The sequence below is a fragment of the Mustela erminea genome, chromosome 1 (assembly GCF_009829155.1).
Source record: "Mustela erminea isolate mMusErm1 chromosome 1, mMusErm1.Pri, whole genome shotgun sequence".
Classification (NCBI taxonomy): domain Eukaryota; kingdom Metazoa; phylum Chordata; class Mammalia; order Carnivora; family Mustelidae; genus Mustela; species Mustela erminea.
This window is the reverse complement of record NC_045614.1, coordinates 218249159-218388979: the sequence shown is the minus strand read 5'-3', so window position 1 is coordinate 218388979 and position 139821 is coordinate 218249159. Positions and strand designations below refer to the sequence as shown.

At 59.4% G+C, this 139821-nt stretch overlaps 3 protein-coding genes across 10 annotated transcripts; all 3 read right to left on the bottom strand.

Moving 5' to 3' along the window:
• Positions 1–31304: 31304 nt before the first annotated feature.
• Positions 31305–40731, bottom strand: GATD3A (glutamine amidotransferase like class 1 domain containing 3A). Its single transcript, XM_032356600.1, has 7 exons — positions 40533–40731; positions 39890–39942; positions 38567–38680; positions 37861–37980; positions 34703–34795; positions 32751–32907; positions 31305–31830 (listed from the first exon to the last, which is right to left on the bottom strand). Exons 1-7 carry the CDS (start codon positions 40659–40661, stop codon positions 31702–31704), a joined length of 795 nt encoding a protein of 264 aa, XP_032212491.1. The 5' UTR covers positions 40662–40731; the 3' UTR covers positions 31305–31701.
• A 1665-nt stretch (positions 40732–42396) lies between these two features.
• On the bottom strand, positions 42397–57600 carry PWP2 (PWP2 small subunit processome component). 4 transcript variants are annotated; one of them, XM_032356565.1, is made up of 22 exons: positions 57525–57600; positions 56372–56484; positions 55024–55118; positions 54662–54761; positions 53669–53812; positions 52684–52819; positions 52207–52433; positions 51780–51923; positions 51560–51630; positions 50967–51103; positions 50402–50550; positions 50074–50221; positions 49701–49851; positions 49572–49619; positions 48715–48895; positions 47593–47740; positions 47074–47182; positions 45595–45660; positions 44511–44729; positions 44224–44374; positions 44009–44083; positions 42397–42930 (listed from the first exon to the last, which is right to left on the bottom strand). In XM_032356565.1, exons 1-22 carry the CDS (start codon positions 57540–57542, stop codon positions 42753–42755), a joined length of 2808 nt encoding a protein of 935 aa, XP_032212456.1. In that variant the 5' UTR covers positions 57543–57600; the 3' UTR covers positions 42397–42752. The 4 variants fall into 4 exon arrangements, 3 of the variants coding, with proteins under 3 accessions (XP_032212456.1, XP_032212461.1, XP_032212471.1); XM_032356580.1 differs by having other exon boundaries at positions 42763–42930; positions 44171–44374; XM_032356570.1 differs by lacking the exon at positions 49572–49619.
• A 2811-nt stretch (positions 57601–60411) lies between these two features.
• TRAPPC10 (trafficking protein particle complex 10) lies at positions 60412–138166 on the bottom strand. Of its 5 annotated transcripts, none has more exons than XM_032356517.1 (23): positions 137946–138166; positions 118202–118283; positions 113493–113628; positions 104000–104196; positions 99714–99909; positions 97769–97880; positions 95180–95427; positions 87308–87454; positions 86547–86661; positions 85703–85779; positions 84846–84937; positions 82551–82691; positions 82126–82238; positions 78915–79429; positions 78006–78147; positions 76812–76970; positions 75820–76049; positions 69798–69898; positions 68150–68276; positions 67364–67534; positions 64875–65052; positions 62361–62555; positions 60412–61812 (listed from the first exon to the last, which is right to left on the bottom strand). In XM_032356517.1, exons 1-23 carry the CDS (start codon positions 138010–138012, stop codon positions 61574–61576), a joined length of 3780 nt encoding a protein of 1259 aa, XP_032212408.1. In that variant the 5' UTR covers positions 138013–138166; the 3' UTR covers positions 60412–61573. The 5 variants fall into 5 exon arrangements, with proteins under 5 accessions (XP_032212408.1, XP_032212417.1, XP_032212434.1 ...); XM_032356536.1 differs by having other exon boundaries at positions 61696–61808; XM_032356526.1 differs by lacking the exon at positions 87308–87454.
• Between the last annotated feature and the right edge of the window lie 1655 nt (positions 138167–139821).

Sequence of the window (139821 nt, the reverse complement as noted above, 5' to 3'; positions counted from 1 at the left end):
GGCCCAGGAGCCAGGGGAGGCCCCCGAGGCCCCAAGGGTAGGAGGCAGACCAGAAGTCAAGAGGGAGCCACTCACAGAACCATCCTGGGATGGCTGCCGGCTTCTTGGGGTTTTCCCGGGACTCTCTGGGGCAGAAGAGAAAGTCTGCTGCAGCACTGGCCGCTCCCAGCGTCCTCCGTGGACAGTGAGCTCACAGCCACCTCGTCCCGAACCGTGATGGCGCGGCCTGTGCATCTGGGAGCCACTGCGAGGAGCCACGGCTATGCGTACTGTGACTAGAAGTTTCTGAGCAAGCGGCCAGCGGGTGAGCGGTGGAGGGCGGCGAGGGGGTGGGCAAGACAAACCCCGCTCAGGCTGCTGGGGCACAACCTGCCGCTGTGGGCGCTGGGCCTGTCACCTTCCCAGGTGAGTCCTACATCGGGGACCACCATGTGCTGTGGGACTGAACCGAGGGACCACCATGTGCTGTGGGCGGCGGGGGGAGGAAGCCCACCGGGCAGGGCCTGACCGCGAACATGCAGCCGGGCAGTGGGAGAGCTGGTCGGGCCCTGCCGTCCCCCTGGGCGATGTGACCGGAAAGTGGCGGGCTCGGGATGGCCGCGGGCGGGGGATGGCCGCAGGCAGGAACGTCCACCTGCGTAGCAGGGCTGCCAAGCCCCCAGAACATAAATGCCCACGACGCAGGGAGGACGTGTTGTCAGTGCCAAGGGACGGAGGACAGCCACACGGGGCCGGGGTGCCTGGATGTGGGGTACCTCACTGCCGCCCACGGGTTGATGCGTCTCTGCCCAGACTCACCCACCCCAGCCCACCCGGGGCCGGGGGCCTGCTCTGCCTTCATGCACGGACACTGTTAACTGGGGACCCGTCATGCACCCCAGTGTCCCAGCCCATGTCAGCGAATCCCTTTCAGCGCTATGTCCTGGGGGGAGGGGTGTCTCCCATTCCCCAGGCTGAGGCTTTGCCCTGGCCCCCGAGGCCGCAGAAGCTGTCCGCTCCCCGGAGACACCACAGGGCCCCCAAGCTCAGAGATGTATGCTGTGCCCCGGGCAGCCATTTCGGGTAACCCGGGGACCGAGACGGCCCCCTGTCATGGGAAGGAGGCCAGGCAGTCCAGCGGGGGACCCTGGCCCAGACACATGGCCCAGCAACAGGATCGGTGGGCCCCGGGGAACAGCTTGGTGCTCGTCTCTGGGCTCAGGGACATTCCCCGTCCCCAGCGGAGGCAGCGCTACTGAGCTTTCTGACTCACCGCCCTATCCGGGCAGGGAGCTGCACGTGGCCGTCAGCCTTTCCAGACGGGGCCACCCGCCCAAGTCCCGGCTTCCAGAGGCTTCATCGCGTGATCAAGCGTCCGGGTCGGCGGGTCCCCCGACTTGGCCGTCAGTGTGCGAGTGCCATGCGTGGCCCGGCTGGGCTCTACCCGGTGCATGTGGTCCACACCGCCCCCCCCCCCCCCCGTCCCAGGCTCCCGTGTGTGCCGTGCACCGGGAACATGCCCCATGCGGCACCAGCCGCAGACGGGGACGAGGAGGACAGCAGTCGGAGCCCTCACCCTCGAGGAGCACCGGCCCGGCTGGGCACACAAGGCCCACACGTGACTCACCCTCGAGGAGCACCGGCCCGGCTGGGCACACAAGGCCCACACGTGACTCACCCTCGAGGAGCACCGGCCCGGCTGGGCACACAAGGCCCACACGTGACTCAGCCGAGGGGCCGCCTGACGGGAGGGAGGCAAGCCAGGGGGACGCCGGAAGCCATGCTTGCCACGTCCACACACATGGGCACACACGAGCTCAGACTCCCTCACAGCCGGCGGCGGGGGTACGTGTGGCCGGGGTCACGGACGAGGGAGGTCCACGGTCTGCCCAGCCGGCCCCGGCCAGGACGGTGACTCAGCGAGAGGGCAGGAGGGCAGCACTGCGGACTCCGTGCAGGGGCGGGCGGGAGAGGTGGCAAATGGCCAGCCTCAGGACGGGCTAATCCTGGTGCAATCACAGTGACAACAGGGCCGCGACCGAGGCCCTCACCCACCTCACATCACCACGGGGCCCACCAGCGCGCTGCGCGCCGCCAGCCAGGACGACTCACACCATTAGATCTCCATCCGCGTGCGCGCTTTTATTGTTTTTAGTTGAGGTTTATCAGAAGTTGTGCATGACTGTCCCCAGGCGTGCTGGCTCGCAAATTCAAGCCAAGGTTGAACAGACGGCCTTGATTAAGCACTCTCTGCCCCCAGTTCCACAATCTGCCAAAAGGACAGCCAGAGGCAGAGCAAAACAAGAACACAGAAATCTCCAGCGTGAACGCGGATAATTCTTCTCAGAAAAGCCCACCAGCCCATTCCGGGGCAAGAGAACGAAGCTGAGCCCTCAGCTCACACCAGATACGAAAACTGGCTCACACTGGGCCCAGACGTAAATGCAGGAGCTCGAACTACAGAACCCTTAGAGAAAAGCACGGGCCAGCTTCGTGGCGGTGGACGGGGCAGCAATTTCTCGGGCAGGACACCAAAAGCACAAGCATCAAAGGAAAAAATAAATGAGTTGGATTTGCGTCAGAATTAAAACCTGCTGAGCGTCGGGGGACATGATCAACACGGCGAAGGCAGCCCCAGAAGGAGAGAGAGTGTGTGCAAAGCACGGACCCGATAAGGGGCTGATATCCGGAACACACAAAGAACTAATAACGTTCAACAAAACCCAACACAGGCCTGATTGTAAAAGTGCGCAAAGGACTTGAATACACATTTTTCCAAGGAAGATACAAAAACTGGCAACAAGCAGAAGATATTGCGTATCACCAATCGCTAGGGAAACTCACGTCCAAACCGACTGAGATCACTCCACACCCACTAGGATTGCTCTGCAAACAACAAGAAGCAACACAAAACAAGAAAACCAAAGGGCCCCCAGAAGGGAGAGGTGGGAACTGTCTCTTCTTTCTGCTCGGCGTCTCTTAAATCCGAAACAGCCCTAAAAATTAAAGTCCATTAATTTTTTAAGTGTATACACAAAAATAAAGAGCTTTAAATAAAGAAAAAGGAAAAGGAAAAGCACAAGTGTTGGCGAGGACGAGGGAGAGTTGGGACGCGCGTGCCCTGTCGGAGGGAGTGCGTGATGGCGGAAAATGGGGTGGGCCTCAAAAATTAAAGACCTACTATGTCGTCCAGCAATCCCGCTTCTGGGCATACACCCCCCGAAAAGCAAAAAGAAGTTGAATGGGTATGTGCACACGCACGGCCACACAGCGCTCTTCACAATGGCCAGAAAGTGGAAGGAAACCCCCCGCGGTCCGTGAGCAGAGGGCCGGGTCGACGGCGCAGACAAGCGAACAGCAGTCAGTCCTGCAGCAGGAGGACGTTCTGACATTTGCCACAATGTGAGGGACTGGACGACCCGAGCTGCGTGCCACGAGCCGGTCACCAGATGACAAACCCTGTGTGATCCACGTATCTCAGACACGGAGGCGTCGGCGCAGAGACAAAGGTAAGACAGCGGCTGCCGGGGGCTGCGGAGGGCTGGGGAGGGCTGGGGAGTCGGCGTTTCCCGGGGACGGGGCTCCACTCTCGGAAGATGAAGGGTCCCGGAGGTGGGCAGCGGGAACGGCTGCGCAACCCTGCGAACGTGCTCCTGTTGCTGGGCGGTGCGCCGAGAAGCGGCGAGAACGGTGAATTCGCGTCCCGTACGGTCTGCCGCCACCAGAAGAATGAAGAGCCTGCAAGTGACTGCGACGGATTTCTGTGACAGACTCGTTAAGCTCGACGGTCCATCAAATTCTCCACAGACACATCGCGCCGCCACCACACCGCGCCACACCGCGCCCACGGAGACCTCCCGGGAACGAGGCACCAGATCGGCGGTGCTCGTGTGGGTCGTCTCGAGGCTGGTTAAACTCGAGGGCGGGAATAGACCGTTACTGCTGGGAGTGTCGGGAGTTTAAGCTAAGAACCGTTCCATAATGTGCGTCCATCAAGCAGTAGGACACGTAAGTGAACTTGATTTGCTAAAAGCTCATTTATAAGATAAAAAAGTTCCACGTAAGTGTCTGGACGATTGGTTTGTTTGCTGCTGTTTCTTGTAGGGTCTGAAGTGCCTAAGAGGAGAAACGAATGCATCCGATTACCGGGGACTTAGAGCAGTAACGGACGTTCACTTAAATAAAGAGCCAATCCCCGGCCACCAGGGTAAGGAAAGGCCAGCGGCGCCTGCGGGTCCTGAGCTCCACCAGGAAGATCCCCCTGGGGGTGGCTGGGATCGGCACCTGCGCGGGAACATGGCCGTATCAGAAGTAAATCATGCGGCACCGCACGGGACCGAAGATTCTGCCTCGCCCTCCCGAAAACGTCTGTGAGCATCACACCCGGGTCCCCAGGACCGCGGAGCCCAGGCCGGCCGCAGCCTCGCCCTCCCGAAAACGTCTGCGAGCATCGCACCCGGGTCCCCGGGACCGCGGAGCCCAGGCCGGCCGCAGCCTCGCCCTCCCGAAAACGTCTGCGAGCATCGCACCCGGGTCCCCGGGACCGCGGAGCCCAGACTGCTCCAGGACTTGGGGCTGAAATGAGGGAGTCAAGCCTGCCCTCATGAAAATCGGGAGCGAAAGGCTGCTTTCCTGGCAAAATAGGAATTGCCAGACTCAGCCATCGAAGTACACTGAAGTTTGGCTTCCACGGGAGAAGCTAGGAGCGGGGCTGAGGACCAGCCCGCCGGGACCACGTGTAACTCTTGAAGAGCCGTTTCCATCCTGCGTAAACGTGGCCACAGAGAGAGACGGGAAGCCTCCTCTAATTTAGGAAAACGTGACCCCATGAAGACAGCCCGGGGGAGCGATGTGTGCCTGCGGACAGGAGCGTTCCCGACTCAGCGGTCCCCGCGCCGTGTCCGGTCTCCGCACACTGCCACCAAACCGCGTCCACGCCAGCAGCGCGAGCGCAGCTTGGGAGCAGGACGCCACCAGCGCCGAGAAGGAGGCAAGAGGAAGAGAGCAGACACCCCGAGATGCGGGCCCCGGGACGGGAGGCCTGAGCCGGGGTCAGCAGAGGTGGCCGTGGTGGTGGGAGCGTGGGGACCAGCGCCCAGGGGATCAGAAGGGCGTGGTGAGGCACAAAGTCAGGCCGATCCCAGGGACGCCACCCTGCACCCCTCTCACATCCCTCCTCTGCTCCAGGCCACACGCCCGAGGCAGGGAGCCGGCGGGCCTTCCTGGGCTCGGAGCCCACCCTGGGATGGTCATTCAGAGATGACCCCTCTGCCCCGTCCTCTCCTGCCCCTCCAAGGTGGCAGGCAAACCGGCCAGGCAGGCTGAGCTGAGATCACACCGGCCAGGCTTATGCTGGGGTCCCACGCGGGCCGTGGTGTGTGAGTCTTCAGTGGCCCACGATGAAGGGCGGAGAAGCAGAACGGCTGAAGAACCGGACGCCCGACGCCGCTCGTGCCTCCGTCCGTCCCCGAGATGCCGGGTGTACATTTGCCAAAACTACAAACGTCTCGCTCGAGGGCCAAGAACACCGTCGCACTCAACTAAACCAAGCTGAGTCCTTCCGTGACGTCTGACCTCTGGTTCGCGCTCTCCTCCCGCACGGCCCAGACCATTGTCTTCAGCCCGTCCCTGCGAGGGGGGACTCGACCCAGCCCACACGCGTGGTCGCCGTTGACCCCGGAGGCGTGGTGTCCGGGCCGCGCCGGCGACGGGCCAGCTGTGCCCACGGCCAGGTTTGCCGCTGCTGGCGTCCCGTCGCAGACTCCAGGCGAACCGTGCTGTGAGAGCGCCCGGCAGCTGGCATCAGCCTGAGGAGCCCTGCCCCTGTCCCCGAGGGGAGACAAGATGTGGTCTTCGCCCGCCCGGGCTCCAGCCCAGGTTCAGGACCAACCGGGGATTTCAGGTGAGGCCCTGAAACGGACCCGGTGACTCGAGTGGAAACGAATACATCACCTCCTTCCCGAAGGGGGAGCGTGATGCCGCCAGAACCAGCCCTGCGACTGAAGCGACCGGTGTCAGAAGCCCCATAAACTCCCTCCCTCTCAGCATCTCTGGAAGAAAGCTGATCCGGCGTCCACACCAGAGACACTCGGCCGGAAACCAGTCACGGCTCCGGGTCAGTGCTGGGCACCCGGGCACCTTCCCCATCGGCCGCCCGGCCCTCACTGCCCTTCCCCTCTTCTGGCGACGCCCATCTGGGGCCCCAGCCCTACTGCTGGGGTCTCCCGGCCGCAGTCCCAGGCCCAGGCGATGTGCCACGGGATCCCCACACCCACACATGGTGCCCGTCCCGTGAGGGGCTCCAGTTCGGAAACCCTGGCACAGAGCGGGCGCACGGCCCCACAGAAGCACCCCCTGCTCACTCGGCTTCCAGAGAGAGAGGCCCCGCCTGTCGGGAGATGAGCCCGGGGCAGGGAGGTGCGGGACCGTGCACGGCACAAAAGGGGTGCGGGCCCTGGGAGACCCGTGTCTCCAGGAAGCCTCCTGCCCTGCCTTCCCTGTGGGGAAAGGGGGCAGGTCTCCAGGGGCATTTTGGGGTCCAAGCCCCACCTCCCCGGGTAGCCCTGCCCAAGCTCTCAGCTCTCCCCTGCTCCGCAGGGTCGAGGGCTCAGGAACCCCTTGAGCTCCTCTGCTGCCTGGCGGGGAGGGGCATGTGTGTGCAAGGCCAGGCGGGCTGCCCACCCCCCAACACAGACAGAAACACACGCAGATGCACACGCAGATGCACACGCGCGCGGCGTCCGGAGCCCGGCAGCCAGCACCCACGTCCAACAGCTCCGTTGGTGACTGGTGCCCGTCGCTTCCGAGACGCGCTGCAGAGGCAGGGCTCTGGCAGCCGGGCAGCAAGCCGACAAGCCCCCGGCTTCAAAGGGCCGGGGCAGGCGGACTTCCAGGCTAGATCCAGGCTGGCACGCGTGATCTCCACCCACGTCACTCCCACGACCACGTGGCCTGCGGCCAAAGGGTCCTAAAGACGCGGGTCGGTGATGGACCAGCCACCCTTCCAGGGGGAGGCTCTCCGGCGGGCCTGGCCTCCCCACCGAAGCCCACGAGGGCACAGCCGTCTCCGGGAGGCACAGAAGAGCCAGGCAGGCTTCTGCGCGCCCCGTGCTGGCTGGAGGCAGGGCCCTCAGGGCGGCCCTGAGACAGGAGGACAGAAGCAGGCCCACAGCCCCCCCGCCCCAGCGCCTGGATCCCGCCGCACCAGCCTCAGCCTGGCGAACGGAGCACGGGCCGGCCGCGCTGGACCTCTGCCCGCAGGCGGAGTGAAAAAGCCCATGTGGGTTCTTCCCGTCTGCTTGTTTATTTGTGCCGTGCTAACACACAAATAAGGAAATTCACATTTTATGGGCTTTAAATGTACGACTCAGCAGCGTCAAGTACATTCGCGGTGTTTCTGTCTGGTGTCAGACCTCTGGACACTCGCCTGGAGAAAGTCGTGCATCTTGGCCAGAGGCCACGGGGAGCAGCGGGAAGTCCCTGCTGCCCGTCACCAGCTAGGCCACCGTGCAGCCCGTTTCCTCCCGGCAAGCCCCACCTGTGTTTACTTTCTCCAGGCTGCCTGGGGAAACTCCACACCCGGCCCCCCAGGGCCAGCTCGCGGGAGAACATTCCAGTGCTGCAAACCTCGGGCTCCCTGAGGACGTGAGCCTGGGGACACTCTAGGGTGTGCTAGCTGGTGGGGGACGGGAAAGCATCTGCTCTGCTCTCGACCTGGGGCACCGGGGGCCAGCAGGTCACCTTCCCCAGCCACTCCTGGGCATCCTGGCTGCCACCCGAGGCCCAGGAATTTTCCAGGAGAGGAGCTGTACTCCGGGTAGGTGGGGAGGGTGGGGTGCCGGTGTGCCTGTGGCTCTTTGTGGCAGGGGGTGCACTGACCGGGGCTGCGGGCACTGCCTCCAGACCAGACGCCTGCCAGGCTGCAGAACCCAGACTTTCTCCAGCACCTGCTACCTGGCCACAGGCCAGGGTCCAAATACACAAGCTTCCTTCCCAGAGACGAGTTTCTGTTTCTGCAAAACGGAGCTGCTCTCTCCAGTCCCGCCGCGAATCCATCCACCCACACAAACGTGAACAGACGCTCATAATTCTGCAGAGGCAGGTGACCCCAACGAGCCTCGGTGGCCTTGGGTCAGGAGCGCTACTGTCCAGCACACGGCACTGGCCACCTGCCTTCCCCTTCCTGGAGCCAGACGGACATCGGGGGTGGCCGTGGGGTGGGTGAGGATGGGGGGCCTTCTGGTTCCTCTTTGTCCACACCAAGGCTCATACCAGAATCTTCTTTCTGGCCATAAAATAACGGGAGAGATTAGCCACAGCCACACCCACCCCTTCAAGCCGGCACGTGCCAGCTTTCTTACGTGAGACGTTTTCAACTCTCCAGGAACCCAAATGAAGGTCCGGCCCCTCCCTCCGCACTCAGCACACCTCCCGGCCGCCCTCACCCTGGGGAAGGGCCCGTGCGTCCCCGGCTGGCGGGACGGCGTCGGGGATGCAGGCAGCATCCAGGTGCACGGGGCGAACCCGGTCGCCGCTGTGAGGTCCGACCACCCGTGTGGACGTGCACGGCTCCCGCCCACCTCTCCACGGCTCTGAACCTCGATGCCGAGGTGAAGCTATCACTTAGTGCTGCTGCGGGTTTGATCTGGGGACGCTGTCCCGAAGCATGGGCGACACCGGGCTTCCTGTCACAGCCCCACACGGGAGCACACGCTGTGCTCGGAGGGACACACCTTCCACTTGGGGCCTGGCGGTCGGCAGCCCGGCCGGCCGCTCCCGGCTCCTGTCCCGAGGGAGCCCCGTGGAGAGCCGCGTGAGAAAACCCACACGTGGAGGACACGCAGGACACGCGGGGCTGGAGCACGGACGGCCCCGGGCACTGGTGGGGGCAGCACCGGGCAGGTGGGAACCCGGCCTGGAGCTGGCTTGGCTGGGCCACCCCGGGAGCACACGGGGTCTCCCACAGGCAGGTGTAAAGGCGCGTCCTCCGAGTTCCTCCCGAGCTGGTCATCTCATGGGAATCCAACGGTGTCCCTCTAATGGTGACACATCGCGCTCCTGGCCCCAAGGGGAGGCTGCCTCAGGAGGAGGCGACGTGCCCTACAGCTGAATGGGAGTCGGGGGCCTTCCTCACCTGAGTGAGGCCCCCACAGCATTGGTCGTCCGGCTGTCCTCTGCCAGGGGCTTGAGACCCACTTTCCATGGGGCCAGAGAACCCGCCCAGCCCACTAATGTATCTCCTCCCTGGTCCCAGGTGCGGGGACACCAGGTGCGCCCTGGGGTTGGACGCGTGGAGAAGCGGGAGGCCCACGCCACAGCGGGGACGGAGTACGGGGTGCCCACTGTCCACTCAGACCCAGAGGCTGTGGGGTCTGTGGAGGAAACAGCCTGTTCCTGTCCCGGGAGTGGGGAAGCACCAGCTGCCAGGCGGGGTTCAGAGCCCTCACCCCGTGGACGGCCCCGCCTTCCAGCCTCGCTGACCCCAGCCCAGGGCACAGGGCGCTCTGGCCAGCAAGGTGGCGGGGTGCCCGCCCCTGGTTTACGGCCCGGTCTGGCTGCAGGGTTTGCCTGGGCAGGACGCTGCCCTCTGCCCTCCACTCGGTGCCGCCCACAGCTCACTTCCTCCCAGCCAGGCCTGTCTCAGGGTCAGGCTCCCACGCGGAGAAATGGAAAGCCAGGGCAAGTCCCCTGCCGCTTCCCAGGAAAGTCCCCACGGAGCCCCACTCCCGCCCGACATTTCCACGAGGCTCAGTTTAGCCCGAGCAGGAAAGGGGATTTCTCTCTCCTGAGAACCCGAGAGTCTGACAGGCAGCCCCTAGTGTGGCTCCCGGGAGAGGGGCCCTTGGTGGCTGGGCTGCCCAAGAAGAGGCAAGGGGTACCCTGCATGCCCCAGCACTGGGCGCTAGAGCCCCACCTGCCTCACACCTTCTAGAACGTTCCTGGGGCAACAGGGTCTGCAGGTACCTTCCAGGAGCCAGAGGCCCCTGTGGAAAGGGGCCTAGAAGCAGGGATATTTGGGGTCAGGGCAAGGCGATGGAACAGAACAGGATGGAATCCTGGGCTCCAGCCACTGTGACGGCCCCTAGGGACCCACTCCGGGGACAGCTCCTGGAGAGCCAGACACGCGTGCGGGAGACGTGCTGGGCCCTCCTCCCCTCAGCCCTGGCCTCACGGCGTCCCTGGAGCCGTGTAAGCCTCCTAAGTCAGCCCTCCCAGACCCTTCACCACCAGAGTCTCTCTCCCATCCCCCATGGCCTTTCCTTTGCTCCTTCAAGTTCAAGGAGTCTGTGGGGCTTTAAACCGACTTTCATCCAATGAGCCCACGACGGGCGTCCATGCTGTGCTAGGCCCCTCCCTGCACAGGCCCTGCACAGGGAGGAGGCGTGGGGACAGCCCGTGCCAAGGCCCTGGAGCAGAAAGGTGCTTGGAGATCAGAGCTCTAAGCTCAAAGAGGTCGAGGTCCCCATGCAGGCAGGGCGGGGCATGGCCTTGAGGGATGGCCCTTCAGAGTGTGACGCACCCCAACCCGGGCGTGAAGAGACACCTGCTTGCGCCTCCCAGGAGGCCAGGTGTCCCCTCCTGGCCCTGCTGGAGCCCGCACTCTCCCCGCCGACCTGGTGACTGCACTTTCACACGGGGTTTCCCCAGGGACTGTGTCTGTGGCAAGGACTCTGACCAGGAAATTCCCAGAGAACAGTCGGCGAGGGAGAATTGGCCTCAGGCCAGGCCGGGCAAGGTCAGGCCCGAGGAGCCTGGCGTGGGCTCCCGCAGCGCCCAGGGCAGGAGAGCGCGGCGTCCCTGCATCAGCACAGGCCTCCCCTCCAGGGACGGCACTCGTCGGCCTGTGCACGGCCAGCCCGCGGTCATACAGTGACCTTCCGGAACGCGGGCTGGCCTGTGGAGCCAGGGGACAGCAGACTTGCTGTGGCCAGCGAGGGGCAGGGGACAAAACAAGGGTGACCAGGCCCCGGACGGCAGGTCACTGTCTGGGAAGTGACCCCAACTCTGAAGGCAGGCGGCAGGTCACTGTCTGGGCAGCGACCCCAACTCTGAAGGCAGGAGGACCAGCCAGGGAAGGAGGGTAGTCGCAGAGCAGGGCACAGCGTGCGCAGGGCTCTGGCGCTCCAGGTCACTAGCTGCCCCGCCGGCGGGTGCAGGAGGGAGGCCCCAAGCGTGTCGGGGTCAGGCAGGTGGCCGTGCAAGGAGGGGCTCTGAGCTGGGGAGGGCGCAGGAACCTGGGTGGGGGGCACAGAGAAGTCTAGAGGGCAGGGAGTTGCAGGGCAGGGAACCCCGAGAGGGGAAGAGAGGCCCAGGGGTGCCCCAAGGGAAAGGGGCCACACCCTGGCCTTATTTAGAATCGACAGCGCCTGGAGTGAAGGGAAGCCCGTGGATTCTATCCATTCCATCCCCACCGCCGCCCTGCACCAGAGGTCCCACCCCTGCCCGCTGTGCCCCAGGCTGGTCCACCCTGGTGAGGACAGGGCGGGCCGTGAGACCTCACTCCAGATTCCAGCACGGAAGCCCGGTCAAGTTCATGCACCAGTGCCAGCATCCACCCATTCCCGTGTCCTGGCTCAGTCCTGGGGGCTCCGGAGACAGCGTGGCTTGAGGGGCCACGGCTGGGGCGCGGGGCGCTTGTGCACCGGGGCCTCCTGTCCACGTCTGCGAATGCGCTCTCACTCTCCTGAGACCCGCACGCCTGGGGTCATCATCGTGAAGGGAGCGCGGGGTCTGAGAAGGGGGCATAGAAGGGCACAGGGGCGCTGGACCCCTGGGCAGAGCCCCCCACCTGCGGGCGCTGAGCTCAGGGGAGAGGAAGCCAGGGCCTCCCGGCCACCCCACAGCAGGCCGGCAGCGGTGGGCAGCTAGTTCCCGCCCCAGGCTGCCCTCGGATGCTGCCTGACCTCCATGCGCCTCCTTTTTCCAGGCAGGGCCTCCCGAAGCCGCTCCACCGGCCCCACAGCAGACAGACAGCCTTCTAGTCCCTGCCCTTGAGGTCGGGGACCCCCAGACAAGCGGGGCCCACACGGAACACACGTGTGCTCTCCCAAAGTGACCGCACCGACCAGAGTCCCCACCGCAGCGTCCTCTCCCACTGGGCCCGGGGCATGGGGTCCTCTCTGACCTCCGGCCCCCACCCCGCTGGGGCCACCCCCTCCCACACGCCCACTGCTGCTTCTCTTCCAGGAGACTCCAAAGTCGGCCTCCCCGGCCCCAGTGCATCTCAGATGTACCCTGGCAAGCACCCAACCCCCGTCACCCCCAGAACGGGCGGCCCAGCACCCCTCATCTCTGCCGGCTGGCATTCTCGGCCCCGCCGGCCACAGCGGGCCCACTCCTCCCGGACCACAGCTTGGCGACCCTCCACAGCCGCTAAGGGACGCTCCAGATGCCATTCCACCATGTCCTCCGTGCTCTGGCCCCCCGGCAGCGCCCCAGGGCCTCCGACAGAGCTCAGCCCCCGGCCCCACGACCGCCCTGTGCCTTGGCCTCCGGGCGCCTCTCCTCGACATTCCGCCACCTGCCTGCCCCCTCCCGCCTGTGCCCAGGGTGGCGTCCGCTCGCGGGCAGGGACGGGGGACCCGGCCCTGTTCTCTGGAGCTTGCTGACAACCCGGCCACGTCGTCACGTCCCGACACCGTCCGCAGCCCGCGCCTGCCGCCCTGGACTAACCTGCCCTGACCTCCCGGCGCCTCCGGAAATAGCTTCTTCATTCTCCCCACTTCACGGGTGAGGATGCGGAGGCCCCGACCGCTGGGCAGCCCGCCCGGGGCCACATAGCGCGGAGAACGGCGCTCGCGCAGAGTGAAGCGGCCCCTTGCCGGGCCAGGCCGACTCAGGAAATGCCCCCAAAGGACAGCAGCTTGGGGGAGGAAAGCCCAGGCCACCCACGTGCTCCTGTCAACCCAGACCGAGGAGGCCAGAGGAGCGGATGGGGCCGGGTGGGCAGCCGGGCAGTTGTGGACACGCACTCCCATGACCGCCAGCCCCCATGAGGGCAGCTGAGAGCCCAGGACCCCGGGACCCGAGGGAGCCCCCGGAGCACGCGTGTGGCAGCCACCGGCCTGGGGAGCCGGTGGCGCGGCCGCTGCCCGTCGTGTGGGAGCTTCGCAGGACAGGGAGGAGGTGACAGGCTGATGGACGCGCGGGGCTGCCCTGCACCCGCAGGGGCTGAGCAGCGGGACCCGACGCTCACGTTGTCAAAATAGTTTCAAGGTTCGAAAAAGAAAGTCCACGTGCAAGGTACTGCTCTTGGTACTTCGAGGAAACAGCTGAATTTCCATAATCCCCAGCCACTAACACACCTGCTGAGACGCGTGTCCGTGCACCACGCGTGTGCCCGGGTCTCGCGGCCCTGGCAGGGGCGGCAGGGGAGGAGCCGGGCCCGGGAGCTCGAGGAAACCCGCCAGGCTCGGGGCTGCGGCTGCGGAACCAGGCCTCCCAGAGACCCAGCGACTGAGTAATACAGCAACTTTCTTAGAAACCGAGAGTTTCAGAACGTGACGGAGGCGCCCAGATGCACCACGGTGGGGTCTGCAGCCCGGCCGGCGCGAGGCTCAACACAGAAACTGTCGGGTGCTCGCCAGGGTCCGGAAGCCTCCGCTGCACGTCCCGTGCCTGACAGCCGCGGGGCCCTTGGAGAACCCGGAGGGTGCGCTGCCCGGCCCATGTGGGCTGCCTGGGACCGGTGTGCAGCGTCCGCGGAAGGACCCGGAGAAGTGGCGAATCCAGGCCCACAACGGGCCAGGTGAGGCGGGAGCGAAGGCGCCAGGCACCTGGCATGCGCCCGACGGCCACCTCGGGGTGGAGCCAAGGGCGCGCTGAGCTCTGCCCGGAATCAGGGCTGTGGTTCGCCTCTAACACCTTGAAGGAATAAAAACTCAGAGAGTTGCTTTATTAAATCTAAATCGGGAACCAACCCAGAAAAGCAAGAGGCTGGAAAGAAGGAACCTGAAGGGGGGACTCTTCCTCGTGGAGGAAGGCCAGCCAGTCACCAGGGTGCCCACAAGCCCAGAACCCGGTCCCCCGCGGCCCCTGCTGTGATCCCCGCCTCGTCCTGGGACTGAGGGGGAGCAGAGGCCACCGGGAGGGGCCACTGGGGGCTGTGGCAGGGAGGGGTCACAGCACGCGGCCTGGAGGCCAGAGTCGGGGTCCCACGCCCGGCACCTGCCCGCTGGGAGCAAACACCCGCAGCCCCGGTTAAGGATGGAGCCGGCCACTGTAGACCCACCTCCCAGGTTACAGGAAGCTGGGGAGGGGCCGGCCGGCCAGCCAGGGACCCCGAGGGGCAGCGGGACCCAGAGTGCGGGTCACTGTCTGCAGCAAAGGGTACGTCCTCGGGAGTGGAGTCCAGGCCCAGACACACTGGGAGCCATTGCGGACCAGGAGGCATCCAGGCAGCAGCAGAGCCAGGGCCATGGGCTCTCCTGCGGAATGTTCTACAGCAGGGAGCCCGTGAGGACGTCCCCTCAGCCCAGGACAAGTGTGCAAATGTCCACAGCTTCCCCCACAGCACGTCCAAACTGATGGACGCGCCGGGAGGGTGAGGGGCAAAGTGGAGGCCCTCACGGCTCTCTCGGGGAGAAGGCGCGGGTGCTCGCCGCCCCCCGGCCTCGAACTTTCCGGCACACACGGCACAATGGCCACTGCACACACCGTGCGGACGGCCGCTGCGCAGAGTGTGGAGCCGCACACGGCCCAGCTGCCGTGGATGCACCATTGCGGCTCCTCAAACACCCAATGCGCCGCCGGCCTGTGACCCAGAAACCCCACGTTCCTCCACCAGAAGCGAAAGCAGATCTCAGAGACGCGTCTGCACGGCCCAGCTCTCAGCAGCGTCCCTCGTGGCGGCGGCCGGGATGCGGGGACAGCCCACGGGGCGCCTGGGGAGAAGGGAGAGGCCCGCTGCGCCGCGACGGAGCGTCAGCCTCCACGGGGGACGAGGCCCGGCCCCTGCTGCCATGCAGAGGCGCCTCGAGGGCCGCCTGGAGGGAGACACGCCGGCCCCGAGGCCACGTGCGCTGTGGTCCACTCCCCGGAGGCCGCCGGGGGCGCGAGGGCTGGACAGAGGGCACGGGGTGGCTGGGGGGCGTCACCTCCTGGGCCAGGGCTCCGCGGGGAGCTGGAGAGGCCTGGACGCGGGCAGTGGGGACGCTGCCCGACGGCGTGAAGGGGCTGAGACCCACGGAAATGGGCGCTTACAACGGCCAAACTGGCCCGACGCGGATCGGCCGCAAGCGGAACCGGTTCAGGAAATCGTCTTGACAATGAAGCGTGGGGACAGTCTCCTGAGTTCAGACCCAGACACCCAGGCACGTCACCCCTGCGCGTGGGGAGGGGCTGGAAGGGGACGGGGCCCCTCGCTGCTCCTGTCGCGGGCGGCCGCGGGGCTGGGGTGGAGGGACTTCCCCTCCGTCCCAGGCCGACAGCTGCCCGCTCAGTCATCCTGAAATTCAGGCCTCCCAGAACTTCCTGAATATTTCCTGAGACCGTGGCCTCAGACTTTCAGGTCTGAGAGGGGCCGACACGGGCCTGGGACGGGCGAAGTCAGCCACCTCCGTTCCAGGTCTTCTCGGGGTTTCTTCCCACGTCTCTGTAGGGGGGCTTGGGCCCTTCCCCTGGCTCGCCCCAACCCTGGAGGAGGGGTCACAGCCCCAGGACCACATGCAGGGTGCCCGGTGCGGGGGCGTGGGGTCAGCCAGGCAAATGCTGCCCACCAGGCAGGGTGCCCTCATGGCTGCTGGCCCAGTGCTGTCCTGCTGAGGGGCCCCTGCTGCCCCACCCACTCACCCCGGGGCTGTCCCAGGCAGCAAGGGCCTCCCTGCCCCTCTGGACACACCCTGTCCTCCAGCAGCAAAGGGACAGGACAGATGCACAGTGTGAGGGGTCTGCGTGACACCCAGCACTGACGGGGTGACCCAATGCTGTGGAGTGCAGGGCAGGAGGTCGCTGGAAGAGGCAGACCCTGGAAACTGTAGGGGCTGACGTGTCCCTTTGCCCCCACAAGTTCGGGGGCCCCACTGAGCCAGGTGGCCCCAGCCCAGGAGGGGTAGAGGGGACAGGGCTCCCAGGAGGGACAGCCCCAAGGTGACTCCCAGTGGGTCATGGCACGGCTTTGAGGACAGCCCTGGTGTGGTCCTGGGTCTGAGCCCCTAAGGATGGGTGGCCTCTCCCCGATACCCGGCACTCCCGGAGGCATCCCTCTGGGTCTCCTGATGTCGTTGGGGGATGTGAAGAAACGGGGCCCCAAGTCGGACCACTGGCTCCAGCACCGGGAAGGGACACGCAGGGCTCTGGACAGCAGGTGTCCCCTCTGCAGTGATGACTTCAGGCTAGAATTCCAAATCGCAGAGTCCCACACTTGGGGATGCCCCACGGGTCAGGGGTCGAGGAGGACCCAGGTGTGGCCCCCGAGAGCCCCGTGCACAGGCCGGGCTCCCTGTGGGTTGAGCTCGGCGGCTCTACGGGCACACGATCAGGCAGCGGAGAGGGTCTGTGCCCCACAGACAGGGACAGTGCGGGGTCTGAGGGCCACACTCCGGGGGCCGGACAGGAGGCCTGGCATGGACATCGTCCGTGAGGAACCACCGAGACCTCGGCATGGGCCAGGACATGTGCACTCAGCAGTCACCTCCGGCAAACTCCTGCTGCGAGCAAATGGGGTGCAGGTTCCCCGCCTGTCCCGGGCCCGGCAGGGGGAGGCACGTGGGACTCCTGGCGGCGGAGATGGGCGTGGAGGTGCTGGGGATGCAACATCTCGCGGTGTTGGGGCGAGGGGGCGCGGCTGGACGCGACTGGATGGGGGTGGGGGTGAGGGACTCCACAGGGACGGACCCCGAAGCCCCAGGCTGAGCCCAGCGTGCGGAGATGCGAGGTTAGAGGTGAGAACACGTCGAGTCACACGAGGAGGAGGAACACGTCGAGTCCCTCCCTGCCGCAAAGGCACACACGCGGTGAACACCGGGCCAGGGCTGAGGCTGGGTTTGGAGGTGGCAGGAGCAAGCAGGGCAGGGGCGTACCGGAGAGTGGGGACTCGGGTCAGAAGGGGTCGGAGGAGCCGTCTTCCTGCTGTCAGGCACCTTGGTCTGCAGAAGCTTCCAGAATGAGTCTCAGGGAGAAGAGACGTGGAGGGCCAGGGCCTGGCATGGCCGCCTGCACCTCCAGAGAGGCCCCAGGAGCCCCACAGTGCCGAGCGCCTCCCACAACCCGGGTCTGGGTGCTCCCGCCTGCCCCGCGTCAGCAGGAAGGTGGGCCGTGACACACGCGGTGACGGCCCCCCTGCTGAAGCCACGCTCCGCTCAGCCCGGGTTCTGACCCAGCTGCTGCTCTGGGCTCTGAGAGCTGAGCCCACCTTCCCCTACCGGCCGGCCACCCACCCGTCCAGGGGAGGTCCCATGAGCGTGCTGAGCACCTGGCAGGACCCTCTACCCAAGACACAGCCGAGCCCAGGGAGTGCAGAGGGAACGCGCTGTGGGGACTCCCACCATCAGCCGCCGGCCATGGCCACCGCCACGGCCACAGCCGAGGCAGCCGCGAGTGGGGCTTCCCAGGAGAAGGGCATCTCGCCACAGAAGCCCCCAGGGAAGGCCCTGGGGACCCTCCTGCCCGAGGCCATGCAGTGGGAGGGCCCCCAAAGCATCCACGAGACCCCAGCTCCCACCCCGAGACTCTGCACAGCAACGTGGGGGTCGATGCCCCTGGCCTTGGTTCCGTGACCTGTTTGAGAAAGTGCCCGGAAGGAGCAGTCCTGGGACCAGAACATTGCTTGTAACCTCATTTAGTTTTCATCGTTTTAAAGACCGACTGACAGCGGGAGTGGAGGCCAGGGAGAGAGAAACCCAGGCGGACTTCGCACTGGGGACAAGCCCGACGCGGGGCTGGATCCCACCACCCTGAGCCGAAACCAGCAGAGGCTCCACCAACGTCGCCCCCCCAGGCGCCACCCCCACTTTACTTTAACCAGGAGAAGCTGCAAACCACCCCATCGTCTGTTCAAACGAGGGTCCCGAGAAGGCGCCAGGGGCCACTCACTCGTCGGGAAGGAATGGCGACAGTGCACTGGGCCTGGACACGAGCTGCCCCGCACGCCACAACGACCAGGTCCGCGAGCGTCCGCGTGTGCCCCGGGCAGGGCCGCTCCGCTCACAGCTGCCCCGGACATGCCTTCCCTCCTCTCCGTCCCCACGCGCTGGCCTCAGTGGGCTCATCCGCGTCGGGACCAGAGGAACCATCTGGGTTAACTACAGGCTTTTCTATGGGGACAGTAAGTGGCACCTCCACCTCCAGGAGGGGCAGGCTTCCCACTGCCCACGCTCGCAGCCAGCATGGCCTCCTGGGAGCCTCACGACGGGGAGCACAGGCCAAGCCCCAGAGCTCGGGCTGGAGGCCAACGTCCACTCTCCCTGCCAGACACCCACAGGGACACGTCTCGGGGGTGCCACACCGTCCCGGCGTGCGCTGTCCTTCCTGCTGTCAGTCTTTGCAGGGGTGGTGGGGGGAGAGGGCAGGAGCTCACCAAATCTAATGTCAGACACAGCAGAAACGTGCACATCTGGGCCTCCGTGGCACAGGTGACAAGCAGAAGTGACCACCCAGACCTGGGGCCTGGCCACCGGCAGCAAGCGCCGGGCTGAGGGGGCTCGCCTGCGGCCTCCCTCGGCAGCCCGACTCGGCCCTGTGCGACCACCGTGCCAGGGCCCAGCTTGGGACCCGAAGATGCTGTGGCTGTTCCCTCCTCTAAAGTGACTCATCTGCTAAAGGAGTGACCTTTTAGACCCATTAAAGCACTTTCAATAAAAGCTGGTCCCTGGCTGGAAATCCCCCTCAAAATCCCCTAGAGGGACCAACTTCCTCCACCAAGACAGCTGTGGGCCGTGACGTCCACATCACCTGCCGGCTTTGCACCAGTGCTGGGGGTCCTGTCCCGGAGAAGCGGCCAGCAGGCAGGACAACCAGGTTGCCGGAGGGATGGCTTCCCGCAGACCCCTCCCCCCACTGAGGGGCCCCGGGCACGCTCAGGCTCCAGCCACCAGCACGGGGCTCCTGTCTGGGCTGGGAGGCACTCGGGGCAGGGTGGGGGTAAGGAGGCCCTGCTCCCCTTGCCCTGGGGGCAGCCCGAGGCTAATGCCCCCTCCAGAGCCCTGTGACCCAACCTCTACCTGCACAGCCCTCCTCCATAAACCCCCGGCCCCCCTCTCAGGCTGGCTCTGGAGAAGTGGTCTGGGGTGGCCAGCTGGGGACCCTATGGGCAGAGCACCCCCACCACAGTGGGGCAGCCACGAGGGAAGGCGGAGGGGTCTGGGGTGAGCTGGCCATCCACGGCTCGTCCGGACGCCTCCACCACGCTCACCGACAGAGGACCCTGGGCCCAGCTCAGGAGGGTTTCCATGAACCGGAACAGGTTCCCGAACCCACCATAGCCCAGACTGGATGAGTCCCTAGCAGCGGGCAGGGGGCTGCTGGGTGGGTGATGAGGGGCCTGAGGCCCTGGCGTGGCCCCACGGGGCTGACTGCCCTCACGGCCACTAAACCATACAGTGACTCTGACATGTCCTTTACCAAATCACAAACAACAATCCACGTACCCCTGAAAGCCTGCGGACTCAGGGACGCCAGTGCCCTCCTGGCTGCACATCCTGCCCCTGGGGGCTGTCGCAGGGTCCCAGTCAGCTGCCTCCCATGGCCCCCGAAACACGCCGAGCTCTGCGAGGCGGGGCTTAACCCCCGTGGTCACCAGCTTCACTCCGCCTCTGTGTGGACTTAAAAACCAACAAAAGATGGTCTTGTGGGCTGAATGGTCTCCCTGGTGTCCGTGTGTGGAAGCCTGGGCCCCCAGGATGGGACGGCAGACACGGGGCCTCAACAGAGGGGATCTGGTTAAAGGGCAGTCCAGGGGAGGAGCCCTATACCTGTCGGACCGTGTCCTAGAAGGGACGGACAGATGAGCAGAGGACAGCCGTGTCTCCCAGCCAGGGACAGGCCTTGGGGCAGCAGCCTGCCCGCCTGGGCCTCAGATCGGCCTCTAGGACCGGGGCAAGGGCCCGCCGTGTGACGTGCCAGTCTGTGCTGGGGGCTGCGGCCGCCCACGACGTGACACAGGTGGGCTCCTACGTTCCCCCAGACCATGTCTTCCCCAGGCCGGGAGCGGGTCCCTCCTGGGCAGAGAGTCTGAGGGCATCCATGGGCCCCCAGCCATGTGCACGGAGCCCAAGGTGGACACAGAAACTTCTGGAGACACGGTTCACAGCGCTTCCTGTTTCGGGCCAGGCCAGAAGCACCATGAGGCGCTTCAGGAGAAACATTTCAGCACTTCCGCTATCTGACCGCGGCCCCAACCAGGAAGCGCGGGGAAAAGCATGAAAACGCACATGCCTGAGGCGACACTGAACAGAGGGATGTTCGTGTTACCCGAAGACTCCAGGGATTTTTCCCGCGTCCCTGCTGCGCCCCACTCCCCCGCAGAGCGCCCTTTCCTGCTGCGCCCGGAGTGAGGGCCGCGCTGGGCGCAAGCGCGGAGCGGGAAGACGGGGCCGCGGCGAGCGCGGGTGGTGGCGTCCACATGAGGGAGGAACGGACTGGGGTCCAGAGCCGTCGGGTGCCCGGGGTCCGTGGTGCTCCGCGGCCACCGGCAGAGAGCTGGATATCCTCTCAGGGGAGCCCTGACTGCATGACCGTCAGCCGGAGTCACGGGGACACGAGGGCCAGGCAGCACCCTGGGAGCCTCTGGGCCCCCGGGGCCTCTCCCTGCAGCCATACGGCCTCTGGAGGGGCTCTCACCGTGCACCGGTTTCTCTCATGAACGAGATCCCGGTGCCCCCTGTGATGGGCGGTGTCCCCTCCCCCACCCCATACAAATCCATCCTGGCATCCTAAGCCCCAGCACCTGCGGAAGTGACCTTATTTGGAAATGGGGTATTTGCAGATGGGATGAAGCTCAAATGAGGTCACTAGGGTTGGGCTCTCATGTCCTTCTACAACGGGGGGGTGCAGACGTGGGCTCACGGTGGGGGTGCCATGTGACGATGCGGGCAGCGATCGGGAGACGCTCCCATGAGCCAAGGAGCCCCAGAGCTGCCCACAGCGCCCCGGCCCCCATGACCTCCAGACGGTGAGGATGAGCGTGCCGTGTTGTCCACGCTGGCCTGTCACCAGCAGCTCGAGGACGGCACCGCGCCTGGGTCACAGGCGTGCAGTGAAGACTCCGTGGGATCAAACACGTACGGCGTCTGGCACGTGAGGGCCCACTGGGGGGAATGTGATCACGTGCGCCTCGGGGGCCCAGGAACTGGAAGGTTCTGGAAAGCCTGAAGGCAGGCAGGCAAGTGTGAGCAGATCCCTGAGCCTGACCCCAGGAAACAAGGGCCGTGCACCTGGGCCTGAGGGCACAGCAGACCCTGAGGGCTCCCTGGAAAGGGCCTCAGCAGCAGATGCAGGACAACTGTGACCCGAGCGCATCTGTGTTTGCAGAGTCTCGGTTTGTAAAGCACCGATGTGGCTGTGACCCCACCTGCCCCTCAGAAGCACCTGGACGGAAGGGTGCCGGCGGCTGTGAGGACAGGTCAGGCAGGACCCCCACCAGCTGTGGGCCCACCACCCTGGGTGCCCCTGAGTCCTGGGCCACCGCGCTCGTCCCCACGGATCACAGAGGCTCTGAAGCAGGCCCCTGGCTCAGCTGGGTCATGTCCTGTCAGGACCTTTCTGGCTTCCTGCTGAGCACGTCCAGCCCCCAGAGTTCAGCCCCTCCAGGGCGAGAGGGAGGGTCCCAGGAGCTGCGCAAAGCTCTTCTGAGCGAGGCAGAGGTGGGGTGGGAGGCCCGGCCTGTGGCTGCCCAGGAAGGGCCTATGGTCACAAGTGCCATCTACACTGTCCCTCTCCCTGGCTGTCCCCCGCATGATTCTGTGCTGCTGGGCCACGGGTCTGGGTCTCTGCACGACCGGCTGGTGCTCCTCTCCTGGGGCTGCCCGGGCTTCTAGGAGAAAAACTCACTCTGCGAAGTCATCGGGGCACACATTACCGTGGACGCCGTGCCTGCGGGCTGGCCTGGGCCTGACATCGGCTCACACACACGCACTCACTCCTGCTTGCGTGTGCGACACGTCCTGCCTGCACACGCCTTATGTGCTGATGTGCATACCACCGCACACACCTACACGTGTCCCCATGCTCACATGCCCCTACCTGCTTGTGCACGCACACCACACACACCTACACGTGCAGGTGCACATGTGCACACTCCACCACCCCGGTCCCTGGGAGGCCTGGGAACGCAGGCTCTCACCTCTGCTTCTCTGTGGCCACAGCAGTTTTGGGACTTGCCCGAGGCCACCCCGAGTGGGGTCAGGAGTCGGGCCACTGGCCCACACCAGCCCAGGGACAGGAGGAGCCCCAGGTCCTGGGCAGTGCGCTGGCAGCCGCGGGCACAGGCTCTCAGCACACCGGCGGCACCAGCTGATCACGGGGTGAGCCTGGGTCCCTCCGGGGTCCCAGCTTTCACCCTGTCTATTCAGTCCTCAGAGACGGACGTCTGCCGTCCTCTCTGGTGTCCCCAGCAACATGCTCCTGGCCCCCAAGGCGACACCCCCAGAGCACACACGTGCCTGGGAGGAGCACAGGGCTCGGCCAACAGGAGCCCTGCAGCCACGTGACGGGTATGTGGGGGAGCCAGGCCTGCCTCGTTGGGGCATCTGCTCTAGAAAGCCCCTCTGCACACACGCGTGGGCCCCGAGCACACGAACACCTCGGGTTCTTCTGCCCCCCTCCCCAACACCGGCTTTCTTCTTGGACAGTGGTTCCAGCTTTCATCTGGGACCCCTGGAGCCCCCAGCCCCTCCCCCCACATCCCAGGGCTGTGCCTGCGTCTCTAGCTGCGGTGTGGACGTTCCCTGGAGGCTGCCACCCGGGGGGCTCAGTGGGGGTCCCCCAGGCTTCCCAGCGGGGTGTCTGCCGGCCAGAGGACCTCCTGTTCAGCAGCCGCTTGACAATAAATGAACGATACCCACAGGGTCACGACGGGGGCCGCAGGGCACTTGGTGTCCAGCACAGCACATGGGCAGCGAGAGCAAAACCACTGCTAAGTGACCCCCGAGGCCAAGAGCGGCTCCTTGGGGAGCAGCGTAGATGAGGCCCAGCCAGAAGCCCTCAAGAGCACCCACACCCTCTGGCCCGGCGGTTATCCGAGCACCACCGTGTGGCCAGGATGTGCAGGAGTCGGAACCGCGTGCTACTGGCGGTAACGCTAAGGGCGGCCGCCACGGGGCACGACCATTGGGGGAGCCTCGAGAAACCAAACACAGAACTGCGGCGTGACGCGGGAATCCCACCCCCGGGCCCACTCCAAAGAACCGGACAGCCACCTGGCGCCCAACACCCACGTCAGCACCCACGTCCACAGCGGCACTGCGCACGAAGCCCAGCAGTGAGGCCCCCCGATGTCTGTCCCCCATCGGCGATGACCGGACCAACGGAACGGTACCATCCAGCCGACTGAAGGAAGGACGGTCTGACACCTGCGACAACGCGGTGCACCCTGAGGACACCATGCTCGGGGACGTCCGCCAGTCACCAAACACGAGCACTGCGTGGCTCCCTCCTGCGAGGTGCTTGGGCTGCGGTGGGGGTAGGGAGTCGGCACTTCCCGGGGACAGAGGCCCCGCTCGGGAAGACGAGACAGATGTCGGAGGCGGCGGGGGAGGCTGTGCCCGGCCTGAACGCACTGACCGCTGGCAGCCTGGCCACGGGGCCCTCCAGCCGCATCCGGGGCCCCGAGCTTGCTGGGGGTGCTGTATACACATGGCACGTTGCGGGGAGGGGTGAGGCATGGGCCCGGCACCCCTGGGCAGGTGGACCGTTCTCCCAGGAAGTGCCGCCCACCCGGCCCACGGTGCACCGCGGAGCCCAGGCCTCTCCTGCACCCCAGGCCTGTTCTGCCACCACCCACGTGGACAGGCAAGAGCCTGTGAGACCGGCTGACTTGGCCCTGCCCCGCGTGGGCAGCCTGGCGAGGAAAGGCTCACCGGGGGCAGCCGCCAAAGTGCCGGCCTGAGTTCACTCGTGCAGCCCACGGCACTCAGTGCTGACCCCGTATGGGCCTCACAGCGGGCCCCATGTGGGGAGTTCGGCCTGAGGCACAGACCCCGGGGTGCAGGCAGCCCGCCTCTCACCCAGCCGGGCCTGATGTCTATCCATTGCCTCTTCTGATAACAAACAGCCCCAAAACTTAGTGGCTTAAAACTCTATCTGTTCACAGTTCTGTGAGCCCGCACCTGGGCTGCCCATGCGCCTGTGGCCATCGGTGCAGCTGTCAGACGTGGACACCCCAGCTGGCCACTCGGAGCGGGACCTCGGGCTCTCCTGCTCCATCTCTAGGAGCCCCCACCTCCCGCCCACCACGCCCCGCACAGCTGCAGCCCTGTCCCCGGCCGCCAGGTCGCTCCCTCGCCGCCCGCCCACTCCTTTCTGACACAGAGGAAGCGGCAGCCTTCCAGATGGGACGAGAACCCGTGAGATGGTCCGGAGCCACGCAGCCTTCCCGCAGCAGCGCGGCCGAGAGAGCACCGCACGCGCGCCGGCCAGGTCTGCTCCACTGGAGCCGTCTCCACCAGGCCTCGGCGCGGGGCGGGTTCACGGCAAGACGCCAAAACCTGCAGCCAGGCCCGTCAGAGCTGCGTCGCGGAGGAGCAAGATAACGTCCCCAAAGAAGCTGGAGGAAAAACACCTTCCAACCGTGGAGCTGAGAGTGACAGACACCCTGTGAGCCAGGAGACTGCGGGGGAAGACTCAGGAGCGCTGCGAGACAAAACCCACCAACCCCCATTCCTCACCCTCTGAAACTGTGTCCCAAACATAAGGAGAAGCAAAGACTTTGTCCCCCGGGAATGACAGGATCCGCCAGCAGACCTGCCTTCCAGCAATTCCCCGAGAAGGAAAGGAACTCTGATCCACGCCGGGGAAGGGGAGTAAGTGACGGGAGAGTAAAAATCTGCTCTTCTTCTTACTCGATCAGCAGTTCCCTCCAAGTAACAGCTGCGACAGCTGTCCGCGGTCAAGGTCAGTGACGGGGGATAAAGAACGGTATTTCATGGTAACAAGAGGGTCAGTCCTTCCAGAAGACAGAATGGTCCTTAGCACGCATGCACCTGACAACAGAGCGTCAAGCTACGCGAGGCGGAGGGTGACAGAACTGCTGGTGGAAACAGATGAACCCGCTACCACGGCGGGGACGCCCGTGCCCGGCTCAGAGGACAAACCCCACAGGCAGGAAATCAGCAAGGACACAATGGAACTCAATGCCACCATCCGCCAATGGGACAGAAGTCACAGACCATCGCACCAAGCAGCAGCGGGATACGCGTTCCTCTCAGGCTCACGGGGCAACTCTAAGACAGACCGTGTTCTGGGCCACACACACACCTCAGTACATTTACGGGAAGAGAAACCATACAATGTCTGCTCTCAGACCACAGTGGAATTCAACCAGAAACCAGTATCTGAAAGGGAACTGGGAAATCCCTATAAACTTGGAGACTCAACAACATGCCGCTAGAGAACACATGGACCAAAGAAGAAGTCTCAGGAGAAATTTAAAAATATCTGGAACTGAAAAAAAAAAAAAATCAAAATATAATTTAATCAAAACACAACTTAATCAAAATGTGTGAGGTGCATGGGGCGCCTGGGAGGCTCAGTCCATCAAGCGACTGCCTTCGGCTTGGGTCATGATCTCAGGGTCCTGGGATCGAGCCCCACATGGGGCTCCCCCTCCTCTCTGTTCCTGCTCACTCTCTCTCGCTATCTGTGTCTCTGTCAAATAAATAAAATCTTTTTAAAAAGGGTACAATTAAAAATAAGTGTGTAGGATGCAGCAAAAGCAGTGGTCAGAGGGAAATTTATAGCATCGGACCCATGTCAGAAAAACTATCTAAATGAATCATCTGAGCTTCCACCTTAGAAAACCTGAGAAAAGAAAACATGCTATAAATGCAAAGCCAACAAAAACAATACACAATAAAAATCAGAGCAGAAATCAATGAAATAGAAAAAAAAAAAAGCCAACGAAACCAAAAGTTGTTTTCTGGGAGAATTCAGTATGGGTCCCTGGACACGGAAAGGATGATGACCCAATACCACAAGCGACTTGATGCCCACTTGATTCAGAGACTTGGGTAAAATGGACCTGCTCCTTGAGAGACACACTCTGTAGAGTCCTCTACCTGTTTGTTTGTTTGTTTGTTTTTTAAGATTTTATTTATTTATTTGACAGACAGATTACATGTAGGCAGAGAGGCAGGCAGAGAGAGAGAGGGAAGCAGGCTCCCTGCTGAGCAGAGAGCCCGATGCGGGGCTCGATCCCAGGACCCTGAGATCATGACCTGAGCCGAAGGCAGAGGCTTAACCCACTGAGCCACCCAGGCACCCCTTCCTCTACCTGTTCTTAAAGAGAAACTGAGTCACTACTTGATAACCTTCCAAAACAGAAGGTACCAGGCCCTGATGCGTTTACTGGTGAGTTCTACCAAATACTTAAGGAAGAAATTACACCAAAGCCAGATAAAGACAAGAAAACTAGAGGCCGATACCTCTCATGAACACAGATGCAAAATCTTCAACAAAATATTAGCAAACTAAACCCAAGAAAGTGCAAATTGGGATTTACGCTAGGTATGCAAGGATGGCTCAACATTTGAAAAAAAAAAAATGGAATCTATCACATCAGCAGATTAGGAAGAAAAATCATCTGATCATATCAATGGATGCAGAGGAAGCAGCTGGCAAGTTCCAACACCAATTCATGATAAACTGTCAGAAAATCAGAGAGAGAGAGGAACCTCCTCCGCGTGATCAAGACCACGTACGGAACCCCACCTGCCAACACACTAATGGTGAGAAAGTCGAGGCTTTTCCGCTGAGATGGGGCGAAAGGCAAGGACGTCCCCTCTTCCCCTTTTCAACGTTGTGCTGGACGTCCTTGCTAACACATAAGGTAAGAAAATAAAATAAAGGCATACAGATTGGAAAAGAAAAAACAAAACTGTCTTTGCTCAGAGAGGACATGACCATCTCCGCAGAAAATGCAAACAAGGCAACACAGAGCCCTTGTGAACTGAGCGATCGTAGCCACGCTGCGGGGTACAAGGTTAACACACGACACACTGCTAAGAGGAACAAGTCAAGACATCTGACCCCACCCAACTCCAAGAATTACCGCAAAGCCACGGTCGTCGAGGCGGTGTGGCGTGGGGTGGGCAGTGTTGGTGACAGCACAGGTCAGTGCATCAGCGGAACAGAAGAGTCCAGAAGGAGCCACACAGACACACCCAACTGACCTTCGACACAGGAGCACGCGCAGTGCGGTGGGGAAACGGTCTGCTCGACAGATGGGGCCAAGTGACAGGACACCCGCAGCAAAGACACTGACTCAAACGTGTCACAGGCTTGAATGTAAGAAGTGGAACCATAAACCTCCTGGGAGACAACAGAGAAAACCCAGATGGCCCCAGTGGTGAGGGCTTCGTGGACGCAAGACCGAAGCTACGAGCCGGGAGAACAGGCCGATGTGCTAGAATTCCTTAACAGTGACGGCGGCGGCTCTGCCCCAAGCGCCGCAGCAGAGAAGAGCTACAGGTGGGAGAAGGAACGGCAGGACACGGGTCTGAACAAAGCCTAAAACACACAAGGATTTTCTAGATTCAACAAAATGAAGAACGTACTTTAAAATCGGCAAAAAACCCAAAGGACGCTTTGAAAAATATACAAGTGTATGAGAAGCTGCCCCACGTCCCAGGTCGCCGGGGAGATGAAGCTCAAACAGCGGCGACACGCTGCACCCCTCCGAGAGCGGCCACGGTCTGGCGAGGACGGGAGCCCCCGGAGCGCCCGTCACGGCTGCGGGGAAAGCAGGTGGTGCCGCCACCTCGGAAGGAGGTTTGGTGGTTTCTCCCAAGACGAAACCTGCTCTTCCCACCCGACCCGGCGATCGCACTCCCTGAGGTCCCCCCACGGCGACGGGAACACACGCCCCCACGGAAACCCGCACACGAGGGCGGCGGCAGCACCGTGCGTAACTGCCAACCCCTGGAAGCCACCCAGGGGCCCTCCAGCGGGTGGACGGACACGGGAACTACCCCTCCAGCCGTGGGAGGGTGTTCAGCACGAAGAGGACATGAGCCATCCCGCCATGAGGGGACGCGGGGGGCCGTGAGTGTGTGTCAGAGTGACAGGAGCCGGTCTGAGACGGCTGCGGCCCGTGTGATCCCAGCGACAGGACTCTGTGGCGAAGGCACCGTTGTGGGGCCGGTGACGGGTCGTGTTGCGGGGGCGGGGGGAGGAGGGACGAATGGGCGGAGCACGGCAGACGGGGAGGGCAGAGGACTCTGTGAGACCCCGCAGCGGTGGATGCCCGTCCCTACGCAGCCGTCCCTACGCACAGAACGCCCGCCCCGAGAGGGACCCTCCCGTGAACGACGGACTCTGGGGGATGACGACGTGTCCGTGTGGGCTCACTCATGGGACCAGACGCACGACTCGGGTGCGGGATGCGGACAGTGGGGGAGGCTGTGCCCGTGTGGGGACAGCGGCTGTATGGGAAATCTCTGTATTTTCCTGTGAACCTAAAAGTGCTCCGAAAACTGAAGTCGGTATAAAACGCACGCAGAGTGCCACCAAGGGAAGCCCCGCGGAGGAAAGAAACGGAGAGAGGCAGGTGCTCCCAGCGGTGGGGACGGGTGAGGAGGGGGCCCTGGAGCTGGGCTGAGGGCAGACGCCCGGATGGGGCTCTGCACAGACCCCATGACTGGCAGCCTCAGGCCTTCAGCACCCACCAGCAGGTTCATGCTGAGCCCACCGCCCTGGGGGTTCCTGGCGTCTGCTCTCCTGGGGCCCCCGGCCCATGGAGATGGCACCTGAGAAACCAAAACCACGTACACGTCAGCGGGCCAGGGCCGATGGCAAGGCGAGGTGAGGAGACACTCCCACGAACACACTCCTCGGCCTGGCCTCTGTGTCAAGGCGTTTCCAGGGACCACCAGCCGCGGTCTGGTCATGGACACCAGGCCCATCGCCCGTGCCCTCTGCCCCACCGACACCCGAGGCGCCCCTGAACCCACTCTCTGGCCGTTCCTGCTGGCCTCCATCCGGCACGCTCTTCACACACGGCCTCATCCTGTCCACCTGGGCCTCCCCTTCCCCCGCCAGTGTGGGACAGCGTCCGGCACTCAGGAGGCACCGGTCGTTGCCAAACCCTGGCCGGCTCTCTCTGGGCCCTCCCGGCGCGTCGGGTCTCCTTCCCCAGCACAGGCCCGAGCACCGGTCTGCATGCCTGACCTCCCGCCCCGCGGGGCTGCGGCGAAGCTGCATGAGCGGGTGCCGGGGCCTCTGGCGCACGGAAGCCACGCACACCCGTGTCCTCGTCACCTCGTCACCTCGGGGGGACCGTGAGAGGAAAGCAAGACGAGCGTGTGCCCTTCCGAACCGGCGATCAGACGCCTCATCCTTCCGAGACGCCCCAGGACGGAGGACGAGGACGACGGCCACAGGCAGGGAACCACGTGAACGCTCCCGGCCACGGGCAGGGAACCACGTGAACGCTCCCGGCCACGGGCAGGGAACCACGTGAATGCTCCCGGCCACGGGCAGGGAACCACGTGAACGCTCCCGGCCCTGAGCGCTCCCGCGGGCCTCGTCCTCGCGTCCCCTTCTCTCCCCGCGCACCTGCCCCTCCAGAGAAGCCCAGCGAGGAGGGGACCCCGTCAGCCTGCGTTTCCCGAGTGGCTCTGGGTCCCGCAGCGCCCGACATCACCCACGCCCTGCAGAGACCCCTGAGGGGGCAGGTAGGGCTCTGGCGGCGCCAGTGGCTGCCGTGAGCGGGACCCGCCAAACGCCTCTCTGCTGCGGGGGACGTCCCCGCGTGTCCAGAAGATGTCCAAGTGCAGGCAGACGGGCTCCTCCTCACCAATCACTGACGAGCACGTGGCGGGCAGACAACAGAGAACCCGGGGAAGGCCTTCCCGGCCCGAGCGCATCAGCCTCCACGGAGCACCGCACACCAGGAAGGGCCGCGGGTGCATGGCAGCCCATCGAGGCCCTTGAAGAAAAGACCAACGGGAGAAGGCACACGTGCCTGCCGCAGGACACGCCAGCACAACGCACACGAACTCCGATGGTCAGTAGGACGCCGGCCACGTGCTCGGCTACAGCAGACCGCCCAGGGCCACAAACGGCCGACAGAAAGGGGACTGGTGACAGCAGCCATCAGGGAGACACCAGAGGAAACCTTGTCCACTGAGGCCAGGCTCCAAAGCCCCTACCGCCCAGCGGCACCAACCGGACACAGCACCCCACACGCCCGTGAACACGCCCACACCTACCAGAGCGCTCACAAAGGCAGTGCTCACGTGACACGGGAAAGCTGCAGAGGGGCCCACAGGGGAGCACGTCGACGAAGGAAAGCCACACGGGAAGGGTCCCTGTGCCCGGACCCCAGTGTGCTCGGCCCTGGTGGGGGCGGGGAGGGCCTCTGCCCTGTGGTCCCACCGCGGTGTTGGCCGGGACCTTCCTGAGCTGCACACCTGGGGGCCAGGCACTTCTCCCTACACACACGCGTGCACACACGTGAAAAGGGTTTCAACGCGTTTCTCGGGAAGGAGATAGTGTTCCATGGTGACCTGACCTCTGACGGGCCCGGGGAGGCTACCCGGGGCCAGGGCAACCCTGGTGTCTGCAGGTGGTCCGCAGGGGCTCCCGCCTTTGGGGGACACAGGCGGGCCCCCAGAGAACAGAGTTCCCGTGAAGGTCAGACGTGCTGAGGCCGGCTGGCAGACACGTGGTTTGCCGGTGGAAGGGGCCGCACGGCATCGGGCATCACTGCTCTGTCCCCGGGCCCGGGAGCCCACGAGGCTCATCATCACTTACCTCTTATGGCAGTTGGGGGGTGGGGAGAGCTTGGGTGCCAGGCCCCAACTGAACGGCCCAGAAGTGCACCCCCGCAGCTGCCCCCACTCTCCCGGGGTCACAGGACAGGGACTGGGAGGGGGACGTGCTACAGCAGGGGCAGCCTGCACCACACGCAGGCTGCCCCCGGGCTGTCCCTCCCCAGACAGAAGCGCACACATGACACGGGCTGCCAGCCGGTGCGGCCGCCGGATGCCTCCCTGCGCCTTCTCTACCACCTCACATCGGCTGCCGCGGCCTGGGACCGACCCGACAGTCCCCGCCCGCGGCTGACCACGCGGGCCGCGCGTCCGCAACTTCCTCTCCTTCCTGGAAAGCGAGGAACAGCGCTTCCGCCGCCCACGCCGGCTTCAGAAGGCGTCAGTCACATGAGCCGGCGGAGCGTCCGTCTGGGAAAAGGGTTTATTCTCCCCGGCCTCAATGCAACCCTTTTCCGTTTTAGTACACGTTTACTCTGGGTTACAGAACTTTCAGTTACCAGTAAGCGAGATAATTCAGTTTCCTAACGACTAGATTCATAAACTCACAATTCTTCCCTCCCGAGTGCCAAGTATCCCAAGGCCACACGGAACACCGTGGGGCGACGCCTCCCGAATTCTCCTCCTGAACCAGCAGGCCCCGCTTCACTCTCCGGTCACAAGGGAGACCGACCGGCCGGAGCCCAAGGATGCCTCCTCCTCGGGCAGAGGTGCCTACAAGTGGATTCCTGCCCGCAGCCAGGGGCAGGGGCACACGGGCCGCCAGCTCCACCTGGTGGAGGACGCAGGGCCGGCGGCACGGTCACTTCCGACAGAGTTCCAGCACCTTCTTCACCATGGCCCCGATCCCGTCGTGGATGTGGTGGAGCTCCGTCTCGCACATGAAGGCCGGGGTCGTGACCACCTTGTTCTTCTGGTCCACGTGAGCTTCGTGCACAGAAGTTATGGAAACGCGTCACGTAGCAAGGACTAGGAGATCGCAGGCACGACGCGTCCAGCCCGGCCCCTGCCGCCCCACACCAACCTGCAGTGAGCAGAAGCGTACGGAGAGCAGAGCTCACCCTCAGCAACAGGCCAAGCCAGGACCTCCCTCTACACGAGCCACATTCCTGTCCTGGTCACCCAGATACCAGCAGGCACAGGCCTGGGCCTGTCCCATGCTAACAACATGCGCCCTCCTGCGCCCAACCCCAAGGCCGCGTGGCCAGCCCACCCGGATGGCTGTGGGCTCTGCCCCGCTTTGCACAGGGGGGAGACAGAGCGCCGCACCGGAAACCGCCCACGAGGAGAGAAAGGCAGCTTTGAGACGGACACCCAGAGGGACACGGTGTTGTCTCCAAAACCCTGGGGGACACCGTGCCACTCTGCTCCTCAACCCTGGCCCACGTGGAGAATCTGGGTCCAGCCGTGGAGCCGGAATGCAATCGGCCTGTGGCCCGAGGCTCTGTGCGCACAGTACCGGGCACCCACAGGAAACCAGCGTCCCACAGGGCCACGTGGGACGGCTCCCCATCCACGGTGCCCAGGGAGCTCCAGGCCAAGCCAGGCAGCTCCCCCGTCCGTCTTCCACTGCAGCCTACCCCCCACCCCGGGGCGCCTGCTCCCCCCACCCCCGCCCAGAAACCTGACCCCATGAAGCCTGAGGCCATGCACTCGGCTGACCAGGTGGCCCCGTGGGGGTCGAGGCCTGGGCACGCCACGGCAGCAGGTGTGACGCCCGTCATGCACATGTCCCCAGAAGCCCCAGCAGCACAGACCCTAGTTCGATGCTGCCTGCCTGCGTCAGTCCCCAAGGTCAGAGGACGGGCCCCCGCACCACACGCTGCTGCCCCCGGCTGCCGGAAAGGATATGGTCACTCCCTTCACGCAGTGCTTGGCGCCCAGTGCTTTGATGGCTTCCGCGGTCCCTGCGTAGGGCCACCTGCCGCCTTCCTCCTGCTCATGGCCCACGGTGACCTCAACGCCACGGAGCACTTTGGCCGCGAGAACAGGAGCAATGCAGCACAAGCTGGAAAGCAGGACAGGGCGGGCTCAGGGCTACCCGTGCGCACGCCAGGCCCGGGACGGGACTGACCACGAGGAGGAGCCCAGCAGCGGCCGCCGGGCCCATGAGCGAGGAGTGTCGCGGCGACGGGCGCTCCGCTCACTGCCCCGCGCGCTGCGGCCCCGGCAGCAGAGGGCCCGTGGGCACCGGCCGCCCGCTGCGGTGGCCGCAGAGAAGGGCTCTCAGAAGGCAGCAGCGGACTTCAACCTGGGTTCCGGGTGGCTTTTCACACAGCAGCAGCTGACCCCGGGGCACGGACATCCCAGAGACGCCCTCTCCGCAGAGGGTGTGAGAAGCGGTCTCAGCGGGCCAGAGCGTGTGCCCGGCACCATGGCAACCAAGGACCCCCGCCATGAGAGCCCTGAGCCCCGCTACACCCAACAGGCCATTCCCAGGGTGTCGGAGGCCTGTGGTTCATTCTGGGCGCTCCCGCGGGGCTCCTCTGAGGCTGTGCTCCCATCAGGAGGCCCCGCTGACCCGAAGCGCCAGACCCCGGCCCGGGCCCGCCCATGGCCATGCGTGCGGGGGACACGTGGCACCACCGTGTGGCTGCAGGCCGGGCTGCCCCTGCCCTCCCTCAGGGCCCAAGCACGCCGCTGGCGGCCCCTGCCCAGCTCACGGTCAGCACGGCCTGTCTGGGCTCCTGTGCAGGCCCACAGGGCTCTGTCCCCAGGCTGCTGTGGCGAGCCGTGAGAGTGACGCCAACATACTCGTGTTCCTTCGCAAACGTCACGCCTAAAACACGCGCTCGAAACGCGTGGAAAAAACCTCCCTCAGCCACCAAGAAGGCAGAAAGCCATCAGAACTGGCGTCCTGAAGCGCCCACGTCCCCAGCCTGGCAGCCGCGGCACAGGACACACGGCCGGCAGTGTGGCCATCAGCCCTGGAGTGGTGCTGTTGGCACAGCCGCCCACCCTGCTCTCGGGCCGTGCCAGAGGCCCTCGCTGGCACTGCTCAGGGGACACCCAAGCGAGGCGGCACAGCCATCGGGCCCCTAGCTCCCGCCTGCACTCGTGATACGGGGTCGTCCCTGGCGCTCAGCCACAAGAGCAGAAGCTACCCCAGGGCTGGCGTCCCAGGAGAGGAGAGGAAGGGGTCGCGCCGTCCCCCGCTCCCGGGTGGCCCAACATGGCGTCCTCCAAGCCCATGGGCGGCCAGCCTACGGACCCGAGGCCAGAGCCTTCCGTGAGGAGGGGTCTTGCACCATGACCGGCAGGACTTTGGGCGAGTGACCCACGTGGGGACTGTCATCACGCGACCCCGCTCACGCAGCCGCAGAGGCTGGCGCGCTCCCTCGTCCACACCCGCATTCAGAGCATCCGGCAGAGCTCCTGGGGCGCTTCTCGCACCAGCGGACCTGCACCACCCACACGCCCCGGCGCACTCGTGCCGATAAGCTGGGGGCCGGTGCTGCCCGCCTGGCGAGCTCCGGTCCGGGGCGCGGGGCCTGCGGGAGTCTGGGTGCGCCTTGAACGCTGCCCCAGGGCAGGGGAGGGCGCTGGGCCAAGGAGCCGCAGCCGGCCTGGAGGGGAACAGGACGGCGGACGCCTGGCGAGGGGAGGAGGTGCTGGCAAAGCCGGGTCGGGGAAGGACTGGCGGGGGAGTCTGCTAGAAGCTCTCCTCCTGTGAAGTCAGCAGAACCAGTTACCACGGCCGCAGGATGTTCCCAGCGGGAAGGCGCCTGTATCGACCGCCAGCCCCAAGTGAAAACGGCCTCGAGGACCGCGCAGCCCCGCCCTCCCCCACTGCCCCGACCTACCCGATGGGCTTGCCGGCCGCGTGGAACTCCTTCAGGACCCGCTCCACGTCCCCGTGGACCCTGCAGTCCTTCCCGTCAGTGGCGAACGTGCTCCTACCACGAGAAGAGGCGGCTCAGCTCTCACGGCCGGGGGTCGGCCTGCCCCGGGCCCCGACCGCACCCGGGAGACGGCCGCGCAGCTGTGCTAACTCCCCAGCTCCCGGGACAAGCAGGTCACGTGCGTGAGCATTTTTCAGGCAATCACATACGTTACTTTTTCTACTTCTTCGAGCCCAGCGAGGGAGGGGGCGGCAGAGAGGTGAGGCGGGGAGGCCGGTCCCCGGGAGAACCACAGCCGGCAGGTGCCCAGGCCGCGGGCTGCACCGAGTCCTCAGAGGTCGGCTCCGTAAGCCAAGGAGGAGCAGGACACGCTGCGGGCCTGAAAGCCGTGACCCGCCATCCACACACGAGGAAGTCGCGCGGGTTAGAGGACAGGACACCGCGCCTCTCACCGGGGCAGGCGCGGCTCGGGGGTCTGGACGGCCTCCCCGCCCACCGGCTGCGCCCCGGCACCTCTCTGGGAGGCAGCTGGTGAGCCGAAAAGCACGCCCACTCTCCCAGGAGCCCCGCTCTGGCTCCCTGGCACGCGCGTGTGCACACCTCCGGCCCGGGAACGCGTGGGCGCCACGGGGCTCCGCCACCTGCGGCCTGACCGTCTCAGGGTGTGCCCGCATGGCCGAGCTATCACGCATCCCGCTTTAATACACATCAACTATCTCCCCCAGAAGCTAGTAGCAGCACACACGTGAGGCCTGGAAACCACACGTGTCCATCCGAGTTGGGGCGTCTGCCCGACGGGGTCTGTACGTGCAGCCATGAGGTGCTTAACGGGCCACCAACAAGCCACCGTTTGTGACACATACAGCACAAGATGCTTAATGGGCCTCCAACTGGTTACACTTTCCTTTTTTTAAAAAGAAGACGTTACCTCAGAAAGCAAGAACGTGTGCGTGCGCGCAGAGAGAAGGAACGTCCAGCAGACCCCCGTGCGCGGAGCTCCCGCTCACAACCCTGGGATCACAGCTTGAGCCGAAACCAAGTGCCGGACACTCGCCCAACCACGCCAGCCCGGTGCCCCGGTCAGACTTAACACAACCACACGGAGACCTATCGGAAGTACACGTGAAGGGGCAACCAGGGCAGGGACGCGCCCGAGGCTCCCAACAGCAAGAACTTCTGTCCCTAGCGGGCTCGCCTGCTGCCCCTCGCTGCGTGCACACGGCCCAACCGGCAGCCGTGGCGAAGGGTGCCAACCCCACCAAGCTGACGTTTCTTCTGGAATGGTCGGGACGAACGGGGCAGGAGACCTGAAGCCCCAGCCTGCCCGGGGAGAGTGAGTTCACAGACGGGGGCGCTGACCCAAGGCCACGGCTCCCTGGAACGCAGAGCAAAGATCTGCCAACAACCTGCTCATCTCCCTCCTGTGCTTCTAGGTCAACCGCGTGTGGTCATCAGCCGTGCCACGGGCACAGCCCCAGCACAGTCCGAAAGTGCCCTCACCCGGGCTGCGGGGGGAGAGGTGGGCAATGGTCAGAGTTCAGGCTCATCTGCCCCAGGAAAAGCCCCAGGGCCTGGCAGAGTGAAGCCTACGGAGGCCATTCCCCGCCAGCTTCTGCCGGTGCGCGTGCAGGCGGTAGGGACGAGGGCCGCTCCCCCGAGAGCCGGCATGTGGACGACGGAGCGGACGTGAGGTGAGGCAGGGCTCCCAGAGGAGGAGGCGCTGTGGGAACCGGCCCCACGGGCAGGACAGAGGCTTGGGACCTGGACAGAGCTGTTCAGGTGTCTGCAGGCCGAGGGGAGCCATGAGGCGTCGAAACAACTCAGGGTCTCTAACTGCCTGTGCCCCTCACTTCTGGGTGCAGGGCACCGGGACACAACGAGCCAGAACACTGCTGCAGGGGGACAGCGCCCACCAACCAACCAAACAGGGTGCAGGGGGCGGTGCTCACGAGGGTCCCAGGCTCGCTCCCCGCCCCACCCCACACCCTGCACACAAGGAGTCCAGACGGAGGCGGGGCTGACGGGGGACGGTCCAGGTGACAGAATGTCGACAGGACACTGTGGTGCGAGCCTGGGGCAGGCAGCCGGCAGATCAAGAAGTGGGGAGGCCTGCAGTCCAGATACAAACGGAATTCCTGGCGGACGGAGAGAAGGGCGCCGGGGCAGGAGGGGAGACCCCACGGGGGCAGCGGGAGGAGGATGGGGGAAGAGGAGCCGCCGCAGGAGGCACGGTGGGCAGGGACCTTCGAGAGGAGACCGGACGGCACAGCAAGGACATCCAGCAGGTGCTCGTGGGCCGAGGCTGTGCAGGAGGGCGCCGGCAGCACCCCGCACCCGCCTGGTCTGGGACAGGATGGGGAGCGGGAGGCGGAGTGGGGGGCTGGCTGCCCAAGCTCCCAGCCAGCCACGCTCTCGGGGCGCCTGGCTGTGGGCCACAGCAGCCGGCTCGTCTGCGACCCAGGGAGATGCTCCCCGCGGAGCCCAGTCTGCGGGGTTTCCACTGACACCCGCCAAACCCAGGCTGTAACAGGCTGTAACCCCCACTAGGGTCCCTGTCTGACCCCAAAGCAGGCGACACAGCTGCTTCCTGTCCTCCCACGCCAGCCGCAGGGGGGCTGCCCAAGAAGGGACGAGCCGGGACAGCGCGGCCAGCACAGAGCACTTCCGTGAGGCACGCAGAGACAGGTGGAGAAACGGGAACAGAAACAGGACCTGAAACCCAAGGGACGTCACGCCGACGTGGTAACAGCTTGTGCTCCGGCTACCACGGCAACGACCGGAGAACAAAATGAGGAAGGCCTCCCTTCCTCCCGACAGACCAGCCTCCGCACAGCCCACGGGGACAGCGGCTTCCCTGTGGCCAGGCCCGTGAGGCGGCGGGGTCTGTGAGGAACATGTGCGGGGACACAGGTCCTGATGGGCCAGCCCGGCCAGCGCCGTCGCTGATCAGAGGAAGCCCCCGCCGCCCCCACCCCGCGGCGGCCGGTACCGGGAACACCCAGCAAGAAGTGAGAGAAAAACCTGCGTCCTGCTGACGTAACACTGGGGCCCCCGACAGAGCAGCTCCGTGCGGCCTCTGGGACCCCACGCCCCGTCCCCCGCGGCCCTCCAGCACTCACAGGTTCTTAGCGGCCCCGAAGCCTCCAGGGAAGATGGCGGCATCGTGATCGGCCGCGCTGAGCCGGGCCAGGTCGGTGATCTTGCCGCGGGCGATCCTCGCAGACTCCGTCAGGACGTTCCTGGGAGAGAACAGAGACCTGAAGTAGCGTCAGGGTGTGGAGAGCAGAACCGGGCTTGCGGGAGGCCGGTCCAGGAGCAAACACGCATGTGCTCAAGGTCGGCGTCTAGAAAGACGGCCTCGCCCCTCGCAGCATCTGGCCGGCTTAGCCCTGGGGCCTGACGAAAGCAGGCGTGGGAAGGTCCAGGTACCGCAGAGGTGGAGGGAAGCAAGCCAGGGCCTGCCCCAGCAGGAGACCGCACTGTCCCTGGCTGGACCCTGCAGCCGGAGCAAGATAGGAGGGCCAGAGGAACCTCAGTATGTGCCAAGACTGCACGGGCCTCGGGGACAGAGGTGCTCCGAGACTGGGGCCCAGGCAGGGGCAGGAGGCAGGAGTCCACGCTGACCGCAGGGCAGGGGATCACGAAAGCCAGGCAGGAGGACTTCCGGCAGGCGGTGGAGGATAACGAGCGCCACCGCGGCACCGTCGCAGGACAGCCCGGAACGCAGCCAGATTCGTGGCCGGGACAACACAACCAAGCCCACGGGGTCTCGGGCAGCTTGCAGCAGGTCCTGGTCCACGCGCAGACTTGGGGAGGGACCCACACCTGGTCTCGCTCTCGGAAGGCTGCCCCTTGGTGTGGTCGACCACGTGCATCTGAGGGGTGTCAGGAGCGAAGATCCGGACCTCAGCCCCGCCGCGGCTCAGGTGGACCAACACCCTGCACGGGAGAAAAAGAGACGGATCCTGAGACAAGGCCGACCCGGCGCTGCCTGTCACTCCGCGTGCACGGGCAGCGCCCCGCAGAGGGCCCCGTGCACACCCCTTACGGCGGCTACCATCACGCAGCCTTCCTGCAGGGCTACGGCCGGCTGGCCAAGGACCCCCCACGTCCACAGTTCAGATTCGCTGCCACTGAATCAGCCTGGAGAGCCCAGCTGGTCCCCCAGCTCCCTCTACAAACCGGGGTGCAGGGGACGGGCGACCGGGCCGGTCCCAGCCTCGAAGTCTAGGTTCCCAGAATGCTTTGGGTGCTCTTCCTCCCACAGACGATCGACGCAGGACGGGAGGGCTGAGCTGGGCTTCGGTCAGGACAGGAGGTTCGAGTCCCGCTCTGCCCCACCCTTCCTGTCATGGCCAGAGGGCCGGGGGAGAGATGTCCAGGTCTCCCCGAGGGCTGCTCTGTTCCAGGCCTGGGATCTCACTGTCCCCCTTCAGAGCCGGCGGCATGAGCCGGTAAGGCCAGCACCGCCCCGTCACTCGGGCTCGGCTCCTTGTAACCTGCAGGGCTCTCCGCACTCGGCTCCGTGTCCACCCGCTACCCCATGCTCCCGTGTTCTCGTGCCCCAGCGCCGAGCCCCCATTGGAGAGCCTGGAAGCTCTCCTGACTCTCCACTGCCCACCAGCTCTGCACACGCCGAAGTCCACTGCGGGCCGGTGCCCACACTGGATGGGAGGGCGGGCGCAGGCTGGGGGGGGCTCGGGCTCCTGTGGGTTCCCTGTGGCCCCGCACCCGGGAGGGACATGCTCCCCAGCCCCGTGCTAACTCTCCTCCAACCTGCTCCAGGCCCACAAGGCCTAGCGCTCGGGCGCACAGAAGCCTTTTCACTCAAGAGAAGGAGCAGCGACGGCTGACGGGTCCCATCAAAGACACGGCCACAGACGGGTCCCATCAAAGACACAGCCGAGGCGGGCGGCTCACCCAGAGAGCCGGGGAGAGCCAGAAGGAGGACGCCCATGCCCCGGGGCCTCGGAGGGAAGCAGCGGGTGCTAACAGGGCACCAGAAGTGCTCCCTGCTTATCTCTGGGGCACAAGGCCACGGACTCGAGGGGCTCCCTGCCCCTCACTTCCCGGCTCACTGGTTTCTGCCTGTCTAGACGAAGGGTCCCCAAATGGTTCAGGAAAAGGCAACCGTCCTTGAGGGCTTACGCTGAGGCCTCGTGGATCTCAGTCCCATCGTAGACGCCACATCCAGACAGCACCTGTGGGGGAGCGGGGGTCAGGGGGGAGTCCACCTGGAAGCCGCTGCCCTGGGGGCGGGTGGGGGGCGTGTGTGTGTGTGTGTGTGTGTGTGTGTGAAGAAGGGCAGGCTCAGAGCAGAGAAGGGAACTGACCCTGGACAACAGAGGTGAGGGCTGCGCAGGGGTGGGGTAGGGGGTTAAGGGAGGAGCCTGGGGGCCCAACCCAGAAAGGGGGTGGCTGAGGGGCTAGGGAGCCTTTTCTGGGGGAGCAGGGGGAGCAGCAGCAGAGATTAGGGGCCGGCCTGGGGGAGAGCAGGGGGCCTGGCCTGGGAGGTGGAGGGGTGCTGCGGGGGGTTTGGGGGCACAACCTGGGGGATGGAGGGGTGCGGGGGGGGGGGGGAGTTAGGGGCCGGCCTGGGGGAGAGCAGGGGGCCCGGCCTGGGGGTGAAAGGGTGCGGCGGGGGGGTTGGGGGGGGCCGGGCTGGGGGGTGGAGGGGTGCGGCGGGGGGGGTTGGGGACACGACCTGGGGGGTGGAGGGGTGCGGAGGGGACTTAGGGGCCGGCCTCGGCGGCAGCCCCGCCCCCAGCCCCGCCCGCCGGCGTCCGCTCACCAGCGCGACCCTGGCCCCCGGGCGCGGCGCCGAGCCGTGGAGGGCCGCGCGCGGGGTGGACGCGTGAAGCGGCGCGAAGGCGGAGGCCGCGCGTAGCCTGGACGCCACCAAGGCCCTGACCGCCGCCATGACTGCGCGGGGACTCGGGTCGCAGGGTCACGCGGTCAGAGCCCCGCGCGTAACCAGCGTGCCCCGCGCCTGCGCAGTCGGCCCGGCCGCCGTCCCGCGAGCGCGCCGGTAGGCGGGGCCGCGCCTGCGCAGTCGCCCTCCCTGCGCGCGGTCGGTGGCGGCGGCCCCGGGAGGGTTCCTCCGTTGAGCCCCTCTAGGTGCTTCCCGGGAGTCAGTTCGCGGGAGACTCCCCTAATCTACCCGCGTTTCCAAGTGCGGCGGCTGCTCGCGATGCTGAGCGGTCCCCGCGGCGGCCCCGGGCTGCGGGCGCCCGGCAGGTGGACGCAGGGCCGTGCCTGCCGCGGGTGTGAGCGCGGCCCGGGCCGCCCTCGGCACAGAGACCCGGGGAGGCGGCAGTAACGGGACAGGAGACGGCTGGAGCCGAGGAGGGGCTCGGGCGGTCCCGCTCCTTTGCTCCTGACCCTTCAGGACGGGCCCGGGACCCTTCCCTGCAGCCGGGCATTCTCCCGCGGGATCCCGGCCTCTCCCGGCTCCTGGGGCCCAGCCCGCCCTCCCCCTCCCCGCCCCGGGGTCCAGAACGGGGTCGCGGGGGGATGCCGACGTGCCCTAGGTCCGCCCCACCCTGAGGAAGGTCCTTCTGCGGATTCTGATTCCGCCGGGCTGGGAGCCACGAGGCCGCCTCTCCACCAGCCCCGTGGCGGCTCCGGGCCCTGCAGAGCCCCACCTCCCAGTCGTCTGCACCGCTGGGGCGGCTCAGCGGCATTTTAAACTCAAAAATAAAACTCCCTTTTACCGACAAAAACGTGTTCGCTGGAGAATAGCAGAGCTGTAGCCCGTGAAAAAGAACCTGCAGGAAAACTGAAACCACAGGCAAATCAGGAAAACAGGGCAGAGGAGCCTCTTGATAGAGGAAAAGGGGGCTGGGGTTGTAGAAACCAAGTCCACTGGAGTGAACAGGGAGTGGGTAGTGCAGTGGCCTCTCACTGGCTGGGCCCTGCCACCTCGCACTGGCTGTGACATCTCCCATTGGCTGGGGACCAGGTGCCCAGGAGGGACCGAGCTGAGGGCTCCCCCTGCGGGCCTCCAGACTCCACTCCAGAGGACAGTTCACTTGTCAACTTTCTGGGCTTCATCGGGCACACACGAAACCTATCAAAAAAGCAGCATGACCAGCTGCCCGAACCGGACAGCACTGCTGTCGCAGCTGCGTGGAGGGGCCGTGGCACCCGGTCACAGCAGGGGCCCGAGCACACACCCCATGGGTGCACAGCCTGGGTCACAGAGCCCAGGAGCAGTGCAGGTGGTCAGGAGCCCCAGTGGACGCTGTACCCACCCACTGTCCAGAAAGAGCTGCACCCGGCTGGGCCCGGTTTTCCTGCTCCTGAGTGGAGGCCGCCTCCACCGAGCCTCAGGGACCAGGACGGGGCCTAACGGGAAAGCCCGGCTTTTCTCCTCCCTGTGGCCCTACGGAGCCGGCACGGGTCTGAGTGAGCTCCCCAAGAGCACGGTCCAGTCCCAGGCCCAGGGATCCCCATGTGTCCCTCTCCAAAGTCAGAGTGCGCAAAGACTCCCGGAGACTCCAGAGGCAAGACAGCCTGGGCTGGGGGCCGTGCAGGTCGGGAGCCGCGCGGGCTGGGGCGTAGTGGGCGCGCCAGCTGTCCCGCTCACCCGTTCCCCCAGCACTGAGAGGCCACAGGCAGGCGACCCCAATAGTACAAACGCTTTCAATTCAGAGTGCAGATTCAATCCACACTTTTATCATAGAAAACCTCATTATTTTCATCTCCAAATCACCAAAACTGTATTAAAAATATAAATAATGGTCACACAAAGTTCAAGTCTATAAAAACGGACCCCTTCATCTCTGCAGACAGGCGTCCCCAACAGCGGACGAGCGACATTCACCTTGGCTCACAGCACACCGCTCCCGGGACCACGTGCCAAGCCGGTGCTGGCCCAGGAAGCAGGTGCCGTCCTCCTGCTGGCGTCTCCGCGCCGCCGCCCTCCCTTGCTTTCCCGGGCCCAGGCCGTGGGGCTCCGTCTCGTCGGCGGTCTTGACGGAAACAAGCAGGGCCGCAAGTGTGGCCAGCCCTACGCCAGGTGCCCGTCCCCATCTCCGTCCCCGTGTCGCGCGCCAAGCAGGTGCAGAGTGTCGTCATCAGACGCGTCCGCTTCGTCGCCGCTCCCCGGCGGCTCTGAGGGGCGCTTCAGGCCACGCTGCTTGGACACCGCCAGGGCGTACTGGATGTTATACCGGTTCCAGTCACAGCTGTTCAAAGTGCACAGGAGTCCCGTCAGGCAAAGTGGCCGCTCTCCTCTCCTGCCGGGACTCTGGCTCCCTGGGCGCCCCAGCACCTTCCCTGGGACCCCGAGAGCAACTGGCCACAAGTGACCTAGACAGCTTCCCCGGCACAACCAGATCCCGAGGGAGGGGCTGCCGCCCGGCTTCACACCCATTCAAGGGAGCAGAGAGGGGCCCCCAGACTCAGTTCATGCCCCCCGTGAGCAAAGTAAAGAGAAAAATCACACCCATGTTTCCATGGAGGAAACCACCCAGTATGGACGAGCTCAAGGCAAAGGACTGAGAAAACCACTGCCCTGTGGGAAACCTCAAACAAGATCCCGTTTGGCAACGTAACCGGAGCCCCCAGATTAGTACACAGCAGCAAGCTGCGCCCCCACATCAGCGCAAACCACCACACGAGGGCGTCCCAGCAACGAAGCGTTTACGGGAATACCACATTACAAGGAGCCCCGTCTCTCGGACTGAGCTCTGCAGAGTCACAGAGGCCCCAACAAACAGCAGGGCAGCACTGATGCAGGACCCCCACACCCTCACAGCATCCCAGCCAGTGGCCAGGACTCTCAGAACAAAAGCCTCCAGGAGGAAGGGCTTCTTCAAGGCTCCAAAAGACCAAGGAAGCTGTCAAGGACAGAAGACGCCCCTGCCTGCGGGCAGTGGACAGCCAGGGCAGGGAACACGCCGCTGGGGATGGAGTGGGGACCCCTGGCCACGGGCCCTGAAGACGGCCCCGGAGTCCCCAGGTGCTCTGCATGCCCACCCCTCTGCTCAACCTCGGGGCAGGGGGCAGAAGAGGCGTGAGCCAGGAAGAAAGCAGCTGCGGCAGGACTCTCAGAGGCTCCTGACCCCACACAGCACTCCTTCCTCCGCTGGTCTGCTGGTGGAAGGTACTGGTTTCACTGGAAGAGCGCGCTCTTTTCAACTCCTGGCCACGCCTGAAGCTGGGACCTCGAGTCCCACTGTGGGGAACCAGCTGGGGATGGGGCCACCCCCCAGCGCCGCCGTCCCCTCCGCACCCCCCTGCCCCGCCCACAGCAACACGTACAGCCTGGAGACGTCGTCCAAGTGCCGCTGGATACTCTTCTGAAGGAACTGAACGGCCGGCAGCACCTTCCCCGCCCTGCACAGGAGACCCGCCTCAGTGCACGGCCGCAGCCCGGCGCCACATGGCCCCACTTGTGGGCGCGCATGCAGCCTCCCGACCTACAGAGCCCAGCCGACGGACGGGACCACAGCCGACCCCGGGGAAGCGCTGCCGACCTGGCCTTCAGCTTCTGCCCGTGCGCCAGGAGCAACTTCTGTGTCCATATGAGGTAGAACTCCAGGTGGCAAGACACTTCGAAGGATGAAGCCAAGAACTCCAGCACTTTCTCCACGTACAGCTCCGGAAGCGAGGAGCTGACCACTTCGACTGCAGGAGCAGGAGAAAACTGGGCTGGCTTGGCAGGGACGGCTCCCATCGGGAGGAAAGGGGAGACGGCTCTGCAGAGCCCCGAGCCCGGACACGGGGTGCTCCCGGCCCCTGGGGGACCCGCCCCAGCGCTCACCCTCGTCCCAGGGCACCGACTCCAGCGCCTCCTGTAGCAGCTTCCTCTCGTTGAGCCGGAAGGCCATGAGGATGGCCCTGGTGTAGTCCTGCTGGCGCAGGGCCGCCCGGATGCGCACGGGGGTGACACCGGTGTCCAGCTCGAACGGGTCAAACAGCATCTGCGTGTCCAGGGAGTAGACGAGGAGTCCCTCGGTGGTGGTGGCCGCCCAGCAGCGCCCTGGGAAACGAAGCCGTCGAGAGCCTTCCCGAACACCGATTTTCACTTTCCCTCACCTTTTTAAAGAACGGAAACTGGATACGTCCCCGCGGTCCCAAACGCCAACGGCAAGAAAGGCGCATGGGAACGTCATCCTCCCACACTCCCGCCCCAGCCACTGGCTCCTCCGGGGGGCAGAGGGGACGGTGGCGGTGGCGCCAGGGTCGCCAACACGGGCATCCCCCCGTCCCCACTAGCGCGTGCTCACGGGAGCAGACACACTCGTGGGCACCAGGCCCGGTCAGGTCCCCGTAGGGGCGCACACCCGTCTCTGCGGGCCACACAGCCTCAGCGGAGACAATGTAGCGGCACCGTGGAGCCCGCAGAAGACGCCCGGACAAGCAGCACCGCGGGCCAGAAAACTGCAGGCCCCCAAGCGAGGGACTCCCAGCGCTGTCCCTGGGCCACAGTCTGCAGCTGGCCCGCACAGTGTACATGGCCGCGCACGGCTCTGCGCCCTGCAAGGGAGTTGCCTATGGCCCCACACTAGCCCACTGCAAGCATCCGTCTCCTGCCCACTCCACGGGACCACGTTTACCTGACGGTCCCAGGCCCCGTGGACACAGACCCTTCCCGCGGCCCTTCAGATGACTGCCACACAAGAGTGGAGCTCAGGGTGGGTGTGCGCCTCCCCAGTTCAACGCCCAGTGGGTCCAAGGCCACCCTCTTCACTGTCCTCTGGAGAACAGCAGGGCCCAGGGCCAGCCAGAGCGGTGACCAGCCCTGTCCCTGGGAGCAGAGGTGACAAGCCCACAGTGTGCACTGGAAGCCCAGCGGGATTGCCCCTGCCCTTCCCAGCTCCAACAACCCGCCACTTGGGGCTCACCGGTGGGAGAGAAGCGAAGGGAGGTCACCCTGATTTCAGGCTTGAAGTGCCGAGAGCTCATGTCACCTGGAAAACAGGGCAGCACTTCCCTTACCGCTCACAGGACGAAGGCGGGGACCCTGCTGCTCTTCCCTGGCCTTCCCGCTCCGTCTGCACATGCAGCAGGCGTGTCCTGCGCCCCAGCGGCTGTTTCACAGGCGCCGCTGGCCTCCACAGACGAGCCCTTGGAGCCCCTGCTCCCAAGCATCCACCTAGCTCGGCCAGCAGACAGCTTGTCTGTTTTGGCGAAAGGCCTTGGCCTAACCCCAGGGCTGGGAGGTAGGGTGGCTCCGGTCCCCAGCCGCCCATTCTGCCCGGTACTTAGCGCCGTGCACAGCTCACACGACTTCACGCGGCAGCTCTGCACCGTGGAGGCTCACTGCCCTGGGCATCCCCACGTGGGTCCCTTCTGCAAACTGATTTTTCACATCTCCTGCTTGAGGCATGATATGCTCCTGTGGCTTGAGAGTCTGTGACATGCGAGTCATCTGAGAAAAGCCACCCTCCTCTCTGGAGGCCACCTCGGTGATGTTTTGTGCCTGCCTCCTCACAAACACGCTGCTGGGGACCCAACCTCGGGATGACCAACACTTGGGGCTGCGTCCTTGTGGGTGCAGCAGACCCTGGCTCTCCCTACACTCAGCGTCCAGCACCTGCTCTGCTCAAACCGTGACCGTCAGGAAGTCTGCAGACACGGTGGGAACCACCTTTACACATCACTGAAACCTGAGGAACCTGTTTTCCTGAAGAGATGCCTGAGAACACACGTGGCACGGTCAGGGGCTGCTCCAGGCCCTGCATCAACGGTGCAGTCCTGCCCCCGGCACCCAGCCAGTCACTGGGGCGCCCCTGCAGCCCAACATGCAGTGTGGCTCCCTGGCACTTGGAGCAGCACAAGCCGGGCTGGAATGAGCCAGCCCAGGCCAACGCCAGAAGGGAGGCCAGCCTCAGAGGTGGGGGTGGGGTGGGGGGGGAAGGCCAGCCCCAGAGGTGGGGGGGGCAGCACCAGGTTGGGGTGAGGGACGAGGCTGGCATGGGCAGGGCAGCTGTGTGGCCACAGCCGACACACTGACTTTCTAGCTGCCGGCTGTCCCTTTCCAATGGTCCACTAAAGCCTGAGTGCCACCCCTTCCCTGTGAGGGGCGCGCCCTCCTTGGGCCTCTGACTCCAGCGCCCTGACCCCGGAGCCCACAGAGCCCTCCTCGTGGCCCACATGGGGGTGAGTGTGAGGCACAGGGCCGGGCAGCGGCCAGAGAGCACAGCCACAGGCCCAGACAGGCAAGGCGGCCTCGGTCTACTCATGTGTGACAAGAGCTCCTGGACGTAATCACTGTGGCCCCAAGAGAAAAGCAAAGCTGCTGTCTCCTGGGAGCAGTGGGTGCTGGGCAGGGCCACCTGCTATGGCCGTGGCCTTGGGGGGCACGGGGGCCCTCTGCTCACCTTTTTTCACGCCCGGCAGGGGCACCGCGACTCCATCCTCCACCCCAGCGTCCTGGTCGATCAGCGCCAGGTTGCCAAACTCGGTCATTTTCCTTCGGTTTAGAAACTCCTAGAAAGATGAAACCCCAGGGGTCCTGCTCATCGGGTAGAGAGCAAGAGCCCAGCCCCCAGGCCCTGCTTCGCTCACGCGCCACAAACACTGGTGGGGAACAGCCACGAACACAAAGATCCCAAGGCACAGACAAGCCAGTTCTCACCCCCGTGAGGTGGAAGCTGCAGGCGGATGGGGCCGGGACCCTCCAACGCGCTCCCAGCGAGCGCTCCTGCAGCCTCCGTGGGGCTGGCACACGTGGGGGCATCTGCTCACTTAGCCTGCCCATCTGCAGGGACCGTCCCCTGCCACCAACTCAGGAGGGGGCGGGCCTCAGACAGCAATGGGGGCCTGGGCACATGGAGACAGGACCTGGGCGTGCGGGGGGTGGGGGCTGCTGGGGCCAGGCAGCCGGCACTCCCCCTCACCTCCATGGCGTCCAGGGACAGGTTGCAGGAGATCTCAAACTTCTTCCTGAGGATCTGCTCCTTGACGTGGTAGATGCACACGAACTTGGACATCCCTCCGGCCAGCACACTCTGGCCGTCCGCAGAGTAGCACACCGTGGTGAAGGCCCTGAAGCCAAGGGGACAGGAGCCTCGTCACTGCTGAGACCCCCGACGGGCGGCTCCCCACCCTCCCCCCTCCCAAGCCCCAGGAGGAGCTCCGTCCTCGGGAGGCCTGGCCTGGGCCTCACAAGACACTGTCACCCGCTGGGCTCCGCGGCAGCACCACCCCCAGGAGAAACTTCCAGAGACATGACCCTCTCTTGGGAGGGCCCTCCTGGCACAGGACAAGAAAGCCACTTTGCCTGCCACGCACACAGCAGCCACTGGCAGGGCCGCCTGCTCAGCCCCGTGCGGGGGAAAGCCGGGCCCCCGCCGGCCAGGCTGCTCACGGGACATGAGACAGTGTCACATGTGACACCAAAGAACCCAAAGAAAGCGGCGGGACGTCATCTACCAGAAAGCGCTCATGCCGCAAAGACACCGCTGAGAGCGAAAAGAGCCCCGGGCAGAAAGCGGGACGTCCAAGCCCAGATCCGCCAAGCGTCGCCTGTCGGGAGCACGCGGGACCACTGTCGCTGTGGTGAAGACTCCGACCCAGAGAAGCAGACGCCCCGGACGACCGTCTGCAGCCTCAGGGAAGCGTGAACCAGAACCACGCGCAGAAAGCGCCTCGGCCCGGCCCAGAGGGCTGTCGTCTAGAAGCCCGTGGGAACGGGGTGGGCGGCGGGCAAGACCAGCCGCCGCAGGTGGTGCAGCCACTTTGCAAAACACTCCAGATCCTCACAGAAGCAAAGCCTGGACACCGCGTGCCCCCCCGCCAGCGATTCCACCCCAAGACGCACCCCAAAAAACCCAAGAAAAGCTGCGCTCACAGCCGCCGGTCCCATCCGATCCCGCGGCCCAGGGGGCACGAGGACATGGAGACTGACCAGTCACAGACCCGACACAGGCTCCGTGGCCCCCGGGGGAAGAGCCTCGAGGCGACAGAGACCCCTGGACTTTGGGGCGGGATCCGCTGCAGCGGCTCGCAGAGGCACTCACTTCCCCTTGGCCGAGTGCTTGGCGGTGATCTTGTCCAGCTCTTTTCTGCCCGTCTTGAGATCATGCCTGCCCTCGATGGAGCCCGTCTGCACCGCGTTCTCAGGGTCCCAGAAGGTGATCTGGGAGTTCAGGGTGGCCACAGCCAGCTCCGCGCCGTCAGGGCGGAAGGTCACGGCCAGAGCTGGAGAGAGAGGCGTCATCAGGGCCAGAGGAAGAGCGCACAGTCCCGCCGGCGGCCGCACCCTCCACACCCTCAGCCAGCCTCACGCCGGGAGAGCCAGGCGGGCAGCAGCACCCCAAGTCTGCACAGGACAGGTGGGGACCCCTGGCTCTCCCCACAAAAGCTCCACCCTGCGGGAGAGGCCCCAGGCCCCAACCAGCTCCGGGGCGAGAGGCCCCAGGTGGGGCTGTCCCAGGCCAGCCTGGTGGGAGGGTACAAGCAAGAGGCCAGGCTGGGCAGGGGGAGGCACAGGGATATCGCAACAGAGGTGCTTCTGACAGAGCCGCAGGACAGCCTCCAAACACACTAGCGGGTGGCCAGGGCTCAGGGCGGAGGCCCCGCGGAGAGCCAGGCAGGCCACCGGCAGCTGCAAGCATGTCCCAGAGCTGCGTGGGCAAGCAGAGATGCTGTGGAGGCCGCAGAGCCCAGGGGCCCACGAAGCACCCGGGGGGCGTGTGGGGCAGGACGGCTTCACCCACACACACAGATGCCAGGGCCCCGGGTGGCCTCCTGCGCCTACAGTCCCCTCGGGGTCAAGAACAGCAGCTGTGTCTCAGGGATGGCAGCTCAGCGGGGAGCGCCCAGCTCACTCCCCTGGAGAGGAGCCAGACACCGAGGAGAGAACAGGGCCACCAACCCCAGTAGCTGGGGAGCAGCTGGGCATCCGGCTTTACATGTGCTACAACTGGGACAGACGGATAACGGCTCCGAAACGAGGCCTCCCTCCCCCGGTGACACCCGGTACCTGTGCCCCCCATGCACCCACCATCCGAGGTCAGGCCCAGTGTCTCTGTGGTCCTCCAGCTGTCTGCCATGTCCCACAGGCGCACTGTCCTGTCCCAGGAGGCACTGGCCAAGACCGACTTCACCGGGTTAAAGCACAGGCCGCTGATGGGGCCCTCGTGACCAGACAGCACCTACGGTGTCCAGGGAGGGGGTGTGAAGACAGCGCCGGGGACCACGCCGCATACCAGGCCTGCGCACCGAGGCTGCAGGACGGGCAGGCTGACAACGGTCTGGGTCTCAGTGCGGGGGTAGGAACCGCGGCCATTAGACGCCGCTGCCCCTCCCGTGGGGTCCCCAGAGGCACCCTCCCACGTGCCCTGCCCCCCACCCCCGCCCCCAGACCAGACACTCACGTCCAGGAGCCTGCCTGTCTGCATGGACCAGATGAAGACCTCGAAGGAATCCTGGGCCCCGGCAGACACCACCTCCCCGCTGCAGTCCACGGCCACGCAGGAGAACTGGGTGGGCCGCGGGGACGTGAAGGTGCGGAAGTTCCGGTACCTGCCCGAGACAGGCCTCCGGCTGGCACGGCTCACAGAGCCCCGACGCCTCGAGTCCCTGGGGCCTCAGGGGTCAGGCTCGCTCTGAGCCTGTCTACACTACGTGCTTCCCGGCAAGCCCACGAGCCCTCTGTAGCGCTCTCAAGGCCCACCTAGAGAGGGGACGGAGCGGGCAGGTCACCTGTGAAGGTCAAAAGCACGCACAGTCCCGTCCATGGAAGAAGTCACAATGACGTAGCCAGTGGCCGTGAAGGTCACACCGGTGACCCCGCTCGAGTGCTCCGTGAAAGTGATGAAGCAGAAACCACTGAGGGTGTTCCACACCTTGACCTACCGGGGGTGGGGGTGAGGGGTGAGGGGCTGGGCACAGCTCAGGGACACATGCACGGGTCATCTCAACCACGCTCCCCTCCACAGCTGTGCACACACCCGTCCCTCGCCCCCATGAGGGAGGCCTGGGGCTGGCGGGGGCCCGTGTCACCCCAAGAGGCACGAGTTTGCACCCACGTGACACGGCTGCCCCCATGGACTGACCCCCAGCCGATCGGCTGCATGCGCACCGAAGGCCATGCTGTTAACAGAGAAACGGCCGCCAGCTGTCCCCTCTAAGTCCTGGGGAGCCGGGGGACACCTTCTCATGAGCCTGGATGTAGCAGGGGTAGCCCCAAAGTGAGGGCCTGGCTCTCCCTCCCCGGGGGCCAGCAGGAAAAGACCGCACGGCCCTCCCGCCCCAGGCCGAGCCCCACCTTGCCGTCATCACCACCGGTGGCGAGGTACTGCCCGTCGGGGGAATAGGCCAGGGCCACCATGCTGTTGAAGTGGCCCTGCTGCTTGAGCACGTACGACTCGCTCTGCCACTCCCACACCAGCAGCTGGCCCAGGCCTGCAGAGTGCACGCAGGGATGGGCTGGGGACGGTCCCCGACACGGCGGCCTGCAGGCAGACCTAGACAGCCGGCACCCCGACTGTCTGACCCACCAAGGCCAGTGTCCCCAGCCCCCTAACCCGAGAGAGGGCGCCCAGCAGAGATTGATGGCCTGAGTCACCGTCCCACAGGCACCTGCCCCAGCACCCCCTGCCAGAGGCCCACAGCCACGGGCCCAGCGGCTGACCGAGAAGGGGACTCAGGCAGCGGGGAGCTCGCAGCTCTAAGGGGCACCCCAGCTCCCTCCCACGAGAGCCCCTGGCCCACCCAGCGTGCTCGCTCGCACCAGCGCGTGGAAGGGGCTTCTCCCGGGAGCTGGCGCGGCCCCACGGTTGGGGGGCGAGGGGGCCACGTCAGCAGTCCGAGAGCAGCAGCTCTGTTCTTGTCCCCGCGCGACCGCGCACGAAGGCACACCTGAGCAGCCGAAGGCGACCCAGTCTCCGGAGCCGTTGATGGCGACGGACGCGATCCTCTGGTCAGAGACGCTGAGCAGCAGCGCACCGTGGGGGCAGGGGGATGGGGGGCAGGCAGGCAGCACCGTCAGCCCCGGGCCATCACCGGCCTGGTGCTCTGCGCCCCACCCCCACCCGCACACGTCCCCGTCCCCCCGCCACAGTGCCAAGGGGGCGCTCACCTCAGGGAGTGGATGAGGTTGAACTCGGGGAGCTCGTGCAGGTGGAAGACCCCAGAGGCGAAGCCGGTGACCAATAGGTGGGTCGTCTTGTGGTACGCGGCAGCCGTCAGCTTGTTAAAGTCTCCCTCTTTGTTGAAAAAGTACCTAAAGCAGACGGGGGTTTCAAGGAGCTGCGGGCGGAGCCAAACGGCCATGCTGACCTCAGCCTGCCCCGGTCCCTGCCGCCCTGGCCTCTTGCTCCCGCTCCCCAAGGCTCGCCCCTCACTGAGCCTCCCTGCCCCTGCCCCTGGGACACGAGGCGGCTCCCGGCCAGCCCTCCAGCACGGCCTGCTCTCCAGGCTTGCGCATCACATAGCAGCCCCGAGGGCACGAGCCACCGCCACCCGCAGGGACACCTACTTGGCCAGCCGCCCGCAGGGACACCTACTTGGCCAGCCGCGAGTACTTCACTTTTCCCTGCTGCTCCTCGGCAGCCGGCGCCGCCTTCCCCCGGACGGTGGTCTCCTCCTCCCCATCCTCGTCGCCCTCCTCCTCCACCTCTGCGCCCTGCAGCACCTCTGCCCTCCAGCCCGTGGGCGCTTTCAGCCGCAGGCCCTCGGGGGGGGTGTCACACTGCCACACACACAGGGCCCCGTCCTGGCTGAGGGTGTAGAGCTGTAGAAGGAAATGGGTGCGATCATCCCGACGCCGGTGCCCACCAGCCACGAGGCAGGCTCGCGGTCCTGGGATCCCCTGGCCCGTACGGCCCGCCCCCGAGTGCCAGAAAAGGTGACCGCAAGGGACAGCCAATAGGTGCCGCTGCTCCCTGAACACCCCCAGGTGACCCGGGAAGGCGCCTGCATCTACAGGTGAGGCAGGTGCGTGGCTGCCATCTGGGGTGCCCCCGGGCTCCGCGGGGACGTACATCCAGACTGCTGGACTCAAAGAAGCAGGCCACGATCGCGTCCTTGTGTCCTCCCAGCGCGTAGTAGATGAGGTTGTCCCAGCGCTCGGCTCCAAACACCCACGTGGACATGTCCTTGCTCCCGACAGCGAAGCACCTGGACAGAGGCCAGGCTCATCCTCAGGGCTCCCAGGGCAGCGCCACCCAGCACGGGGGAGCCGCCCAGGGTGACCAGCCCGGGTATGCCCGGCCCGAATCTCCCCAAGCATCGGCAGCACCCCCATGTTCCTCGGGGTCAAATCACCGTCCCTCCTCACGGAGCTGTCCCTCATGGGATGGCAGCGCAGGGGGCTCGGAGAAGTGACCGCCAAGCCCATCGGCTGCCACGTGGGGAGTCCTGCTCCTCACGCCTCCCTGACTGCCCGTGACCCCCACCTGAGGGAGCCCCGCTCCTGGCACAAGCACAGCCAAACCCGGGAACCGGCGGTGCCTCCCTGAAGCAGCGGGGGGCGGGGGGGCGGGTTAGGCTGCAGGGGACCCCACTCCGGCCCCGAAGACCTGTCTGCCAGGAGCACAATGGCTTCCGAGGGCCACACTGCCCCCTGCTCCCCCGCCCCCCATGGTGCCCAACCCCAGACTGGCACCAGCCACCAGCCCCCACACGTCCCTGGCAGACCCCGAGCCAGCAGCCCTCCAGGACAGTGGGGGAGCAGCCATGAAAAGACGGGGCCGGCGCCCCAGTGGGGAGAAGCCCCGCAACCCTCCCACGGACACGGCGGCTCTGACGTGGGGCACGACGGATTCTGGTGCCCTTTCAAGGACCGGAAGCTGCGCTCTGGTTTCCAGAGACAGACGCCAGGCCTGTGCCGGCCCCGCTCACAGCCAGGAGCCCACCGGCTTCCAGCCCCAGGAACACTCGAGAGAGACCATTTCCAGGTGGGGCTCTGGGATGTGACAGGAGTCACCGGGGCCCCCGCCCAACGCGCGGCCCCGCCCCCGGCCTCACCTGGCGTCGTCTGTCCAGTCGATGCACGTGGTCTCGTCGTAGGGCCCGAAGTAGGTTTTGTCCAGGATGAAGGCATTGAATTCCCGCTTCCTCCCAGGGGCGTGGTACATCTGCGCGATGTTGCCTTTCGTGACGACGAACTTCCTGCAGCAAACAGGGGCCATCAAGACCCAGCATCCCCAGAGTCCCGAGCCCAGTGCAGAGCCTGAGGACAGCGCCCTGCCCTGAGCAGTTTCCTACGAGAGGCGCATGTGGGGGCCCGGCTCTCCACGGCCCCCAACCCGCGTCTTCTCTCGCAGGGACGCTGATCCCTGCCACTCCGCTGTCCCGGAGCACACGCACGCCCGGCGCTCTCACCAGCCTGGGGGACAGACACCAAGGCCAGGCCACACTCGGACCAGCCCCGGGGGGGCTGGAAGGACAACTCAGGCTCCGTGCAACAGGCACAGAGGAGAAGCCACTGCCTTCTAAGGGATTTCTGAGGCTGGACATGGGTTGGGGGCTCATGGCTGAAACCCAGAGCCGCCCCCTCCATGGCCCATCCAGGTCAGTCTGGGCGTGAGCACCCCAGGATTGAGCCCCCTCCCCTGGAGCCCTGAACCCGAAGCAAGGCCGGGTCGGGCCAGGACCCTATCCGCACACACTCTCCTCCCTGTGGACCTCAAATTGGGGACCAGCGCTACTCAGAGCCAAGGACCCCTCTGTGGCTCTGTCCAGAGACTGCAAGACCGTCCGAGACCCACGACTGTTCTGGAAGCGGTTCCGGTTGGACAGCTTTAGAACCACCGCTCGAGATGGGAGCACCAGCCGTGGAGGACGGAGAGCAGGGCCTGTGACCACGCGGCACTACGGGAACCTGGAGGGCGGCCAAGAGGAGGCTTGGGCACAGGCTCCCACGCTGATGCCTCTAGTCGGAAGAGCACCCGAGCCCGGCTGCACCCGCCATAGGGTCTGGACTTGGCGTGCGCCCTGCCCCGAGCCCCGGGCCCCTACCTGCCATCCGGAGAGAAGGACACGCTGTGCACCGAGCCCTTGAAGTGGAAGTGGTGCAGCACGGACCTGCACACCAGGCTGACCAGCAGCGCGTCCCCCCCTGCGGGAGGGACAGTAGCAGGTGTGGGTCACGCCAGACAGGACAGCTACGGCCCAGCCTGGGACGACACCAGGAATGTCCACCCCCCGCCCCACGCCCTCACCCCAAAGCCCAAGATGGTCTGAGGCAAGGAAGCGACTGGGGGAGACGACTGGGGGGGCTGAGACCCCGTGGGACCGGTGCTGGCCTCGAGTCCCCCTGCCGCCTGCCCTGCCTGTCCGCCCAGCTGCCCGCATGCCGCCTCCCTGCCGAGGGCGCTCACCTTCATCGACGATGATGGCCAGGCGGCCGTCTGGGGACAGCCCTACGCACTTGACGTTGTACCGCGTAGCCAAGGGCAGAGTGTTGGATTTGTTGCTGAGAAACAAAAACCACAGCGGTGTAGCTGGTCTCAGTCGTGAGACAAGGAGGGGGCGGCCTCAGACCACCCACCCCATACCCTCCTCCTGTCCCTGGCCCCCAGAGTTCACAGCTGGTCCCCAGCTCCCTGCCGGAGAAGAGGAAATAAGACCAGGTTCCTGCAGAAAACTTGGCAAAACATACTCAAAACCTTAAAAATGGGCTTTGGTTTGGGGAACCTGGTGGCTCAATTGGTTGAGTGTCTGACTTTCGACTTTGGCTCACTGTGATCTCAGGTCACGGGATGGAGCCCCATGACAGCCTCTGCGATCGGTGGGGAGTCTGCTCAAGGTCCTCTCTCCTCTGTCCCCTCCACACGCATAGGCACACATGCAGCTACGCAAGCCCCCTCTCACACAAAAAAGTAAACTGGGGGGGCTCTGACTGTCCGCAGAAGTGCATCCCAGGAGATCTCCGCGAAGGCTATCAAGTCCCCAAACTGGAATGCGCTACATGTTCCCCGGAAGGAATTAACCCCCGGGCCTGCACAGCCCCGTGAGGCTGTCAGCACAGGACGGGAAAGTAAGTAACACGAGAAACGAGAAAGCAGCAGCCGTTGGCTTGGACTAACTCTGCGCCCCACTCCTCTGCTCTCTGGTTCCCACCGAGCGCGCAGTCCTCACTCCGGCCCCGTCAGCTGTGACCCTCTCGCCTGCTGGCCCAGGGTGCCCTGCCCAGGCCCTGCTCCTGGGGGCGTCAAGAAATGAGTCCCAGAGAGGATAGGGACCATCGTCCCTCTGCTGAGACCGGGAGGCGGAGCCTGCAGAGCCAGACACAACTCCAGACACCCCGGGGCAACAGGAGGGTCTCACCCCGGCCACGTGACTCTGGGAAGGGGTGACAACCGTTCAGGAGTCCTTCCCCTTGAGGAGAAGGAACAGAGCCAGGTGCCGGCTCGGGAGAAGGAAAGTGAACCTGGCAAGTGGAACTGGGCTGCGGTGAGCTCAGCGCTGGCCCAGCAGGGGTCCAGGGTGCCCTCCAGAGCCAGCACCCAGCACAGTGACTGAGACCCCAGGGCTTAGGCGAGGGCCCGGAGGGACTAGAGCAAAGCAGTCCCAAGAGTAATGCGCTGACACTATGTGCACCTGCAAAACCTCCCGGCTGCCCCGGGGGCAGGGGGTGCACTAGGAAGGGGAGGAGGAGGGCGACACGGTCAGTTTTGCTGCATGCTGTAGCCGTCCGTGCTGTTCAAGTCATTCCAACACACTTACTTTTTAAGGTCGAATATAGTGACTCTGTTTCCCACAGGGCTGATCAGTGAGTTTCCATCACACGTAAAATTCAAGTTTCCGCACCTATACACTGTCCCCAGCAAATTTGAAAACTGAAAAGCAAATAAACCATCTTAATACAAAGCAAGTCCCAAACTGCAGGAAAGGCTAAGGGAGGCCTCTGGTCCAGGGCGCACAGAGCTCCCCTGCTCCCCCAGGTCCCTCCTGGCACGCTTCCTGACCACCTCTGCAGCCCGGCCAGGAGGGACACAGGAAGAGGAAGGGAGTCCCAGCCCTGGGGACTCCAAGTCCCTGCCGAAGAGGATGAGGGCCACTGTGAGTGTCTGGAGGGGGCGGTCTCCGCACACGAAGGGGACCCACGCTGCAGCGGGAGAAGAGCTGAGCAATGGAGGGCAACCCCCCAGCACCCTGGGCTCACGGCCACCCCAACAAAGCAACCCTGCGGAGCCCAGTCCGGGAACTCATCAGACCGAAGAGCGCCCTGGAGACGGCGCTGCGCCCCGGGTCTGCGCCCTGCAGGCCCTCCCAGCCTCCACCGGCCAGGCAGGGCCTCGAAGAGCTCAGCACAGAGCGCGAGCAGGGCCCGCAGGCAGCGCGACGGGCGCACCGGCTCCGCAGGCGGGTCGGGTGACCCCGGACAGCAGGAGCCGCGGGAGCGCACCGGGAGCAGCCCGGCCGGCGGCGAGGCCGTCGGCGGAGGCCCCGTGGCCCGATTCCCGCGCTTTCAGGCCGTGTCAAGGGGCGCGCGGGCAACAGGGAGGCAGCGAGGCGAGCGCGGCGACGGCGTCCGGGCCAGGCCGGGCCCCCGAGGGGCGCGGAGCCCGGCGAGGAGCGGACCCACGGGGCGGGCACGCGAGCGCGTAGAGCGGCCCCGCCCGCGAGGAAGAGGAGGGCAGGCGCCCCGCAAGCCGCCGGGAGCCAGGCCCGCCGCCGCTCTCCGCGCCGGGGCTCCGCGCTCTCCCGCCGCCTGTCCGTCCCGTCCGGGGGCCGCCGCGCACCGCCGCGAGGCCGGCCGCGCGGGCTACAGGCTGACAGTGCGCTCCGGCCCGCGCGCGCCCAGGCCCCGCTCTCCAGGCCGGCCGCCGCGCCGCGGACCCCGCGCCGCGAACCCTCGCGCCGCGCCCGCGCTCACCCGGTACGCGAACTTCATCGCGGCCGCCGCACGTGTGCCGCCGCGCAGCCGCCGCGCCGCGCCCCGCCCGCCGGCCCCAAGCAGGCACTTCCGGGCCTGGCCGCCGCGTCGCGCGGCACCACAGCGCCCCCAGGAGGCCGGGAGGGGCGGTGTCCCCGAAGCGGAGCCGAGCCTTTAAGCCCCGCCCCCTCCCCGCCCCGGGGAGGAGCCCAGACCTCGTGCCCCGCCCCCGCCGCGCTTCGAGGCGGAGCTCCGTCCCGCGGGCCGCGCCCCCGCCACGCCCCGAGGCGGACCCCAGGCTTCGTGCCCCGCCCCCGACACGCCCCGAGGCGGACCCCAGGCTTCGTGCCCCGCCCCCGACACGCCCCGAGGCGGACCCCAGGCTTCGTGCCCCGCCCCCGCCGCGCCCCGAGGCGGACCCCAGGCTTCGTGCCCCGCCCCCGCCGCGCCCCGAGGCGGACCCCAGGCTTCGTGCCCCGCCCCCGCCGCGCCCCCAGGCGGACCCCAGGCTTCGTGCCCCGCCCCCGCCGCGCCCCCAGGCGGACCCCAGGCTTCGTGCCCCGCCCCCGCCGCGCCCCCAGGCGGACCCCAGGCTTCGTGCCCCGCCCCCGCCGCGCCCCGCGGCCGAGCCGTCCCCCCCGCGGCGCACCGGCCGGACCCTCCGCGAGGCTGGAGCTCGGGTCCAGCGGGGTGGCCTCGCCCCCGCGCCGCTCAGAAGGCTGAGGCCGGGAGTAGACGAGGCGCCCCGACCGCACCCGCACCCGCACTTACGGCTCCGCAGGACGAACGGCGGGGCCCGAACAGGGACCGCGCGGGGAGCCGCAGGCGCGCACCGGCGAGGCGCGGACGCCGCGGCGGCAGCTCCCTGCCCGGGCGCGCGGCCCGCGGCTCCGTCCCGGGGCGCCCCGAGCCCGGAGGCGCGCACGTCTTCGGTCCTGCGGGCTGCGCGGTGGCGCACCACGACGGAACCCCGGTGCCCCCGCGAAGCGGGCGGGCGGAGCCGCGGTCCGCAGCAAGGGTCGGGGGACAAGACGGGCCGTCCCTCCGGTCGGCGCACGCGACCTCCAGGCGCCTCAGCCAAGAATGACGTCCGAACGGCAACGTTTCTTCTTAAAATGTGTGTTTCCAGAACGACAGCGGCCGATTCCGGAGTAACGTGGAAAAGGGCTCTCCCGGACCCCGTGAAACCGAGTGGGTCGAACACCCGCCGCGTCGAAGTCGCCGCTGGCCACCGGCTCGTGTCGCAATCCAGCCCGTCGGGCCGGGCGGCCGGGCGCACGCCATGAGTGAGCCGAGGGCCGCCTTCATGAAAACGCAAATGAACTCCACAGTCACGGGTTTATTTTAGAGATCACAGCCGACGGCGGAACATTCAGATCAGCACAGTTCAGTCGTTAAAAAGTAGCACAACTTCTTATTCCGACGGACCCCTCTGCAGTGTTCCTTGAATTTGACTCTGTAAGCCAATCTCATTTTAATCGCTCAAAAACCGAACAGAAGCCTGTGTGTGTTGTCTCTGCGGACCACGGACAGCCACCGAGACCTACTAGCTTAGAATCCAACCCGCGACCGGCTGCGCTGACAATGGACTGCAGGTAAAAGTCATTTTCAGATTAAATACAACGATTTCCACATTAGAACCAGAAGTTATAATTTTTCCAATCACAGGAAACCCCATGAAATTCACCAAAATTATAACTTATCTCGTGTCCACTTGCTAGTATTTACATGTTGCGCAGTATGTGTAAAACGGCTGCATATTCTGCCATTTAGATGCTCATTCGATATCCGGCTTCACAATTATTTAACAGCTGCTACATCTTTATTAACAAAACCAGCTCGTCTCAAACACATAAGCCTTATTTTATTTGAGACACAACAGAAACCCAATTACTGCTTTAAAAAAAAAATGAAGCTTTAGGTAACATGTTTCATTTCTGTTGAACAAAACAGAACAAAAATAGAGGCACTCACCCAAAAAATTTTATGGGTAATTGGGGGATGGGGCAAACCAGCCATAAATTTGAATTTATACCAATTGAAAACAGTAAAAAACCACCAAGAACACTTTGGATTTCTCCATTTTTTCCGAGTATGTTATGTAACTAGAGAGGATTTCATCTGGGATTAGAACCCAAATCAAACAGAAACAAGGTAACCATCGAATCACCCCCCCACACACAGAGGGGAGAGGTAAAGCCACATGATACCAGTGTGAACCTTTTCTGCCAGAATCAAATCTCAAAGTTCTCTTCACTCAAAGGGCTTGGCCGGTCTGGAGGCCGTCGTCAATTTTTACAACAAAACAAGTTTATTTGAGAAACCCTAACCTATCATTAGATTCTGAAGTTCCAATTTGCCTAACTAGTTGACCAAGTCGGTTAGTTTTAAAGTGCACCTACGGAAGATAGTTTTCTGAACAGTTTAATTAAACACTCCAATATTCGTCTTCTTTACACGTTTCCAATTTCTGTAAATGAAAAAGACATGGGGCGGGGGGGCGGGGACTCACACCACCTCATTTGTCGAGGGAGTGGAAAGTCGGCACACAGAAGGGTGCGCGCAGCCGCTCCGTGTACCCTGAGCCGCCCCGTGGCCCCCGCTCCCCGCCGCGCCGCCACACCGGCCTCTCCCGCCGGCGACCAGCAGGACCGGCGGCACCAGCAGCTGCGAAGGTCCCTTTCCTCTGGGGCTCACGTGCTTGAGGCTGCCCCAACCTCTGCTGGACCTGACTACGCTCGCTCGGTCAGTCTGCTCCGCTCCATTCCAAGCACACTTTCCCAGGGGAGTAAGAGTTCTCTGTTTCTTATGTACGAAAATACATTGCTCTGGAGAGCTGGAAAGGGTTCCATACACCCAACACTTATTTACAAGTTGTGACTCTCACACCAGTAAAAACAAACACATTTATTTTCTCCTTGATTTTTGGTGCAACTTATACATAAACATTACATCCGTTAGTCTGTACTTTTAAAAATAATAAATCAACCATATGTACAATTAAATTTACAACCAAAAGCAAATTAATCCATTGGTACGGCGTGACTGCGATTTTAGTGGACCGGCAGAGAATACTCCAAGACTCTTCGTCCTTCCCACAACCAAACTAGAAGCACACTGAGAGGGCCGCCCCTCCCAGTCCCCCTGAAATGGAGCCTCTTAATGTCTAGGACTTAAGGTGCAGAAGAAACATATTGATTATACAGTGACGATGACATGTCAACACTTTAAAGGTGAGAAGAAAACAACATATCACCCCCACATATATAATGGTAATTAAAATAAATACATATTTAATTTCAAGTGCATATTGACCTTCAGTCAACATCATGGGGAACAGGGGTTCCAGAAACGTTTGTTCCTAAACTAGTTCAATGCCAAGTTGTCCCTTAGGCCCTGGTCTCGTCTTCCCCGAGTACCTTTAAGATGGCTTCAGCTAATGGAGGCTCCAGGTCCACCCAGTGGGCCACCCCAAGGCACAGAAGGGGGGTCCTTCTGTTCCCTCCCCACCCAGCCCTCAGCCTCACTGATCTGCCCTAACAGGGTGTAATTCTAGAAAATCGCTACGTATCTCGGGTACAAGATGGTGTCTCACCCTCCAGGAGACTCACCGATCCACCCGGGCCGGGAGCCAGAGGGCAGCCGTGCGACCAGGAAGGCACACACGTGTGACCACGAAGACGGCAGGGCCTGCTGTGTGTCTCCCTGGAAGGCACACGGACTCCATGAGGAACCAGGAGACGGGGAGGCGGCCAGGTGAGGGTGCAGGGAGGGGCGGGGCTCTGCAGACCCCGCAGGACGCCAGCAAAGGGACCCAGGGATGCGAGAGGAGAGAGCAGCGTGTCCTCTTACGGCGGGGACAACACAAAACGACGCTGTAACGCAGCCGACCGGCCGCACGCCGGAAACCCTCCGATGCTTCCGTGGCCAGGCAGAAGCACCGCGAGTCCAGGTAGCGCTAGAATGTCACGATGGAGAGAGCGACGGAGCCAGGGTCCCTTCCCGTGCGCCCACACGCGGCCGGGGGCGTGTGCGGACTCCAGGCGTGGTCATGTGACGCTGACTTCGAGGACGTGGTCGTCTTTGCTGGGGATGACCAGGATCTGCGTGCCCGTGCTCGAGTTGAAGACCTGGCCCGGCGGCAGCGCCTGGAGCCGGGGCATGGGCAGGCCTTTGTGCTCGCCGCTGGAGGCCGAGTGCGTGCTGCCCCGGCTCCGGACGCTGCTGCTGTCCGGCTGGTCGTCCAGGTGCTTGTCCAGCGACAGGCTGTCGCTCTCTATCCAGCTATCTGCAAAATGCACCGCCGCTGACACCCCGGCCGGCGACCCGGCCCCCGGCCACCCCGGGGGGCAGCAGGCCGCCCGAGCGGCCTTCAGCGCACGAGCAAGCCAGGCGGCCCCTTTATTTTATTTATTTATTTTTTTTATAAAGATTTTTATTTATTTATTTATTTGACAGAGAGAGATCACAAGTAGGCAGAGAGGCAGGCAGAGAGACAGAGAGAGAGAGAGAAGCAGGCTCCCCGCCGAGCAGGAGCCCGATGTGGGACTCGATCCCAGGACCCTGAGATCATGACCTGAGCTGAAGGCAGCAGCTTAACCCACTGAGCCACCCAGGTGCCCCCAGGCGGCCCCTTTAAAGAGAAGCGAGCCCATGGGCCGTCTGAGGACCCGCGGTGGCTTCTTAGTAGATGCCCACACCCTGTGCCCCCCGCCCCCGCCACCAGCTGCTGCCCATCAGCAAGCCTGGTGCCCGCGAGGCGAGCGTCCCAGCGCCCGCACGGAGCTCTCCCTCCCTCCGACAGCGGCCGCGCCTTTCCGCTTCAAGGGTCCTTACCAGCGTCCAGTTGTGAGGAGTGCGCCGAGTGGTGGGGGAGGTATTTAAACAGCCTGACGTCAGGGAGGGGGAGGTAGCCCGCGAAGAGGGGCATCACCTCCATGTGGACGCGGTGCGTGGCCTGGGCGGCCACGGGCATGGAGATGACGCCAGAGCTCTTCCCGCAGACCGCCCAGTTGCTACTGTTGTCGACCACTGAAACAGAGGGAGAGCACCGGTCGGGCCCCAGCAAGGGCTGTGCACAGCCCCCACTCCAGAGCGTCCACGCAAACCGGACACATTCTAGACCTCCCTGCCCTCTGACCGCACCTCAACAGGGAAGTGTGGCTCGGCGACAAGATACACGCAAGAGCCACAAGGAAAATCACCTTCTTCTTGAGTTCATAAATGAACAGGGATTCGGTTTTACCCAAGAACTCTGTACATCAGGCTTCCAGAGTAGGGGGGCGCTGGCTGTGGAATCTGGAACAGGGGCAGGACTGGATAACGGTCCGTCTAGGAAGTGGTGGCATCAGACCAGGAGTCCCCACCCCAACTTTGCCACTCAGACGAGCCTCTCGATGGCACGGGAAGAGCTTATGGAAAGGCCTCCTCATGGAGGTTGTGACATTGTGACACAGCAGACATTGTGAACACACGGCAGGCATTAGCAGCAGTGATTAGAACAGCCACGATGTCGTTCAGCGTAACCAGAATGTTGATGCACTCATCACTCAGACGTCGGTGGGCCAGGAGCTTGTCCTCGACAAGCCGAGGGCCTTGCCAAGAGGGGACGGCAGCTCTGTCAAGGGGACACTGGGCGGGGCCCAGGAGCTCCATGGACCAGAAGCTCCCTGAGGAGCAAAGAAGGGATCGCAGAGGGCCGGCTTCCCCCAGAGGAGGGCGAAGCCGGAGACCTGCTGGGCACGAGCGGCACCGGGACGGAGACCAGAGCAGTTCTCAGCGGGTGGTCCTGGGGCACCTGGAGTCCCGATGCCGCCCTTCTCCCCAGGCTGCCACACGCCCCGGTGCCCAGGACTGGAGGCCCAAGCGTGAACCGAGGCCCCCCGTGCATGGAGAGGCGCGCCAGTGGCTTCCTCACCACCATGCACCTGAGGATAGAAATCGCCAGTTTTACTTAAGGACGTCCTTTGTGAAGTCGTCGAAATTTATGACATCCAGTCCTTAAGGAAGATCTTTTCAACTGTAACTCTGAATGATTACAGACTCTCGAGAAGCTGCACCCCATGAGAGGGCCCCAGCCCCGGAGATCCCGGGGACTGCCCCTGCCGTGCTCTTCCGTCCGGGGTACTGGGCCGATGTTGTCTCGAAAATGCAGGCCGAGGGCCTGTCGCTTCGAAGAATTTGCCAGTGATACCGTCTGAAACCGATCGAGGGCGGGAATCTGGGAAAACCTGCCGTTGCCACGGCAAGCCCGGCAGTGTCCGAGCAGTGTGGGCCGGAAGTGGATGCCACCTGCGCGACTGCCCAGTGAAAGGCGCCCAGTGTGCGCAATCCACACCCCTCAGGAGCCACATCTCCCACATGGCCGAGGCATGCCACAAAATGACATCAGGGTAAAGGGGCCTCTCAAACTACCAGCCAGATTTGAGCGTGGGAGGAAATAGAGCACGACAAGTTCATTCACAGATCTCAGAGGCCACGCTGTCACTGGCCTGGAAAAAAAGTACCACTGGCCCAGTTCCGGTGAAAAGCCAACCGCCTCGGCTATTAAACCCCCTTGACCAGGTGTGGATCTAAGCGGCCCTAGAGCATCCTCTCGTCCTGCCGCCAGGGTTCCGGGCGCCAGCACGGAGGACAAGCCAGCTCCCTCCCGTGAAGCCGGACGTTAGGGAGAGCCGAAAAAATGCAAACTAACGTCATTCTTCTATCTTTGATCTGGTTTTGTTGTGAATAACAGTTCTTTTTCATACACAAAGTTATGGAATGTGTTTACTGTGATTTTTAAGTTACTAAAGAAAGAAATTTTTGGCTCCTCAACCATTTCTTAAGAGCACACACGGTCCTGACAGCCCCCCAGACCGCGAGCTACTCCCAAAGCAGCCGAGGCCCTGGAAGAGGCAGGCGAAGTGGGTCTGGAAGGGGTCGGGCAGCGGGCGGGCGGCGGGGGCAGTCTCCGGCAGGGACTGGGGGCAGGGAACAGGAGGAGGCCCAGAGGGAAGAAGTCAGGGGCCCGGACCTGACCACACAAGGACTGCGGGATGGCAGAATTGGGACCCTGCTCCCGCAATATTGGGAAGACCCCGAGTCATGGGCAGAGAGGGAAGGCCAGCTCCAGGGCCACCAGTTCTCCACACTGGGCCTAACAACCGCTTGAGGATCTCCCAGGAACCAAGTCTAACGTCCTAGCAGCCTAGGACCATGTCACATAATAAAACATTCAAGTGAGCTTTTCTGATTCTAGAACATTCTCTCTTCAGACCAGGAACACTGCACCCTGTGGAAAAGAGGCTGCAAACCCTTCATGCGCCGGGGCAGCCCAACAGCCCGGGGAAGAGATGTGTGCAGACGCACCTTCGTACATCAGCTTGGTCGAAAAGTACTCGTCGGCCTCCGCCAGCGCTTCGTCCTTGTCCGCCTCCAAGAGGTCCGAGAGCCGCGTGATGGACACCTCCAGCGAGCAGAGCGAGCCCGTCCGACAGTGCTCCGTGCCCGAGGGGGGCAGGATCTCCGCTTTCACGTTATATAACGTCTGCACAAGAAAGGGGGAGACAGGCACAAGTGTCCACACAGCGGGCAGAGGCGCTCCACCATCCAGCCCCGGGGGTGCTGCCCACAGACACGAGGGACGGGGACAGAGGGGCCACGTCGGCGGGAGGGCTGCTAGGCGCGGCCCCGCAGCAACCGCCTTGCAGGGACCCGTGCCTGGCAAGTCCCTGCCGAGCGCATCTCACTCCTGTTCTCGCGCCCTTTCCCGAGCGCGCACAACAGCAGCGGGGATGGGCCCTCGCCCCGCCGCACGCCTGTCACCCAGACTCAGGATCACCAACGTTTTGCTCCATTTGCTCTCGCTCTCTGTGGATCAACGTGCACTTCTCTGCCCGGGGCCCTGAAGGCAAATTCCAGAGCGCCTGTGGCTTCACCACTCTGTGCCTCAGCAGGTGTCCCTAAAAACACGGACTTGCCCTCACAGACACGACACCAGAACCTCAACGAGCAGAGATCAGTCTCTCCTTGCCACTGCACAGCACCAGAACTACCTTTGGCTGAATGTTCCTTTCTCCACAGTGACCTCTGTACCCAGCAGCCTCCCCCAATCACACCTGCCCAACACCTTCCCTAACCTGGGACCAGCAAGACCTGGCCCCGCCCCGGGGTGGGTCCCCACCCCGTCCACCCCCCCCAGCCTCCACTCCTCCCCGGAAGGACGTTGGGGACAAATGTTGGGGAGGCTGTGGCAGCTGGAGCCCTCGCATGTCACTTGTGGGCGTAAAGGGATGGCCCTTTGGGAAACAGAGCGGCACCTTCTCAAAAAGACCACTTGCTCTAAAACAGGACCGGGGGACGGTCGCACCATCCTGCCCGTGGACCTGCTGTCCTGAGGCAGACACCGCAAGGGGCTGAGCTGCGCGGCAGGTAGGTGACGTGACTCAGTAGCGCTTTCCTGAGAAAAGTGGTGTCTCTGTTTCCGGCCCTTGGAGATGATCAGTTTTCAAACGCTGACCTGTTTGCACTGCTCCAGAGAAATCTGAACCCGTGCTCGTGACCCGGAGAGGGAGCAGAGACACCGCAAGTGCGTGACCAAACACCATGGCAAGCAAACCAGAGGGCTCTCACGCAGACTCAGGCGCACGTGGGGTTTTACGTGGCGCTGCTGGGCACATGCGGAAAGGTGCGCGCGTGCTACAGAGAGAGAGACCACGCCGGCGAGGACGCGGACGCCGAAGGCCGATGGAGTGACGGAGCAGGAGGGTCAGCACAGCAACTCGGCTGGAAAGAGGCGCTGAAACACCGCTGGGATCAAGCGCTATGAACACGAGCACATCCTCGTGTGGTCTGACGGTTCCAGGAGTAGAGCCAAGGAAACACCACAAACCTGCGTCCTCAGGTTCTGATTGACGTGGCACAAAATCCTAGTCTCCAAAGACATGGAAACACACATGCGTTTCCCCACCCAGCTCAAGGCCACTCCAGCCCACATTGGACGCACGGGTTATAGGACAATCGTCAGGATGTGGAGGCAGTAGATTTTGATAATACTTTCTGTTTTTCTTTTTTTTTTCCTATTATTATTTATTTATTTGACAGAGATCACAAGTAGGCAGAGAAGCAGGTAGAGAGAGAGAGGAGGAAGCAGGCTCCCCTCTGAGCAGAGAGCCCGATGTGGGGCTCGATCCCAGGACCCTGGGATCATGACCTGAGCCGAAGGCAGAGGCTTAACCCACTGAGCCACCCAGGCACCCCATTTCTGTTTTTCTTTTATAAAGAAAGCCCCCTTAGGGCATGTGGGGGGCTCAGTGAGTGAAGCAGCTGCCCTTGGCTCAGGTCATGATCCCAGGGTCCTGGGACTGGGCCCGACATCAGGCTCCCGGCTCGGCGCGGAGCCCGCTTCCCTCCGCCCCTCACCCCGCTCATGCTCTCATCTGCTCTCAAATAAATAAAATCTTAAAAAAAAATAAAATAAAATAAAAAAATAAAAAGAAAGCATCTCAGTGATCCTAACAGCTAGGATCAAGAAGAAAGGACTCTAAGAAATAGCTCCAGAACGTTCTAATCGTGAGCAAGAGAAGAGGGAGCAGAGAACCCGAATCCTCACTCTTTACACTCATCTCGTGACCACCGGCGAGACTGCACGACGGCCAGACCCCTCGCTTGAGAACGACCCGGGTGTCTACGGTACAGCCAGCCAGCGACCGAGCTGCTCCAAAGGTCAACTAACCTCCTGGGCAGTTGCTTTCTTATACTGGAAGATTCTTCTCTGACTTGTGTAGATTAAAAGGAGTACGATGCCACCTTCCATGCTCCTGCCCCACACTCCCGCCAGAAAAGAATACGATACGTACAAAAAAATTTTCCACTTGAAATTCGTACGTGTACGGCTTTAAGGGGACCGAGAGCTGTCCTTCAGAAGCCGGGGAGAATCCAACGGAGAAGCGGCAGCGCAGAGAAGGGGGGGGCTCCCGTGCCCACAGCAGCTCCCACACGAAGAACACGGACTGCTTGCTGTGGATGGCCTGCGGAGACAGTCACCGGCGTGGCGTACACACACGCAGCCGCCCCGCCGCCCCGCCGGGTCCCGCCCGCCCGGCCCTGTGAAGTCGGCACCAGGCTGGTTGGAAGGGTTTTTAACCTTTCGGGGCACCTGGGCACACGTGACACATGAGTATTTGGAACAGGACGGTCAGCACCAGCCAGGCAGCCCGAACACGAGCAGGGCCCCTTTACAAAGCCACACCGACACAGAGGGTCTGTTCCCAGGACACGGACAGGTGTCTCGTCACAGGCGGGACAGGGGGACGGCATCCACACCATCAGCAGAAGCTCAAGAACGGGCCTGCAGTTACACAGGCCAGAGCGCAGGGCAGGACCGTCTGACTCCTGTGCAGGGACGAGCGTCCTTCAGTCTCCTAAGCCACCCCGCACGCCACTCTGTGCCCAGCATGAAACACAAACACGCACAGGGAGGCAACAAAGCTGGGTGTCCCCGCCCCTCGGGACGCGCGCGCTATTGGCTTGTCACCGGGGAGGCCATGCTTTCCTCAGACCCTCCTGGCCACTCGGGCGTCCCATGTGGACTCGCACCCCACGCTGTGCGGAGAGCTCTGCGCTCACCTCTGGACAAGGCTTACCTGCGGGCACTTGGCATTCAGAGGGACGAGCTGCAGGTCAGCACCGCAGCCGTGGTCCACAAGGTCACCATCCGACAGCTGAAAGTCAAGTTCCGACAAATTCTGGACACACACCTGAATGTACTTCCTAAAGCAGAAAAGCAGAAAAGCAGATTTTGAAACTTGACAACTGTATTAAATGTGCTTTGGTTAAAAAGACTCTCTCTGGGGAACCGAAAAGTGACCCAGCAACGTAAGACTAGTTGGTCTCACACGGGAAAGTGCCCCCCAAAACCGCACCGCCCCAGACAAGCTACTTCTGAGGAAAAATGGTTCAAAGGAGGGGCCGTTCCTGACCCAGTGCTAACACACGATCGTAGCTAGCTCGCGGTGCGTGAGGATGGACAGAGGGGCCAGTGCTCCTGGAGAGACCACACACAGGGCTGCCATCCATCCCTGTCACACAGGAAGAGTCTGAAAGAAAGCACCCCAGCTTCTGCTGAGAAGTGCCGGTGTCTCTAGCCACTGACGGGCGTGGTCCCTCCCCATAGCGGGAGTGCGCCAGGGTAACATTCGCTCTCAATTTCTGACAATCTAGTGACCCATTTTTGCAAATTTCAGCAACAGATGAACGTGAAAGGAGTTTTACAGGGAGAGGCCACACGCCACCCTGAGCCCAGGGTCGGCGCCCACCGTCACTGGCGGGGGGACAAGCAGATGCTGCCTCCCGAAGCTGACGGACGGAGCACGGGGCTCCCCTCAAAACCATCTGGTCCAAAGGCTGAGTCAGATTCTAGTGCGTGTGGCTTTGAGAGCCGTGAGAGCTTCTCAACAGGAAGCAGTCCTGCCCCCATGGGCGGTATCACCCGGCATCTCGAGGTGGATCTTTCGTTGTCACGATGGGCATGGGGAGAGAGGCACAAGATAGGGGAGTCAGGGGTGCTGCTGAGCACTACGGCGTGTGGGCCAGACTCTCAGGCCCACGAACGAGGAGTTCTCGGACCCACAGCATCCACGGTGCCGAGGCTGAAACCCGCCCCTCAGATATATCCAGCAGCCGGCAGAGGAACCAAGAAACATGAACCCCCAAGAACGCGACCAAATTCAGAATGCTGGGCCTTCTCTCTAGAGGACTGAACTGAGTTCCGCAGAGGGCCACCGGCTTGAGAAATGGGAAGACAGATGAAAAACAATGTCATCAGGGCGCCTGGTGGCTCAGTGGGTTAAGCTGCTGCCTTCGGCTCAGGTCATGATCCCGGGGTCCTGGGATCAAGTCCTGCATCGGGCTCTCTGCTCAGCAGGGAGCCTGCTTCCCCCTCTCTCTGCCTGCCTCTCTGCCTACTTGTGATCTCTCTCTGTCAAATAAATAAATAAAAATCTTTAAAAAGAAAAAGAGAAGAAAATGATCTCATCATCAAACGGGGACTTGGTTTGGATCCCACATCCTAAAAACCAATGGTGCATGGTCACTTCTGAGACTGCTGGGGACACCTGACTGTGGATGGGCTGCTGCGGAGCTGCAGAGAATTGCCAAGAACCCACATGAGCGGACCACAGTGTCAGGACGGGGAAGAAAGCCGGCTCAGCGTCCCCGAGGCCACGCTCTGAGCAGCAAAGTGTGCACGCGGGACAGCCCGGCCCAGAACTGGGGCCCAGAGCCCGCCTTTACCGTGTCCCGGCGGAGAGAAGCGAGTGCGTGGTCCGGAAGGGCACGCTGAAGGTCAGAGCGATGACAGTGGAGTAGATGGACCACGGGCAGTCGATGGACACCTGAGGAGAAACACAGGGACGCGCCTTCAGACCCCTGGCCCGGCCATGGCCGCCACCACACCGTCCACCCAGGCCAGCAGTGGCAGCCGACGTCCTGGATCGGGGGATGGCCTCACCACCTCTTCTTCAGGCCTCACCACCTCTTCTTCAGAAATCAAACCCCCGTGAGTCACGTGCATGAAGGAGAAACATCGAGCTATGTACACAGACAAGAAAAATCAACACGGAGCGGCCGGCTGGCCGTGAGACACAGCACAGTCTCGGCACCCACAGCCCCAGGACCCACTCGCGCATCCCACACCAACAGCTGGACGCCGGACATGTTCTCCGGCACTGCAGGAGGTGGGGACGAGGGGCCTTCCGCCATTCGGGCACGATGACATGAGCAGTGACTGACTACTGCAAGATTAAAGGAATTAGCCAGTCACGCCACACAACGGGTATGAAACAGAAAAGAAAAGGCATCCGGCTGTTGAAACGCTGCCGCAGTGAACAGGGCGTGCAGATCGCTTTTCAAGCAGCTGTTTTCATTTTCTTTAGGCAAATACCTAGTAGTGACACTGCTGGGTCCTAGGGCAGTTCTATAACGTTCCAAGGACGCTTCCATTCTGTTTTCCAGAGTGGCTGCCCAGTCTGCATTCCCGCCAATGGGGCACAAGGGTTCCCCTTTCTCCACATCCTCACCAACCTTAGTGATGTCCAACATCTGCACGTCGTCTCGGGAAAATACGCATGCGCTTTCATCAGACCATGGGGGATTCTGCTACTGAGTTAGAAAGTCCATTTTGTATTTTGGGTTTGAACACCCCATCAAATATATGATTTGCAAGTATCTTCTCCCATTCTGTAGGCTGGCTTTTCATTCTGTCTCCTCTGCTGTGCCAAAGCTTTTTAGGTTGACACAGTCTCAATAGTTCATTTTTGCTTTTGTTGCCAGATCCATAAAATCATTGCCAAGATCAGTATCAAGGAGCTTACCACGTAAGTCTTCTTCTAGGAGCTAGGGTTTCAGGTCTTACCTTCTAGCTTTGAATCCACTTTGAGTTAACTTTTTTTGAACAATTTAAGACAAGGGTCCAGCCTCACTCTTTCACATATGGCTGACCAATTTTCCCGGCACCATTTATTTGAAGACATTGTCCTTTCCCCATTACACCTTCCTGCGTCCTTTGTCTTAAATTAATTTATAGAATATACGTGGATTTATTTCTGGGCTCTGTATTCTGGCCCATTGGTCTGTGTATCTGCATTTATGCTGCTACCATAGCGTATGGACAACTACAACTTCGTAACACAGTCTGAAGTCCAGGAGCACAATGCCACCAGCTTTGTTCTGATTGTTTTGGGTATCTGGGGTCTTTTGTGGTTTCATACATGTTTGAGGATTATTTGTTCCATTTCTACAAAAAATGCCTTTGGAACTTTGGGATTACACTAAATCTATATTGCTGGGTAGTATGGACATCTGAACAATATTAAATCTTCCAGTCCCTGAGCACAGAACATCTTTCCATGGATTCGTGTCTTCCTCAATTCCCTTCATTAATGTCTTATAGTTTCCAATATGCACCTCTTTCACCACCTTGGTGAGATTCATTCCTAGGTATTTTATTATTTTCGACGCAATTATAAATGGAATTGTTTGATTTCTTTCCAACAGTTCATTATTAGTATATAAAAACACAACAGATTTCTCATACTTATTTTGTACTCCGCAACTTTACTGGATTTATTGATGAAGGTTTTCGATGCAGCAGTCTTTAGAATTTTATATACATATAATATTATGCCATCTGCAAATAGTGACCTTTTACTTCTTTCCTTCCAACTAGGATGACTTTTATTTCTTTTTCTTGCCCAACTGCTCCGGCAAGGACTTCTAGTGCTACGTTGAATAAAAGTGACCGAGTGGGCAACCTTTGTCTTGTTCCAGATCTTAGAGGAAAGGCTTTCAGCTTTTCACCATTAAGCATATTAGCTGTGGGCTTGTCATATATGACCTTTATTATGTTGAGGTACGTTCCCTACATATCCATTTTAATCTCCTTACTAGTAATCTGTTCAGATTTTCTATCTTGCCATGATTCACTCTTGGTTAAGTTGTACATTCCCCTGAATTTATCCACTTCTTCTAGGTTCAATTTGTTGGCCTGCAGTCATCTATGGTAGTCTCTTGTGGTCCTTTTTTACTTCTGTGGTGTTAACTGTAACATCTCTTTCACTTCTGATCGGAGTCCTCTCTCTTTATCTCGGTGAGTCTAGCAAAAGGTCTGTCAGTTTCATCTTTTCAAAGAACCGGCTCTTGGTTTCGCTGATCAAGTCTATTGTCTCTTCAGTCGAATTCATTTGTTTCTGCTGTAATGTTTATTTCCTTCCTTCTACAATCTTTGGGCTTCATTTGTTCTTCTTTTTCTAGTTCCTTAAGGTGTAAAATGAGGTTGTTTGAGACTCTCCCTCTTTCTTGAAGTAGGCCTGTATTGCTACGAATGTCCCTCTTAGAATGGCTTTTGCTGCATCTCATACATTTTGGTATGTTACACTTCCATTTTCATCTGCCTCAGGGTAGGCATGATTTCTCTTGATTTCTTATTTTGGCCAACCGATTGTTCAGTAGCATGTGGTTTAATCCCCACAAACCTGTGAATTTTCCAGTTTTCCTCATGTAATTAATCTCTAGTTTCCTATTGTTGGGCTCAGAAAAGATGCACGATGTGATTTCAACCCTCATAAACTTGTTAAGACTTGTTTCAGGGCACAATATACAATCTATCCTGGTGAAACGTTCCCTACACACTTGAAAAGAATGTACCTTCTGCTGCTTTTGGATGAATGTTCTGTAAATATCTGTTAAGTCCATCTGCTCTAATGTTTCACTTAAGGCCAGTGTTTCCTTATTGATTTTCTGTCGATGTCTGTCTGGATCCATTGATATAAATGGGGTATTAAATTCCTCTTATTGTACTGCTGTCTATTTCTCCCTTTAGGTCTGCTCATACTTCCTTTTCATATTTAGGTGTTCCTGTGTTGGCTACATAAATATCTGCAAATGTTCTACCTTGTGGGATTGACCTTGCTATCGTTATGTTACACTCTTGCCTCTTGTTACCGTCTTTGTTTCAAAGTCCCTCTTATCTGATAGAAGTGTAGCTGCTCCACGTTTCTTCTGGCTCCTTTAGGTTTTGGTTTCACTTTAGTCTGTGTGTGTCCTTGTGTCAAAAGTGCATCTCTTGTAAGCAGTATAGAGTCGAGTCTTGATTTTTTTATCCGTTCAACTACTCCTTGTCTTCTGATTACAGAACTTAGTCCACTTACATTTAAGTAATTACTGAGAGGGCATATGCTTGTTGCCATTTATGTTAATTGTTTTCTGACAGTTTTTAAATTTTTATTTCATTTATTTGACAGAGAGCATGCACAAGCAGGGAAGCAGCAGGCAGAGGGAGAAGCAGGCTCCCCACTGAGCAGGGAACCTGATGTGGGGCTCGATCCCAGGACCCTGGAATCTTGATCTAGCTGAAGGCAGACACTTAACCCACTGAGCCACCCAGGCGTCCCTTCTCACATTTCCTGTAGCTCCTCTCTGTTCCTTTCTTCTTCTTGCTTTCTTCTTCATGGTTTGATGACTTTCTCAGGTGGTATGCTTGTATTTCTTTATCTTTTGTAGGTCTGCCCCAGGTTTTTGCTTTGTGGCTAGCTACCATGAGGCTTACCTATAACAACTTATGTTTGTAACAGTCTGTTTTAAGTTGATAATAACTTAAAAGTTTCTAAAGCTCAACGTTTTTACTCTCCCTCACCACCCCCACTTGATGTTTGTTTTGACGTCCCACTGTACATTCTTTTATCCGTGTGTTAACTATTATAATCATAGTTATTTTTACTTCTTATGTCTTTTAACTTTCATCCTAGCTTTTTAAGTGCTTAACCCACTACTTTTACTCTATATTCAACTTTCCAGTGAGATTTATTCTTTCACACGTGCTCTTGTGACACCCCATCTTTTCAGCTTAAAGAAGAACATTCCTTGAAGGCCGTGTTAGTGGTGATGAACTCTTTGAGATTTTGTTTCTCCGGAAAACACTTTACGTCTTCACTTCCGAATGATCACTTGGCCGGGTAGCGTTATCTTGGTTAGAGGTTTTCCTTTCAGCACTGAGTACATCGCGCCACTCTCTCTGGCCTGCAGAGTTTCTGCTGAAAAACCCGCTGACGGACTTAGGGGATTTCCTTGTACGTAATAAGCTGTTGTTCTCTCGCTGCTGTTTTTTTAATCCTCCTTCCACGACCTACCCTACCCTCATCTGCTGCTTTTAAGATTCACTCCTGGTCCTCAATTTTTGACATGTAACTGTAAAGTGGCTTGGTGTGGGTCTCTCTGGGTTCCTCTTATTTGAAACTCTCTGGGCTTCTTGTGTCTGGATGTCTGTTTCCTTTTCCAGATTAGGGAAGTTTTCAGCCATTACTTCTTCAAGGAGATTTCTGACCTTTTCTCTCTGTCTTCTTCTTCTGGAAGCCCGGTGATCCAAGCATTAGTCTGTCTGATGCTGTCCTAGTAGTCTCTAAGCTATCTTTGCTTTTTTTATTCATTCTTTTTTCTTCTTGCTGCTCTAAGTTCCACTCCTTGGCTTTGAGCTGTCTGTTCCTTTCTTCTGCTGCATCCACGCTGTATCTCAGGCAGCTGTGCTCGGTGACTTGGATCTGGTCATCCACGCTGTATCTCAGGCAGCTGTGCTCGGTGACTTGGATCTGGTCATCCACGCTGTATCTCAGGCAGCTGTGCTCGGTGACTTGGATCTGGTCATCCACGCTGTATCTCAGGCAGCTGTGCTCGGTGACTTGGATCTGGTACAGTCTTCTACTTCCCACCTCCTTGCTGAAGTTCTGTGTTCGTCCATTTTTCTCCCATTTGGTGAGCATCTTCATGAGCATGACTTTGAACTCCTTTTCAGGTAACTGCTTAGCTCCATTTCCTTAGGATTTTTTTTCCCTGAGGTTTTAGCTTGATCTTCATTCCTGGAACATGTATCTCTGCTTCTTCATCCTGATGGACTCTCTGTGTCTACACAGCAGACGGCACAACTGCTGCCCCTGGTCTGAAAGGAGCAGCCTGGTGTGGGAGATGAGCCTCACCATTCACTCCTGTCCCGGGTGTTGGCTCTTGCTCCAAACCTTTGTGCTGTCAGGACTTGTTGAAATTTTAATCCCTTCTAGCAACTAAGGGGTGTGCCAAGACTTGTCATTGTCCTGGAGGGGAGGATCCCAGCCCCTAGATTCACAATGACTGGAAGCCAAACACACAGGCAGCAGCTTTTTAAAGTGCAAATATGTACAGTTCTGTGGGACCATGAGTGTACCGTTCTACCTTTGGGTGAAAAGGCTCTCAGAACTGGCATTTGTGTTACAAGACATGGACAAAGCTGAAGAACTACAATGGTAGTGACACATTCCTTGAGCTGAGGACTGTGGCTCTGGGACCGAAGTCACGATCTCTCAAATAACTGTCAATAAACACCAACATCAAAGCATAAAAATGACAGCGCTTCCTCTTTGCCAAGCTGTAACGTTTCAGTGGACAGAAACTGAAGCACACGGACACAGAAGTCACACTAGCCTATGTACCAAGACAAAGGGACTACAGACCCAAACTGACTTCCCCATTCTAGGCAAACATCCTATCTCCTACAATAAACTATCCTGCCTTCTTGAGTTGGTGTAGAAAACTTAGAACCTGGCCTGTCTTTGTCCTTGCAAGCGTACCCTTTATCTAAGAAGGGGGATTCAAAGAGACACATGCCAAACCCAGCAAGGGGATACGGAGTCAGGAACGGGAAACCTGCCACTTGAACACAAGGCATCTCTCGGAACAAGCACAACCGGCAAAGGCCGCAAGCACAGGCGGCGCCCTCCTGGCCCCTTCTTACTTTGTGGTCCGTGGTAGCCATGCAGTGGCCAGCTCTGTGTGTGTCCTTATGCTTCCTGTGGGGCTCTGTCGTCCCCAGCGTGCTGCTCTCTCCTCCGGTTACTGGAGCAGAAGGTAAAGACAGAACTTCCAGTTCAAATTCAATCATGTGGTACGCAGGAGCAGCGGGCAGACTGATGCTGGTGACCTTGTCAGACGACTGGACCCGGAGCAACACATCAGAAGCCTTTTCTAGGAAAGAGAGAAAAAGTCACTTCTAACCCGCTCCGTGTGGGTCCCTGCTCCTCGTCCTTCCGGCAGTGACAGGCCCGGCAGAGCTGTTCCCGCCCAACTCCCACTGCTCCCCCGCACCGGCAAGAGCGTATCCAGGAAGGATGAAGGGGGGCGGGCAGAGGTCGGAAAACGAGGAACAAAACCCTCTCAGACACTGATACCACATAAGCCGGCGGCCTGGAGACCAGAAACGGTCACTAAGTCTGACGACAGAAAAGGGACACTTTCCGTGTGGCCCGCCACGTGCTGTGTGTTTCCCTGCACGACATGGTCCCGATCCATTCCCCGAGCGGACCGGCTCCCACCCAGAAGGGGAGCAGCACCCTTCCCTCTCCATCCCGCATGCCTGGGGACCAGGGGAGACGGGGCTCTTCTAGGGCTTCTGGCCAGCACCTAAAAAGGATGATTCGTTTCCACTTTTGGTGATGGGGATTGGGGAGGAAGCAGGTGGCAAGGCACCGTCCTGGAGCAGGGGCCAGTCCGTGATGCTGCATTACAAGCCCTCAGTAAGGTCAGCCCCGCCTGGCCTCCAGGCCTCCACCAGCTCTTCGTCCCAGATACGATGGCCCGCCCAGGGTCAGGCTCCCAGCCCAGCGACAGGCAGGACATGGCCATGAAAGAGCCGCAGGGCGAGGCGGTCCTCAGGCACCACCCGAGAGCAGGGCCGCCTCACACCCTCAGGGCGCGAGTCTGCCTTCGCTGGGGCGACAGCCGCCTCACCTCTTGTGTTGGAGTAGATCACGGCTCTGTTCTCCGCGTGACACAGGATGAGCATGGCTTCTGCGTTGCTCAGCTGGAGGCTGTCGCCGTTTTTTACGGTATAATGGCCCGTAGTGACAGTGAACTTGACCTTCTGAGGAATACCAGCCAAGAGGCTATCTGAAGGGAAGAAGACGGCAGTCAGCGTCACCGTGTCAGCGTCACCGTCAGTCGGCGGCGGCCTCGGGTGAGGTCACAAGGGCGCTCTGCCGCTCGTCACAGCAGACCTGTCCCCTGTAAACAGTCCACAGTTCGCTCCCAGTTCCCCCACCAGGCTTGCTTTTCATCTCAGTCACACGGACGCGGAGTTGTGGGGGCGCCTGCTGGGAACGAGAGGCCCCGAGTCTTATCGGCACCGAAGAGAGACTTGGGGTTCCCGGGGGCAGGCATGTCTCTGAATTCACCCGCCGATACGTCAGGGAGGGAGAAGCAGACAAAGAACACGGAAGAACAGACTAACGGAATCCCATGTACTGTCCGTGCTATTCCGAACTGCTTCCAGCCTTGTCAGGTTAGGCCTTCCGGACCTTTGGTTCAGAAACCACCGGGCGGATGGGGTGGCTACTGCCTTCCCCCAGACGGGAACGAGGGGCGGAGATGGGCTGAGCTGCCAAGAGTCCCGCACCAGGACAAGCAGAAGCAAGGCGGCGAGAGATGGGAACCCAGGAGGAGGGGCAGACAGGTGAGGGACGGGGAAGCACAAGCGGGAACGGAGTGAGGGACCGCGCACGGCCAGTCCCCGGTCTGGCTCGGGGCGTCCCAGGCCCTCGAGCAGCGGTGCCCGGCTCCTCTCATGAGCGGTCCCGACAGAACCGTCCGAAAGGCTGTCCGGCATCTGAGGGCCTTTCCCAGTAGCCGTAGGAGACTTCTACAATCAGAACAGTATGGACCATGGAGAGATGAGCTAGAAATAAAGTGCTTTCCTTGAATTTCTTCTCGAATGGAAGAAACGAGCCAAATAAATACATCCCACTCGGCCCGAGAGACCGAGAGACTCACTCACTAGTGTCTGACACGTCAAGTGCCACGTGAGGTTCACTAATCTGCTTACACCAACTCCTCCCGATTTTCGGACTTGACCCGAGGACAGCGGCTCTGGACGGGGCTGGCCCGTGCGGGGGGCGCACACCCGGCCGGGCCCCACGGCGCACTCACCGGCCAGCGGCTCCACGTGCAGCTGCGGCTCCTGCGAGTACACGTCGTACTGCACCAGCGGGTAGAGGTGCGGCAGCACGAACCACACCGGGCCCACCGAGGCGCACAGCTGCCGCAGCGTATATGTCCCGGGCTCCTTGGCCTAGGGTCAAAATCGCATGTTGCGACGGTCAGCCCCCGCCCTTGTGACGCGCTTCCCAGGGGAGGCTGCGCCCCCGTCTCTGGGCAACGCCCGCTGCTCTCTCCCTCTCCTGCCTACCCTGCGGCGCTGGGCCCCCACCTCGGCGCGTGGGCTGTCCCCCAGCGCCCTCCGAGTCTCTCGCGGGGGTCTTCTCAGTAACGGATGCTTAAACCTACCTTTCTGCTTCCAAGAACGTGTTTTCAATTTCATACACGTCACCTCTGGCACTGTTTTCTGCAAAGCGTCTCACGGGACCTTCAGCACGGGCTCTGAGCCCTGCACCGAGCCTCGGCCACCGCGCCCGTGACCGCAGCCGAGCCCTCCTCGGTCAGCGGGACTCACAGGGCGCGCTGAGGGGAGGCGGGTATCAGAGCGGGCCCCGAGCCGCTGTTCCGACATCCATGTGGCCCACGAAAGGAAAGCCGAGTGAAACACAGAACTGGGCCACCTCCTCTAAAGGGTCATTTCAACAAATGAGGGTATATTTTAGTACGGAAGAAAAAAAGTCTAAGTCCAGTGAGAGCAAAAATAATTACCCATGTTAAGAACTTCTTTCAAAATCTATGAGCTGTCATAACACCGCGTTAAGCGTCAAGGATTTCGTAAAATCTCAGCGTATTTGTCCTTGAGGATATATGCAAAAGCCAAGGTAAGGCCCAGCGCCAACAGCTCTGGTGAGCTCGAGACCCTTCCTGAGCATCTTCAAAGTCGCCCGTGCCCCCACGTACCTGCGTCCTGAACGTTATCCTGTTGGGCCCCGGCTCCAGGGTCACGTCACTACATTTGAGCACGTGGGCCCCGTCCTCCAGAGCCACGCCTGAGGGTGTCTCCAGAGAGGTGCTGCTCTCCTGCCTTCTCAGCAGCATGTGGACATTTTTGCATATGATCCCTGTCGTGTTCAAGGAGTTGTCAGAGGGACTCCTCTCGAACATCTCGTACAGCTCCAGTGCTGGCAAGTTGTTCTGGGCGGCGGGGAGGGGCGAGGTCTCCGCTGGAAAGGTAATGACCCCGTTGGCCGTCTTGTGCTCGGTGAGCCATCCGGCCGCCTTCCGGTAGTAGTTGTTCTCGATGCTGAAGTGGACGCTGATGGCGATCTGCTCCACGCGGACGGGGATGGGCATCTGGCTGCACAAGGTTATGTCCACGGAGAGAACGCCGCCCACGTGGACCACAGCGTTGGATGGGGTAAAATGCAGATCTCGCAGGTGTGCGAAACAATGCAGAGGGAGTATGATCTTCTGACCTGCAAACGCACATCACCACGAGTTACTCGCCACGGCTCGCTCTAGACTGCCTCCAGCCGGCAGGGCCTTGGTCTGCCCGGGGACCTGCTGGAGCACAGAGCACGCCCAACACGACAGGCCAACGGGCCGAGCTAGTCCAAAGAGACGGATGCAAACCTCAACCCACAGCATCTTCACACACCAGAACGCGCTACCTGGTCAAAGGTAGAACATAACCTCGATCTTAAAGAGGCCCCAGAAATCCCAATGTCTGAAGAGATTCAGCTATGCTCTGTTCTGGCAAACCTAAGAGAAAACCAGTCCATTAAGACCTGAATTCCAAATCCACACTTGTCAACAGTCCGATCCGTGGAGCCGCTTCAGAGAATCCCACCCGCTTCCCAGCTACATAAAGAAATTACCAAGTACGGGTGTCTACGCTCCCCCTGTATCCGGAAATCAAGCCAGGTGCGCAACAGCCTATGAAGTGAGCCAATGAAGTGGGGAGCCCTGCCTCCCGGACCCCAAGCCTCACAGCCCTCTCTGGCCTCCCTTCTGTAAGCACCCGGCTTGCTGAGATCCACAAGGCTGCCAGACTGGTCGGCATGTCTGAGCATGAATCTACTAAAGGCAGGACTCGCAGAGACCAGCGTGGACGCAGACGTCACAGAGTATCTTATTCGTACGGACACCTTGAGGGACGCGGCAGGAGAAGCACGTGTGCCCAGGCTCACACACACGTCACATAAAGCAGACACGGCCCACGGCTCTACCGACGACCACTGGGGCACATTTAAGAATCTAAAAAGACCAGCCAGTGCCATCTGCTCCTAAGAAGACCACGCAGACAGCTAGGCATGAGGGCGCAACACCCCCATGGTCAGTGACCCCTGCTACCTAAGGCCATGTCTTCGGAAGCCCTGGATGGCAGGGAGTCAGCGACTCCCAGGGGCCGTGCTGGGGAAGTGAGTGTCTCAGCCTCCAGTGTGCCAGTGTGCGCAGCCGCTCCTCTGGGAGACGCCTGGGCAGGAGGAGTTTGTGTCTTTATCCAAGGAGATAGCAGAGCACCCCCTCTCCATCTCCTCCCGGCACTCCCCAGCCCACGCCCAGCCCATGTCTGTCTCTGTCTGTTTTACGGCCACGTCAGGGCAAGTAAGGAGGGGACGCAGTGTCAGAAACCAACTATGCCGGCACCTTGACCTTGGACGTCCAGCCTCTGGAGCCGGGAGCAGTCACGCTGTTGTTCAAGCACCCAGTCCGTGGCACCCTGTGGCAGCAGCCCGAGGGGACCGAGGCAGGAACGACTTTGAACAGGCACTCTTCGGGACAAACGGAACACGAGGAGCTGAATGTCACATAAACTGAGCTCCCCACGTAGCACCATCTACGAAATAAACCTGCCAAATCATTAGCCCAAACCTGGGCCACTCAGACCTACCTTCCCCAGGGGGATGTTCCTATGAGGAGACAGTCAACCAAATCCAGAAGGCGGGAAGGTCTACGAGCTAACTGGCCCGATGGCTCTGGTAGTCAGCATCTGACAACCCAGACATCACACAGCTGAATGGATAAGCAGCGAGGGGTCCGTCCACACAACGGACCGATGCTCAGCCACAAAGACGAATGAAGCACTGACCCAGGGCTCGACACGGTGAATCTCGACACCACGATGCTCGGTGACAGAGCAGGTCACAAAGGACCACTACGGTATGGGTTCCACCTACACGAGACAGATGGAAGGTGCCAGGGGCTGGCGGGGGCGGCGGCAGGAGGAACGCTGGTAAGAAATAAGTATGGGGCTTCTTTTGGCAGGGATAAGAATGTTCTAGAATTGACTATAGAGTGATGGCTACTCATACGTATGTGAATATACTAAAAGCCACTGAACTATACACTGCAAATGGGAGACTCCTACTCAATAAAGCTGGTATGTGAGAAAATGAAACAGAGATGGGAAGAAGTGTTCTAAGTTACAAGAGAACCGAGGTAACACTCGGAGGCGGCATGTGGTCCCAGACCGGCCTCCAGCAAACGTAGTTCACAGACACATTTTTTGAGTCGCTGAGGGAGACTGGAAGATAGGCCACTAGCAGCTCAAGCGAGAACCCTGTTCTCTGGGGTCTGGGGGCGCCCCTGGCGTCAAAAGGCCATGCAAGACGGCCCCAGGGTGGCGTGTGACACGCGGTGTGGGTCACGGAAAGCCCAGTAGCAAGACAGCAGATGCAGGTTTGGTGCAGCGCGGTGCGGCGCGGCACGGCGCGGTGCAGTCGAGCCGGTGAGCCAGCAGCACGCCCCGGGTCAGCGCTTCCAGCTTCCCAGAGCATCAGGAATTTCACAACAAGAAGTTTAAACCTCACTCGGACCTGGGCAGTCAGCTGGTAAAGCAGAGTCTCTCTCAGAAGGACAAGGGATAGATCCCATGGGCTCTCACTCCTACGTGGAATTTAAGAAACAAAACAAAGGAACAAACAAAACAACAGGTTTCTAAGTACAAAACAAAGCGGTGGCTGCAGAGGGGCGGTGGGGGGGAGGAGACGAGTGCACCCGTCATGGGGAGAGGGTGGCAGTGAGCACTGAGCCCCGTGGAGAGGTCCGGACTCACCGTGTGCCTGAAACTAACAGAACACTGCACGAGAACTAGATTTCAACATAAACAAACAAACAAAAATTAAAAAAAAAGAAGGTTCTTAGCAGCCCTCCGAAGAGCAAGTCTGACCTGTGCTGCCTGTCTGGCGGCTGGCAAAGCTGAGTATCTCTTGGCAGAAGTATTTCCGCTCCTCCTCCGTCAGGTGGCGGTCACTGGCCAAAAGGCTACTGGTCTGAAGGTAGCTGGGTGGGGAGTCAAGGGGTCTGGCAAAACGACCCCACCCTGAGTAGCGCCGGGCGCCTGCGGCTTCACGGTCCCCAGGGCCTCCAGGGGCAGCCCGGGGGGGACTCTCCCTTCTGTCTCAGTTATTAGGAACTCAGAAAGAGGCCGGACATGTGGACGAGGCACCTCACTTCCACATGACACGGGACATCAGCGCAAGGCAGGCTTTCCCCCTCTGAGGTGCTTACTGAACACTTCCCGTGGGTGCCGCTGCCTAGGACAGACAGACAGCACATCTCCCACCGCACGGCAACGCCACACTTAAAGGATACTTCTCAGTCTGTCCGAGATGCTTCTGACATTCGGCGAGCTGCTTCCTTGTGTGCGTGATCGGGAGAGCCCAGCCCTCGGCCAGGTAATTTTTCAGTGCTCCTTGAAGATAGATTTCCGCCTTCTGTGGAGACTTCTTCCTCCTTGCAAATCGACAAACAGAAGCTTTCGTCACGGTTCATGGTCACCACCACCGGCCCGCCACCTTCTACATGCGCACGCCACGCCACCGCGCCATCCCGGTCCGTCCCTGACGCTCCCAGGGGAGGGGTGAGCAAGCGGACCCACAGCCGGGCTCGTGCTTGGCCCGCACGGCGCGCCCGACATCCTACACTCGCCGCAGAGCTTCCACGGGGAATCTCAGCAGGAGGAAGTAAGGAATCTCAGCAGGAGGAAGTAAAGGCCACAGCTCAGTATTTCGAGCTGAACCACAAGAACGCTAAGGGCAGAGCGAGGTGGGGCCTGTGCACAGGGACAGAGCCCGTCAGCCAGGGGAGCCTGAAGTCCGCACCCGGTGCCGCAGAGCGCAGTCCGGACGGCGGCCCGACTGCGAGTGAAGCTGGGAACGACTCGGAAACCCAGGCCAGCAGCCCTGAGCGGCCTTCAGAGCGTTCCAGAAAACCACGAAGAGTTTAAAGAGCCACACCCAGCACCCAAGAGAGGACCTTGCAGTCCCCATTTTGACCTTCAAACCGTCCAGAACAAAACCAAGTTTAAAGCACAACTGAGGACAGCCGGCCGAAGCCTCAGGGACGCGCGGGACCTGTGCCCCCCGCGGGGCCTCCACTGAGCACGTGGACAGGGGCCGACACCGAGCCAGTGCTCGCCCCTTCCGGGCTCCCTGTGGGGACACCCCTCTGTGCTCTGCGCCACTCTGAGAGACGAGAGCTCTACGCGCCCGCGTTTCAAAGGGGTCAGAAGCTTCGATTCTTCTTGTTACTGTCTGTGGCCGAAGACTCTCACGTTCCAGAGCAGGGGCCCTACAGGCCGTCCCTCAGCCCCCCGGCGAGTCAAGCCGGAACCAGGACCCGAGGCTCCGATGACCACGCCAGTGCCATCCCCCGGGGCTCCCGGGCTCAGAACGCATGGCCGTCCACACGGGCTCAGCTCCCAGTAGCAGCGGACGCGGCCCTCTGCCCCACGCACTGAACACACCTCCGCTTCCCCACATGGACACTCCGCTGCGCCAGTCCGAGCCCTGACTGCCCATCCCCGGGCGTGTGACTGGCCAGCTGCCCCAACCACGTCTGGAAACCAGCAAGTTCACTCAGATGCTCCCGAATCCCTCCGCATCTGCTTGTATCAGTTAAAGTCGTCTTCTGGTCTCCGCTGATAAAATTACTTTAATTACAGATGTCAAGATAGCATCTCAAGTACACACTTCAGATGACTTAAACTTATCTTTTCCCTTCGAATTTCTATTCCTTTCCAGGGTTCTGAATGGCAATCACACTGCCAGCCAGGCTTTCTTCCCTTCGTAGGCTGACTTTATCAAACCCGTGAGAAAAACGCTAAGTTCTGAGTCTTCTCTCCAGCCCCCAGCCCCAAAGCTGGGGCGAGCGGGGGGACGTTCGCAGCATGTGCACACCATCGCCCCCTCGGCCCAGAGCAGCCCACTCGTGCGCACAGAACACACGCAGGGACTGTAACCTCTGACCTCCAGGCTTTCCATCTGCCCATGAGGCAAGTGACACGAACCAGAGAAAATGCTACAGGAGAGACAATTTCAGAATCCGCATCCCGATCTCTGCCGCTGGATGAAAGCTCCCATTTCCTCCCAATCCTCTCACTAAATAAAACTACAGTATTAGCTGTCATGGATGCTTGAACACCACCTGCATATAGAAGTTCGTTACAGTGGGGGCGCCTGGGTGGCTCCGTGGGTCAAGCCTCTGCCTTCGGCTCAGTTCATGATCCCAGGGTCCTGGGATCGAGCCCCGCATCGGGCTCTCTGCTCGGCGGGGAACCTGCTTCCTCCTCTCTCTGCCTGCCTCTCTGTCTACCTGTGATCTCCGTCAAATAAGTAAATAGTATCTTTTAAAAAAGTACGTTACATTAGTTTAATTAAATAAAAGAAACACAAAGATCAGTGACAGATATTAAGGGTAACAAGGTGACAATCTCTCCATCTGGTTTTCAGGAGAAATGGAGAAACAAAGCTGACGCCGATGGGCTGACAGGTCCCCCATTTTTCGTTCTACACATCGATGAACCTTCATAGTAACCCCACACGACAGACCCTCTCGTACTGCACACGGACACGTCTGAAACTCCAAGCAGCGTGCATGGTCACTTACATGTAAAACTCGGCCAGGTCCTTCCCGACGAGCCTGGCGGAGCGGGTCCTCCCGACGCTCGTGTGCATCTCGATGGCGGCGTGGGACAGGTCCTGCGGGAAAGGAGACGCCCGCGTCAGCCCGAACTTCACCACCGGCCAGATCTGACACTGACCCACCGATGCTGAAGCAGAAGACCTTGTTCTCAACATTACTATTCACCTCGCATCTGCGTTCGTGTTTTTACGGACCGTGTGGTTTATACAAAGTCGTTCACGTGCACATAAATTACGAAGTGTCGAAAGAACTGAAACACAAATTCGGCGGGCGAGAGTATTTAACTTCTCAAGGTACTTTCCGAACGTGGGCAACATTTTTACAATTTTTCTCACGTTTTGGGTAACAGGGACAAAAATGCTCTGTCAACGGCTCCCAGACTCCCCGTGTGTCAGGAGTGTGGCCGGCCCACCCAGCTCCTGCCCCACTGTGCTTCCCACGGGCTCTCCGAATTGAAATCTTTTAAAAATCAAGCACAACACCTCGGTTTGAGTCTAAAGCATTTTTTTGGTACATAGAAACCCATTATCATTCCCTATAATATCTATTTTACTGAATGAGCAATGCCACTTTGAATAAAATTATAAATATCCAAAGATGCTCTTAGGCCTACTTATGGCACCAGGATACTAACGAGCGTTTCACGAACAACAAGTATCCCGGTGTCACCTGCGGGTCCCTTGGGCACCTCAGAGAAACATAAAGGCCAGTAGCAGGTGGTCCCCAATACCATCCCGTTCCCTAGCCCAAGGCCACGTCACAGCGGAGTCTTCGAGAGGCCGCATTGTGCCGGGTAGACAGGCACCGTCCATAATACTTACTAAGTAGTGCTTTTCAAAAGCTTCTACCGATGACAACGCTTCTTTGAGTTTCTTGTAAGGACTCTGAGCTGTGTTGGCTTGAACAAAAAGAAGAGTCTATTCAGCCTCTGTGTGAGGTCACGAGTTCACATTCACCCTCTAATGCCACAGCTCGGGGGTTCGCTACTGCCTGGGAAGTCACCAACAGCCACGCACCTGGACCCACGCCACTACATCTGTGCTTGTCCGAGGAGGACAGCCACGACAGACTCTCAACCCTGTGTGTAGGATTTCATTCTCGAGGGAGACTAGAGTTCCTAATTCCATCACTTCTGCAACAATCACATGTGTCTCAGGCCGGAGCCCAGCAATGAGCGTCACACGTCCGCCTGTGCTCGGGGCCGCAGCGCGGCTCTGCCTCCGTCTCACTCCTGCCACTCGGTTTACACCTGTGAGAATCGGCAAGGCTCCTTCCACAGGGCTCTCTGACCTATGAGTCGCTTATGGGGTAAAAGGATTTGTCTGACCACGCTGCTCCGGAACTAGATCCCCTGGGATTCAGAGGGACATGGGTGTGCCTTGACGGCACACAGGCCGCGGAAAGCCATGATGGGCTTGTGGAAGCCTGTGACAAACCCAGCAGCAGTTTTAAAACTGCTTCCAATTTCTTAAACTATGTCTAACATTTCTTACGTTAGTAAAAGGTAAATAACATCTTACACATTCATGTGGTCAGCAAACAAGGAGTGTAATTTCCCAAGGCGGGGGGCGAGTTCATGGTTAGAACTTGAATTAAACGAGCCCGACGCAACGGACACTCCAATTCCTCGCCTCTCCCACTGCACAGACACACATCAGAACGTACCTGTTTCGGGTCGCTCAGCTCCCAAACCTGCCAAAAGATCAACAATCCTGTTGAGGTCCTCTGAGTTAGGGCCTTCCTCTGACACAAGGCCACACAGGTAGCCCAAGGACTTTAGCTGTGGAGATAAACCCACAATTTCAAGTAACTGGCAACAGCAGTCAGCAGAGAGTTTTTGAATCTGAACATAAAAGTAAAAATCCAAATAAATTCTAGAAGAAACCTAGCCTTCCGATCTGAGTAATTCTCACCTGCACACAAAAACACATCTCATGGGGACCATTTCACCCTCACGCGGCCCGCGCAGCAATTCCGAGTGTCCGGGGGCTGCTGGTCTCGGCTTACGCAGCTCACCTGCCTGCTCAGTCCCAGGCTTTCGAGGCCCCCTGCCCAGTCTGCACCCCACGACCTGACACGGCGGGGCATCTGCTGCACACACCGGGTGACCGTCTGTCCCTCAGGCAGAAGCCACTTTCATACCTACATGACGCTTCCCAAGACCCCTTCTCTGATCCCCCCCCCACCAGCTCCCGCCCCAATTCCTGGCACAGAACGTCTTTGGCACAAACGGGGCAAGTGCTGGGTGCCCGCTGAAGAGGGACATTGGCCGGGAGCCATCCTGGGCCTCCCGACTACGAGACCACCCAGAGGTGACTGGCACTGCCCGTGCGACGACTCAGCGAACCACACTCCTCCAGTGTCCTCCGGCCACCCGTCCAAGGGCACAGCCCAGACAACACGCACGCCTGCGTCCGCGCGGTCACCTTTTCGGTGGCGTAGCTCCACAGGCCCACCGTGTGGGCGACGTTCGAGTCGATCTGCGCCCGGTCGCAGCAGCCTTCAATCCTCTGCAGCACCTCCAGGCAGCTGAGGAACACCCAGCAGTCCAGAGCGCCGGGCGGGACGGACACCTGGAAGGTCCAGCACGGGCGTGAAGACAGAGCCGGAGGGAGACACCCCCGCCCCGCGCCGCGGCCCGCACCCCGGCAAGCCCCTCCCAACACCGACCCGGCCCAGCTCGGCCGTCTGTGCGGCTACGTGAACGAACAGGGCACATGGCCGTGACCGCGGCGGTTCGCCTCTGGAGAGGAAAGGGGCGATCCACGTTCAATCACGGTTTGGGGCTTTATGTTCCCAATGATAGTGAGAGCCTTGGGAGGGACAAGACTTTCAGTAGGATGTTCTGAAAAGCTTATTACAAAGGGCTGACCATCACCTCTGACTCTAGGTCTGAAGGGTACACTTCAGGAAGGGCAGGAGCTGGCACCTTGGGACGGCACTGGGTCCCTTTAGGGAGGACCACACTCAACCCGTGAGCCCTGAGCCCGAGATTGCTATCAGGTGACACGCATTATCTAACCCGTTCAGTTTTCAGGTGTGATTATGTCTAAAAAACGGGTTCCTTTGGTCAGACACAGACTCTGAACCATTACCCTCAAAAAATAAACACGAAGGCTCAGATCTGCCCGAAAATAACCCAGGGGACCACAGCGAGGGACACCGATACAGAAGAGAACGGTCACACAGGGCGGGGCTGCTGCACAGGGGGTGGTGGACCCCGAAATCCATCACGCTACCCTCCCCGCCACCGCCTCCGTACGGACCGAAGCCCCAGGTCCGGGACGCTACCCTCCCCGGCACCGTACGGACCCGAGCCCTCCCAGTACAAAACTAGCAAGGGAAACGCTGTGTTATCGCAAATACAGAAAGCGCCTACTGTCCACGTCTGATTCGAAGATGCGCTTTTCCCCCCAGTAAAGCATATCTGAAACAGGAACGTGTCTCCCCGTCGACGGCATGACGACACTTCACATTGGCAGGCCTGACTGCTTTCCTGGCAGCACGAATCCCACAAGGGATCTTACAACCAGTACCCCAGTTAGGACTCCAGAATCGGGTCACCTGACAAGGGACGCTGCCCAGTGCTGACGAAAGACTCCTCTGACACACCCTGAGCACTGAGCACACAAACACAAGGACCCACAACCAAATGGAAGGAACCGGAGTGTCTACATTCCCCAAAAGCCAAAATGCCCCGGCTCTGCAAAATGAGAAGGACGACTCAGATCCTTCCAGAAGAAAAATGGGCCTAGAAACCATTTACACCATCAGAAGCCCCTCCGGCCCAGACAGTGGGCCACACGCCGGGGTGCAGAGAGGAGCTACGCGGCAGGACGCAGCCAGGGGATGAGGACAGGGCGCGTCCCTCCCTCCCCAGTCCCAGCAGGGCGGGCCCTCTTGGCTCCCGGGTACCGCCCATTCTGGGGGCTGTCACCTCACAAGACACTCATCGCAGGTGCCTGTTCCACAGAAGCGTCTCCTGGGCCGGCGAGAGTATAGGAAACGCACCGAGGCTACACATGGGGCTTCAGACTCAGATGATCCCAGAGACAGAAAGGGAAGACCTGCAGCCAGAGCAGGGAGCAGCCGCGGAGAGGGGCCGAGGGGGGCACTGAGAGGGGCCGCAGGGGGGAGCACTGGGAAGAACTGCAGGGGAGCACGGGGAGGGGCCGTGGGGCAGCGGACACGGAGGGGCCCGGTGCAGGCTGGCAGGTTTCTGGGATCCGAGCACGTATGGGTCGCTGTCCCAGAGCAGGGAGAAGGGGTAGCAGCAGAGAACCAGAGAGCAGGTCTGGAGAGCAGGTGCAGAGGGCACATCCCGACACGCGCAGGCTCCGCAGAGGCCCACGGCATGACAGGAGGCCCTCCTCTGGGGAAGACTAGACACTTCACTTTCTGCAAAACGCAGGTGCCACCTTGGTGAGCCCCGGCAAACGGTGCGGGGAAAGCGGCCGCAGTGGGCAGCAGCAGCTGTGCGAGGGGCCGAGAACGCACAACCGCCACGGACCAACTGCCCACGAAGACAAGGTCTGATGCCAGCGCAGTCTAGCCCGTCTCTCGCTTCCTTTACGGTCAGTGCCTTTCAGTCCTGTGTCAGAAACATCTGCTAACTTCCAGGTCACAGAGACAGTCTCCCATATCCTCTTCTAGAAACTTCTTTATCTTATATTTCATGTTTGGTTCAAAACCCCTTCTGGAATTGTGTCTGGTATGAGATCGAGGTTGACTTTTACAAATAGACAGACATCCAGAAGACTCGCTGAGTAGACTGTTCTTGAATCCACTCAGTTAAAATGTTCCCCAACTGCCCCAGTTCTCAACAGGGTCCTCCCGGGTGGATGAGGATCTCGGCCCCCGGCGCTGCTCCCGCCTCTGCCTGCCCTCTGCCCCACCAGGTCCCCACGTTTCATGGCACCCCGGCCTCCAACCCAACGACGACTCCTTCCAGACCATGAACAGCCCAGGCCCCGGGGCACCACACAGACACTTCCGGGTCTCCTCATATCCCAGGCTCGGACAGCTCGGCAGCCTGGCCGGCGAGCCCGGCCTCACCCCGAGGGCCAGCTGAGCGCCCTCTCAGTGCCTTCGCGGAACTGCCTCTGCCCTCAACACGCTCTCGCATTGGCCACCACAAGCCACGGCTACCTGGTGCGTTCTCACGCGGCCTGCTCACTGCAGTAAACGTGAGCCCCCCGGGACGGGGGTTGGTGTCTCTCGCTCTCTGCTGGAAACGAGTGCCAGGAATGAAAACTTGCTTGGCACAACCCGGGTGCCCCGGGAAGAGCTGCCGAACGGAAGACTGGAACCCCGCCCCTCCAAGGCCGCCTCTGGAAGCCTTTCCCAGCGCAGAGGAGGTGCCACGAAAATGACCGCTGAGCCGAGCTGAACCTCCCGCGCTGGGAGAGGACCTCTGCGTCCCCGATGCTCCTGTAGCCGAACATTCTTCTTGGACGCCCTGGCGACACTGCCCTGACCCCAGTATCCACAGCTGGCTCAGTGCACTGGACTGTGGCTTTCCCGTGTCAGGAGCGATGTGCTTCTTCCCCGTCCGCATGCCGTGCCCCCAGCCCACGTTTACCCCAGTGCCCTGCAGGCCACCGACCGGCCCCTGAACGACACTTGCCAGTCCTTCTTCTGTCCTCAGAGCCACCGACCCTCACCGGTTCTTCCTCAGCAACAGCTCTGGCACTGACCTGTCCTCCTGTCCATCCCTGCTGCTGTTCCACATCAGGTCCTCGCGGCTCCGGGTCACGCGACAACCCCCGCAGAGCTTCTGGAACACAGCAAGCACTCAGGGACCCTGAGCCACACTCCTCAGCGATGCCTCGGCTTCTGTCCTCTGCTGCCTGAGCCTCAGAACACAGATCCGAGTGGCCAGCCAGGAAGGCACCCCTTTCCTGTCTCATCCAGGTAAATCTGGAAGCTTCTACCACATGCAGCCCCTGCTCAGACTGACCATGATGGCCTCTTGTACCTGGCTCTGGCCAGTCTCTGGAGCAGGTGGCTCTTCTGGGACCCTGGTCCTTCTTGGCCTACCCTGTCCGGGAACCAGAGCCGACAAGAGACAAACCAGTAACGACAGAGACACAAGTTTTAAAATATCATTTGGAAAATCATCATAACAAATAAAGAATGGCCTTCTAGAAAATATCTTCCTTACATTCTCACTTACAATTTGGTAAAGATTAAACTATATGTACATTATTACTTTTTTTCTGACCAAAAATACAGGAAAACAGGCACTTCTGGTGTAAACGACAAATGGGAAGATCTTTCTGGAAGGCAATGCGACAACGTGTATACTAAAAGCTTTAAAAACTCGTGTCCTTGAGCAACTCCACGTGTGTGAACACAGCGCGCGCCAACGGACGGGGGAGAACCCGCCCTGGAGCTGGAGGAACCCGGACGCCGCAAACGGGACTGACCGGACGGACGCGCGCCCTCTGCAGACCGCGAGGCCCCAGCCACCGCGCACCTCCCGCAGGGAGAAGCAGCATTCGACCTTCCATGCTCATAGACAACATACTCAATGTTCAGTAAACCGAGGGCTTTTTTTTTTTTTAACGTTGTAGAAAAAAGAAATACTCTAAGCTTATCTGAGCTCACACAGCTGCGACGCTCCGTGGGTGTCAGTCCCGGTCCCTAACGGCGGCACGCAGCAGGTACTTTCCAGAATCGGGGCCGCTGGCCTGAGGCTCTTCCCTGGCATACCTGGCCGGGACTCCGGGTCCCACTAGAGGTGGCGCATGCTCCCATGGCCTCCACCACCACGTGGCCTCCTCTCAAAGAAGAGACTTGAAACCAATGGACGAGTCAACCAGGTTACCAGCGCGTTTTACAAGCCACAAGAGCAAGCGTACCCAGCCTTTTCTGCTAAAGAAACGTCACATTTAGAAGTGCACGAAAGGCTTTGGGCTTGAAGGGTCAACCGAGGAAGCTGAACCCGACGAGAAGTACACCCGGCCCCACTGCGAGCTGCCGGAGCCCCCAGCCCCCCGTCCACACAGCTCTCCCCGCCCGTGATGGCACCACGCCAAGCCCCCTCAGGCCTGTGTCAGAAGCCACAGCGCCACAACTCCGATATAATTGTGAAAAACAGCCACCAAAAAGCTGCCCCGTCACCACAAAATGCGTCCGTTTTTTCGAGTAAAGCTAAATGTGTAAAAAACGTAAACAGTGTGGAGTCTTCTGAATTTTGAATGTTTCCCCAAAAATTTAAAAGAAACTCTAAGAATACGCTTTTCCAGGTAACTGCCACCTGAAGATAAAAGAGGCCCCCCGCCCCAGAAAGAACCTGAGAGCGCGGAGGGAATGATTTTGCGCCCGAAGTCCCACGCCACTCCTGCAGTCTGACGACAATGCTGACACGCAAGCGCCCGGACTCCCCGTCCTCGGAAAGAGTCGAGAAGACGTCAACAGGGAAGGCCACGTGAGGACCTGGCTGGCACGAGGGGGGACATGTGAGAGGCAGCGTGCGCATCGGCTCCCCGGACATGCTCCGCACCCACACGGCAGCCACGGTCTGCCTCCGTCACATGGATGGAAAGGGGGGCTCGAAGGGGCAAGTGAATGAGTCACAGGCCCTGGCGGGGGGGCGGGGGGTGGGGAGGGGTCTCAGCGCAGACTGTCTGTCTCCAGAGCCCACCCTCCGTGCTGGACTGTCTTCCTAAAACCTGTCCCTACAAGGACCCCTGACGACCAGATGAGTCCCACTATTGGGACAGCAGAGGGGCCAAGAAGCAGCTCCCAGCAAAGGGCTGCAAGGGAACAGCACTGACATCGGTGCCGACCACACGCAAGAGCAAGCGTTCGGCAAGGACTGTGCAGGCTCAGCCGTGGGACGGGTGGCAGCTCGTGCCCCGGGAAGCTCACCAGGCCCGGCGCGTGGCCGGGGCCCAGCTGCTGTCCACGGCACTCACATGGCAGGGGCGCCGAGGGCGGCACACTCACAGGGCACGCCCCCTCGCCGCGGGGAGCACGAGGAGACCAGGGAACAAGAAGCTGGTCATCAGGATGGAGCCAGAGAGAGCAAACACCAGGTAGTGTGTCCTCACCTGAACTCAGCTCTGCTCAACACATCTCGGGCGGACACAGTAAACTGGAAAGGTGCACGGTACCATCCACGTGACTCCGTGGGCAGCAGCCCCCTCTCAGGGAATGGTCCAGGGGACAGTGACCACTGCCCTCGGCAAAGCACAGCACCCGGGGAGAGACTACTGCCCCGGGCGTGAAGTTCATCCCAAAACGCAAAGGGCGGGCAAGGCCCCAGGGGGCGTCTGCACGGAGGCCGTCAGCCTGGACATGGGGCTGCATCACGCTGACACACCGACCTGGGGCTTTCCCCAGCCAGCCGACGGGGCAGCAATGACCCATGTCCACGCACTCCTATGTGGCCAAAGGTGGCAGGCAGCTCAGGAGAGAAGCCAAGGCGGGCAGGAGAGTCCGCGGTGTGTGCTGCTCGGCCACGAATGAGTGGAACACCACGTATGTCCCCACGCAGCCTGCCTGCCCCATCTGGACGTGCCGGAGTGACAAGGGATCCCCATGAGGACGAGGATGCCTGTGAGAAGGCATCAGAGAAGGCCTCCCCACTCCTCCCCTAGGTCCCCAGAGGCCTCGCAGGTCCGGGGAGCTGTAGGAAACGCATCCACAGCCGCCCTAGGCCCCTTCCAGAACGCTTGGCAGAGCGGCAGGAGGTGGTGGCAGGGGCCCGGCTGGTTCTGGGGTCCCACAGGGCGACACCGGTCACCCGGGCAAGGCTTCCTCTCCTGTCCGCAAGCTGGTGGCTACACTGGGACCAGGAACTTCCTGGGGCAAGAGGAAGAATTTCAGACGAAGTCTAACTCTGAGTCTAACGCGCGCTGTGACCGGCGTGGCCCAGCACAAAGGGGCAGGCCCTGCACCACCACCCGCACCCCGGGCTGCAGGACAGTGCCTCCGAATGGACCCGCCCGGGGCCACCCTAGTCTGAAGGTGCTGCGGTGACCCGCCTGGGACCCCCCCGGATACCCTACTTCTGCCCCACACGCCAAGATGACAAAATGCCAGGCAAATGTCTAGGCCCATGGACACGGGCAGCCCTGCCCTCGCGGCCCCCGGCTCTGCATGGCCGGATGGGAGTGACGGAAGCAGACTGTCCAGGTCTATGCAGTGACAGAGCCACAGAGCATCCTTCCGAGGTGCAGAATCCTTCCCTCGTCTGCTTCGTCAGGTATCCTGGCCAGACAAATAGTTGGACACAAATTCCTACACTCGTAAGTTTGCGGCTCAGCTAGGCTAGGCATTTCTCCTTTGGAAATCAACTGAAGTAATTTCTCTTCGTTTGGGTAAAACGACATTTCTACCGAACTCAGCGCTGAGCCTGTCCCTCAGCACTCTAGGGCACAGAGCACGGAGGTTACCCGGTCAGGGAAGACGGCTCCACCCGGGTTCGGCAAACACGGTACGGCTGTGCTCGGACCTTCTAACCCGCACCCCTCGGGCGCGCCGGCAGCAGCACGGCAGAGAGAACATGAGCCTGTCCAGGGTGCAGCCCGACCCTGAGACCGGTCACGGGGCTGGGTGAGTCACCGCACCGCTTCCAGGCCTGCCACCCCCTTTGGAAAAATGGACTCAGACCGCTCCCCTCGCTCCGAACCTGGGAACGGGGTGGGGTGAGGTGGGGGTGTCTGTGAACCCTGAGACCTCTGGCAGAGAGGTCAGCGAACAATTAACAGGAGGCCCCCACCCCCGCCCAGAGCAGACCATCATGGACGTTCCCGTACTTCGCTAGATTGCGTGACTCCATGAACGCAGGAGCCCTGGCAGGGACCGATCACTGAAGACCCCGCTCCGCCACTGTCACAGTGTCCGGCCTCACTTGCGGGTTTCATTCATATGTGCGCCCGTCGGGAACCCTCCCGAACCTCCGTGCTAGTAATGCCCACGTGCCCAGCTGTTACCCATGTGTCCACATGCAAAGCCAAAAGGCAGCTCCAAAAGCAGGCGAAGGCCCGCCTCCAGGGCCTCAGGCTGCATGTGCGGCAGGGGAGCATCTTCCTGGAGGATAAACCCAAGTTCTCCCCAAAACTTACACGAAGAACCTGATCGAAGAGTCCAGCCCTGGGCCAGTCTGGACTCCCCCACGCTGAGAGCAGAAATGACACTCGCGTGATTAATCAGCGGAGAGAGTAACTCTATGATCAATGGGACTCAGAGAAGAGCTCCTTCCTGCAGTGCGAGCAGCTCAGCGCCCGGCCCCTAGTCCTGAGTCTGCCTCTGAACAGGGGAGAGGCAGGCAAGCGGGGGAGACTCACCTCCAAGAGCTTGAGCTCCTGCACGCAGCTGTGCAGCAGCTCCAGGGCGCGCTGGGCCACCTCCCACGGCCTCTGCAGGAAGAGCAGCAGGGTGCACTGGCGAGAGAACAGGTAGCTGCGCAGGTCCAGCAGCGTGGCCTCCTGCCTCTGGATCAGCTCGCGCTTCTCCATGTCGATGGGCTTCCGGAGGATCAGCCCGTTCCAGCTCCTCACCGGCTCGCAGAAAAAAGTCAGCCAGTTGGCGCCGTCTAGACAAGCACAGGGCATGAAAGGCGCGGGCTACAGATGACCTCACCTTCCCGCCATTCCCGCTCGGGGCTGTGAGAGCTCCTGCGGGGTAGTTCCCACGGGCACTCCCACCCAGCCCGCGGCAACTGGTGATGGGCGCAAGGCCACGTGACCTGGGCCGCCAGGGGCGGCGCCGAACCATGCCCAGCGGGTCGTGACCAGGTGGGCAGCTGCAGACTGCCGGGCTAGGAGGGCAGGGAGGCCTCGGGCTCCGTGCTCAGTGGGCTCCCGGCAGAAGGTGCCAGGCCTGGGCAGGAGCGCACTGTGCCAGCTGCTCCTGCCTGGGTGCCCGGGCGCAGTCGGTTCACGGGCGCGTGCTGGTCTATCTGGCCCCTACCCTTCTCCTCCCTACGGAAGCCCCACACCTGTCTCTGCCTCAGCCCTGCAGCGGCCTGAATCCTCTCCTGGAGAAAAGGACAGCAGGCACGGGAAGAAGTAGTAGTGGGAGCAGAAGGGAACATTCCTGCTCATCAACAACGTCCAGCGAGGCACCCCGATTCGAACTTACAGCCCCAGACTCAAACATGGCCTTAAAGGAAGCGTAAGAGCCCACGATAACTAGTCATTAAAGCCATAGAGCAAAAATTTAGTCTATTTCTCTCACTCCAAAAGATAGCCGTCACACCCCCTCGTGCTGCACTGCCACGAGGAAGCCACTCGATATTGGCACATTGGTGTTACTGAACACCTCCGGTGCAAACAGCTTACTGACTGGGACTTCTACTCGGAGCCGCTCAAGGCCACACTCGGGGGTGCCCACCCCAGCCCTCACAACACCTCCACCAACAGGCCCCTCTGCCCAGCGTTCTTCTGGCTCCCTCTCCCATTTCACTCAGGCGTCTGTGTCAATGCCACCTTCTCGGAGAGCCTCCCAGACCACGCTACGATCGCCCAGCACCTACCACCACACTCTGCCCTGCACCCGCAACGCCTTCTGAGCCCTACGCTCATCACAACTACCGGACGTGTTTTCTCTACACCTGTGTCCCCTTCACACAAGGTTCTGTTACCTACTACATTCAGAACAGCACCGGGTCATACGGGACTCTCACTAAACATCCGTTAAAGGAACACACAAAAACAAACAATCTTAGCATCCAGCTGCCAAACGTCGGCCCAGCTTACCTTTGGATTCTAATTTGTCCCAGATGTTAAAACCGAGAGAACAAAGAAATTATGCAAAATATGACATAAGAAACATATAAGACATCTAAACACGTACAGTACGGAGATGCAAAATATAATTTCACCCCTTCTCACATTTTTCAAGTTTAATGAGTAAATACTTTGCCCTGGTTATGTCTACGTTTGTAGACATAAGTAAGACACAAAGTAAGAGATGCAAATCTGAACTTCCTGGAACCTGGTCTGGAGAGAAAACCAGTCCGAGCCGTTCGTCCTCATTTCTATCACTTCTAAAGCAGAGATGGAGCCCGAGCTGCCTGTCCCAGCGCCTCACCCTCCTACGGGTCTTCTAGCAGAAACCACGGTTCCCTGAGATCACTCCTTTCTTCACAGGCCGTAGCAGGGCCCTCTCAGAAAGATCACCCCACAAAGACGTCTCTTTCCACACTGTGGTGGCGGTCAGAATGGAAACCCCTGAACGTCCAGCAGCAAGGGATGGCCGCATTAACCCTAAGGAATCCGCACCAGGAAGCACGATGCAGCTACGAGTGAAAGCACCTGAAGCCCTGATCCGTCAAGTTGGAACGACGCCACGATGGGCTGTCGGTACGAACAGCGAGCTGCAGACAGACGTCTACAGGAGAGGACGCCACGTCCATCAAATCAGGCAGCACCCAAAACCCACTGCGAACGATTATGATGAATTCTTTCTCTGCGTAGGGCTTCCCTGCGCTACGTGTGTACTTCTGAGTGTGCAGCTGTAAAAAGAAGACGAACGCCCACGACAACGGTGCCATTTAGAACTCGCCGTGAGCCTCACGTGTTCCAAAGACAGCCTGTCAACGGAGGCACAAGACTCCGACTCTTACTAGCAAGGAGGCCCAGAGGCGGACGTGTAACTAGCCAGCCGCACGTAGTAGAAAAGATTCTTTGTACCTGAACAACACCTTCTTCGCAAATGCTCTTCCTGCTTCAAATGCCTCTACGGGTGAAAGCGACTAGTTCTGAGTTCTCACCTCGTTTCCTATTTGAGCCGTGAGGATGTGTCCTATAGCCCTTGCACAAAATAGTGAAAGTGATGTAATCCTTAGCCAAATAAATCATGGCAGCTTCCAGACCACGTAAAAGCGGATTTGCTTCTAGAAGAGGACCTGCGTCCAGCAGCGCGCTACTCACCCCCAGCGCCGAAGTTGACGACATACTGAGAGAACAGGGCGTCCAGCTCGTCGTACTGTACCAGGGCGTCCTCGAACTGCTGCAGCATCTCGAATACGAAGGCAAGCTCTTCCTGGTCCCCCAAACAGAAGTTTTTTAGAAACCAAAAATGTCAAACAACTTTTTGAAACGATGTGCTGCTCTTAAAGATGACAACAGAGGAAAAGCATGCAGCACTGAAAGTAACTCTTCACTCATTCCACTCAGGAAACCTCAATTCCGTGACCCCACGGTGTTAGCAATGACAAATGCCCAAAGGGGAGGCCGAAGGGAGGTAGGAAAAGGCCACCGTGAGCCCTGGAACCGTCCTCGGCCCCCGAGCAGCAGGGACACGAGCAGGCACCCTTGGTCGCTGGCACGGCCCTTGCTAACTAGCGTGCGTCTGTGTGCAAGGGGGGAACCTTCTCCGTCTACTGATCTAACCAGCCATGTCGAGTACGAGGGCTCCCAGATGTGAACTGTGCTCCACGGGCTAAAATCCAGCTCTGTGGTTATTTTGTTAAACAAACTGTTCCAGCTTGGCCATTAGGAGCCTCCTCTAGGTGGTGCCAACATCCTTCTGATGGACCTCCATTCTCCATCTTGCTTAATTTTCTGGGAAGTGTTAATCCTGGTCCATCTTGTATTTTCCCCGCCCCAGCCCCGGAATCAACCACTTCTAGAAAGATCCCTGGCACTCATTATTAAGGATGGGGTTTAGAGGTGCCTGGAGGGCTCAGTAGGTTAAGCCTCTGCCTTCAGCTCAGGTCATGATCCCAGGGTCCTGGGATGGAGCCCCGCATCGGGCTCCCTGCTCAGCGGGGGGTCTGTCTCTCTCTCTCTCCCTCTGCCTCCATCCCCCAACCCTGCTCGTGTGGTCTCTCTCAAATAGGAAGGAAAAAAAAAAAAAAGAATGGAGTTTAGAAACCAAGATCTTGGCACTACGTGTGCTTACATGACTGAGAAGTGGTTCTTTCCTGGCCCGGCGGAGGACAGAGCGAGGAAACACACGCGCATGTAACCCTCACACACGCGCATCTCCATTTCTCAGATTCCCACCCCACACGGCTGCGCTCACTAGGATCCCCCCGTCCTTGTCTGTAGCTCTTGGGAACCACGCTGAATGAGCCTGAAAGGTGAAGGGACGGGGCCGGCCGAAAGGTCAGTAACGGGTCAGTCCCACCCTGAGTAGCAGCGGGTGCGACTCCCTTATGTGCATTATGTGCACACGTCGCCAAGATACCACTAAGACATAAGCAACAGAGTCAGAGTTGAGCATCAGGATTTCTAATCAAAATGGGTCTTTTATTTGTTCGAAGTGCATTATTTCTTCAGTAATTTACACACAGGTGGAATTTAAATACGAAAATCAGGTTTTTCTTGTCAAAATATGGCGAACAAGAACCAGGAAACCTAACGGCAACGTTCCTGTCACCCTTTGCAGTGTCAGCAAGGTCCCCCAGCAAGTAGCTTATGACTGTCCTTTATTGGAACCCGGGACTATGAAACAAAACGACAAGGCGATAAACGCTGCTGGGAAGTCACGGCCTACTGCCGGGGTCATGCCGGGGGCAGGCACCGCTGTCCTCAGGACTGTCACCACTGCCAGCCTCCTCGGCCTCAGCCACCTCCACAGTAGAGACCCTGGAAGGCCCAGCAAGTCAGCAAAACCCACACTACTCCGAGGCCACGGCCCTCTCACAGGAGGCCAGATGCCAAGCTCGGAGGCCGCAGGAGAGCTGACGGCAGCGAGGGACCACCTCCCACCCGCTCGAGAGCCTGCACACGGAAACGTCTGTTAGCGACTGTGTCCTGTCCCTTGGGTTTTAAAAACTACGCCAGGAAGAATTACCACCGAACACCCGCCTCACCGACCAGGACAGGAGCAGGAACAGGACACGGTCCCACTCTACCCGCCGCCACACACCTGGACCATGAAATAGTCGCAGAAGCTCCAGCCTGGCTCGGTCCTCTTCTCCCTCAAGGTCCTCATGTCGTCCTCAAACTTGCCGAGGTTTTTGGTAAAAGACATAAGAAGCGAAGTCCTGAGTTTGGTCAGGAAGGCATTCCAGGATTCCTGAGTTCGAGAAGAGTCCTTCAGGGGGTCGGAGAGCACGACACACCTGCGGAGACACGAACGGACTGTCTGGAAAATCCTGTCCAAGCACAGCGCGTGGTCCAGCTGCTACTATTTCCCTGTGGTGCCAACTGCCGCCCTCCCCCACGTCCTTCCTCCCCGGCTGGTGCCTAACATCAGGCGGGCGGTGAGAAACCAGACTGGGCAGAGGCTTCATCAGAAGCTGGCTTAACACCCCACGCGCCGTCACCACCGCAGAAGGACGGGCGGCCGGAAGGGACGGAGGAAGAGTCGGTCTCACACACGGCCTCCAGGGCTCCCGGGAGAGCAAGGCGACCACGTCCCCAGCAGTCCCCAAACCGCACATGGGCTGCCCTCCTCAAACACCACTCTGGCCCCCGGAAGCTGACAGGACAGAGCTCAGTTACGGGCGCGGCTCAGGAGGGTCGGCACGGCACGGACCCGGCCTCGCTGTCCACTCTGCTCCTGCTATTCCTGGCCGAGCCCACCCAACTTCCCAGGCTCTCCTCCCTTCGTCTAGCCCATTCCTACTCATCCCTCCAAACCCGGCTCGGCTGACACACGGCCTCCTGGAACCTGGCCCCCGCTGCTCGGCCCCCGGGCCCTGGTGTGGTCCCACTCCCACCAGCAAGTGTCATGCTGCAGACATGTCCTCTCTGTGGGTCCCGCTCTCCCCAGACCCGAGACCCTGAGCACACGGGCAGGTCCCACAAAGAATTCATAAGTGAAACTTAAAGACTATAACATGTGGCTATGATACAGTTTCACTACAAAAAGAGGGCGGCTGGCCGGCTCCGTCAGCAGAGCGTGCAACTCGAGCTCGGGGTGGTGAGTTTGAGCCCCAGGTTGGGCACGGAGGCTGCTTAAAAAGGGGAAAAAGGAAAAAAAAAAAAAAGACCATCCGTGGTGTGGAAACATCAAAGGCATAAAATTACAAGTTTCCAGGAGATTTGGAAGAAACAACGTGTCCATCTAACACACTGGAAAAGCTAGATCTCTTGATCCTTGATAGTAATAATTTACAGAGAAAATGATTAAACATGGACTCATAAGTAATTTTAAAATACTGGTGCTATAAGCTTCCATATCTTTCCTCAGTGAGTGCGTCGCCTTAATCACTAGCAAGGAGCAAATGGGCAGATTCTAAGTCTCGGTGGCGCATCAGGCCCTTTGGGGGAAGGGCTCAGTCTCCAGAGTTACAAATCAGCAGAAAAAAATGTGACATCACTAGAGTCTGGACGATCCACCAGGAATAATTAGTACCAAGAAGATGATCTAAAAGTCGGTAACCGGCTGGCATTCCAGACATCCCGCCCCCACGGTACTGGTTCTTCCCCTGAAAATAGAGGGATCCCACCAGCTCACTGCGACAGCCCCAAACGACCAACACGCGTTTCCTCACTACAGGGTCTGCTGGAGTCTGTCAGGTCAGCCTTGTATCCTAATGCCCTTCTCAAGGCTGTGAACCATCGGCATTTATCCCAGAATTCTCCCCTGAATCCAGACGGGGGAAGGGAGAGGAAACGGCCACGAACCCCAACCAGAGACAGTCTCTGTGTCCCGTGAACTGCTGCTTACCACAGATTAAGTTCTCCAGCCCTTACTGTGCCCTTCAACTTTCACTGTTTCTAGACCTTTCTATAACAAAAAAGAACTATGCTTCAAAAATTCTCATTAAGTTTGGACGGTTCACTTGGAAAGGAAAGCCCAAAAGAGCTGCTCAGACTGGGGGGCGCCCAGTGTCGAGAAGGGCCCCCCCAGAGTGCACTGGTGGCTTGGCACCCAGGGCAGCCGCTCCCAGGAGTCCGGTCCCCGCCAGTCAGGGGACCACCGGCAGCTCACGGGTCAGGTACAACATGGACAGCAACACTCACCAAAAGCCTGAAAAGTGCACAAAACCTTCAGCCGAGCAATCTTCCCTTTAGGGATGGATCTAAGAGAAGAACAAAGGATGTACACAACATCCAAGTTCGAAAGGTGTTTACGACGCCATTCATCCTCAGCGGTGACGTGTCGTCCAGCAGACGACGGGATAAACAGCTAGGGCGTCACCACAGGGACTGTCACACACTCATTGATGGTAATGGCGGAGAAACACATCCATTGGTCGTGGGAACATTTTTACAATGTATTAGGTGCAAAGCAAGTACAAAACATGCCACACAGTACGCTGTGGGCACACATGCTCCGTGCGCCTGTGTGTGCGTAAAAAGAGAAGGTTTGAAAAATAAGTACCAAATATGAAGAGTTAAGATCTAGTTTAATTTGGCTTACTGCCTTTTCCTACCATGAACACGCAGTGCTTCTAACCACAAACGATAAAGAAAACAGCAGGCTGCTGCAGGGCTAAGTACGCCAATGTTTCCAAAGGCCGGAAATCACACTGGCTAATCAAACAGGTGTCAGTACAGGGTTATCAAATTCGTACGTATGAAAATCTGACCCAGCTCTTTATTTTAAAAAATACAGATTTTATTTTAAAAAGTACAGATATGTTAAAGGTAGCTTGCAAATTAATGAAAATCCAAATGCTGGAAGTCACGTTTATAGACTGAGATGAAATGTTAAAAACTTGGTAAGTTAGATTCCACGTATAAAGGAAGAGTCATTAAAAACAAGCTAGATTTCAGTGGGCTCAGCAGGAGCACACCTTAAGCAATCAGATAAAATGGTAACGCAGACTTAAAAATAAATCAACGAGTACTTTGAAAAAAAATCCTCTAATCTGAACATGTCACAGGTTTAGACGAATATGCCCCATTAGTACCAATTTACGTACTTAGTCAAATCCCAAAGAAATGAGATGGAGAGGCTGCTTGGTCTGGCCGTCAGTCAGCGTTCCCCACCGCCCGCGGCCCCACGCTGCCCACACCCGCCCTGCAGCCTGCTCCTCCTTCCAGAACAAGTGTGCCGGCATACCCGAACCACACAGGGAAGGACACTTGGTCACGGGGCATCTTGCTGAAATGTAAACTGATTCCTTGGCGATAACTCATTTATGAATAAGAGGCCTTAGGAAAAAGTCCCCCCAAGTCCAGATGGCATGAAATTCCTTGCAGATAAACCAGAAACTCAACAATCTCATATTTATTATGCTTTAGGCAGGCTCACGTTATGCTTTATATAAAGAAAGCAAGTTCGAACATGACTCTGGATCCAGAACTGGGTGGAGCGTGGAAAGAAAGCCCAGGAAGGCTCCTTCAGCGAAGAACTGTCAGCTTACTGGGTGGCCTGACAACACAGGACGCGGTCGCAGTGTCGGGGGCTCTCCTGGCCGCACACCAGGGCTCTGGCCACACCCCTCCCACGAGCTCCAAGGGGCCCTTCTCCTCGTAGCCTCGCCCCCTGCTCCCGTCTCTGGTCACACTCAGCACCGGCCACCAGGGTGCCACAGGTGTGGGGAGCGGGGGTGAAACCATGCCCCGTCTCTCCAGGAGGCCACACTGGACCAGAGCGGGGACCAGGCTGAGTGCTGCACCCCGGGCCCTGGAGGAGTCAAGGCACTGGCCTAGGACCTACAGACTAAAGCCCCAGGCTCCAGGAAGACTGCCGTGTGCACGGCGAGGCCCAGAACTGCTGACACGGCAGTGAGCTCCCCGGAAGACAGAACAGGGCCCCACAGAGAAGCAAGGGGAAAGGAAGGTGTGCAATAATGCAGCCACCCAAGTTTCGGGGTTCCCTCTTACAGATTCTCAAGATGAAATCAGCACTTCAGAATTCTGGTTCTGAGGAACTTGTAAGAGGCGTTCATGGACAACATGGAGCCCCCTCACTAAAGGCGTGTGGGCGTCTGCCCTGCTGCAGACGAGGGCCGCAGGACTTCCCAAAGGCCCAGCTACATGGACGTGCACGCTGGCTCCTCAAGGGGGGACCCGCTTTGCGGTCTCTCCCGCTGCGGTCACCCAGCCAGCGCATGGGGCTTGGGGGGGTGGAAAGGATGGACAGCACGTCACCCGCCAGAGCAGGGCACCCGGCCTCTCCCCAGCACCCTGTACCCCCCGAGCTGAAGCGTCACGCCCACGACCACCACTCACGGAGGCTGAGCTCCCACACAGAGGGAGAAAGGCCCAGCGCCCAGGGAGCAGCCAGTGGGGTAAAGTTAAAGATACACTTACCTGTCACTCTGTTTATTACAAAAATCATTCCTTATTTTGTCCACAATGGAAGTTCGGGGAAGGATGTTGGTTTTGTTTTTTTTCTTGGCATCATTTTCAACGACCACTATGAGCCAGTCCACGGAGCTATGAGCTTTCAGAATATTCTGCCACTTGGTAAGGTCGTCTTTGACTGTAGCTTTATACACTTCAGTATCCTAAAAATAAGTAAGTCACCGTGAAGGAAAGTTAATGAATACCCTTCCGTCTAACAGCGCAATGTGTCTAACAGAGAATACATCGGCCACGGCACTTTGGCGTGGGGCGCTGGGGGCGCTCTGGGGAGGCCCGGTGGCACCGAGGCAAGACAGCTCCCATGTCCTAGAGGAAGAGACCGAGAGCGAGCTCGGTAAACTGGCCACAGCAACACAGTCCGCTGGGCAAACTGGGACTGGAAAACCCAGGTCTGCTTGGCCAGAGGCCTCGCGCCCAGGAAACCTTAACTGCAACCGGACACGGCACGGTGCAACGGGGCGAGGCCGCGCCTCTGCAGGAAGCCCAGGCTACCCCTGGGCAGTGTCCTCCGCGGCCCCCCAGAACCACTCCAATGCGAGGGCCACTCACAGGCCACAACAGGGGCAAGGAAAGAGGACAAGCTAGGGCTTCTGAGGAGCTGCCGTAATCCACAAGGGCTGAAGGGGGAACCATCCTGGTCCTCAAAAGTCAATGCCACTTCGGACTCAGCGTCCCACACAGCAGCCTGCACAAAAGCCCAGGAGCCTGCCTCCGACCACCCAGAGAGAAGTGGAAGACAGAGCATCTCCCTGCTCTCGGCCACGTGGACAACTGCCCTTATGCTCCAGGATAATCTACTTAGCAGATCTGGAGGGGAAATCTAAAGCCAAGACACTTAATTCATACCCAAATCAGACATTTAAAAGCCTTTGCAAACTACCATTCATAGCTACTGTTTAAAATGTATCCCCCCCACCTTTATTTTAACAGAAAGATCCCTTGTTATCCTGCCCATGTCTTCTCTGGATTTTTTAGTCCTGAACATGCTAATGGGATCAATCCATGAAGGAGAATCTCCAATTCTATGCCCAGTCCCTCCTGTGGTTTAACTGGTAAGTGAGTACTTTTAATTTTTAGTCTGATTTTTAAAACTGCTATATCCTCAGTTTAAATTTAAAATATATATGTGTGTGTGTATATGTGTGTGTGTGTATATACACACATAGATACACACACACACACACACACACGTATATATATATATATATATATATATATATATATAATAAAAATAAAACCTGGAAAGATCTTCCGCTGAAAAAACAAGGGGAAACCCCCTTTTGAAGACGGATTTCCTGTGAGCTGCCCCCTGTGTACGGGCTGCCTCTACCTCTCCACACCACCGCCCTGTGGAGCTCTGGGGCCCACGTGCATCAGGCCTACAGAGTGAAACCAGAAGCCACAGACCCCAGCGGGGTCTTTAAAATCCCACCACAGGGCCCAGGGTCAGGGAGCCCGAAGGAGCAGAGAAGCCCCAGAAGGCCGGCCCCAGGGCTGGTGCCAAGCGCCCTCTGCCGGGCCCCAGCCCCGGCTCCCAGCTCTCCAAGCCAGGGAGGGGCTGCCACCCCGTGCAGACACCAGCCCCCCTCTTGGGAATGCTCTGGTTGCGGCAGAGACCTGGCAGAGCAACAGCAAGACAGAGTCCCCCAAGTTCGCATGTCACATAGGCCCTCACGTGACAGTGACAAAACCATGGACGTTACCAGAGACCCAGTGACTCTTGAGAAGAGCCCAAGCTGAGCCGGTGGGGCTGAGGGCGCACGTCTCCAGGAAACAAAGCCACCGGCAGAGGAGGTCAGCAGGCGCCCACCGGCAGCGATGGAGGGCGCCAAGGCGGGGAGCGGCCCTGCCGGGGCACCAGAGCCACCCAGGGCAAGAAGGGCATCAGGACACAAGGTGGGGAACCACCAAGTGAGAGGATGAAGGACTGGGGGCTGGCGTGAGGTGTCAGAGGCCGAGGGGGCAAACAGGGCAAACACCCTGTTGGGGTGACCTTCTCTGGGGTGTTGTGGATCAGCCGAGGTGAGGGGGGAAGTGATCCAATGTGGAGCCCCAAGGCGGGGAGGGGGCACTGAGCCGGGGGCGGGGCAGCGCAACAGCAGTGACAGAAGGGTCCCTGACAGCAGACCTACGGAGCACAGTGAGCGCCCCTTCTCCACGGAGAAGTCAAAGGCGGACCAGGAGGACACGAGAGTCTCCCTGTGGTGCAGGGACTGGAATCGGACTGGGTGACGTGTGTGCATTTGCACAGACACCTAGAGCGGAATAAACGTAAATGTGCGTGAGCGGACAGCACGTGCACACGTCCACGGACTCCCAGCTGCGCTGCTGCGCGGGCCGGAACCAAGAGCCCGTCTACTCTGGGGCTTGCTTCTCCATTCGATCCCGCACTAAAACAAACCTGTGCTCCCAGGGCTCACGCAGAGCAAGGACAGGCTGACCTGGCCCGTCTCGCGTTAGGGAGAGCTCAGAAAAGGAGGCCACGTCAAAGGGGCACAGAAGCCAAACGTGGACAACATGAGCGTTACAATCAACGCTGATAGGAAAGGCTTGCACTCCCCAAACCAGAAGTCAGTGGGTGTCTACCGACACGAACCAACAAACAGGGCGACCGCCCCCTGTGTGGCGATGGCCGAGGCAGGAGGCAGACTGACATAACCACCTGAAGCTCCCGAAACACAGAAGCAGGTGAGGAGAGCCCTGCCAGTGACAGGCAACTGCGTGGAGCTCCCAGCCCACGGTGCCGCAAGGGGCACTGAGGTCACGCCTGGCAGGTCCCCTGCACTGAGCAGACAGAGCACAGGGCCCTGGGAGCCAAGGATAGTTGACTTCACTGGAGGTCAGAGCTCGGAGGGTCCCCTGGGGTGTTCAGGAGGGGGCAGACCGGCCCACAAGTATAAGACCCAAAGCCAGGCAGAGACCCACCCACACAGGACTCAACACCCACACAGGCTGGGATCGGGGGAGGCTGGAAACCTCCAAAGCCACAGGGCACTGGGTGGAGAACCCAGGAAGGAAGGAATAATTAGTCTTGGATTGACCACAGTTTCAGATCCACAGATCATAAAAGTGATACCCAAAATGATCAGACTTAAGTAATTTAATGACACAAAGCGCAAATTTTCAAGGATCACAAAAATATAAGCACCGAACGAAAAACTCATGGTGCTTGGCATCCCATAAAAACTGCCAGGCAGGCAAAGAACATATGATCCATGATGAGTAGAAAATTCTATCAACAGACGAGACACAGTAATGACAGGGATAGTAGCATTAGTAGACAAAACCAGAAAATACTCACTGTGACCACATTCTGAGTGTTCAAGAAGATTCCAATGGAGGAAAAACTGACATGAAGCAGAGACATGGAAGATATTTTTAAAAGGTAAAAACCCTTATGATTCTTCTGGAAATGAAAACCACGATGTCTAAAATGCCAAATACACTGAGTGGGAGGAATTAAGAGCAGATTAGACACTGCGGAAGAAACGATTAGGTAACCTGAAGACACAGAAGCAGAAATCACCCAGATGAAACAGAGGAAGACTGAGAAGCCAGCAACACAGTGTCACTGAGCTGTGGGACTTCCAGAGCCTAAGATGTGAGTAACTGAAGCCCCAGAGGAGAGGGGAGGAGGGGAAGAGGAACACAACAAGTATCTGAAGAAAAAAGGACCAAAAATGTTTCGAACCTAAACCAGAACTACAAACCCACAAAGCCTGAAACACGGGAGGCACAAGAAACAGGAAAAGTATAGCAAGGCGTATCACAGACGGTTCAAAGCCAGTGACAAGGAAAAACATCATTAATCCCTGAAGGGGGACAGGGGGAGGACACTTTAAATACAAAGTAACAAAGACAAGAACAAAAGACTCCTCCTGGGTCAGATGTAAACCAAGACAGTTGGAGGAGCATCTTTTACCTGCTGGAGAGAAAGAACGAACTGCCAGTCCAGAATTCTATATCCAGCAAAACAGTTCGTAAAAGTCGAGGCCGCTTCAGACGCTCAGACTCACAGACGCTGGGACAACTCTCACCACTCTAACCAGAGCCTGGCAGGGGTAACTAAGAGGCCCCCGTTCCTACCTCTGATCTCCACAACGCAACTGTTCAAAGCAAAAACAGGAACACGGTACTTTGGGATCTGTGACAAGACCAGTGCAGGGACACAAAGGTGCGCTTGCCCAGCCCCGGCTGAAGGAAGGAGGCGATGCTGCAGACATGCCCTAGAAACCTGAAAGCAACTGCTAGCCTAATGCAGTTTTACTTTTAATTCTAAAATCCCCAGTGTCACCTGCTTGCCCCAGAGAACTTTCATTAAGAATGATCAAAACTAAAGCGAAACGACAACAAAACACAGGCTTCCCATTAGAAAGTGTAACTTTAAGAAGGAAAACCCCTCGTGCATAGTGTCTACAAAAGTATATCTAGCACTAAAAATACAAGACTTCTATGAAAAAAGCGCACATTACTATGGGCATCAAAAAGGCGTAAAGATTGGAGAGACCACGTTCCTCGACAGGACGATCTGTGACTACTAAAATTCTCCCCACATGAATCCCCAACTTATTCAAGGCGATCCCAATCAAAACACCTCCCGTCTTTCCCTTTCTCTTCTCAACGGCTGCTCCCGTTCTATGTGGCTCTGGGACAAACCGCTACAACACGCAGTGGTCGGGAATGTTCACTCTGCTCACCGACCTACGGCCCAGACAGGACCGGGCCACAGCTCGCCTGCCGCACCCGCTGCGGCACTGGGAGCTAGAAGGCCGTGGTGTGTCCGCTGCCAGCAGCTTGCCGGCCAGGATCTGCTGCGACCGGGGCTGCACGGCCCCAGGCGACCTTCCCAGGCGGGCACTCGACTTCCTCCCAGAATGGCGGCTGGGCTCTGAGAGCACACATCCCCAGAGGGCCCCGGAGAAGATGTATCACCTTTTACGACTTGGTCTCCAAAGTCATGATGCCCCTCCTCCCAGAAGCCCACTTGGATTCAACTAGAGGAAACACTGACCAGGACTCTCCGTGGAGGAAGGTCACTGCCAAGGAGAGAAGAGAATGGGGTCTAGAATGTGCAGATACAATCGTTTTTGGAAAATAATAGCTGTACACCTAACAATCTGACTCTGAAGTTTATACAGAAGAAAAAAATGTATACTAACCAAGGGATGTATTTTAAAACAAGAGACATCAATACATATGATAAAGATGTAATAATTACAAGTCTAGTCCTGGCACAGAACAGACAATGATCACAGAACGTAATGCGTACATGACACTGGTTTAAAATAAAGGTGAAATTTTCAGAAAGTAGAAAAGAGACAATTATGAAATGATGTTAGGCCAATGTGCTACCCAATTAAGACTATAAAATTAGACCTTAATGCTCCACACCACCTGCCACACACAAAAATAACTGAATCTACATGGATCCAAATGTAAAACACAAATTCAAAAATTACTGAGAAAAAATAGGAGAAAACCAATTACCTCCTTCAGACAGACAAGGCTTCCTAAACAGGACACAGTCTACTCAGAAACCATTCTTTAAAACGACCTATTTCACTCCAGAAAAGCTGTAATAGAACAGCAACGCACATTAGATACATGAACTATTCACACAAAACACAAGTACAGACGACCCGAGGAGCACGAACACACCAGTAAGTGCAGACTCTCACACACACCGTGGGCCACAGACAGGTCGAGTGAACAAATCATTAAGATATGAATGCGTGACCCAACAGGTGGGTAGGGGCGCCCTTAGGGCTCTGTATCTAGCATTACAATCTAAAAAGCAGAGCAAGAAAGTTCTGGAACACACACAGAACATCCACAACGTCTGGTCCTTTCTCAGGTCACAGAGGAAAGGGAAGTTTCATAAAGCAGAAGTATTACACACAACATCCTAATCACAATGCAGTAAAACTAGGAATTTTAAAAAACAAATTTTAAAGGATTTCTTCCTGGAAATTAAACAAATTTCATGTTAAACCGTTGGGTGAAAAGGGCATTACAGACTCAGAGCAGAGACTTGCTGAAAAATGAACACTGGGATTTCAATTCCTATCTCTAAAGACCTGTATCATTCACATTTAAAATGACAACAAATGTATTCCAACTCAAAAAAAAAAAAAGAAAAAGAGCAAAGTAACCCTTAAGAAAGCAAGAGGAAGGAAGGAAGAAAGAAGGGGACAGAATGTCAGAAGTAAAAACCCTGGTTCTCGGGGGAGAAAGAGTCCACCAAGGACGGTTAGCTAACTTAATCCAAGCAGAAAGGGGAGAAGTACAAGAATGCAGTGAAGTCACTGCCGCCACAGAGCGTATGTTAAAAGTGAATAAAAGACCCTGTGCACACCTTCACGAACTAAATTTTATAACTTAACTGAAATGTATAATTTCTAAGAAAAATACAGTTTAGCAAAACTGACGGAGGGCTGTAAGAGACTCATTTCCATGAAAGGGGCATAGAAAGTGATCAAGGAACCGTCCTGTAAGAAGGTACCGGGTCCAGACGGTTTCACAGGAGAATCCCATCAAACCCCGGAGACCAGACTGTTGTAGGGCTGCATAAACTGTCTCCAAAAACACGAAATAAATGAAAACTTCCCAGTTATATTTATGAAGCATATATAATATTGACATCTGACCCTGACAGAAACAATATGAAAAATGTTACAGGCCAATCACTTGTGGCCATAGATGGAAAAAAATCTTAAATTAGGTGAACAGACAACCAATACCACATTAAAAAACTAGTAATTTGACCAAGTGGAATGTATAACAGGAATGCAAGTCTGGTTCTTGTTAAGAAACACATTCATATAATCCGACATATCAATAAATTTAAGTGGGGAAAAACCCATACCATTATCTCCAGAGTCTGAAAAAGCCTTTCCAACAAAATTCTAGAATGTATTCCTAACAAAGATCCTTGAGGAAACAGGAAGGGCTGGGCCCCTCCCAAGCTCGTGCACGTACCCCTCCGCCGGGCACACCCCGCGGGCGCCCCCACAGAGGTCAGCACAAGGCAACGAAGCCCACCATTTCCAGCGCTGTTTAACCACGGTTCAAACAGAGCAGACGACCGGACGCCCAGAACAGAGAAAGAAGAGCTGACATGACGGGACACGCAGCGAAGCCCTAGACCCTGGGGCGGAGAGAACCAGCGATAACACGAACTCGAGCAGAGAACGTGCAAGGCTGACACGAAAGAAACCCAGAGCCTGCACACACACACAAGAGCCGACCAGAAGAGAAGATGAGAGAGAGCCCCACGCGGACACGAGTGACTAAAGAAGGACAACGCAGAGAAATAAACTTAAGCAGAAACACGTAAACTCTGCCATGAGGACGCGCACCCCTAAAACACTCCAGAAGGACACAGACGTGCACAGAGAGACAGGCCTCCCTCGCTCGGGGTCCGAACGTCTCCACACCAGCAAGACGTTGTCTCTGTGCATGAGAATTCATAAGCTCAATGTGGTCCTTACCAAAAGCCCAGAAAATTCCGTCTGGAGCTCAGGAACTTGCTACTGACATGCACGCGGGGAAGGACCCAAGCAGGAGCCAGGGGAAAACCATGAAAAGCCTGGGGCCGAGGGTGGCCTGGCCTCCAGACAGGGCTGTGGACCGTTCGCCCCACGGCCTTCGCAACTCTGTCCTGGCCGCAGAGCAAGAGCCGCGACACAGACCACAGATGTGCGGGTTGGGGACTGAGCAGGAAACAGCCGCGGTGACGCCGTCCGAAGCCAGGGCCAAGGCCAGCCCGGACCGGGACTGCGCACAGCACATAGCCTGGGGGACTGACACTCCGATCGGAGGCACAGGATCAAGCCCCGGTCCCCGAGACACACGGCCTCAGCGCGGCCCCCGAAGGGCGGGCAGCTCATACAGCCCACAGCGCCAGGGTGGCGGCTCTGGGAAGAGGAGGCGACTCCAGGACGCGGGCGGCACAGGCGCGAGAGCCCAGGATATCCTGCAGTGCCTGAGTTAGAGAAGTCCCTGAAAAGGACCCAAGGGCCGGTCTGAAGTGACTCTCACTCTGAATCTGGGACACGCTGAGATCACAGTAAGGACAACAGATGGCAAAGCGTTAAAAGGCACAGAAAACCACACAAGCTCCTTCCCAGAGGAGAACCCCGCGGAGCGGTGCTGGGGAGCCGGCTGCCGCCCTCTCGAGACTGGCCCAGGACACTCACCGCTGGTGCTCCGTCTATGCGGGAAAGCTGGACCAGGAGCAGGTTAACCCCGGGTCTTACCGTGGCCCACCAAGATGGCTTGTCAGATGCAAGGGGAAACAGTGCCCATAGCCCAGAGAAAGCTGGGCCACACACCAAACCTGACATCCCCACCGAGGGGCCGCAGACAGAAGCCGTTAGCACCGCAGGCCTAAGACGGCTGTGCCTGGGCCTGGTCACGGGGTGGGCCCCTGGCTGAGGCCTGGGAACATGGATGGTGGCAGGGTTCTCGCCACCACGTGACAAGAGACCCTCACTGGGCACCAGCTCTTTGCATAAACACTACGGCTTCTGCCGAGCGCCGGCTCTCCCTCTGGGAGTCTAGAGTTTTGATACGAGCCAGGCAGAGGGTGTCCACGTGCCTGAACCCCGACAGAAGCCCTGGGTGCTGACCTCTGCCGAGCTCCCTGGCAGACAACGTGCCCCATGTGTGGCCACGCTGTGGGTGTGAGCCCACCACGCGTGGCAGACTCGACTGGGAAAGGTACAAAGCAAAATCCGCGAAGGCAAAAAGGTCCTGGAGTAAGCGTCCAGTTCTTGCTCTCCATCACGCCACACTGTTTCTGCACACTCAGATTCCGGGGTGGATCATGACCCACTATGATCTGTGTACGCCGGGCACCGCTACGACAGGAAGGAATGACCCCAGTACCGTCTCTCAGCGCACAACAGAACTCTGTCAAGAGTGACAAGCCTCTGTCTGGGTTCATAAACACGTGACGACACAGTATAAGTAAGGTCCCTGGATGTGTGGCCGTGGAGGGCCTGCTCTGGGGGCACCACAGCAAGGAAGCGGGGCGGTCCCTGGCCTCAGAAAGCCCAAGAACCAGCAGAGACCCACGGGGAGAATGAAGTCGAGCAGCCACCACGACAGTGAACAGCCGTGGTTCGGGAACCAACTTGGAGGAAACACTAACAACCCCGAGAGGCCAGGAGGTGGCAGGGAGGTCCCAGGAACGCGCGACACAGCAGGGGAGTTGTACCCGGTGGCTACCCAAAAGGCGACACACGGGCCCAGAGCAGAAGCGTGGAGTAACAAAGCCACTGGGCACGTGACGGAGGAAGGGGAAAAGAGGCACCAAGCAGAGACCATCAAAGGGTCAATCTGGAACATCAGAGTTGCCTGAACAAAGAGCTAGACTGGGGACCCGCAGCCCTGTTCCAAGGCGCTTCCGGTCCTCCCCTGGGCCGCGCATACTTACGCAGCACTCCGTCCAGTAAATGTGAAGGAACGGGAAGGTGAGCAGGGCTCTGTTTCCTTCTTTGGGCAGCAGCTCCTCTTTGAACTGAACAAAGTTAGATTCTAGGTGAATCATCTTTGGAGCCCGGCCATAGGACCTACGAACAATTTTTAAAACGTCACTAAGAAAAATGACTACAGAGGGTCAGCAGAAAGAAAGGGGGGGGGAGCCCAACAATAACTGAATCAGATCCACAAATGCAAAAGTACGGATACGGTGTTAATCCTGAATTATGATCATAATACTCTGTCCAAAAGGATTCGGACATTCTCTGAGCATGGCGCGTAGTTACGTGTCAAAGCTCCGTCCCCATCGAGACTTCCGCGTTACTCGGTGACACGTGACAGCAATATCCTGCTGAACCAGGGCCACGTGCGACCACACAGACGGCTGAGAACAACGGTATTACTCAGAGTAATATCTCTATTACTGAATCTCTACGTCACCATAAAAAAAAAAATGGTTCCCAAATGTCAAACGCAGTTTGAAGACACGAAAGCTTTAAACCACACAAATCCTTTTACGATCACCTTTATGACCCAAAACAGAGCCGCCCGCCACCTCCTGCGGGAGGAACACGGAGCGAGCCCGCTGCCCTCGGCCTCCCCGCCACCCCCGGCCCCCCAAGGGAGGGACGCAGAGAGCCCCCGGCGGCTGAGCTCTGGTCCACGGCACGGCTGTCTCAGTATCCTCTGAAGCGCACGTTCGCCTCCGTGAGTCCTTCTCCACACCTGTACTCTCCACTTCCGGTAACTGTGTCTCCGGCACATCTCTAAGCCAGATTCTGGTATTTTTCGCGTCCGACCTAGTGGGTCTAGCACACTGAAACTAGCCATATTTAACACGATTACGCTGACGCTTGAACCTGCGTACTTTCTATTTTCAGGCTCCTTGCCCCTGTCCTTTGTGAGACTAATCAAGTTTCCTTTTTCCATCCTTTTTCTCTGCTGGTTTGAAAGTTTCCCGTCTATTTCTATTCTGCTGTTGGTTACATCTTTATTTTTAACACGCATCAACTTAAACGTTTCTTTGGAAGCCCAGAGGAGTGTCGACCCTCGCCCTGAGCCAGACAAGTAGACAAGCACACCTCCTCCTCGGCTTTCTTCCCCACACTAAAATGTTGGACTTAAGTTTTGAAAGGACTGACAGCTTAAGATTAGCAAAATATCTTTATGGCTTGTTTGCTGGCAACCGCTTCCTTCCTCTGAATTCTGGGAGCATCTTCCTTGCTGGGGCGCTGGTCCTTTCACTATCTCAGGGCAGGGAGGCTTGGGACCGCACTGGACTTCGCAGCCACCTGCCGGTCACGGCAGGCACCGAGCGCAGCGTGAGAACACCCCTCCGGAGACACAAGGGAAGCTCCGAGCAGCCAAAGTCACGCACCCCAGGGCCGCCATGGCTCCCAGGCCCCCGACAGACAAAGCGGTCAGCCCAGCCTCCGCAGGGCCCCGGCCCACAGGCAGGGAGGGGGCGGACTCGGCGCTCCCTCCGGCCCGCGCGGTGCGGCAGCGCACACCTCGAGGCTGGAAGGGGTTTGCCATCAGTGCTTTGAGAAGGGCCGGCTCTGCAGCTGCATTTTCCACGTTGTCGGGACCGCAGATCTGCTTTCCTTTTATTTTCCTGACATGGCCTCTGGTTTGCTGTGTTTTGCTTTCAGTCCACGGGACTTTCCATGGGCGCCAGCAAGCCCGATTCGCTTCTGGGAAAACCCTGACCTTCGTTGCTCGGATCCTGTCTATGGCCCGTTCCCCATCCTCTGCTCTGAAACTTCCGGCTGTGCCCCACGTCTCGGGGTGTCCCTGCGCCCCCGTCTGCAGCTCTGGGCCCCCGTCCCCTGCGCAAGGGGGCAGGGCTTCGCAGCTCCGTCTTCTCACTCCCCGACGTGCTCTCCTCCGTACAGCCGTTCGCCGCACTGAGGACAATCTCGGCTTCGAGCTTGGGTCCGGGGTCTACTCAATGAGCCGCACATTCTGACCACAGCCGCAGGCACCCGCTGCAACACGTCGAACAGTGTCAAAAGGCCGTTCCCCCTCCCGCTCTCTCATACGCGCCCAGCTGCCTACCCCAGTCTCCTCTGGTCCCTCCCGTACCAGTTTTCCTAGAGCTACGCTGACAAGTTACCACAAACCAAAGGCTTAAAACAATATTAACTGGGGCGCCCGGGTGGCTCAGTGGGTTAAGCCTCTGCCTTCAGCTTGGGTCATGATCCCAGGGTCCTGGTATCAAGCCCCGCATCGGGCTTTCTGCTCGGCGGGGAGCCTGCTTCCTCCTCTCTCTCTGCCTGCTTGTGATCTCTGTCAAATAAATAAATAAATAAAATTAAAAAAAAAAAAAAAAAAGGAAAGAAAAAACATCAACTCTAACTGCTTGGGAGGCCAGAAACAGTAAATCAAGGCGCTGGCAGCGCTGGCCCCCCCGAGCGCCGGCGGGAGAACTCACTCCTCATCCCTCCTACCTCCGGCACCCCGGGCGGTCTCTGCTTGGGGCCCCTCACGCCCTCTCTGCAGCCATGTCCAGGCGACTGCTCCTCGGCAAGTGGCTGTGTCTTCCCGGGACACCCGTCATCGGACTCAGGGCCCCCACTACTCTGGGATGGCCTCACGGGGTCCTCGTTCCGAACGAACTCACACGCAGCCTGCTGACAGACATATGCTCTAGCGGCCACGACTCAGCACGTGGTACCTCCCCAGACGCCGTCCTGTCAGACACCATGTCCAAGTGTCCGTGATGAAATCGGCAGGCTCAGCTCTGCCCGCCCGTCTCTTGCCCGTGCCCCGGCCCCCCGGCTCCGTGGCCCGCCTACTAAATGCAGCAGCACCGGGGTCTGGAGCCCGGCACACGCTCTGGTGACAGTTTTCTGATGTGCTATTGGTCCTCCCACGTTCTCAGCTCCCGAACTCGCCGCTCCCCGTGTCACCCCTCCCACCCCCGGCTCTCCGACAACCGCAGAGTCCTCCCTCAGGCTGGCGTCCCTCAGAAGGCCTCCTGCTCCAACCAGGAAGGCACCGCGGGGCCGGTCTCCTCCAGGACGGCGTCCGGTCTGTGCCACGATGAGTTCTCGACCGCCCCGCCGGGGGAGCACCAGGGAGGCGCAGCGCTCTGCCGCCTGGTTGCACCTGCTCCGATCCAGACGGGCCGCCGTCAGAACGGTGCTTCTCCCCACTGCCTGCGGAGCCTCGAATCCACGGGGCTGAAGCTCGTCCGTCCATAGCCAGAGCCACAGGCCGGTGCAGAGGTGGCCCTGCGAGATCTGTCCCTCCTGGCGCTGTCGCCTGCGTCTCCAGGAGCCGCCTTCGCGGATGCGGGGTGCATGGGCTCAGCCGCCTCTCCCAAGGCCTCCGGCTCTCGTCCCTCTCCAGGGAAGATGTCCCGCCTCCACCGCGTCGCCCTCCCGCCTCGTCAACCCGTCCTCCGGCTCGGGCGGTGCAGGAAGGCGACCACACACGAGATCCACAGCCTCTGCTCGTCTCTGACGGACCCCCGTCTTGTTTCATGGACACACTCTTGGCTCGTCTCTCTGAAGGGTTAAAGACCGCGTATCGGAAACCTCTCCAGACCCCTCCGTCTCCCTGGACACGGACTCCGCCGCGGGGCTGTCGTCTCTCGCGGACAGCACGGCCTCCTCAGGTGCCGAACGGTTCTCCTACGTGCTGTCTGCTCCATACACGCAATTCAGGAATCACCCGCATGCCTCCTGCCACGCCGCCGGACACAAACACGAGACCGGCTCCCACCTCCGGACCCCAGGAAGCCACAGCAGTCCTCCGTGGGGGCGGGCTGCACCCGGCGGGCAGAGGACGATGCAGCAAGAACCGGACGACACGAGCAGGACTAACCACCGGAGACGCGCACGCACCTCGACTAAAATCGGACTCCCCCTACTAACAAGTCAAACTCCAAACAGTTTCTAGAAATAACAGCTCATCTTAGCAGAAATAAGTTTTCCAATAGGATAATTCAATGTGGACTACTTCTCCGAACAAGTCATGAGACAAACAATCACAGGCAAAAGGACGAACAAGATGGCTGGTCCGGTGCGTCCCCCCTAATTTACAAATAACATTTTTCCACGCACTTCCTCACCCTTAAGAAAGGACCCCAGGAGCCCAGGGAGGGGAGCCCTTGCTGAGACTGTAGGTAAAGGCCATGTGCTCTGCTCTAAAGTGGAGTCTGTGCCTTTAAGACACTCTGCTACAGACTCTGAACTCAAGGAGACAAACCAGCGTTGCTGGAGGGGCGGGGGTGGGGGGTGTGGTAACCGGGGACGGGCATTGAGGAGGGCACGGGAGGTGACGGGCACTGGGTGTTCTATGCCACTGATGAATCATTTACCTCTACCTCCAGAACTAATAATACACTGTGTGTTAACTAAACTGAATTTAAATAAAATTAAAAAAAAAAAAAAAAAGATACTCTGATGCGCCATGAGGAGTCAGAGGTTGTTCCTATAAAAGCGGGCCTTTAACTCAAAAGAACTGTCTTGTTTCCACCACCTTATGTTTCAGTAAGAAAATCAACATACTTCTCACAAGTGAGGCCCACGGACTATGTGACTGCTTGGTTTCTTTACAAGACACCTCCCAACTCAGGCTCTAGTTTTCACCCCTTACTTGCACAGAGATGTCTACAAAACCACGAGGAGACGACGCCGGAAAACGAGCGGGCCCCACCTTCTCCATTCCATCGGCTCTCTCGGAAGCTGCTGGGAAAGCGTCGGATAGACAGAGGTAAATAAGTTCTGATCTCCAGCACCTACAACAGGAATAAAAAGAAATCCAGTTACGACATTCTTAGGTGAATACGGGCAAAATGGGCTCTAGAATTTACTGGCTTGGTAACTTGAGACAATTTTATATTTAGTAAAACAACATCACAAAGTAAGATTGTCGCACACCTTTAAATAACTCGTCTCAAGAAAACCCAGCTCTTGGCCTGCACAGTCTAACTTCACCCTGCGACACCTCCGTGCGGTGCGCACGATTTTCCCTGAGGACAATGAGGGTCAGGGAACGAAGCTGGGAGACGCAGAGCACATGCTCAAGGCCACAAAGCTAAGAAGAGAGGGAGCTGGCGCCCATCCACCAGCCGCAGCCTGACCGTGTGACCCACGGCCACTGCTTCCTTCTGCTTGACGTGAACAGCCACAAACGTCCGGCCGAAAAGGAAACCCCGAGAAGTAAACGTGAACTTCTTCACCAAAATAAACTCACGATGCATCCAGATGCTGGAAGGAGCTAAAATGGACACAGGACACTCTGTGTGCACACACGACACACGGGACGCCTGGCGAGCCTTCCCTGAGTCAGGACTCACAGTAACGGCGCAGGAAGGCAAGCGCCACCCCGTCTCACAGGCCAGGACGACGAGGTCTGAGAAGCCGGCGCGTCTGGAGCACAGCCCTCGCTCACGGCGGACGCCCGCTCTGAGTCGGGGTGAGTTTTAACTCAGCTCTTATCTCAGCGTTAACAGATGGCAGAGTCCATCAGCGCTCCTACCACGTTACACTGAAGCTAAAGAACCTTTTAATACAGACCAGTCGAACTCTTACACTGCAGGATCGTCAAACTCGAAGCAAGACCATTATCCAAATTGCTTTTGCATTGATCTTAAAGAAATCATTGGGAATTGATGTGGGCCATTAACACATCTGCTTATTTTGCTATCATGAATGTGTATATATATATACGTACACATACATATACGCATATGTATATATACACATACGTATATACACATATACATAAAGAGACCTCCCCCACACCACATAAGGATATCAAGTCACTGCAGAGAGCAGCGACGCTTCGGGCAGCCAGCGTCGGAGGTGGGGGCCGGGGCAGGAAATGAGCGCTGAGCGCCCCTTGGCCGGGGTCTTCTCAGAGCCACGCCATCTCCTAGCCGAGCGCCTGCGCCTGCGCCTGAGGACAGCCACCCCTCCTGAGCCTCCCCGGGCCGCCTGGGGAGTGGAAGTGAGAACACCGTGGGCTGTGGCGAAGGTCAAAGGAGGGAACCCAAGTAAACCACCTTGAACCCCGGGCCTGCCACGAAGTAGTCTGGGTTACTCTTACTACATTTTTTGTTAGAATAAAAACAAATTTTTATGTTTTAACGTATCATTTTTCATCATATTCCTTTATTTGATAGTCATCTTAGAAATCATTAAAATAAGAAAATAATCAATTAGCCTCAGACTTCTTACCTTGGATTGCCATTCCCATGGCCTCCTTAAAATTAAAAGGTTCCGGGATTAATGTACAAAAGCGTCTACTCTTCCGCCAAGGAGCAGGATGAGGCCCTCTCCTGCTTCGCTTGTGTCCACCGGTCCTCGTCCTCGTCCCCAAGGCCTGCACGTGCACACACACTCCAGAGAGCCTCCTATGTGCCCCACGTACCTCCCTCGCAAAACCCTACCAGAACAATAAACCTCATCTAAATGGAGACCATAAAGTTAATTTTTCTGACACGCTCTCATGGCATAAACCTTTAATTTGTCCTAAATTTAATCTGAAAAGATTACAGGTCAGCTAGCATAATAACTGCGGACTTAAATAGGACCGTTCAGCCTCAGGGCCTTATACACTGAGCTGTGCCCCCCCCCCCCAAATCCATGTAGAATCCTAACCCGTGGTGGCTCTGAATGTGACTGTACCGGGAAATCATATCTGTAAAGGGGTGGCTGAATTAAATGAGGCCTTTCGGGCCTTCGGGCTCTGATCCGATCTGACCGGTGCCCTATTCTAAGAGACGATGTGGAGACACAGAGAGGTTTTAGGGGTGTGAGCTCACGGGAGGACACAGAGAAGACCGCCGTCTGCAGGGTAAGGAGGGAAAGCCCCAGCTACGGACACCTCGAGCTGGGACTGGAGAGCCTCCAGCTTCCCGCTGGCTGGCTTCAGCCTCGCGGGCTGGGCCCCTCAGCGGCTCGTCACAGCGCCCCGGCGGACGAACACGGCACCCCCCGGTCTACACCTGAAGGTCAGATTTCTCTAACCCACCGACTGAGAACGAAGAATGACCCTCACTGTCCAGACCGCACACCCGTCATTATCCTCCGAGCCTCCTCTTGGTGTGGCGTCCCTGGCAACCCCGAGACGCCCCTGAACACGGGCTCCGGAGAGCCGGGGCAGGAAGGAGACCGCAGAGCGGGGGTACGACCGTCCGAAGGAACGACGTCTCCGCTCCTGGGACAGGTGATGAACCAACCAGACACACGCGGTAGAAGCCCCAACCGCCCGATCACGACGGCGCCAAGGCCGTAGAGCTCGGAGGTCTGAACTAGAAGACGACGGAGCAACTGCCCAGCTGACGGCTGTCAGAAAGCAGCTACTCAGAGCAAAAAGGCGGCTTTCAAGGCTGATGCGCCCAGCCTCAGAGAACCGTGTGCAGAAAACGCCTGTGCTAATTTTTCCACCTCAAGAGGCCTAGTGAAAGACTAAAGTCAGAGTATTTATTGTAACAACTAAGATCCCTCTTTGTGTGTATGAGGAAGGGGGACTCCTCAAAATAGTTAATGAGGGTCCTGCAGAGCGTAACTACTAACATGAACATCGCACCCCTGCATGTGTCTAACATGCCCCCGTCCTCACCTCTAGAGGGGACACATCTGGGGGGCAGCTGCGGGGTGTGCAGCCCACCGCAGTCATCCACGGCCCCCGGCCAGCGTCCAAACGCGGCTGTGCGCTGGCAGGAGAGGGAGAAGCAGGGACAGGCGCGAGGGCCACTCAAATGCGAAGGGAAACACGGGGACAGTCGCCCTGCTGGGAACCGAGGGACACCAGCATTCAGGGTGTTGCCCAGACCTACCCGCACCTGCCCCCGCCCAGAAGAGCCCAGCTCAGACACCCCCAACAAAGGCAGCCAGAGCCCCTGGTTTCTGATTATATGAACCTGTTTTTGTCTTATTCCTGCCACAGCAGGATTTTCTGACCAGACCTTTGGTACTTCCTGGATTATTACTGCATTCTGAGATTTTTACCAGCATATATTTAATCATATTAATCGTGCAATTTAAAACTTTTTATGCCAAGAGCAGATAAGACTGCTAATTAAACACGGAGCGAAAAAGAATTAAAAAAATACGATTTCAGTGATTTAAGCATGAATGGGTCATATTTCACATTCTTCTTATACCTTTACCTCGTAATTCAACATTCTTCTTATACCTTTAAAACAAAAAGAAGGGGCACCTGGGTGGGTCAGTGGGTTAAAGCCTCTGCCTTCAGCTCTGGTCATGATCCCAGGGTCCTGGGATCGAGCCCCGCGTCGGGCTCTCTGCTCAGCGGGGAGCCTTCTTCCCCCTCTCTCTGCCTGCCTCTCTGCCTACTTGTGATCTGTCTGTCACATAAATAAATGAAAAAAAAATTTATAACAAAAAGAACTGGGAACTCAATTACAGAGAAAGTAATCAGTAACTTGGATCAACACTGAAAAGACACTAACATGTGTCCATTTGAGAAAATATCGGTAACTACACATACAGACGCTTCTCTTGAGTTTGTGATCCCCAACAGTAAGACTGTAAGAAAACAGCTCTTTTTGAAATAACTCTTCAAAGAAGGCGATCATAGCAAAAATAGAAACCTGCAGGCTGGACAGTCTTCAGTCTTTCCTGGCCCAAGATGCTGTCACTGAGATGAGAGTCTAACCAAAGCTTAACAGCAGGCCCAGCCCACCCCCGACCCCCACCCCGGTCACAAGCTGTCGCGCCCTTTGCATGAGTCTCCCGCGACCTGAGGAACAGTGCAAACCCTCGCCTTCCACCACTGTATCTCTGCATCCACTACAGCGACAAAGTCACGGTTACTTAGTGTCAAAACAAAGAGTCACATTTTTAATTCCTAACACTAGATGGCAACCGACCAGAATCAACAAGAAGCTGACCCGTCTAGGAGCAGAGGCAACCTCCCTCCGCCCCTGCCCCCTTGCTGGAAGTCCACACCCAAACCAAACTGTCCCGTGGGGCTCTATCTGAGGGACAAGATGACAGGGCGCTCACTTTCTGCATTTCAGGGACATAGGACGTCTAAACTAAAAGGTACGGATTCTAACACAAAAGAAAACTGTTTGTACCTACATTCAAAAAGCTGTAAATTGGTTGCTGATGTTCCTATAATGTTTATGCAACGATTTTTAGAATATTTTAGGACACAGTTATGACATTAAGATTGAATCTGGCACTGAACCGTCTACAGATAAAGTAGTTGAATTACCAAATGTGGTTTGAGTGCTCGACAGCTACAAATTAAGCCTCGGGGAAAACACAAGGCTGAACTGAAAAGTTACTCTCCACTGGGAAGGACACGGGACTCTCACGCTTGTACAATCATTACTCCCCACGATTTTTATTTTTCCCCACACATGTGTTAAGGGCATTTGGAAATCTCTGTCCTAGTCCTGTAATGTAACGTAACACTACATTGGTACACTACAAGACCCAGGAGGCGTAAGGTCAAGGACAGACGTGGTTGCTAATCAGGTGATCATAAATAAAGAGATTATCCCGGATTATCCAGGAGGGCCCAGGTACCGGGAGGGGAGGCTATTCCGTGGGGAGGAGGGAGGCAGAAGGCCAGAACCGAGGAGTTGGTACCATGAGAAGGACTGAACAGGTCCCTGCCGGCTTTGAAGATGGAAGAAGGTCCATGAGCCAAGGAATGTGGGAACCTCTAGAAGCTGGAAAAGGACAAGGGGAGGGCTTCTCTTCTGGGAGGAATAAGCCCTGCCAAGCCCTTGATTTTAGCCCAATGGACCCATTTCAGACTTCTGACCCCCAGAACCCTAAGACAAATACATTTCTGTATTATTTGGTAATTCATGTATAGAGGCTCTGTCGAAGCTGGTTGGCTGAAGGAACAGGTTCCAGAAGACCTTCCGTCAACAGCCAACATTTCTGTCAAAAGCTGACCAGTTACCAGCCCTTAAACACGCGAAGCTATAAAATCTCATGAAAATAGGAAAGGGTCAGGACACTGTGACCACTAGAAAGCGGCAGAGAAAACCAAAAGGTTCGGCCGATCTGCAACTGACGGGCAGCCTTCCTCACAGTACATACATCTTCCAGATAGTATTTTTCTTTGGACTTACCCTGGGTCAAAGATCTTACATCAAGTCTTTAAATACTTGTTGATACCCTCAGACAGCATCATTTTTCTTCAAATTCTTTAGTATAATCTTAGCAAAGGGACAGAGTAACTTTTCCAATAAAACACACCTCGTACTTTATCCCAAGTGGCTGAAGACACCCAGGCTATTTTAGCCTGTTAGCGAAACGGATGTCTTCAAATACCTCGTGGACAACGTCTTAATTCAAGAGCATCAGTTCTGCCCTGCAGGACTCCAGAGTCCCCTCCGCCCCGCATTACGGGGTGGCAAAGACGGGGTAGGGGGCAGACTGTAGCTCAACAGGAAGCAGGTGCTAGGTGCGAGACCCACACTGGGGCACTGAGTGTCCCCCCGTCGGGGCACCTCCTCGCAGGCACTCCAGAAGCTGCACGGCCATGGAGTGCCTGGCTACCGGGTGACCAATTTCAAGGCCCTTCCCAGCAAGGGATCCTATGAGTCTCTACCTTTGAACAAATAAGTCAAAGGAAACATGTACTTTACCTGGCCTCTGTTGTATAGAAACATGTTCAGAAAGAGCCATTCTTTAAGCATGCCGTTAACCAAAGAAAGCTAGAGTTCACCAGGGAGCAGCGTGCTCCTGCTTGAAAACGGGGGTTAACTGAAGAGAGCACGGACACTCGCCCTAACGATGCCTGTCCCTGCCCAGAGACCACACACCGAATGAATGAACTGTTCCTGAACAGCTTCTAGCCGAACAGACTTGCAAATGAAGGATACAGACATCCAAGGTCACGAGCTGGGAAGGCGTGTCAGCCCGGTCAACCGAGCGCAGGGCGTCTGCGCTGTGCGGCTCGTACACCGGCACAGGAGGGAAAATTAATGCCTCACGTCGGCAGCTCTCTCATGGGGAAAACCGACACCAAACGCATGGTCGTGGCCCTCCCAGACTGTCTGCACAGCAAAGGCTTCACATTTGGGGCTCAGAGGTGGGGAGTGGGGTTCAGGAGAAAAAACACACGAGATCAGACGCCACCCAGATTCTAGAAGTAGAAGCCAAGGCTTAGTCTGTGCCCTGAAATGACTGGGCAACGGACCCGCTTCTGCGCGCACACACTGCCCTTCCTTCATGGCGAGGCACAGGCCTGACATGAAACAAGCGAGCCGTCCCAGCCTCCTGCTGCAGAGGCCACGTTGGAAGGAAGCTAATTCCTACAGCCAACAAGATGGGGACGGTGGGGGTGGCCTTTACCTGCCTGTCAGCCGTCCTGCCCAAATGCCCATTTCAGATCACGCATCAGAACGTCCTGCCATTTCCTTGCTGGCGATCCGGTAACGCCCACTCCATCCCGCTTCCGGCTCCACCCCGACCCTCAACCCTCGACCCTCGCTCTGAGGCCCGTGCACACGGGCGCCCGCCCACGCTGCTTCTCCCTCTCCCAGGAGCCGGTCTCTGTACCAATGACTACCCCCGGGTGATCAAAGGGGAAAAGGCAGAGAGTATGTCTGTGATAACTGAACTGCACGCCACAGGAGTCTGCAGAAAGGGAGCCAATGCTTATCCACAGAGAACAGAGAGACGAGGTCCCACAGAGAGACAAGATATGCAGCCCCGGAAGTCTTTGTCCTTTCCAGCAGGAAAGACAATTGAGCACAAGCCACAAGCACCGCGGGGTTTAAGCAGATGCTTCTAACCGGGAGGCCAACTGGCCGTTCTCTGGAGCTTAGAGACCAAACACGACCCAAACGTAAGGAGCAGAGACAAACCGAAGGTCTGGATGAAGGCATCTGAATGCAAGTGCGGGGAAGAAGGAACCTGAACAGTTCACAGATTTTCACGTAAAGAACTACAGGGTGACCGCAGCAGCTGGCATCACAGCGTTTCCAGCTGGAGAGAGGGGCCTGCTTCAGGCCCAGCCCTGCGCCGGGGCTCTGGAGAGACCCGCTCCTGAAACCCCCCGTTCCCCAGAGTTCCCAAAGACCACTTTCTCAGTGAGGTCTGGCTGCCGCCTCCAAAAGGCTCACCATTACCAAGAGGAATTTAGCGATATTCAGCAAAATTACGAGTTTACCACGGCCCCAGCGATCCCTGAAGGAATCCATCCCAACAGACTGCACCATGAGGCTGTCTGATTCAGGGTTATTTGAAAGAGCAAGAGACAGAACCATCCAGTTTCCCGACAGGACCAGAGGAGCATCAACCACAGAACACCCATGATCCACACCACGGATGGAGCTCTGTGCGGCTGGAAAGTCCAACGAGCAGGATCTCTAGGAAGTGCTGAGAGAAAAAGGGAGGCAGGGGAACTGTTTCTTGGTCTGTGACCTGCTTCCTAAGAAGGGAAGTACGAATGCGTATGAATTTTTTTCCAACGGCAGGAGAATATTTAGGTGAGGACAGAGTCAGTGGGGAAAGGACAGAAATCTGCGCTCCATACCTCGCTTAGAAGATCCGGTTGTGAGAGCATGTAAACATTTTATGTGATTACAAAACAAAGTTAAATTTTAAAAAAGCTTTCTCTAAAAATATCAGGGGAAAAAAAAGAAAACAAAGGGAGTTAAATGTGCCCACGGCTGGCAGCAGAGCCCCAGAGAAAGAACAAGGCTGGCCGGCGGCCCATGCCTCCTGGTGTGAGATGTCCAAGCGCTACAGAGAACACTAGAAGCATCTGAAATCTCTGCTCACGAGTCACTGCTGGTGGCAAAGGGGCAGAGGCCATACAAGGTGGGATCAGGGGCTCCCGGACAGGCAGCGGCCGCTAGGGGTTTGTGAGAAAGGACTATTCCCAGACCGGCCTGCATGATCAGCAATGGGGGAAGAGCCCGCCGGGGGAGAGCGAGGCAGCTCTGGTCTGAGAGCGCTCTACCTGTCACCCCCAAGTCTCCGCAGAATGGGAAGAAAGAAAACACAGAAGATCTAGCGGTTCATTGAAACCGCCGAGTCCTAGGGCACCTGGGTGGCTCAGTGGGTTAATAAGCCTCTGTCTTCTGCTTGGGTCATGATCTTGGGGTCCTGGGATCAAGCCCCGCATCGGGCTCTCTGCTCAGCAGGGAGCCTGCTTCCCCCTCTCTCTCTGCCTGCCTCTCTGCCTGTCAAATAAATAGTTTTTTTTTTTAAATCTTTAAAAAAAAAAACTACCGAGGGCGCCTGGGAGGCTCAGTGGATTAAGCCACTGCCTTCGGCTCAGGTCATGATCTCAGGATCCTGAGATCGAGTCCCGCATAGGGCTCTCTGCTCAGCAGGGAGCCTGCTTCCCTTCCTCTCTCACTGCCTGCCTCTCTGCCTACTTGTGATCTCTCTCTCTGTCAAATAAATAAATAAAATCTTTAAAAAAAAAAAAAAAAAGCCGAGTCCTGAAATTGACTCACAAGGACCCAGGGAACGTCAGGGCATGCCTCACCTCTGCACTCCCAGCTCTGGCCCTGAAACAAAGACTCAGCGGCCGTCAGCAGCCCAAGCATATCGACTAGGGTCTTAGAAAACCTTTCCTCACTAAAAAGCAGCAGGGCTCCTTGGAGAAAGGGCAGACTCCAGGGCCAAGGCTGGAAATGAGTCTGGAACACGTTAACAGCAGACACTCACAAAGACTCTTACAACTCAGAGGCCAACTAAACAGCAAAGACGGAACCACGGGCAGGTTGGCAAGGACCGCACAGGCCACCGACTGAAACAAAGCAGGTCGGGGGGCGCCTGGGTGGCTCCGTGGGTTAAAGCCTGTGCCTTCAGCCCAGGTCATGATCCCAGGGTCCTGCGATCGAGCCCCGCATTGGGCTCTCTGCACAGTGGGAAGCCTGCCTCTCTGTCTACTTGTGATCTCTGTCAAATAAATAAAATAAAATCTTTAAAAAAAAGAAAAAGAATTCTTGGGGCACCTGGGTGGCTCAGTGGGTTAAGCCTCTGGCTTCAGCTCAGGTCATGATCTCAGGGTCCTGGGATTGAGCCCCACGTCGGGCTCTCTGCTTAGCAGGGAGCCTGCTTCCTTCTCTCTCTCTCTGCCTGCTGCTCTGCCTACTTGTGATCTCTGTCAAATAAATAAATAAAATCTTAAAAAAAAAAAAAAAGCAGGTGGGTTTAAATCCTTACATTCATAATGATACTTAAAAAAAAAAACAAAAGGTAAATGATCACCACTGGAGGACACTCCCTGTGAGTGCGTGAACCCACACAACCCACACCACTGGACGAGCACGCGACACACGTACACACCATTGCTTAAAAGGTTCTATTTATTTGAGAGGGAGAGAGAGAGAGCACAAGCAGGGGGAGCAGCAGAGGGAGGGGGAGGAGGAGGCTCCCCGCAGAGCAGGGAGCCCAATGTGGGGCTCGATCCCAGGACCCTGGGCAGGCGTTAAACCGACTGAGCCACCAGGTGCTCCCCACACACGCTTTATACGGACACATTTCCACTAACAAGTGAAGACGAAACGGTAACACTGGAATCCCGCCAGTCTGTGCCCCACAGGGTGTGAGCCACAGAAAGGCCGCTCCCACCAGAGAGACCCCAGTGGGGCCCGCACGGGGCCGGTGGAGAAGACTATCTTGCCAAAAACATTCAACCTGAACCTGAGCCAGCCTCTGGCTCCGAGGACCATCTTCCAGGAGACACAGAACTCCAAGGGCGGAAGGCACCCGGGACACCGCCGGCCAAGCGGGAGGCAGGAGGAGGGCAGGCCACAGGCCCGAGCCCGAGCTCTTCCGTCAACCGCCCGGAACAAGGGGGGGACGGGGGAAACCCGAGATTTGAAGCCAGACGGAGAGCACGGGCTCCAAACCTTATGTGGACACCAATTAATTCAAAGGGCTTAAAAGAAAAAGACATTGAAGACACACTGAAAATGTAAACGCTGAGTATTCGATACTAGGGAAAATTGTTTTAGATGTGAAAAAGGCTTTACAGTTATGCTTTTAAAAGTCCTGATCTCTTAGCGATACGCCGTCTTGAGGGACACACACTGTCTCAGCTTGGGCTGCCAGGATGGAAGATGTGACGGGGTGGTTTCACCAACACCGACTTGTCCCCCCAATTCCGGAAGCTGGAAGTCCCAGGTCAAGATGCCGGGCCGTTCAGTTCCTCGGGGTTTGGGGAGGGAGGGAGCGCACTCTTCCTCCTCGCGCGAGGCCCCTGGCTCCATCCTCGGGGCCCAGCTTTGGTCCTCTTCCAGCCCGCTCCCCCCCGAACACCCCGGCTCCAAACCGTCACCCCGGCCTTCAGGGCTCCAGCACACGAGAGGGGAGACAACGCCTCACCCCGTAACACACGCACGTGCAGGTCCGTGACGTCACCCTCGGGGTCTGCTTTGGACGAACACAGGGTTGGTGGGAACAGGCGCAGACAGGGGCAGGACTGGCCAATCCTCCCAACTGGTGGAGTCGGGGGACAGGTCTGGGGGTTTCATTATACTACTCTGCTCCGCACACATTTGCCAACCTTCCATCATAGAAAGTGTGAAATGCTCCAACTCTCCCACCTCCCTTATCCCTTTCTTTCTTCCACAGCACTAATCACCGACTGCATCATTTGCTATTTTTGCCCGTCGTGCCCCTCCTCCCAGTGGACTGGAAGCTCCACGAGGGCTGAGGTCTTTGCCGGCAGAGGTGACCCAAGCCCCGGCAACAGTGCGGAGCCCAGAAGCACAGTGTGCACCTGCTGACCGGGGAGCCTGGCCCGACCCCTTGTAGTCTACACCAGCCAGCGCCGGACCCCAGAGCTCGGACACCCTGCGGCAGTGGTGCCAGCACTGCTGGCTGTCAGATTATGGTCTCGGGATACGAATGCAATTTTAGAACGGGTAAGATCACACTGAACACCTCCAGCACGGCTGACTGACTCAGTGCTTCGACTGCTGAACCAAAGTAAGCGAGACTTCTATTCCACTTCACTCTGCGGCAAAGGCTTTCTCTGCGGGGTAATTTTAGGGACAAGTCCCCCTTCCTTCCATGTGGGCAGATGGTGTCTGCCTCCCCAGCTGCTCGGTGAAGCCGTGGCAAAGAAGTCGGGCACCTGGCTGTTGGTCCTCCCTGGGCCGTCACACACTGAGGGCTCGGGCACAGCGGAGCTGGCCTTCGGGGCTTCTGCTTCAAAATGACCCCTGACGGCCCACTCTGTTGTCCGCCTCCGTGCTTGCAAACTTACTAACTGATCCAGCTGGTCTAAAAGTGCCCATGAATGGTGCACGGCAAGGTAGTAAAAATTACTACCCCAACGGGATATCGTTAGTGCCAAGGCTCTACCTAAAATCCTTAGCTCTAAAATATATCCAACTGCTTCCAAGTGCTAAACAGATCTGCTAAAAACAAGAAAACTTTCCAAACATACAACAGTTCCCAGTGAGACCGAGGTCTAAATCTGTTGTCAGTTTCTTCGCAATTTCTCTACTCACTTTTTTTTTTTTAGTTTTGCAAACAAGGGCCTAAAATAATATGAAGGAACAAAACATTACAGAACAGAAGCCCAAAAAGCCAAATAAAGGCATTTGTTTCCCGAGGGGAAAATAATCAAGGAAGGAGAGACTACAAAAAATGTTCGCTATTTCTAAGAGATCATCCCACCTTGGGTCAACATCTAGAGCCCCAGGTCCCAGACGCCCAGGAATCACTCCCGTGGCCAAGAGCTGACGAGGACAAACCTCTAAAGATAGAAGCAGCGATATAAAACCAGAGCAGCCCAATGGATGCTGGCGGCTACGCACCAGGACACCAAGGCAGACACCGCCTTGTAGGGAAGGAACATGGCCCCGGAACGACTTGTCCGCGCCTGAGCCCGAGAGCCTGTGGATGGGATCTCCTTTGAAAAAGGATCTTTGTAACTGTAATGAAGTTCAGGATCTCAAATGAGATCCCCCAGATCATCTGGATGGGCCCTAAATCCAGTGACCAGTGTTGTGATGAGGGACAGAAGAGCAAATGCAGAGACGGTAGCCACGTGGCTCCAACGACAGCCGGAGCTGGAAGAGGCAGGACGGACCCTCCCCGGAGCTGCAGGAGGGAGCGCACAGCCTCCCGACACCTTCACTTCCAACTGCTGGTCCCCAGACCCCTGAGAGAATGTATTTCCCTTGCTTGAAGCCAGCAAGTTTCTGGTCATTTGTGACAACAGTGCTGGGAAACTAATGCATATGGTGTAAAGTACAAAAACAGAAAGCACATTTTTTCCTAATGCTACTCCAGTTCATGTTTTAGACATGCTTTTGGTCACACCTCTTGAATGTCCGAGAAACGCGGCTGAGCACATAGCTCAGAAGGGGTCCCGCCAGCAATAAACACGTAAGAACTTCACTGATCATCAGGTACATGCCCCGCGGACAACTACAACCACCTTGGGCTGGACAAAGACTCCGGAGAGAACATCGAAAGCACAATCCATGAGGAAAAAAGCGTTAACTAGACTTCTTCAAAATTAAAAATGTATTTCAGGGGCGCCTGGGTGGCTCAGTGGGTTGAGCCTCTGCCTTCAGCTCGGGTCATGGTCTCAGGGTCCTGGGATCGAGCCCCGCATCGGGCTCTCTGCTCAGCAGGGAGCCTGCTTCCTCCTCTCTCTCTGCCTGCCTCTCTGACTACTTGTGATCTCTGTCAAATAAATAAATAAAATATTAAAAAAAAAAATACAGTCAAAAGCTAGGAAAGAGTATTCACAAATAAATCACAGATCTGAAAAAGGACATGTATCAGCAAATATCATCAACTCTTATAATTCAGTGATAATGTAATTTAAAAATGGGCAAAATATCTAAGTAAACATTTCACTCAAGAAGATGTACAAATGGCTGATAAGAATAGGCCAAAAGGCTCAACTTCACTAGTCGTGAGGGAAATGCAAATTGAAACCCAACCAGACAGCACTTCATGTCCACTCGGAGAGCTAATAAAAGACAGACAAGTGTGTGTCCGCAGGGATACGGAGCCACTGGAACCCTCAACCACCGCTGGCGGGGACCTGAGACAGTACAGATTCGGGGACTATCTAGCAATTTCTTAACAAGTCAGACATCAGCTTATCACCCAACACAGCAATTCCGCTCCTGCAATCTCCGCACGAAGACTGGAACAGGAGCCCGCGCTCGGGCGTGCAAGTGCTCCCAGCAGCTCTCCTCACGGCAGCCACAGAGCACCGACAACCCCCACGCCCCTCGCCTGGAGAAGAGATAAACAAGACGGGGTCCACCCGCACAGCGGACCACCCGGAGATGACAGAAGGAACACACGACAGGGGACGGCACGACCTCCACAGAGGAGGCTGCTGAGCCCCCGAACACGGCTGGGCGAGGAAAGCCAGCCGCGAGACTGCACGCCACGTGATCTCATGTCTAGAAACATCGAGAGAACACCACTGTGGATAGACAAAAAGCAGAGAGAGGCTGCCCACACCTGGGGGAGAAGTGGGGATCACCTGCTAAGGAGCACAAGGGAACGCAACAGGTGCCGCTGCCGGGGGCACAGCTCTGCGGCCGGATGGTGGAGGAACCTTCCAGCAGGCAGATGAAAGCTCCGTGAAGACACCAAAGAACAAGTCTGCCTGCCGAGTGGGCCTCGAAACGCACCTCTTCCCAGAGCGACTGGGAAGCAGCCGGCAATATTCCAACCGCTCTGACCTTCTGACCCAGCAAGTCCACTGCCGGATTCCATTCTTTATTTTAGAAATCTATTCCTCCTTTATTTATGCATTTTTAGGGCTGAGGCTGGTTTGGAACCTTACAGAGCTCCTCTTTCAAGGCCTCATGCAAATGCCAGCTGGGCAGACCTTCGGTCCTACCCGCTCCCCTCAGAGGCTGAATCCGCGACCCAAGAAGGCTTGCGTGTGGTCATAAACTTCTACGGACTTAAAGAAAGCATATCTGAACCCCGTTCTGAAGGACCAGCGCAGGGAAGACGGTCCCTAGCGCATCAGTGGGCCTCTCTTCTCCTGCTGGATTGACCTGGACGCCCGGGTCCGAAGCCTGCAGAGAAGGTCTGCAGCAGCGCAAACACTAGGCACCCAGCAGGCTCCCTAAAACAAGTCTGGGTGATCAGGGCTCAGGCTCTCTAAGCATTTCCCACAAAGCTGTCTTAGCCCAACATGACCCGCATTTCAAGAACATACCTCTATGCTGTCAAAAGCCTCTAACTTACGGACGCCTCAAAGACAGCACCGTTGTTTCCTAGAGAGACGCTCACTCATTTATCTATTCTATTTATTCAGTGGATATTTTCTGAGCGCCTACTGCGTGCCCAGCTGCGTGCCCAGCTCGGCCGCAGGAGCCAGGAGGCCAGCAGGGACCAGCAGACGCCAGGCCCTCACCCTGCGGCTCGCAGGCAGCCTGGGTCGGGGCAGACGAAAGACAATGAGCGAAGGAAAAACAAAATGTTTGTGTCGGGGGCTGCGGGGCCAAGAAGACTGCATCAAGTCAGCGGTAAGCCCGACAGTGAGCAGGTGCGGGAGGTGGTCCGGGAGCAGCTCCCGGAGCGGGGGGGGAGGCAGTGAGGAGTCAGAAGGGCAGTGCGGGCGGCCAGAAAGCCACGGGGCTGGTGGGGTGAGGCCCGAGCCGGGCCCACAGGAAGGTCTGCGAGGGTTGCGCTCGGAAGGCGGCTAGCCCTGGAAGGGTCCCAGGAGGCAAGCGTGCCTCTGAGGACCCCCGGAGGGATCGCCCCCCGCCCCCCGGAGAACTCGCCTCAAGGGGCTGGCATGAAACCAGGGAGGCCACCGGAGGCCGCAGGAGCACACCCAGGGCAAGGCGAAGGCGGCTTGCATTTGGGGGAGCAACAGTAAAGGTGGGGAGAAGTGGCTGACTTCTGGATAAGTGTCAAAGATAAAAGACAGGACAGACTGACCGCCAATTGTGATGAAAAGGAGTCGTCAGGAATGACCCCAAGGGCATCCGTTTTTACTTAGAGCCCAAATACCCTGTGAGCCCGATCCACTGGGGAAGGCACATCAAGTCAGGTGGAGACCAGATCCCAGCAGACCTGACGGGACGGGGCAGGAGAGCCCCGGGGCCGGCTCCGAGGCCTGCAGAGCGAGGGGGCTGCCTGACAAGGGCCAGAGCAGGGCCCGCGGCATCCAGGCCCGGGCAGCAGCGGGGAATCGGCACGGACCCTGAGACACAGACACAAGACAGCATGCAATAGCCATGAAGGGAAGCGTCAACACTGGCAAAAAGCTTTTTTAGACAATAAGTTCTTGGGTCAGTCATTCGCACTCCCACCAAAGCCCGACCCCTTGGCCCTTCCCGTGTGTCCGTGTGGACCCCCTACCTTGTGGTCCAGTCCCTCCCAGGCAGAGACTGGCTCTGGGAGGCCTGCCATGCTTGATACTCTCTGACATGCATCCGGACTTAAAAAACGAAAATCAGGCCGCTGACTTTCACTTGCACACACCAAATTTACTAGGAACGCTTCTGAGGCGCATCTTGTAAATCGGGCCTGTAAGCCGATGTTCAAACGGAAAAGGAACGTTTTACTCCTACATCATCAGTGCACGTCCGCCCTGGGGCTGCTGCACCTACTTGGACCACGGGCACCACAGCAAAGCCGCACCCCCCATGGCGCTCCAAACGGATGAGAACGGCGATGCTGCAGATGCACCAGGCCCCCCCTGAGGTGTGCCGTTTCAGTACTCGGTCCTGCTACCTCCCTTCCAAGGACACGAGTGTGTCACAGAACAGCGTGGCTGCTATGATAAAAGAAGTACCACCAAAAGAAAGCGACAAAGAGGGGGGCGATGTCCAATCGGACTCCCAAGCTAGCGAAGCTGTACAGTGTCCGACGGGGCAACCACCGCATCAGTGTGTCACCGCACTTGTCTAAGAATGAAAAACGTTTCTTCTAGGGCGCCTGCGTGGCTCAGTGGGTTAAGCGGCTGCCTTCGGCGCAGGTCATGATCCCAGGGTCCTCGGATCGAGCCCCGCATCGGGCTCTCCTCTCAGCGGAGAGCCCGCTTCTCCCTCTCCCCCTGCCTGCTGTTCTACCTACTTGTGCTCTCTCTCTGTCAAACGGATAAATAAAATCTTAAAAAGAAAAAAAAATAAAAATGTTTCTTCTAACTCATGCATATGATTTCTCTCAAATAGCTACTGTTACAACATGATACTCCTTTAATAAAATTATTTGAACCTAACTATTTAATCAATGGAGCTATTAAGTATTCTTCTTAACCTAAACATGTCATGATAAAGTCATTGAGACACCTAGGCCCTGTGAACAGTCTAGGAACCACTCCTCAGCGGTCAGGCTAACAGTTTGCACGGTGATTCCTCTTCTGGGTGCTTTCCCCAAGTTCATTCTTCCAACTCTGTGCGGACCCCCTGAGACCGGTACTATGGCCATCTCTGTCTCACGTGGATGAGACCATGAAGCGCCCGAGGTCCCCCATAAAAGACCTCTTGTTTCAAGCAGGCACAGGCACAAACAGCACACCGACCCGGGCAAGGACATCCGGTGGCACCGTCAGTCACGGAACGAGTGAGGTTTCTGAGGACGAATGTTCCTCCGGTGTCTCAGCTGTTGGTCGTTCTGGGCGTGAGAGGTCAGGACGGGCCAGCTCTGCACTGCTGCGCATCGATCAGAACAAAAGACATTTGAAGCGACTTCTCTGGGACTCGAGAGGCAGTGGTTGAATCACAAGCCCCACACCTTCAGGGTAGGCGGGACATCAACCACCCGCACATTTAAAAACTTCACCCTAAGGCGGAAAAGTCAAACTCCAGCCAGGCACACAGCCTCCTGCATCTGCTCAATTCTGCTGCCTTTTTCCCTCCTGCAAAATTCAGAGCGGCAGACGTGAAACCCCGAACCAGAGATCCGGAAGAAGAAACAGCGCGGTCCGGGAAGGGATGCTGAGATCGGAGCGTCTGCACGGGGCACTGCGGCGCCTCGAACACCATAAATCCTGTGTGGACGGCACGTGCTCTTCTCGGCACGATGCGCAGGGTCAACAAAGAGATGCCACCGATCAGCGGAACTACAGTAACTGTCTGCCAGAGGAGAGAGCTGGAAAAGGAGCGTGTCTCCCCCAACACTCCCTTGGAAGAGAAACCTGTCCCCATCCTAAAGCAGAGAACGGACCCAGCGCTGCGGATAACGAAATAATCTATGCCGACACCTAAACTCGGATCAAACCGGCTGGGTTTCTTCTCGGTCTCATGGTGCATTCTCCATGATGAAGACATCACAGTGCCGGTACTCAGATTGCCGAGTAGGGGATCCGCTGCACGACGTCGGTGCACAGTCAGTCCCCGAGCCGTCGCGCAGGCTCGATGGTACTTACTGGCTTTGCCAGTCGTGGTCAAAGCGCATCCCCTGCTGAGGTGGTCCGAGAAGGGGCGGCAGGTTGGGAATCTCTTAGTGGCGGAGTGAAGGCCAGTAAAACGTTCAGGGAGCTTCAGGATACTATTAAGATCACTCAGCAGCTCTCACGTAATCATGGGCTCTGGTTACCCCAGTCTCCGGAGACTCTCCCCTCTGCTCACAGCGACACACACCTAAACGGCCCCTACACTTCCGCGAGGCAGACACACTCTCCTTCTCCTCAGAAAGGTCCACTCCACGCGTCCCACGTTCTCGGAGAAAACTCCAGCCCGGCACAAACTCCGCTCTCGTCGGAAGGGAAGCACTCCGACGGGATGGGGCCGCCGAGGCCGGCCGGTGTCCCAGGACAGGAGGCAGCCAGACCAGGAACACAGCGTGGCAACGAGGAGACCAGGTACCGGTATCAAATCAAAACTTCCAGGAAGAAGGAGCCTCCTTCCCACTGCGTTAGTGTCCGCGGCTTAGAGCAGCTCCTCCTTCACAAGACCAGGGGCGGACCGAATGGAGCAGACACAGAAGGCCTGAGGCAAAACCGGGACAAGTGCCCCCAAAGCTGCAGCCCCAAGCCCGGAAACCCCAAACATAACTCAAGGGTGAGCTGGGAAGCTCACAAACCCGTGCCTCGTGGAGCTCTTTCTTACTTCCCAGCTAACTCCGTCTGAAAGTTCCCGAAGCCCCTTTCTTCCCCCAGACCCCAACGAGGCAGACGCCGTGAGAACACGGGCTCCAGCGCTGTACACGGGGCCGCCCACGGACCGGAACTTGGGTGAATCCGGGGGAAAGGCCGCCGCGTCCCCGGCGGGCAAGAACGCAGACGGTAAACCCGTGTGTGCACCAGTGTCCACAAGGACGACAACTCACACGCCCGGTGCTGAGACTTAAGAACCTGACCTCCGAAGCGCACTTGCAGCAAGTCCGCAGAAACCTGTCCAGCCTCGGGGGTGGAGACACGGACCAGCCGCGGGGCGCCGGGGAGGCACCTCCAGGCCCTGGCACCGAACAGGAAGACCCCGGGGCGCGGCCCCTGTTCCCGGAGGCCCTGGAAAGCACCTGGCGCCTGCGGGAGGGACCAGCCCTACAGGGACCCGTCCTCCGGGGCCGAGGGCAGAGCGCGGTGCGGCGTCTAGGCAGACACTCAGGGCACAAGCCCGGGTGCGCACGGCTGTCCCCGAACGACGGCAGGGTCCGGACTTCGCGGAGACGCAGCCGCGGTCCCGAAGGAGGTTTCTCACCTGGAGGGGAAGCCACGAACCCAAACCTCACACGGCCTCTCGGGGCTCTGGCGCGGGAGCAGGAGAAGCGCGTCGGCCGGCCGGACCCCGCACGCCGGAAGGAAGACCCTCGGACAGCCGCGAGCCCAGGGCCCCCGCGCGGTGGGCTCCCGCTCGTCCTCGCGGCCGCGGCGCCTCCGCGCACAGCCCGCGAGCGCACGGGGCAGCAGCGCACGGGGCACCGGCGGGGGCTACGCTCCCAACAGTCCGAAACTCCGGTCCGCGGCACGCCAGACCTCGCCGGCCGCCGGCGCGCCTCCGACCTCGTCCGCCCCGGCGCGAAGCTCGCGTCCGGCCGCTCGGAAGTCCCGGCGCGCCCAGGACCGCCCGCCAGCCCCGACGCGGGGGCACCGGCCCGGCCGCGCAGAGCGGGGCGTTCGGGGCTGCCCGGGGCGCGGCCTCGTCCGCGGGGACCGGCGCGGCTCCCCCCGCAGCTGTCACGCCCGTGGCCGCGAGCGTCGCGCGGCTCCGACCCCTACCCGCGGGCGCCCGCAGCCCTCGCGCTCCCCCGAGCCCTTTCCGGGGGCCACGGACGCGCCCGCGGACTCGGCCCCGGCGCCCGCCCCCCGCCCTCCCCGAGCGCCGCCGCCCGGCCCGCCGGCGCGTCCCGGCGGGGTCGGAGGTCGGGGCGGCGCGCGCAGGGCCCCGCCGCAGCCGCCGCCCGGGCCACACCTCCGTTCCGGGCCGCGGCCGGGCCGGGAGCGCCCGGGGAGGGCGGGGGGGCGGGGGGCGCGGGGGGGCGCGGGGGGAGGGGCGGGGGGAGGGGCGGGCCCGCAACGGCCGCCCCCCCGCGGCCGCGGCACTCACAGGTGACGATGGGCTTGTTCTCCATGGTGTAGATCACCGGCGGCTGCGGCGCCTCAGGGGCGTCCATGGGCGTCCGCCGTCACCGGCCCGGGCCCCCGCGCCCCATGGGCAGCCCCGAGGCCGCGCCGGGCCAGCCCGAGCCTGAGCGGCGCCGCGACAGGGAGGCCCGCCCGGCCGCGCGAGGCAGCTCCGGAGCCGGCCGCCCGCCGCCGCCGCCGCCCGCCGGCCGCACCACTTCCGGCCCCGGCACCGCCGCGCTACCGCTTCCGGGGCGCGCGGCTTAAAGGGGAGGCGCGCCGGCGCTGTCCTCCGACAGAAACGCGGGGGCGGGGCCGGGGCGGGGCCGGGGCGGGGCCGGGGCGGGGCCGGGGCGGGGCCGGGGCGGGGCCGGGGCGGGCAGGCGGGGCTCGCGCGTGGACCTCGGAGCGGAGGCCCCGCGCGGACCGTGGAGAGGGCTGCGGCCCGGAAGCCCCGGGGGACGTCTCCACCCGCCCCAGCACCTGGCCACCCGGAGCACGGCCGCTGCCCACCGTGCAGATCCCCCGAGACGCGGCGTCCGGGCTGCCGGGCGGCAGCCGCCCGGGTCACTGGCAGCACACAGACAGGGGCGCGACCCCGGGACGCGGGTGGAGTCACCGACCGCACGTGGACACGGGGATGCCCGCGGGGGTCACCGACAGCAACCCAGAGGAACCCTGGACACTGGTGTGACCCTGAGAAGCGCTCACAGCAGGGGGACCCTGGGACGGCCCTAGGGTCCCTAAGGAGGGGCACGTGGACAGTGGCCTGGCAGTGGCTCACCTCGTGGGTCCCTTCACCCAGAACGTAGCTTTCGGCAGGTTCGCCAGACTCCAGCGCCGCAGGGGAAGCCGGGGTTCCAGCATGATCCCCGCTGCGGGACGGAAGGGCAGCTACTCCTGCCAGACGGCCGGCTTGCGGTCTTCTTGCTACACTGGGTTTAGCTGGAATGTTGCTGCCACAGAGTACAGCAAGATTACTGGCCTTCCGGCTGCAGCCAAAGATCCCACAGCGCCTCAGGTACTCCTCTGGGCTCCCCGACCCTCCCAGGGAGTTGGAATGACTGCCTCCTTCTGAATGTCCACATCAGAGTGCGGCACTCGTGTTAGCACTAGCTCCGTGTGTCAGGGACAACTGCTGAATGCTCCAACTGTGGGACTGTGCCTTCCACTAGGGTCCTGAGCCCTCCCCCAGACCCAAGCACACGGGACCTTCCCCCCACGGAATGGGCGTGTTGTGGGAATGCCACAAAATCAAGCCCCACTTGAATGCACGTAAGTTCCCTGTGTAAGGAAAGTCGTTTTGGGGTAACATCTGCAGATGAAGTAACGTGACCGTATGTGTAAAATAGTTTGAACAGAGCTGCCAAGTGTGTGTGCCTTGCACAGCACGTGCACTGCAGCCGGGTGAGGACATGAAGAGCAGCGTTTCTGACACGGGAGGCTGTGAGGCACGGCCGGAGAAGGAACCGAGGAGGGGTGCAGAGCCAGAGTCGGCCTGGGGGTTCCCTGTAAGTCCTTGGCCTCAGCTGGGCTCAGCAGGTGTAGAATGAGACTCCATGGGGCTTACCAGAAAGTGACTGTGACAGAGTCAAGCGTGGCACAAAGACTAGAGGTTGAGCAGGGCCAGTGGAAAGATCTCACTGATGCCTCACTAACTCCCAGGACATTCCGCCGAGACCCCAGATGGAGGACTTTGTGCCCGGGGGTCTGCCCACTTTATCCGTGAAGGCCAGGAGGAATATTTTCGGCTTTGCAGGTCATATACCGTTTCAGTCTTAGATTTTTCTTTGGGACTTTTAGAAAAACAATTATTTAAAAATATAAAAACCATCCTTAGCTCAAGGGCCAAATGAAAA

Coding starts and splice junctions, on each gene's coding strand:
- GATD3A (XM_032356600.1), bottom strand. CDS start 40,661: ATGGCGGCGGTCAGGGCCTTGGTGGCGTCCAGGCTACGCGCGGCCTCC. Junction 37,981..38,566: donor CCTTCCGAGAGCGAGACCAG/GTGTGGGTCCCT, acceptor GTTCTCTCCCAG/GAACGTCCTGACGGAGTCTG. Junction 31,831..32,750: donor ACTGCGTGAAGGGAGTGACC/ATATCCTTTCCG, acceptor ACTTCTGTGCAC/GAAGCTCACGTGGACCAGAA.
- PWP2 (XM_032356565.1), bottom strand. Junction 51,104..51,559: donor GGTCGCCTTCGGCTGCTCAG/GTGTGCCTTCGT, acceptor TGCACTCTGCAG/GCCTGGGCCAGCTGCTGGTG. Junction 48,896..49,571: donor GCTGCTCCCCAGCTACTGGG/GTTGGTGGCCCT, acceptor CTCTCTCTCCAG/CTCTGGCCGTGACCTTCCGC.
- TRAPPC10 (XM_032356517.1), bottom strand. CDS start 138,012: ATGGACGCCCCTGAGGCGCCGCAGCCGCCGGTGATCTACACCATGGAG. Junction 104,197..113,492: donor TTTACTGGACGGAGTGCTGC/GTAAGTATGCGC, acceptor ACTTATTTTTAG/GATACTGAAGTGTATAAAGC. Junction 84,938..85,702: donor CTTTTGAAAAGCACTACTTA/GTAAGTATTATG, acceptor CCTTTCCCGCAG/GACCTGTCCCACGCCGCCAT.